Source organism: Eleutherodactylus coqui, chromosome 5 (assembly GCF_035609145.1).
Source record: "Eleutherodactylus coqui strain aEleCoq1 chromosome 5, aEleCoq1.hap1, whole genome shotgun sequence".
Classification (NCBI taxonomy): Eukaryota; Metazoa; Chordata; class Amphibia; order Anura; family Eleutherodactylidae; genus Eleutherodactylus; species Eleutherodactylus coqui.
Window position 1 is genome coordinate 137,836,391 of NC_089841.1, and position 144,179 is coordinate 137,980,569.

Below are 144,179 nucleotides of genomic sequence, written 5' to 3' on the forward strand. Positions count from 1 at the left end.
ACGTTTTATTTTTTTTTCCATAGGCCCCCCGTTAGGCGCAGGACAACCCCAAGGGATGTGTTAAAAAAAAATATATATATATATTACTTACCCGAATCCCCGCTCTGCGACGTTTTCCTTCTTCCTACTTCTTCCTTCACCAAGATGGCCGCCAAGATCTTCACCCACGATGCACTGCGGGTCTTCTCCCATGGTGCACCGTGGGCTCTGTGCGGTCCATTGCCGATTCCAGCCTCCTGATTGGCTGGAATTGGCACACGTGACGGGGCGGAGCTACAATGACCATCTCTCCGGCACGAGTGGCCCCATTCACCAGGAAGAAGACCGCACAGCGCAAGCACGTCTAAAAACGCCAGAAGAAAGCGAAATTAGACGGATCCATGGTGACGGGGATGCTAGCAACGGAGCAGGTAAGTGAATAACTTCTGTATGGCTCATATTTAATGCACGATGTACATTACAAAGTGAATTAATATGGCCATACAGAAGTGTATAACCCCACTTGCTGCCGCGAGACAACCCCTTTAAGCTAAACTGTAAGGTCCTTTCATCCTAGACCCAGCACCATTCAGGCAAAACTGTTAGGTGTTTAAAAGACTGAATTACTGTATGAGCAAGACCTTGATACAAAATGTTTGAATTGCTCACTATAGGCACCATAAACAGAATACATGCCCTGCTTACTACAGCCTGTTCTCTGTAAATAACTGAAACCATCACAATACCTTTTGGCATACAGACGTAGCAAAGTTTAACTTGAGTGTGATTGCTTTTTGTGACAAGTTATCTTAAAAAGTTATTGGTATCTTATCCTAGCACAACAAAAACATTGAAAAACTATTGAAAGGGCAAATAAACTGTGAAATGCAAACTTTTCTTAACATGTTAAGCATCAAGCTAAACTTTGATACATCTCTAAGGTGATAATCAGTACACTAACAAAACACAGGTTGTGCCTACATTTTGTTGAAAAAAATCCTTACTAGAATAATAGAAAATGGTGAATATGTCATAGATAATATAGATTCATACCATATCAAAGTTCTCATAAATTTAAAGGAGCTGAGAAATTTCATGCAGGTGGCCCAAAAATGATTATAATGGGACCAGTGCTTTACACTGAAGCTCCCTTGTAGATATTCTAAAGAGGGAATAGTGTGTCCTCGGAGAAGGTCTTCAATTTGAGTCTTACTGAGCATATGCCACAGATTATAGAATTGGAAGGGATCTCTAGCATCATCAGATCCAATCCCCTGCTCAATGCAGGATTCTGTGAATCATCCCAGACAGATGTTTGTCCAGCCTCTGTTTGAAAACTTTAATTGAAGGAGAATTCACCACCTCCTGTGGCAACCTGTTCACTCACTGATCATCCTCACTATCACCCAAGATTGAATGAATCCCAAAATGTGAAGTCTGATGTTGGAAAAAAACTTTAGGAATAGATAACTGGCTCCATAAGGAAGATAACCTATGAGTTGATAGGTTTGCTAAGGCAATTTGTTTGCTCAGTTTCTGATTAGCTAGGGAAAGCAATTCAATGTGAAGAAGGAGTTGGATGATTGATAATAAAGAGCAAGATCTGGAAGACTAAAGCCACCTAAATTTTTGGTGAGGCCTACTATATGAAAGGCCAGTCTGGGTTTGAGTGTTTTCCATAGGAATAAGGAAAAGAGTTGACAAACTGAATGAAAAAAAGAAGAGGGAAGCTTGATAGAGATGGTAGATAAACCTGGGTATGATATAAGACTTTAACACATTCTTCCTGCACATTCACAACATTATTGGTATTCGGATTTCTTCAATTGAGATGTGACTTCAGTAGTTTAAGATAATTAAATGTAGAGATATCTATCATGTTAGCTGGCAATTTCACTCCAAAGTAGGTAATATGTGAGACTGTCCATGTAAACTGAACATTTGAGAACAATCTTGCTACTACCCCAATAGGCATATTAATGCCCAGTGCTTTGCATTTCAATAGATCTATAGGGTGAGGCAAAAGTCCGGTCCTAAACATTTAACTGGTGCAACAATGAGAAAATTGACTTTCAATGTGTGAAAATATTAATTGGGAGGGAGGCTGCATTTTTTGGTGGAAGAGATATTTTCAGCAGCCATTTTGAACTTTACCATACTGAATTCGGCTCAAGTTTTTCAAATGGGAAAGAAATTGGGTGATATAGCTGTCCTGTATAAACAGTACTCAGAAACACACAGGAAACATCAGTTTACTTGTTTAGGAGTTAAGTGAAAGCAAAGTCTTTACTACTTTACATGACATGTTCAATGTGTAACGTACCAGAGCTATACATTACATAAAGTAATGTGGTTACCTCCTAAATGTGTGTGTATGACTTTAAAATGTTCATGTACTGGTTTTGCAATATATATTTTGCTGATATTCAATTCTGTACCCTATTGGTTGCTCATTCCAGTATTCCTAGTGGACCCATCAATCATCCAGACAATGCTCAGGCATTGGCTAAGGATTTAGTTAGAAGGTAGCAGGCCTGTAATTGGTGGATCAGTCCTCCACATGGGTTGCTTTAGAAAGATCAGTTAAAAGAAGAGAGGGGAGTGGCAATAGTTAGTCTGAGGCCTAGTGAAGAGAGAGGAAGCCAGAAGCAAGCTCAGGGGAGAGAAACCAGTGCAGTGGGGAGGAGAAAGTGTGAGCACAAGAAGGAGTATTATATTTATGAGAGAAATAAATTTAGGAAAGACAGTTTAGGTGTACAAGACAAAGCAAAGGAAAAAAGAATCAGTTTGTGTAATAATAAAATAAGAAAGAAAAGTAAAGGTAACAGTTTGAGTAACAGTAATCTGAGAAGAAAAGGGATCTATATTTAAAGTAACAGAGAAATAGAGAAGGGCAAAGCACAGTAAACCCTGTGATTTCAACTGTTATATAGCCCAAGTATACAGATGAGGTTCCTGTATTTAATGACTGCACGTGTACAGATGTATATTTCTGTACTTGACTTGAAAAGTTTACCTCAAGCAATAATACAGATTGTATGAAGTTTATGGAAGATTCTTCTCTATGAAAAAAAATTGTTTAACTGTTTTTACATTGATCCTGCCTCCTGGAGTTTCATTTCCACCACCGTAATATCTGCACTGAGGTATCACACTACCCTCCAGGGGTGAAGACAATTCCCATTTTATTTTTTACATTTTACTCATTATTTTGTCTGGAACGAGTTTCGACACACATACTGACTGGCATCATGAACTTGAGAACCTTAACACAACCATACCCTACCAGACTTTACAGGTAGCCACCTAAGAAAACGTCCTACTTAGTTTTCTTTATTTTTTATCTGTGTGTAGCCACCCTCCATGAGGGAGCATTGAAGCCACTGTGATAACCGCCACCCATTCCCCTTCGGTCATGCTTACCACAAATGTATCCACCATTCTGCTGTATGCACAAGGTTAAATGTTTAATCCAATGTTTCGTGAACATGCTGAAGAACTGCAGGTGATATTTATTCACAGAACTGTAGGATTCACCATTTCAGGTGAACTATATCACATAACCCCCTTCCCATTAGAAAAACCTGACTTGAACTCAATATGGTGGAGTTCAAAATGGCTGCTGAAGACATACCCTCTGCCAAAAAATGCAGCCTCCCTTCCATTTAATACTCTCACACATTGGAAGTCAATTTTCTCATTATTAAACTAGTTAACAACTATGTCCAGACTTTTGCCTCACCCTGTGTTTTGAAGTTGGAGAGTTGGTCAAATTATTCAAGTAGTGGCAAAAGGGCAAAGAAAGGTTTGGATGGATCAGAGGGGAAAATATGGCATTTCTAAGTGCTAACACTGTAATTCTGCAGCTAGCAAGAAATATAAATACCGTATTAAAGGGGTTGTCCCGCGGCAGCAAGTGGGTCTATACACTTCTGTATGGCCATATTAATGCACTTTGTAATGTACATTGTGCATTAATTATGAGCCATACAGAAGTTATAAAAAGTTTTTTACTTACCTGCTCTGTTGCTAGCGTCCTCGTCTCCATGGTGCCGACTAATTTTCGCCCTCCGATGGCCAAATTAGCCGCGCTTGCGCAGTCCGGGTCTTCTCCTGTTCTCTATGGGGCTCCGTGTAGCTCCGCCCCATCACGTGCCGATTCCAGCCAATCAGGAGGCTGGAATCGGCAATGGACCGCACAGAAGAGCTGCGGTCCACGGAGGAAGAGGATTCCGGCGGCCATCTTCACAGGTAAGTATAGAAGTCACCGGAGCGCGGGGATTAAGGTAAGCGCTCCGGTAAGCTTTCTGTACGTCCCTGCATCGGGGTTGTCTCGCGCCGAACGGGGGGGGGGGGGGGTTGAAAAAAAAAACAAACCGTTTCGGCACGGGACAACCCCTTTAAATAATAATTTGAAGCTCAGCTTTAACTTGCAATTTAAAAAAAATATGGCAAATATTTCCAAGCTATGTAAATATTCCATTGTATATAAGTATATTGAAACATAGCAATCATTAATACACAAAAATCTATGTGTGATAAAGACTTTTTACAGTCGTATTTGAATTTAGCACCCCAAAATTAGTTAAATAAAAAACATATTTCACGCATGTTTAGAAGAGAAAGTTTAAAATTATTGACTAGTGTTATATTTGTGTTATACTCTATGAGTTACATATTTCGTTCCTCTCTGTTACAGGAACAGACTGTGAGACTTCAGTACCTGAGCTGCTAATAAATCATATTGGAATCTTATCTTCAAATTACTCTGCCCTTATTAAGTGGCACAATTCAGAAGCTTTCAATCATCATTTGTCATGTGGTTAATGCAAAGTAAATGGAACTGGATGTGGTTTATCTTAGACAGAAGACCATTATCCATACTATGAATTTTTACTTACAGCCTTTATTACAGAAGTCTGTATTCGCTACAGCTTATTAAGATATTTGCAGAGAATATGTGTGTGTGTGTGTGTGTGTGTGTGTGTAGCATACACTTTTTTAAATTAGTGATACTGTAATTTAAATAAATAACCTTTAGAAAGGGGTGCTTTGAAGTTCTGCCCATCTGAAGACTTCCTGTCCGAAATATTTTTCTACAAGCATTCATGCACAGATTGCCTGAATGTGTAATATGAATCTGCATACAGCTCAGGCTTATCATGAGGAAAAATGATAGTCATTGGTCAAAATTAGTGATGATTGATTAGTGGAATAATTGCTTTGTGGTGGGATAAGGCAGATTTCACCAAAATCAACGTGAATCAGGACAGCCGACTCCAACTTCCATTAAAGTCAATAAGAGTAAAAGTCGGGTTCACTAATTTGACCTCCAGAAGCTTGCCAATGCAGCCAAAGTCCCTCAAATTACATGGAATACTGCCTGATATCTGGGGAACATTGCGCTACTTCCAAAAATTGGTAAATATAGCGTAAGATGGTGTGTGCAGGTCACTTGTAGCACAGGGGAGTCACTGAAAACAAAATAAAGCCCAGATAAAGTCTCTTAGATCAAAAATTCTGCCAAAGAAGACAGCCGGTGTGCTGTTTATTTTAAAAGTATTGTCATAAATTTTCAAAGGCAAATTCTACCAGGTGAACAGAACACTCAAGCGCAGGCCTACTACAAGGAACAGCTGTAGAGCTACAAAAAAATTAAGTAAGACAGCAGGTGTACTGCTTGTTTTAATAGCAATGTCATAAATTTTACAATGACAAATATTGCCTGGTGAATACAACACTCAAGCACGGAACCAAGGAACTGTAGAACTAACAAAACTTGAGCTAAGCAAGATAGCAGACATGGCACTTGTTTTAAAAGCAATATCATACATTTTCAAAGGACAAATTTTACCAGTTGAACAGAACAGTCAAGTACGGTCCTCCTACTCCTCCGAGGAAAAGCAGTCAAGCTACCAAAAATTATGATCTGATGTTTTGAGGTGGGCTATGTGTTGGTCCTTCTGCAAGCACTGCCGCATAAAAGCACTCAAATGCCTCAAAGTACCTAATAGTAATGGCTCACATTCTTCAGGATCAGGTCTAAGAGTGTCCTTCAGCTGGTCCCATCCCCCTTCTCTTCGTCCTCCTCTATACGTCTCCTATGGGTGGAGAATTGTGTTGGAGAAGACACCCCCTTTCTTGCCTAAAGCCACCCTTCCTAAGGTGTTGAGTAATGGCAGACTGGCCAGACAGTTGCGTGATTGGCATTCCTTCTTCCTCCTCCTCCTATAACAACAACATGTTATTGTCCCTGAGGCCTTGTAGTGTTTGTTCCAGCAGGAAGACAACAGTATGGTCATACTGATCAGTATGTCATCATGAATGACCATTTTGGTCACTTCCTCAAAGTAGGCTAAAAGAACATACACATTTTTGATCTGCAGCCACTCCACAGGTGACCGATCTCCATACAGTATCTGCTGGCATACACCACCTGGAACTCTGTGATTGCTCTCTGCTGCTGGCTTAGCCTCTGCAACATAAGCAACATGGAATTCCACCATGTAGGCACGTCACAAATGAGACAGTTGGGTGGTAGCCAGAGCTGTCACTGCGCCTCCGTCAGACAATAGGCAGCCATTAATTGCCAACTTGGCCTGTCCTCTACTACCTCCATTACTACCACTGCCACATCCCCTACTCCTTGTTTTCTTCATATTTCCTTTCTATTTAGTTTTTTTGTATTCAGTTTCTCTTGGTTACTTTTTATTGTAGTTTTATGTAACTTATCAGCTAACATTGCAGTTTGTGAAAAACCACTGCTAGCTGTGTAAGGCCTGCAAATTCATAGTGGCCATACTCAACTTTGAACAACATCTGTGGCCACAAATAGAGAAGTGCAATATTCCCCACACCCCATCATAGTTTATCTGTCTGCTTTTCTGCTGTATACACTGACCTTAGCAGAAATATACACTCTGCAAAATATCTATCCCAATGTACAGACCACATTTTGTATAGGCATATAAACACAATGTAGCTTTCTTCTCTGGTCCCTCTTTTACAACCCCATTTAACTTTTCTGCTGGTATGCCAGCTTTTACACCAGTAGCAATATATGCTCTGCTGAATATCTCTCCCTTAAAACAGACCATGTTTTATATAGGAATAAGAACATGGTGCAGTTTCTTTCTCTGGTCACTCCTATACAACCCCATTTAACTTCTCTGCTGGTATGTAAGCTTTTACACCAGCAGCAATATATTCTTTGCAGAATCTTTACCTAAAAACAGACCACATTTTTATAGGCATTTAAACGTGAAGCAGCTTCTCTGTCCTGTGCCCATCTGTAAAATGGCTGTTAGTTACACTGTGCCTATGATGTATATGGCTAGGTCATGTGACATAGGCATCCAGTGAAGCTGATGCCCATATGCGAGATGTAGGACACATTTGGTGACATCTTCAAGGCAATCTGCCCAATGATCAGCTACACTTTGACCTCTGTAGCAAGCATTTTGTGAAATTCAATTTTCCATCGATTGTCGACAAAATTTGGGTTGGACTTACCCAATCTGTTTTGGCAAAAATCATGGCGTTTTTTTGCCCAGCCGATCAAGATGAGCAACATTAGTTAGAATACCCAACTTTGCCTATTGTTATTCATCCTAAAATAAATTGGTGAGCCATAAAGCCTTCTGATCAATTCTTCAAAAACAAGGTGGATCAGGTGCCTTAAAACCAGGGGTGTGCTTCCTTACCTTTTCTGTAGGTTTGACATATCCTGATGTGTGTGAAAGATGACCAGCTTTGAAAAAAAACATGATTTCATGATACTGTCAAGAGATTATATACTATATTTGTCTATGTCTTGACTAGAGATGAGCGAGTATACTCGTTTCGAGTAATTGCTTGATCGAGCACCGCGATTTTCGAGTACTTCTGTACTCGGGTGAAAAGATTTGGGGGGCGCCGGGGAGCGGGGGGAGGCGTGGTGGAGCGGGGGGTAGCAGCGGGGAACAAGGGGGAGCCCTCTCTCTCTCCCTCTCCCCCCCACTCCCTGCTGCAACCCCCCACTCACCCACGGCGCCCCCCGAATCTTTTCACCCGAGTACGGAAGTACTCAAAAAACGCGGCGCTCGGGCGAAAAAGGGGCGTGGCCGAGTAGGCTCACTCATCTCTAGTCTTGACATCCAACAATAGGGAGGGGGATTTATATGATGAGAAATTTAAGTATTTAACAAAATATGTTCTTCTGACCGCCTTAACTTTTCTTTTACTTTTTCATCAACATAGTTGTATTAAAGGGGTTGTCCCGCGCCGAAACGGGTTTTTTTTTTTTTTTAACCCCCCCCCCCCCCCCCCCCGTTCGGCGCGAGACAACCCCGATGCAGGGGTTAAAAAAAACAAACGGAGAGTGCTTACCTGAATCCCGGCGGTCCAGCGTCTTCATACTTACCTGCTGAAGATGGCCGCCGGGGTCTGCTCCCTCCGTGGACCGCAGCTCTTCTGTGCGGTCCATTGCCGATTCCAGCCTCCTGATTGGCTGGAATCGGCACGTGACGGGGCGGAGCTACACGGAGCCGGCATTCTGCACGAGCGGCTCCATTGAAGAGAGCAGAAGACCCGGACTGCGCAAGCGCGGCTAATTTGGCCATCGGAGGGCGAAAATTAGTCGGCTCCATGGGAACGAGGACACCAGCAACGGAGCAGGTAAGTAAAAAACTTTTTATAACTTCTGTACGGCTCATAATTAATGCACAATGTACATTACAAAGTGCATTAATATGGCCATACAGAAGTGTATAGACCCACTTGCTGCCGCGGGACAACCCCTTTAAGGCAAATTGTTTTCCAGGGTATCCTGCAGTTTTGGAATTTGGATTACATATGACTTTTTAATTGTTTCTTATAAAATTTGTTCTTGGAAATGCGGTGACCTAAAAAGTGCAATTCTGGCACTGTGTATTTGGCATTGTGGGACAAATGATGCATTACTTTGATAAATTAGACTTTTTTGAACATAACGATACCAAATATGTCTTTGCTTTTTATTGCTTTTATTTTTTTAATTCTAAATATTTTTACTCCCTTTTATTTTTCTAATAATTACTAAAAGTTTTTTTACTCATTTTTACAGTCCTCACAGGGGACTGGAATTTGTGATCGTATGATCACTCATTCACTATAAGGCCTTAGTCAGACGGGCGTTTTTTTGTGCGATTTGCGCATGCGCATGCGTCCGGCGATTTTTTAAAACCATTGCTTTGCAATGGTATCAGACACATGAGCGCTTTTTATGCGCTCGTCCGATAAATTATAGAACAGAAATCGCAGATCGCACCTCTCTGCGATCTGCGATTCCTGTTCTCTTCTCTATATGCGCTCAATGGGGCCGGCGGCAGCAGCGCCGACCCCATTGAGAACATATAGAAGACAAATCATTCTTCTCTGCCACAGCTGTAACAGCTGTGGCAGAGAAGAACGATGTTTGCCCATTGAATTCAATGGAGCCAGCAATACAGCCGGCTCCATTGAAAGCAATGGGCTGCCGGCGTGCGCGGGATGAATTGTCGGGAAGGGCTTAAATATATAAGCCCTTCCCTGCAATTCATCCAGAAAAGTGTTAAAATAAAAAATATATACATACTCACCTGCTCCCGGCAGTCGGAGTTCCCCGCGGCCGGCCTGCAGTGGGTGTGAAGGGGGTGTGAATCAGACCTGCCCCCTGATTGGCGCAGCGCATTGCTTTCAATGGAGCCGCTGTATTGCCGGCTCCATTGAATGCAATGCGCTCAACAGTTCCAGCCCGTTTCTAATGAAACGCGGCTAGGAGCAGATTTTCGGGCAATTTTTGGGCACCGGTCACGCGATTTGCGGATGCGCATCCGTCATGCGATCCGCAAATCGCGCAAAAAAACGCCCGTCTGACTATGGCTTAATGCAATATCATAGTATTATATTATAGGACAATCTGACAGGCATTCTACTAAGCCACACCACAGGTTTGATATGGCAATCAACCATGACAGTCAAATGGCACCTCGCGATCACATCCGAACTTTGATTGTGGGATTCAAATGCAACTGTCAAAACTGATCGGGACTGTTGCTGGTGGGTGTCAGCTGCAAGAAACAGCTGTTACCTGCGTTGTATGAAGCAGGTTCAGCTACATACAAAACCCAAACACACAGGACATAACTGTACGTACTGTGTCATTGGGGGTTAATGTCATGAAAATATTTTAATTTCTGAACATTACTCTTTCAAAAACCAGTAACGAATTATGAAGCACTAAAATTGGTAACCTAAAATAAAAAAGCACAGTGTCAAAAAAACTAAACAAACACATAACTAAGGTTAAGAAACAGAGAAGTCTTGAATCATATAAGATATATCAGTGGAGGGGAAGATGACCAGACTCAGAATCTCGCATTTTGGCCATGTAATGTAAGCAGAGTTGCTAGAAAAATCTGTAATGCTTGGACACATCAGTAGCAAAAGAAGACCTGGCCGCCAAAAGACACGATGGCTGATACTGTCAAAGCTGATACTGGCATGGATATCACACAACTGAAAAAAGCAGTGCAAAACTGAAAAACATGGAGGAAGCTCGCCTTTAGGGTCACCGAGGGTCATGAACGACTAAACGGCTAACAACAACACAGTAGACAGTAGTACATTAAATGTAGAAAACATAACAGTACATGTGGCACAGCTAAATGGCAGTACAATACTAGAGCAATAGTAGCAGCATAATTATCTGGGTGTGGAGGAAGCAGTTGCACACAAATCTTGGTGCATAAGCAGGTCCAAAGTTCCTTCTGCAACATAAGAAGCCACCAGTATTATAAATGGCACATAGGTAGGTAGGGGTCCTGTTAAAGATTTTAGATTGGGGCTTCAAGTTATACTTTTTGAACAGTACAACACCAAGAGGCACCACTAGACAACAAATCAACTGTTCTAATCTACTTGCTCCCAACGTGATGTACAGATTTATAGATGTTTTACCAGTGATTGGATGGATCTTTCAGCCATCAGAAAGTACTGCAAATTGGCACAGATTGTTATATTATATGTTGAAGCTTTGATGGCCCAGGAAAGGCCATTGCAAGTTTAGTATATTCTAACCTGAGGCCATTGTGACTTGTGTGACATTCTTCTGCTAATTTTGACCTTGATACTGTAAATTTCCCATGTTGGCATTACTGACTTTTCCGAATGATCATTTAAGCGGCTTTAAATCAGTTAACATGCAAATCCATGTATCGTACAGTAAAATTCTGATCCAGCAACACTGAATGAGCCAAGATTAGAAATAGCTACAGAAGTGTTCTTCCTTATCCTTTTTTTTGGCTCAGCGTATTCTAAGATGAGTGCAGCAAGATGAACAGGTTTGAAAAAAAACATGATTTCACGATTGTCAGAAGATGTATATGCTATATGAGTGGACACATCTATAATTAAGAGACTCCACTGAGTGACAATGGAATACTGTACTTTGCATTCATAATTTAGTACTTATGTTTGGTTACATAATCATTATCACTGACCTTCTGTAGAATATTGTATCTACTTGTAAACATAATTATGTCCAACTAATAATGGAACATGCTTTCAAATACAGCATGTGTCATTTCTATAGGATTATGGATTAAGACACGCATTTTAAGTAAAAAGTATGTGAGACAAAACTATTTCAATCTATATTAACTCGGTGTATAGAGCAGTCAGCTACAAAGAAAAAAGGGTTTTTAATGTGAATTTTAAAACAAACCAAATACTGAAATTGGTGATACTATGCATGAAAGCAAAAGCTAGAAAGAACAGGTGCACGTTAGAGTGGTACCATGCCCGCTGCAACTATGTAACCATGTCAGGATGCCAAGCATTAGCTGAGTCATTATGTGCATCTGCTCATGCATAATACATTATGATATATTTGACCCACATCAGAAATTGTTCATCTATGTTGCCTGCTAACAAAATGTACATTATAAAAAGGAAGTTAGTCTTAAGTCATCGTTTATATCTTTTAGCTTTCTGTGTTGCAGAAAGTAGCAACTAAACTTTGTGTTGGTTTCCCTGTTCAAGCCACTCATCAAGACTCTAAATGTTCACAAAAGGTATCACATATTCTTCTTGGCTTTAGTGTAACTGTAGAGCTTGAGCGCAATTTGTTCTACTGATGATTACAATGACAGCAGTACAAAGGCTTTGTTTCGTATATTACAGAAGAAATGTTAGAAAACACAATACCAGCAACAGAAATTCAAAAGAGGAGAGGTGTCTGGAAATACGCTAAGGAAGGACACAATATAACATTATACGAGTACTATTATCGCTATGGAGGAAAATTAGATAATGGCTTTTTACCTAATACATAGAATGTTATTTCATAGGGAGATAATAAAAATAACTAGAAGAAGCAACGGCATTCCTTCAGATCCAATAACGTATGATCTTGTCTTTAGAATATAAGCGTATATGGACAAGTCTGCTTTTTTTTTGCATTGACAGTGGTACTTGTATTTGTATTAAGCTTTTGCTTCTATATTCAGGGTTACTTTTGTTTGCCAAAATGCTAGACAATCATCCGGAGAGCCAAGGCTCTGATGTAATTATGTAACAAAAAGGTCCAGTAGAAGACAACCTCATTTGGAGCCAATCACTTGTCATTTGTGTCTATTTATATGGGTTGCTGCTCTTATTGATAATCGATACATGGAATTCTAAAAACAAAGTTTTATAATGCAGGCGGTGGCTGATCAATTACAGATACACCAATTGTTAATAACTGATTTATAGCATTGTAGTACATTATAGTTGACTTCTAATGTCGTGTTAAATGTCAAATTAACGTTTGCTCCATCTGTGTTACCCTGTTCTGTATAGATGTAGAGAATGGAAGCTCAGAATCATGTTCTCTGATGGGTCCAAGGAACCTCAGTCTGATACTGCCTAAGTTATACCACAGTATACACTACCAAATAACATGGTAGCACAATAGTAATAACAACTATAAAAATATAGACATGATAAAAGACTCATGAAATTGAAATAATGTAACGCTATAAGGACCAAGCGCCATAAATATATGGTGCTTGGTTCTGGGCTTTAATCACGGCCGAAAATATACAGTGCGTGATTTAAGCTCCTGCAATCTAGTAGAAGGTGATCGGGTCATCAGCTGTCAGTGATAGCCAAGGACCCGGAAGAGAGAACAGAAGTGTTTTTCTCTTTTGCAGGCTATATAGTGTTCAATGAGCGCTATGTAGAGAATAGAGGAAGCAGAAGTGCTGTTTTCACTATTCGACCCGGTGATTGCCAAGTGAACCCTGGCATGACAGAGTTGCTGGGTCTAAGCAACATATCAGCTCTGTCAGTGACTACTGTTACACTAGGAGAATGTTTCCCTTTGTAACTGGGACCCTATGGTTGCGGCTTCTATGAATCCCTCAGTTATGGTGGAGACGTTAAACATTTCTTATAGATTACTATGTCACTGTTCCCCAGAGGTTTAATATGATGTCATGGGGAATATAGATATAAAAAAAAAATACTACAAAAATAAGTTTAAGAAAATTACAGAATATAATGTAATATATATATATATATATATATATATATATACATATATATATATATATATATATATATATATATATATATATATATATATATATATAAAATGTCCCACCAACCTCAACCATCGCCATATCCACCCAATAATCCAAGACAATACAAATTCTATATATCAAAACAGTCAAACAAAATGAAGAATCCATTCCTGTACCGTGTTTAAGCATAAATATACAAATTTAAAAAAATAAAGAATCTTTTTTATGTTGTACACATTACCCCCACTGTGATGCGATGTGGGAAACAAATCATGGCATGTCTTATCTTTGGGTGTGCCTTCACATCACATCGCCCAGTTATTTTTAATGGGGCCGGTGGCAGCATCGCATGTGCTAGATGCATGGGGTGGGATGTGATGGAAGTTTCCCCATTAAAAACAATGAGAGAAACTCTGCAGTGGATGATTACTACTTCCCCGAAGTGATGCAAGGGGGTTTTGAGATAAAAACGCCTTGCATCTTGGGGAATTTGCATGTTGGCGAGTACAACATTGGGCCATGTGAAGTTAACCTTGTACTTACTTCGTTTAGGCTATCAGGCATAGCAGTTATTATGGGGCCCTGTAGCTCACTAGACCCAACTGCACTGATTAAAGAGCCTTTATAGTAAGGTTAAGGGATGGAGATGGAGTATGGTGGAATGCTGAATATTAAAAGACCAAGAAGGAAGAAAAAGTCTCAGAGGACAGAGCAATGGATACACTTATTATAATCTTTCTATATCTTTAATATGTTCAATGATTACAAAGGTCAATAGAGAGTGGGGTCCTGTGATTACTTCCTATGTCATATCTTAGAAGGCATTACTGTATGACACAGTCTTGTAAAGGACACATATGGCTGGCTAGTCTTCGTGGAGGCTGGAAATAGAATGATTACAGTGAGAAGAGGCCTTACAGTATTCTCTTCTACAGACAATGAATGCTGAACCTATGCTGAGTTGCAGCCTGTGAGTCTCCATACGTTCTGTGCTGCTATGCACAAAATTGGATCATTTTACCAGCTGAATATAAAAGTAGGTTTCATTAATTGGGTATGAAATGTATGGATTAAGAAAATTAATGAATGCACTAGTTTGAAATTCCCTTTGCCTGTATAATGAACTTTAACTGCCTCACTCTTATGCCACATAATAAAACATACATGGATATGCTGTACATACCTGTCCCCAGAGATGTAACTAGAAGCTCTTAGGCCCTGATGCGAAATCTGTAACTGGGCCTCTGACCAACCATGTGCTGATTATAATACTGGTATCTTCTTATGTGATGGAGGGGCCTTTGTCCCCCTAAGGCTACATGGCCCGGTAGCAACTGCTACCCCTGCATCCCCTATAGATACGCCCCTGCCTGTCCCCATTTCATGCTGCCTGTGGCTTGGGCAGCATGCATCTAGTGACGTGTTCCCTTTAATAAATATTATATGTATGATTTTGTGATGCTTAAATTCAAAAATATCATATAAAAGACGCGGTATGCATGGATTGATTTTAGGATATTATGATTATATTAGTTATATCTACTATAAGCAGTGACAAAACATGCTCTATATCTAGCATATCTTTGCACATGGCTCTCCTATCAGTATGCAGCATAACTTTGTATAGGGTGAAGTTTCTGATTTTACAGAGATCACTATACTGTGTGGGGAAGAGATGGCCGAGTAATAAGCAGATAGAGAGTTTAGGTTTTGTTTTTTTTTTACATACAACCAACCTATTATTCAGAATCTGATAGTTTAGACACAACATTAAAGTAATATTCCTGTGCTATGGCACATCGTTCTAGTGTCAGAACATAAAGTAGTCTGCATTGATTAATTTGAGCAAACAAAGGCATATAATACACACAAATGAGTCTCCCAGTTATGGGGTTTGTAACACTACTTTATAATAAAACACTTACATGCGCGGCATTATTATTGAACCCAAGGAGCAAATACAGCAGAGCGCAGTCATTATTCTTATTCATTTAAATGATAGTTGCAATGTGCTTTATTCACCAACCATTGCCATATTCCGTGCATCATAGTTTGACTTTTGAACCAAGTTTTACATCTAAGCATAATGCCAATATAAATTTGACTAGTGTTGCAAAAATGTAGGTGACCTGGAGCAACATGAGATGTTATATTCCAAGATCAACCAGAGCTGCAATTTACAATTGCAGATTTTCAGTTAGTTCTCAGGATATGAGTCAGGAAGGGTATCGCCTTGCATGCTCCTCTGGGAAATATGCAAATGGGAAGATGGAAAAATGTCTCTACAGCGCCACTTACTGGAAGACAGCGTTCCTGCAAGGCAATGTCAAATCTTTTACAAACCTCCTAACAATGACTGGAAATTTGAGCCAAAGCCAGAACCTTCTCCAGAAGGAAAAGATAAACCATACACAGACAGCCGTTTCAGGGTATTTCCTCATCAGTGTGCAGTTAGTTTACTGGCTTGGCTAGTGTGAGACTTTTGACATTGGGTCAGGAAGGGTATGGTTTCTTCTTAGGGAGAACACCTAGAAGGTATGAGGAGTCATTTATAGCCATGCATGCTTCTCAGGGAAATATGCACCTTCTAAGATTCTACTCTCCTTAAGGAAAAACAATATCCTTTCCAAATCTATAGGCCTCTCACTAGCCAAGCCAGAAACGTACAGCACAAGCAAATACCCCCAAATGGATGTCAGTGTATGGTTTATCTTTTCCTTCAGGAGAAGATTCTGGCTTTGTGTCCAATTCCCAGTCATTGTTACAAGGCTTGTTAAGAGGTCTCACATTGACTTATAACAGGTAGCACTGTAGAGGAATTGTTCCATCTTCCTATTTGTACTATATACAAATCATAATGTCTGTGTACATCTGCATCAGAGGCTCCTATGTCATAGCACGGACACCTCTGCAAAAGCCAATAAATCCTATTACAGGTCAATGTAGCTGCCAGACCTTGTTGGATTCCATCAAGTGACACATCTGGCAGATGTGAACAGAGCCATACTCTGCTGTGGAGAATTGTGGAAAATGTAACACCTTCATAGGTACCTCATAGATATCTGATGTAGTATAATGAAAAATAGCAGCAGAGTAAGAGGTTCATACTGTGTCTAAGCAAACTGTTAAGGCATTCTATTTGGTAGTCATCAGGCAAACTATACACATTTTTATATTTTCACAATATCTCCCAAACACCTCCACAATGATTACAACAAAATCTGAGAACTATCCAACATTTTCACTACGTGTCTCATCACAACATGTAAGCTTTCAGTACATGATAAAGTACACTACCGTTCAAAAGTTTGGGGTCACATTGAAATGTCCTTATTTTTGAAGGAAAGGCACTGTACTTTTCAATGAAGATAACTTTAAACTAGTCCTAATTTTAAACAAATGCACTCTATACATTGCTAATGTGGTAAATGACTATTCTAGCTGCAAATGCCTGGTTTTTTGTGCAAAATCTACAAAGGTGTATAGAGGCCCATTTCCAGCAACTATCACTCCAGTGTTCTAATGGTACAATGTGTTTGCTCATTGGCTCAGAAGGCTAATTGATAATTAGAAAACCCTTGTGCAATCATGTTCACACATCTGAAAACAGTCTAGCTCGTTACAGAAGCTACAAAACTGACCTTCCTGTGAGCAGATTGAGTTTCTGGAGCATCACATTTGTGGGGTCAATTAAACGCTCAAAATGGCCAGAAAAAGAGAACTTTCATCTGAAACTCGACAGTCTATTCTTGTTCTTAGAAATGAAGGCTATTCCATGCGAGAAATTGCTAAGAAATTGAAGATTTCCTACAACGGTGTGTACTACTCCCTTCAGAGGACAGCACAAACAGGCTCTAACCAGAGTAGAAAAAGAAGTGGGAGGCCGCGTTGCACAACTAAGCAAGAAGATAAGCACATTAGAGTCTCTAGTTTGAGAAACAGACGCCTCACAGGTACCCAACTGGCATCTTCATTAAATAGTACCCGCAAAACACCAGTGTCAACATCTACAGTGAAGAGGCGGCTGCGGGATTTTGGGCTTCAGGGCAGAGTGGCAAAGAAAAAGCCATATCTGAGACTGGCCAATAAAAGAAAAAGATTAAGATGGGCAAAAGAACACAGACATTGGACAGAGGAAGACTGGAAAAAAGTGTTGTGGACGGATGAATCCAAGTTTGAGGTGTTTGGATCACAAAGAAGAACGTTTGTGAGACGCAGAACAAATGAAAAGCTGCTGGAAGAATGCCTGACGCCATCTGTTAAGCATGGTGGAGGTAATGTGATGGTCTGGGGTTGCTTTGGTGCTGGTAAGGTGGGAGATTTGTACAGGGTAAAAGGGATTCTGAATAAGGAAGGCTATCACTCCATTTTGCAACGCCATGCCATACCCAGTGGACAGCGCTTGATTGGAACCAATTTCATCCTACAACTGGACAATGACCCTAAACACACCTCCAAATTGTGCAAGAACTATTTACAGCAGAAGCAGGCAGCTGGTATTCTATCGGTAATGGAGTGGCCAGCGCAGTCACCAGATCTGAACCCCATTGAGCTGTTGTGGGAGCAGCTTGACCGTATGGTACGCCAGAAGTGCCCATCCAACCAATCCAACTTGTGGGAGATGCTTCTAGAAGCGTGGGGTGCAATTTCACAAGCTTACCTCAACAAATTAACAGCTAGAATGTCAAAGGTGTGCAATGCTGTAATTGCTGCAAAAGGAGGATTCTTTGACGAAAGCAAAGTTTGATGTAAAAACAATGTTATTTCAAATACAAATCATTATTTCTAACCTTGTCAATGTCTTGACTCTATTTTCTATTCATTTCACAACGCATGGTGGTGAATAAGTGTGACTTTTCATGGAAAACACAAAATTGTTTGGGTGACCCCAAACTTTTGAACGGTAGTGTATTTGCAAAATTTGAGAGTTTAGCATGTAGATTACAACAGGAAATACACTGTAAGACTTCAATGCTGCATTTAACTGTAGATTATTATCACAATATGCTATTATTGTGTCATGATAAGTGTTTGAGTAGATGGTGTATTTTCCCACATACTATGTAAAACCATAGTGTCATAAAACAACATTGTCAGATTATGATGAATTGAGCTGCAGTGCAGAAAATATATGATATTAATACATTCAGTTTTGCTACATATATAATTTACACAATAGAACAACTACCCTGTTTCCCCAAAATAATATCTACCCAGAAAATAAGCCATACCCTGATTTTTTTGGAATTTTTGGGGAGGCTTAAAATATAAGCCCTACCCTGAAAATAAGCCCTAGCTGCATTACATAAAAAAATACTTACCTGGCAGGCTTGTTCTGGGTCCTCCTGCTGCTTTATGGAGCTCTATCATGCATACTGCAGTCCTCATTCGCCCACAGAAGATCACTTCCTGTTTATGGGATTTAGAAATCCCAGCTGCAGGAAGTGATTCCTCTGATTGGTTCTCGAGCGATGCTCAGCCAAACAATGCAGCGCTGGGTAAACCAATGCAATGGCTGTGATTCGTTCAACAAGCTTCGTTCATTGATTGGCTGAGCAGTGCTGGATGAACCAATCAGAGCCACCTCTGTGTGGAGATGGGATTGCTGAATTAGCCAATTAATGCTGCAGCTCAACATGTCTGTTCTCCAGAGGGAAGCGTGAAGTAACTGGACCGAGCCTGCTAGGTAAGTATAGTAAGACATCCCCCAAAAATTAAGACCTAGTGCCTCTTTTAGGTCAAAAATTAACCCTTTCCAATCCCATTTATATCCTAGTTTTCCTAGGAGGCTTACTCTTTTTATTATCTTTTTACTGCTGTTATACAACGTCACTATATGCTGGCTAAAGCCAGTACTGCATAGGGTGACACGTTGGATAGGCTCTGACAGCAGAGAGGCTGGCAATATACAGTAAGAGAACCCAGACAGGCGTCATCCAACATCGGAGCTGTACAGTCTTAAATCATAATGTCTTTAGACGTCAGACAGTAGATTGGAAAGCGTTAATATAAGACAGGGTCTTATTTTCGGGGAAACTCTATATATAAGCCAAATGCATTGTACCTTTTATATTATGAATAGTTCAAGCTCTAGATTATAAGTAAGCACAATGAGGTTCACATTCATGTTTGAATAGTCTCTTACTGTTGTGTCATTGAGATTTATTGATTAGTAAAGAGCAGTAGGATACATTCTGTGTAGTTTCAGTAAGCATTTATTATATAGAAGGAGTCATTTTATATTTTAATGTAGGATACTAATAGTATCAACTTCACTAAAAATTAAAATACAGAACCATAAAGAAAGACTTTACAAGCCAGGTCCTCGTTTTCCCAACTTTTGAGTTCTTTGAGGCACAGTGCACTGCTAGACAGTTCTGTTTGCATTTACACCATCCATCTTATTCATTTATTCAACAGACAGTTCATGCATGAAATGTCTTCAATCTTATTATGTCAATGACCACAGAAATGAGCTCCAGAACAAATGTCAATAGGTTCTTGGATGAGCATTATGCACAGTCAAGAAAACCCAGAATGCTCTCATGATTCTTAGCTATAGATGTGCTAACTAAGGTAACCAGGTTTTGCATCAGATTGACTTAATGATATACACCAGAAGTTGCAGGACATTTTCTAGAAACAAGATGTAATTGAAATATTTGAGATTCCAGATTCATGCTTGCCCTACTACCTACTGAAGGTCAAATGCTCATTCTATTTTTCATAGAAACTGATTGGGATAATTGCTTCATAAAATACCACAACAAAGAGACGTAGTATATTTTAATCTCTTTCCAGTGTTGAAGATTTAAAATTAGTATTTCATTTCAAGGTCCCACAGCCTTTCTGCAGTGTGCATAAATTAAAATGAAATCATTAAAGAGTGAATAAATCTTTGAGCAGAGGCCAACTTGAGCAATGCATTTTGACAGTTGCAAAGATGATAGTAATGCTTGACTATGTAGGGTTCAATAGATGACTCTAATAATAGTGAGTTTCTGTCTAAACATAATTTTATTGTTTTAGAGATGCATTGTCTTCACAAACATTTATTGGAATTATGAGGCCAGTTCTAGACATTAATAAATTATAAATATTGGGAACAGGGAGGGTCTGACATTTGGAAATTGCAAAAGAATGCAAGCTGCAAGCATAAGTTAAGTGTCATACTTAGAGCTAGTTTAACTTAAAGAGTATGCTAGTGCTTCGTAAACTCTATTACATGAGTGATCTAATCAACGCTGGCTCAAAAGGAATTTCCAGGATTAAAATATTGATGACCCATCCCCAAGACTTGTCATCAATATCAGATCACTAGGCGCCGACTCTCATCAATTAGCTGTTTTTTAAGGGGCATCCCTACGTACCTTGACTTTTCTGCCCTTAGTATGATGTATGATCTCAGAAAGGGCAATATTGCACCAACAGAAGGTATAATTTAAGTAAGTTACATGACAAGCTCTGCAAATAGGAGATCATACAATTCCTCTGTAGTACAACCTATATGGAAGGTAGCTTTTCTATAAGTCAATGTCTGACAATGTCAAATAGGTCTTAAAACATGACTAAGGTTATAAGCCAAATCAGAATCTTCTTCATAAAGAAAAGACAACCATGCAGCTGTTTTGGGGTTCTTGCCCCTCATCAGTGTCAGTAAGTTTCTGGTTGGCTGGGTGAGAGACCTATGACATGGGTTGGGAGGGGCATAGTTCTTCCTCCTGAGTTTTGGGAAGCTACTTATTAGCTAATAGCTGGTACTGAAGAGGCAATGTACCATCTCGCAATTGCATACCAAATTTCCCAGAGGAGTATTGCATGGCCTATAAATCTCCTTCCACCTACTTGGTACTCTCCATAGAGAGAAACAGAAGCCCTACTGATAAATGACAAACTATGTCACATGTTCTGGAAAAACACATGTAAAAATAAATGTGTCCTACGTTGCTGATCGATATTTTGATCAAAAACGCAAAACACGTGTGCTTTTAAAGTAAACACATTTTTTCATACAGTTTTTCAAATGTGCATTACAAAAATGCTATGTTACAGCTGGGTTATGGTGTATGCAGTACTATGGTATTTCCAAAGTTAAGTACAATTTGTAGGAATGGGGAAGAAAACTAATGTCTTTAGAAATACGCCAGTTTATTGTTGCCTTTAAAAAGACTGTTATTACATCCGATTGTCAAGAAATTGAAGATTTTGTACACAGGTGTCTACAACTGTCTGAAAGAAGGGGACAAATTGGATTTAACAGGATATAAAAAGATGTGAAAGACCTAGATGCACAACAGCTTAAGAAGATAAGTACTGTGTTGTGAAAAAACTGAGTAAGGCCTCGTTCGACAAACGTTTTCTTTTTTTGCGCACAAAAAGTTTGCCGCTCACATGTGGAAAAACCGCATGAGCAAAGCTAAAGGTGCGATTTACATTGCCACATAATTTGCTCATTCACACGATTTGTAGTGCATGCTGCGTGTTAATAGGAGTCAATGGGAACTCCTGCACTGCTCCCAGCTCTTCCAGCTTCCCCCCCCCCCCTGCAGAGAGAGACGGCGTATATCGGCCGTCGTGACTACCCGGCTGATATATGGTCGTCTAAATAAGCCCTTAGATGCATGTATTGTAGCCACACATGTCCCATCTTTTGCAGGTGCAAGTATTTTGTGCATCCAAAAATCGTTCATGTGAATGCTTCAATAAGAAACCATTGGTCCTAATAGACGCATTTTTTTTGCGTGGCTATTTGTGCGCAAAGAAACCGCTTATCTTAACTAGCCTGAGTAAGCAACTTCCTCGAGAACCACATGTCAAATACCCATATCAACTGCAACAGTAGAAGGCCAACATCTGGATGTCAGCATTAGAAGGCAACAGTGCAATAGAGCATTTATAAAAATGTTGAACAACACTGGGCCCAGGACAGAGCCTTGTGGTATCCAACTTGAGACATTCTTCCTCTTGGATGTGCAGCCATTTCTGATCACTCTTTGAGTACGATCACTCAGCCAGTTGTGAATCCACCTAACAGTTGCCTTGTCAATCGCATATTTGGTCATTTCTTTCAATAAGGATGGTATGAGATACTTCGTTAAATGCTTTACTGAAGTCAAGATATACTATATCTACCGCATTTCCCTAATCAACCCGTGATTCTGTCATAGAAGGAAATTAGATTTGTCTGGCATGACTTTTTTGTTACAAACCCATGCTGGCTCTGGTTAATTACTCCATTCTCATCCAAGTACTTGCATACATGCTGTTTAATAATTTGTTCAAAGATCTTTACCAGTATAGAAGTCAGGCTCACAAGCCAGGGTCCATCTTCTTCCCTTTTTTGAAGATAAGGACAACATTTTCCCTTCTCCCATCTACTGGGACTTTTCCTGTTCTCTATGAACTTTCAAAGATTATGGTGAGTGGTTCAACAATTATCTCAGCTGCTTCCTTTAGTATCCTAGGATGTAATTTATCTGGACCTGGGGACTTGAATTCGTTTAGGTTACCCAAGTGTTCCCTCAACATCTCTCTGTTTATAGATACCCTACATTCTTTTATTTCCCCAATAATACAGGGCAGATTAGTTGAAGTTGAATTTACTTTCTGAGAGAAAATAGATACAAAATAGGAATTTAAATGTTCAGCCTTCTCAACATAATTTTTAATTTATTTACGATTTTCGTCCTGTAAACCTCCAATAGCATCATTGACTTTTCATTTACTTTTGACATACTCCCAAAATTCTTTTTATTGCTTTTGGCCTCTGTTGCAAGCCTCAATTCATTTCTGCAGACTGCATTATATTCTTCCTTAGACATGACTACCTCTTTCCATTTGATAAACCTTTTGTCTTCCTTTTTGCATGTATTTAAGCTCTGTGTTAATCCAGCCTGGTCTTTTTAAATGTTTCTCATTCTTCCTTCTTTTGGGATTGTTAATGATTCTGCTTTGAGGCACTAATTCCACAATATTTACCAACCTTCTTGAACATTTCTGTCCTAAGGAATATGCAGCCATTGGATGCTTCCTACCCTCTTTCTGAGTACATTAAAAATCTGCCTTTCTGTAATCCAACATTGAAGTTTGAGTCTTCACAGGTCTTCCTCCCTTTGTTATCCAAAATTCAAAGATAGTATGATCACTGCTTCCTAAGGTTGGAGTCACCTTACTTCCTCAACAATTTCCTCCCTGTTGGTAAGAATTAGGTCCAAGATAGAAGATCCCTTGTTTTCTCTTCTACCTTTTGGAAGATTAAGTTGTCAGCAAGAGAGAATAAGAATTTGTTGGTCCCAACGTGTATCAATAACAATAGGTAGTAGTCTGTAGAACTGTAAAGCCTTGATAGCCCATTACACCCATCTTTGATTTGTGCACCTCGAAGAGAGCACACCTCTTGTGAGGTTATGTCAGCTGTGCAGACTGCTGCCTCTGTTCCTTTCAATATTGAGTCCCCCACAACCATTTTTTCTTCAGCCAGGATGGTTCTGAGTGCTGACTAGACTGTTCTTCATGGGCAAAGTCATTTTTTGATGTACCTCTTTGTTGTTCTGTGTGACTCCTGATCCTCCTGCTTCTTTGGGTCACATGCTTCCAGGTACACTCATTTGTTTTTCCCTTCTGCTCTGTCAAGGAAATTCTTATCTCCCTTAGTGATTTTCAATGTAGTTAATCTCTTCTGAAAACTTAGCACACTCTTTTCTGAATGCACTGGGAATATGCAAATTATCTTCCTGGAGCTCCAATCTTAGCTACATATAATATATTTATTAAGTTTTATCATTTATGTTTTGTCAGGGGGCAATGGAAAAAAGCAATTATACCAGTGATTTTTGCAATTTATTTGTATGGCATTCACAGTGTGGTACAAATATTATGTCACCTTTATTCTACAAGTCATTCTGATTATGGCAGCACCACATTTATACAGATGTTATTATGTTTTACCACTTTTGCGCAATATGAACACTTTTTTCCCACAAAAATACTTTGTGTGGCGCTACATTCCAGGACCCAGAGCATTTTTATTTTTCAGTCAACAAAGCTGTATTAGGCCTGTTTTTTTGTGGGACAACTTGTAGTTTTTATTGGCACCATTTTGAGTTATATACAATTTTTTATTATTTTTTATTCCTGTTTCGGGGAAAGAAGATGATCAAAAAACTGCTATTTTTGTATTTGTCTAAATAGAATTTTCCAAGCCTGATAAATAATGTAATATATTATAGAATTGGTTGTTATGGAAGTGGCAATATCAATCTTGTGTAAGAGGTTTTTTTTGTTCCCATCATTTTTTCAATATTTAAACTTTGTGCAAGGGGAAAACAGTTTTTACAGTTTTTTTAATCATTTCATTCCTTTACAGCTTCCAGCTGCTGTGGCCTATCCACTGGACTTTGTTTAAATGGCTGCAGCAATGACGTGTCCATATACTGTTGAGGCCAATGATTGGCTACATTGGTCACATGAGTATATGGACACTTCACTGCTGCAACCATATAAACAAAGCCTGAAGTGAAGGACTGGAGTGGTGGCAATCCATTGTTGTTGTTGTTAGCTTTTAGTTGCTCACGACCCTTAGTGACCCTAAATGTGAGCTCCCTCCATGTTTTTCAGTTTTGCACTGCTTCTTGCACTTGTATGATATCCATGCTAGCACCAGCTTTAACAGTATCAGCCATCGTGTCCTTTGGTGCCATGTCGTCTTTTGCCACTGATCTATCCAAGCATTATATATTTTTCTACCGACTCTGCTCACATTACATGGCCAAAATGTGTGAGCCTGAGCCGGGCCATCTTGCCTTGCAGTAATATATATCGGGTCTTATACGATTCAGGAATCCAATATCAATATATTTTTAGAATGAGGGAGGAAACCAAAACCACAAGAAGAACATACAAACCCTATGCACATATTGTTCTTTGTAGTACTGGGGTCCTGGGCTCTATCCAACAAATACTAACCACAGAATCATCCTGCCATCCCATTCATTACTAAAACATGGTGTAAAGAATAGAAAACAATTATTTATTTCAAAAGCAGCAGTTAATAGCCAGCTAACATTAGTGTGTCACTATGGAAAGCATTTGTTTATGGTGTTATGTTTTATATGCTCTACAGATGTAAAAAAGTTTAATTTGACTGTGATAACTTTCTGCTACAAGCTACGTTAAGTAATTAAAAAAAACATTTCTGTCTTAGGCCTTAGTCACATAGGCGTTTTTTCCCGCGATTTGTGGATCGCATGACGGATGCGCATCCGCAAATCGCGTGACCGGGGCCGAAAAATCGCCCGAAAATACTGCTCCTAGCCGCGTTTCAATAGAAACGGGCCAGAGCTGTCCAGCACATTGAATTCACTGGAGCCGGCAATACCGCCGGCTCCATTGAAAGCAATGCGCTGCGGGCGATCGCGGGATGAATTTTCGGGAAGGGCTTAAATATATAAGCCCTTCCCTGAAATGTATCCAGAAATGTGTAAAAACAAAAAAAATATATATATACTCACCTTGTCCCGGCAGACGGAGTTCAGCCGCGGCCGGCGGCAGTTCTCCTGAACTGCTCAGAGAATGAGCTGCCTCTGATTGGTCACAGCCTGACCAATCAGAGGCAGCTCTCACTCACACCCATTCAGGAATTCATGAATGGGTGTGAGTGAGAGCTGCCCCTGATTGGGCCCTGCCCTGAGCCAATCAGAGGCAGCACTCACTCACCCATTCATGAATTCATGAATGGGTGTGAGTGAGAGCTGCCTCTGATTGGTCAGGCTGTGACCAATCAGAGGCAGCTCATTCAGCAGGATTTTAAATCCCCGGCTGCTAAATACTACTCTGAGCAGTTCAGGAGAACTGCCGCCGACCGCGGCTGAACTCCGTCTGCTGGGACAAGGTGAGTATATTTTTTTGTTTTTGTTTTTACACATTTCTGGATGAATTTCAGGGAAGGGCTTATATATTTAAGCCCTTCCCGAAAATTCATCCCGCGATTGCCAGCAGCCCATTGCTTTCAATGGAGCCGGCTTTATTGCCTGCTCCATTGAATTCAATGGGCAAACATCATTCTTCTCTGCGACAGCTGTTACAGCTGTGGCAGAGGAGAATGATTTGTCTACTATATGTTCTCAATGGGGTCGGCGCTGCTGCCGCCGGCCCCATTGAGCGCATATAGAGAAGAGAACAGGAATCGCAGATCGCAGATAGGTGCGATCTGCGATTTCTGTTCTATAATTTATCGGACGAGCGCATAAAAAGCGCTCATGTGTCCGATACCATTGCAAAGCAATGGTTTTATAAAATCGCCGGACGCATGCGAATGCGCAAATCGCGCAAAAGAACACCCGTCTGACTGAGCCCTTATTGTAACACAATGAAAATCATTGAAAAGCTATTTCAATACCAAATAAACCGTGGTACATAAAATTATCATAATGGGGTTTTCTGAGAGTTAAAAAAAAATTACAGACTTAAAATAGTGTAATGTAAAGAAAAAATCATGCTCACCTACTATTTAGAGCTGGAGCCCATTCCTGCCACTACGAGCCCAAAAGAAGCTGAAAAGCTGTTACATGTCATATATTATGCACATGACAGCCGAGCTAATCAAAGGCTTCAACAGCTATGGAAGTATCATGGCTGAAGCCTTTGAATGGCACGGGACTCCCTGCCAGCTTCTTCACGGTTCCAAGTAGTGTGCACTAGGGCTTCCCCACTGTATGGGGAGCTGCTGGAGTAGGTAAGTATGCATTTTTTTCTTTATTTTACACCATTTTAAAAGCCTGTAATTTTTTTATTTTAAGTCCTAGAAAATGGTGTTTTGTAAAACACCAATGCATTTTAAAACAGTGTTTTTTTTCAAGGTTGTGCAACAGGCTTCCATCTATTAATTAGTTTTTAATGAGATTTTGAGACTCCCAAGTGTCGTTATCTTATAGCATGCCCCTAGGACATTTTTTGTAAATTGATTTTTTAATCCATTAAAAGTACTAGCCAGTACTTTTCCTTTTATTTTGATCTTTATAACCATCATGAGTTTGTTTTCAGAAAATGATAATTCATGTAAAAAATGCAATACACTGTTCTGTGCAGTACTGAGGATTTCTAACCATGCCAAATCAATTAGCATTAGAAATCAGGAACAAACTCAGTAAGCCAAATTAGCAAGCAAAGAACTAGGTCCGTCAAGATCCCTTGATGTTGCTTCTTGATAAGAGCATATTAAATGTTAATTATAAAAAAACTTACATGTTACAGCACTAGTGTTTTTTTTCTTTTTATAAAGCAACTACCCACAGTCTTTAATGGTATTTCAAAGAGCCGTGCTGATAAATAATTTACTTTTAATTATGTAAGAAAGATGTCCTATATTATTCAATAGCAAATTGTGTAAGATATTAGAAATTTATAGTTGGGATTACTGTGCATTGCACTTGGTTTTATATTGATAGTAAGGGTCAGAGAAGCTTTAGGGGTGTAGGGGTTGCAGTTACATCAGGGCCCTTGTACCTGGGGGGACCCAAGAGATCCCTCTGCTTCATGTGAAACCAATAAGGCAGATGAATTGTGTTAATGGGGGTAAGGGCTTGTTACAATTTTTCTATTGGAACTCATGAGCTTCAACCTACATCTTAGCCAAGATGATGTAAAGAAAATTGAAACATCTTTAAAAAAATATACCGTATATTTAAATGAATGTTTATCACTAGAGATGAGCGAGCACCAAAATGCTCGGGTGCTCGTTACTCGGGACGAAATTTTCGCAATGCTCGAGGGTTCGTTTCGAGTAACGAACCCCATTGAAGTCAATGGGCGACCCGAGCATTTTTGTATATCACCGATGCTCGCTAAGGTTTTCGTTTGTGAAAATCTGGGCAATTCAAGAAAGTGATGGGAACGACACAGCAACGGATAGGGCAGGCGAGGGGCTACATGTTGGGCTGCATCTCAAGTTCCCAGGTCCCACTATTAAGCCACAATAGCGGCAAGAGTGCCCCCCCCCCACTGTCAGCGTAAAGATCGTTCTCCTCTGCCATAGCTGTAACAACTGTGGCAGAGAAGAACGATGTTTGCCCATTGAATTCAATGGAGCCAGCAATACAGCAGGTTCCACTGAAAGCAATGGGCTGCCGGTGATCGCAGGATGAATTGTCGGGAAGGGCTTAAATATATAAGCCCTTCCCTGCAATTCATCCAGAAATCTGTTACAATAAAAATATATACCGGCGTATAAGGCGACGGAGTGTATAAGACGACCCCCCAACTGTCACCTTATACGCCGGTAATACAGTGGAGCAAAGAATAAAAATCATTACTCACTTCTTCTGACGTTCTGCGGCGCTCCTGCAGGCTGTCGCTCCCTCCTGGTTCCCGGCAGAGCATTGCTTTCTGGACACAGGGCTTGAAATCCCCGCCTCCAGAAACACAGCCAATCACAGCCATTCAATGATATCATTGTCATTGGCTGTGATTGGCTGAAGGCACGTGTGTTTCTGGAGGCGGGGATTTAAAGCCCTTCGTAGAGAAAGCAATGCTCTGCCGGGAACCAGGAGGGAGCGACAGCCTGCAGGAGCGCCACAGAACGTCAGAAGAAGTGAGTAATGATTTTTATTCTTTGCTCCACTGTATTGCCGGCGTATAAGGTGACAGTTGGGGGGTCGTCTTATACGCCGGTATATATTTTTATTGTAACACATTTCTGGATGAATTGCAGGGAAGGGCTTCTATATTTAAGCCCTTCCCGACAATTCATCCCGCGCACGCCGGCAGCCCATTGCTTTCAGTGGAACCTGCTGTATTGCTGGCTCCATTGAATTCAATGGGCAAACATCGTTCTTCTCTGCCACAGCTGTTACAGCTGTGGCAGAGAAGAATGATTTGTCTTCTATATGTTCTCAATGGGGCCGGCGCTGCTGCCGCCGGCCCCATTGAGCGCATATAGAGAAGAGAACAGAAATCGCAGATCGCACATAGGTGCGATCTGCGATTTCTATGGCCTTAAGAAGGACCGTTGGGGTTCTTGAAACCTAAAATACTCCTAACACTCTCCCTATAGCAGCTCCAACACAATACCACTTTCCCTCAGCTATGTCAGAATGCATCTGTGGCGAGCCGTGGGAGGGGCAGATTTTAATACTCGGGTGACACCTAATCTCGCCAGCCACTCACTGTAGGGGGGTGGTATAGGGCTTGAACGTTGCAGGGGGAAGTTGTAATGGCTTCCCTGTCTTTCTATTGGCTAGAAAAGCGTGCACATTTCTCAGGGAAGAAAATGAAAGTAACCCGAACACCGCGTGGTACTCGTTACGAGTAACGAGCATCTCGAACACCCTAATACTCGAACGAGTATCAAGCTCGGACGAGTATGCTCGCTCATCTCTATTTATCACACAGTATAGTCCCAGTATCAGGCTGCAGTACCAGTTAAACAGTTGGGGTCTATATTTTATATTGGGCCTGAAAAACATTTATATTATGATGAACAGTATATATAAGTCTTTGATTTGTTTTCTATTTTCTTATTCAGTAATACTTTTTCTGTATCTGAGCCAGATATGCTATGCTAGCACCTAAACTTCTGGCTTGGTTCCAAAACTGGTTGTGTGGTTTGGAGTTTTCTTCCACCTTTCCAGAGATGGTGACATTATTGCAGGGGGCTGGAAAGGGGGGCTCACACAAGTGAGTCAAACTCAGAGAATAACGCTGCAGCAGGGAGAGTGGTCCACCATCAGGGCCACAAGCTCTATCGCAGCACTTTATTATTTTGGCACTTAGCACTTTAGACTAGGAGGCAGGGCGATCATACCATTAGCTCCTTCAGAACTAAGGTCTCTAGACTCTGAGACAGGATGACTTTATTATGCATCTCTATGCTACCTCTATCAGACTCTAGTTAGTAGGCTGGATATTTAATCACAATAAACTTGGATCATAGAATCAAATGGTCTGAGCTCTTTAGCTGAGAGATTGAATCTTTATTGCTAGATATCTATCTCCGTCTCCCTGCACTGTACTACCTTTCTCTCACAGTGCCTTAAGCTATTATGCACAATTTTTGGGTCAGACTTGAAAATAGGATTTCCCTGGGTTCCATCATTTTCCCTCCGGGGTTTGCCCTATACAAATATTGTGGTTCAACTGGTTCCTGATGAATTGCTTCAATAGACAGGGAAACACCTCAAACCTATTAATGTACCTTTGAACCTAGAACCTATGAACTTACTTTTGAACCTAAAATAATCCATTAAGAATCTGGCTTGCCCATGGGTTTGTTAAAAGCATTGACACTATTCACCTCCTTCTATTGACCTAGGTGCTCATTAGGTACAGATTGTAGGCCTTCTCTGAACCTCTTTCCACTCTCCTTGCTGCAGCGTTATTCTCTGAGTTGGACTCATTTATGTGTTGCATGTGTTGGCTCAGGGTACCTACACCCATATTAACCTGCATTTCCAACTTACTGATAGTGGATATGGGAGGGCCCCTGTTAATTGTTTGTCCTTTTGGTATATGTGTGTCAGCCCTAACCTTTTTTTTTAACCCAGATAATTAATAAAGTTTATATTTTAATTTATGTAGTCTATACTGTGAAGGGCCTAAAAATGTAACTTATAGACTTTGATTCTGCCTTACTGAAAATTTGGCTCATTTTAATAACTAAGACAGCGCCCTTCTCTATTTATGCATGACAAAAAAGGGACTTGGCTCGTTATTGAAATGAGTAAGGAACCAACGCCTGCTATGAAGTCACAATCATTGAGAAAGGGAGTGCCAGAATCACAACCACTTTATTTGGTGTCAGAATCGGGTTGAAAGTGGAGGTTCCAACATCGCTGGATTGAACTGTATTAGGTAAGTATTTTGCCTGATTGGATAAACCCTTTAAGTCACAACTCTGCATAGCATTGTACATTCACAGCAGAGTTTAAGTTCTACTTATATGACATCTACATAACACCCCAGAAATGCCTTTTATTAGCTTAATTGAACTCATCTCTTCCTTTTTTGTGATTCAATGTTCCTATGCTATGCATAACTGGACCTAAGGGTGAAGTCACACGAACGTAAAAACCGAGCCGATATACGTTGTCCTCGTGTTCAGGGGGGGGGGGGGAGGATGGAAGAGCCAGGAGAATGAACTGAGCTCCCGCCCCCTCTCCGCCTCTGCTCCGCCCCTCTGCACTATTTGCAATGGGAAGAGGCGGGGCGGGGCTAAGTTCAGAGAATTAGCCCCGCCCCTGTCCCACCTCTCCCCATTGCAAATAGTGCAGAGGGGCGGAGAGGAGGCAGAGAGGGGGCGGGAGCTCAGTTCCTGCTCCTGGCTCTTCCATCCTCCCCCCCCCCCCCTGCAGAGGAGAACAACGTATATCGGCTCGGCGTGAAAACCGAGCCGATATACGTTCATGTGACTTCACCCTCAATCTTAGGAACAACAAAATTGTTAACAACCTATCTTGAGTTAATATTAACAGATCTTTTTCTTTTACCTTTACATGTTGCAGCATGTTTGACTAGATATAGTCATCTTAAAGAGCATAAGTAAAGTGCTGTGTGAAGCATTGCATCACCTTCAGAAAGCCAATCACATAGCTAAGTTTCAGGGGATTACAAGGCAATAAATTATCTAATATGATTTGGCCTTTGCTAAATCTACGGGAAATAAATTGTTTTTCTAAGGAATAATTGAAAGCCTGTTTAGTGGGACTGAAAGGCGTATGTGGATTAAAACTAGGGCAAGCAAAGTGGTGCAGTTTTTTATGGCAACCAACTGCTTCACCTCTGTTATTTAAAAAAATACTTTTTTTCCATCTGCCAAAGTAGATGCACTGCATCATCACCAGAATATGAAATAGAAGTTGACAAGCTAGTGTATGCTATATCTATTGGAGGGTGATAGTGTTCAAACATAATCCATCAAGCTTTAAAAAACAAAAAATCAGCAACAAAAAAATCCCTGATGTATAAAAATGCCAAGTTTCACCAAACAGGTGCTGAGAACCAAGTCAACAACCATATGTGTTTACCATGTTTTCTCTCTGGTCCCTAGTTTCTGTCTTGAACAAAACCACTGACTTTCACTATTCACGCGGAGACAAATAAGGTCCCTGTATGACATGGTTTCTGTTCATTTTCATTTATTTTGGAAGGCAGGAGAGCACAGTTAACTATGCTATTGGGTATTATCGAATACACCACCGGGGTCCTACAGGGGTGTGACAGGAGGAACACTTCAGTCACACCCCTATCTCCCGATTGGCAGAATTAGTTAAGGTGCTCGAAGATCTTACCACGGTTGTGAATGTAGCCTGCCATGTAAAGCAAAACTTACCCTAACCATCCAGGGCAGCCTAAAAGCAGTAGTGACGCTGTCCTCCCTTATTAAGTTGGGCAGAGAATTTTGCCTGGGTGAGGTTAAGCAGACCACTTCAGGGGGTGCAGATCACCACACTGCTAGGACAGGAGGAGCAGTGGAAGGGATCGGGTGATAGCGTGGATGGGGGAGGGGTAAGGGGAGTGTGACCTTTGGAGCTGACCATGGCTGTAGGACTGCAGGAGTGCAGAAACAGATGCCCAATAGTAGGGGGAAAGAAAGGTTACTGTGAGCAGCGGCCAGAAGATCTGCAGGCTCCAAGGACCGCAGGAGCGCTGCAACAGATCGGCGACTACAGGAAGGCGGTGAGTGTGAGCAGCAGCCTTAAGATGAGCACACTGCTGGGACCGGAGGAACAGGGACCTAACGCACACCGGCAACAGCAGCAGGGGATGGGCACACATACTTACAGCACCAGCAACCCAGCAGCGGGGAAGTTCCATCGGCAAAGCAAGCGTGGACATCAGCAGCAGATTTGTGGCCTGCCAGGACCTGCAGGGGAGCGTTGTTTGCAGACAATCAGGTACAGGGGGCATTACCCCCCTGTCAATCTTGTCTCCACCAGGACTTCCTGGTGGCATCAAGATACAATAATACCATACAATTCTATCCTCCAAAATAAACAGAAATGAATGGAAACCTATTCAATCTTGTGTCAGTGACCAGATGAGGATCCACTTTGCCACAAACTGATTTGGATTTGGGTAAAATCTGGAGACAGCACCTGGGGTACCCTAGTTTTTACCTTTTTATTACACCAATTGGGATCTTGTCTTCTCTATGGGGTCCTCAAGCCATTAGTTGCATACATAGTCTTAGTTATGTTGCAAGCAGAAGTCAGAAAACCAGGAGAGCACAAAGACAACATATCAGGCTTCAACAACAGGTGGAAACAAATTATTTAGGCATCCTCCATAGGGTTTGGTAAGGAAAGCATTAACATAGCATGCACTGCTAAGTATGGGGGCTGGCACGCACAGGACCTACAGGCAGATGCAAGGGACTGAGAGCTGGGAAGGAAACTAAATCTGACATAAGTTGATAAGCAAAGACGTCGCTGCCTTATTGATCTTCATGTGACTAAAGAAACTCCATCGTTCTATTTGGGATTCCATCTGAATAATTTTTCAAGAATTCAGATGGAACCCTGAGTCAACAAAAACCAGCAAGCAAAAACTTTGTGTGAACACAGCCTTAGGCCTCGTTCACACGGTAGACAAAGTCACACAATTTTTTCGCGATGCAACAATGCTACAAATCAAATGTATGTGAAGCCCATGTTTTCCTATGGGTTCCTTTACATTTGCGATGTTTCGTAGCATGCTACATTGCGAGTCAAAAACCTCACGAGTTTCACCATATGCACGCGACTTGTGAGGTTTTCTCTATGGAGCATTCCTCTCTGTTGCAACGAAACTTTGACAGTAGGAAATCCTACTATTAAAACCGTAAACTAAGCCTTAGCTGCAGAAAAAAAACACATGCATCACCTAAGAAGCACTGTCTGGATCCAGCCCATCTTTTCCCCAGTCCCTGGCAGTTGTCTTTAGCATCTCTTCTGGCCGAGGATTAGAAAATCCTTGCCTCTAGGGAATGCTGCCTCTGATTGGCTGAGGGATGCGACTCAGCCAATCAGAGCCAGCGTTCGATGAATCAATCGCATCCAATGAATGGCTGCAAGCTGTGATTGGTTCATCGAGTGCTGGCTCTGATTGGCTGAGCATTACAGCACTCAGCCAATCAGAGTCAGCGCTTCCTGGAGGTGAGGATTTTCTAAACCCCGGCCAGCAGGTAGAAGATGCATAGCAGCTGACAGCTCTTCTAAGGTGATTTATCTTTAAAAAAATAATAATTCTGCAGCTAGGGCTTATTTTTGGGGCGGGGCTTATATTTCAAGTCAACCCCCCCAAAAAATTCTCTCAAGTGGTGCAACAAAGTTGCGCGACTTTGTAGCACCGCTTGCAACTTTGTAGCTCCACAAAATCGCAGTATCGCTGCAAGAAACCACTGTTATTTCTCCTTTAAGAAATGACAGTTGCTTCTTGCCTTCTGGTTAGCTACTTCAAATGTGACAAAAGATGTGGCTGAACTTTGTTGCCACTTGCAAAATAGAACAATTTCAATATTTCTGTAAGTAATAAAATAATTAACAAACATTGGCTATTGCTGTAAGTCTTCAAATAAGCACTCCAGCTAGATTATATATGTATAAACACTGTCTTTATATTACAAGACGAAGCATTTATAATTAACACATTTCAGAATGTCACCGATTTCTGTTTGATTTAATGTTTTCATGTTTTTACATTGAAGCTAGAAAAAATTTCTAGCACTACAATAATTAACGTATTTACAAAATGTACAGAATATTCTTCACTTTGTTTAAATTATGCATGTCTACAAAGATTTCTGTAAGTCATAAGAGCGAAATGGACCTTGGTCTTGACATTGAGAGTGAAAATTGCCAAAATAGTTTTCACTGTAAATGTATATTAAACTGCAAAGTTCTCCATTATCTGAACTATCCATCTGCTCTAAATCTCATGAAACAGTGTCATATAATCCCACAGAAGTAGACTTCAGTCCAGCTAGGAATATATACTTGTGACATGAGTATGCATTACAAATTGAATCAAAACTGCAAGATGAAGAATTCCCCCAGGGATCTTGTGTTTTAGAAGATGCAGAGGAAATCCAAGAGCCTATTTCACACATTCCTAGATATTCTCCCACATTTAGGTCTTAAAAACAGAATTTTCAGCCTGTTGACTGCACTTTTTAATTGGATGAGGAGCCAAGTACATAATTTAAATAAAATGTTGAAAAATGTCCAGTTGTAGTTACTGAGCAGTAGTGCCTGACCAAGGCTAAATATCTGTATTCTACACTAGCATATAACGATTAGAGATGAGCGAGCGTACTCGTCCGAGCTTGATGCTCGTTCGAGTATTAGGGTGTTCGAGATGCTCGTTACTTGAGACGAGCACCACGCGGTGCTCGACTCCATTACATTTCCTTCCCTGAGAAATTTGCGCGCTTTTCTGGCCAATAGAAACACAGGGAAGGCATTACAACTTCCTCCTGTGACATTCCAGCCCTATCCCACCCCCCTGCAGTGAGTGGCTGGGAGATCAGATGACACCTGAGTATTTAAATCTGCCCCGCCCGCGGCTCGCCACAGAGGCACGCTGAGAGAGATCAGGGAAAGTGCTGTCTTGCTGTAGCTGCTATAGGGAGAGTGTTAGGTGTTATATTCGTCTTCAAGAACCCCAACGGTCCTTCTTAGGGCCACATCTGACCGTGTGCAGTACTGTTGAGGCTGCTTTTAGCAGTTTTGCACATTTTTTTTTTGTATATTGGGCGTGCAGACCATAGCGTCCTCAGTCTGCAGTCATTCTACAGAGTATAGGGGCAGTACTGGTGAGGCAGGGACAGTGGTACAGGGAAAGAGGTATACTGGCTATATAGGCAGTGGGCTTTTTCCCAAAAAGTGGAAAAAAATACTATATTTGGGCTGCCTGTGACCGTCTTCAATTTAAGACGTGTGTGCTGGGGGTAGTAGTCGCTGATTAATACCCAGCCTTGCGCATAATTGTTTCCTGGCTGCACTGTGCTTTCAGTAACCACAGTCATCCTCCAACAGGGAAATCCAAATACAGGCTATATCACAGGCAGTGGGCTTTTTCCCAAAAAGGGGAAAAAAATACTATATTTGGCCTGCCTGTGACTGTCTTCAGTTTACGGCATGTGTGCTGGGGGTAGTAGTCGCTGATTAATACCCAGCCTTGCGCATAATTGTTTCCTGGCTCTGCTGTGTCCGTTACATGATCGCCGTCATACCGCCAGAGGGAAAGAGTATACATATATACGCTGCATACGGTGTCTGTCTGGTTTTTCACCTCACCATTTTAAAAATTGAAGCAAAATACTTAAGGCCTACCACTGGCCTTTGGCCACTTGACTGGTTCTGCCCTGTGAATTCCAGTAGCTCAGTCATACGCACCTAGGTCTCACTACAGGCTTGCGCATAATTGTTTCCTGGCTCTGCTGTGCGTTCCGTAAGCGAAGTCAGCCTCCAACCACAGGCCAATAAGCGGCACATTTAATTACAGCGTTCTGTTTCTGTTCTACTCGTAATACACCATGCTGAGGGGTAGGGGTAGGCCTAGAGGACGTGCTTCCCCTATACTGCTGCTAGTGATATGTTACTGGGGCCTGTCTTGACTGCAACTACTACTGAAATGGAACTAATACTGTGCTCCCCCTATACTGCTGCTAGTGGTATGTTACTGGGGCCTGTCTTGACTGCTACTATTACTGAAATGGAACTAAGACTGTGCTCCCCCTATACTGCTGCTAGTGATATGTTACTGGGGCCTGTCTTGACTTCTACTACTCCTGAAATGGAACTAATACTGTGCTCCCCCTATACTGCTGCTAGTGATATGTTACTGGGGCCTGTCCCTAATGCTACCACTGAAATGTTACTAATTCTGGGCTCTGCCTATACCGGTGCTAATGCTATGTCACTGGGGTGTGGAAACAGAGGCTTCCCAAAGACATGATGGCGGCGAGGCCATTTCCCACCAACGTGGTTACTGTTAAGGTGCATTTATCCACGGACACGTGGAGAGGACACGTAGTGCCTCAAAAACATCCCCCTCCTCCTCCAACAATGAAAACATTCTTGGCAAATACCTTAGCATTGGTCCGTCTGGTGGCAGTCCAAGAATTTCACCTTTAACGACACAACAAGAGAGCCCCTCCACCATCCCCCCGCCATGGCCCACTTAATCCTGGCCACATTCTGAAAACCAACTAAATAAAACCGCGCTACTAGGTTAGCTCTGCTGAGTAGGGCACTGCAATGGGATATATTTATGTACCGCCGATGGGTTCCAGGGAGCCACCCATGCTGTGGGTCCACAGGGACTTCACATTACGGATTTGTACCTGCCAGTGTCTATGTATTAAAAACCCCGGTCAGACTGGGGCATGCAGTGTGGGCCGAAGCTCATCTGCATTTAATCTGACGTTACCTCAGCTGTGCTGGGCACTGCAATGGGATTAGTTTATGTACCACCGGTGGGTTCCAGGGAGCCACCCATGCTTTGGGTCCACACGGACTTCACATTAGGGAGTTGTACCTGCCTGTGTCTACGTATAAAAAAACCCCAGTCTGACTGGGGCATGCAGTGTGGGCCGAAGCCCACCTACGTTTAATCTGACGTTTAATCTGACATTACCTCAGCCGTGCTGGGCAATGCAATGGGATTTATTTATGTAACACCGATGGCTTCCTGGGACCCACCCATGCTGTCGGTCCCCACGGAGTTGTACCTGCCTGTGTCTACTTATAAAGAACCCCAGTCTGACTGGGGCATGCAGTGTGGGCCGAAGCCCACCTGTATTTAATCTGACGTTAGCTCTAGTATCCGGGGCACTGCATTGGGACAAACTACAGGAGCAATACAGCGCTGATGAGATGTGCACAGCTACGCTAGCATTGGAGTCCGCTGTAGGCACGCGATTGCTGAGGGTTTGTGCAGAGGCCTATGTCCTGGGTACAGTGAAAGTCCGCTTCCAGCCTAGGATTGCTGAATCTGTGGGCCGAGGCCTATGCCGTGGGCGCGGTGCAAGTCTGCCATGTTTGGCCGCTCAGATCAATTTTTTGTTCATGTCTTGGGTTTTCTAGGACCAACCTATGCTGTTGGTGCAAACTTAGTTCCCATTGCGGTGTTTGACGTGTCTGGCACAAAGACACTGACTGACTTGGATAGGGGGCAGAGCGCAGACGGCTTTTCCCTTGCAGTGTGGATTGAGCTATGCGACACCTTGACAGAATGAATACTGTGTGGCACATGGATTCCCCATTGCTATGCCCATGTTTGCAGCTCCTGACGGAGGTGGCACAGGATTGGAGTTCTCTTTGCTTCTGTACAGCATTGTGGCCTATCGCCCCGCCCCCTTTTTAAAGAGGGTCGCTGCCTGACCCGGCCAACCCTCTGCAGTGTGTGCCTCCAGTTCCTCCTCATGGCAGACGCACTTATAAATAGACATGAGGGTGGTGTGGCTATGAGGCCAGCATGTGGCATGAGGGCAGCTGAAGGCTGCGCAGGGACACTTTGGTGTGCGCTGTGGACACTGGGTCGTGCGGGGGGATTGGGCAGCATGTTACCCAGGAGAAGTGGCAGCGGAGTGTCTTCTGCAGTGATTGTGCTTTGTTGGAGGTAGTGTGGTGCTTAGCTAAGGTATGCCTTGCTAATGAGGGTTTTTCAGAAGTAAAAATTGTTGGGGGGGGGGGCCCACTCTTGCCGCTATTGTGGCTTAATAGTGGGACCTGGGAACTTGAGATGCAGCCCAACATGTAGCCCATCGCCTGCCCTATCTGTTTCTGTGTCGTTCCCATCACTTTCTTGAATTTCCCAGATTTTCACAAATGAAAACCTTAGCGAGCATCGGCGATATACAAAAATGCTCAAGTCGCCCATTGACTTCAATGGGGTTCGTTACTCGAAACGAACCCTCGAGCATCGCGGGAAGTTTGACTGGAGTAACGAGCACCCGAGCATTTTGGTGCTCGCTCATCTCTAATAACGATCTGTAATATTAAGGCTTTATTCACACAGGCAAGTTTGATTTTGGTCACTGAAAAACTGACATTTCACTGCATTGTTCATGTACATTTTACATCAGTTTATGTTCAGTTTTTGCAATCTTAATGCACAAATATCATCCTTGTGCAATCTGTTTTTCAGACACGTAAAAACCGCAGAAGATGGTCCAATTGATGTAATTTAAAACTCCCACTAACGTCAATGGGTGCATGAAAGAAAAAGAAGGAATTCACTTGCATGCCATGAAGGTGCATTCCTTTTTGTTTCAACGCACCCATTAATATATTTCTATTATTGAATTATTCAGGATACGTATATATATATATATATATATATATATATATATATATATATATATATATATATATATAATCTACATCTATATCTATATAGATATAGATATATATTTGATACTGTCAAAGCTGATACTGGCATGGATATCAGACAGCTGAGAGAAGCAGTGCAATACCGAAAAACATGGAGGAAGCTTGCATTTAGGGTCGTGAACAACTAAACAACTAACAACAACAAATATACAGTATATATATATATGTGTGTGTGTGTGTGTGTGCACTGATATATATATATATATATATATATACACACACAGACACAAGCATATATATGGTATGTTGTAATTCTTTTATTTGCAATTGGATGTAGAAATAATTGTACATGACATACTACTCCCCAGCCAGTATGCACACTTCTTTGCCAGCAAAGTAGGAATTCATTGGCATTAGTAATGCACAATAGTGACTTCCAGTCTTCCAATGAAGACTTGTTAAATTACGTTCAGACATGGCAGATTTGCTGCAGCAATTCCTGTCTGACTGGTGACAACAATGAACATGCTGTGGATTTGAAAGTCTGCAGTATGTCCAGTTTTGGTGCACCACTAATCTTCATCAAATCTATCACATTTACACCTACTCTTAGAATTTGCATTTTAGATAGTGTTATTCTCAATATGTTTGGTGTAAAGAAGATACTCTGCTTTTCTACAAATCGAGACTGGCATATTAGAGCAGGTAAATGGTCTCTGACCTTTACTTTTATATAGAAAATCATCTATTCCATGTACTGAACAGAGTTTTAGGTCTTTGTAATAAACATTCAGAGCACGGTCACTTTTAAATGAAAACACCAATATATATCTGTCAAGTATATGAAAATTAAAGTGACATATTTTTCCTCTTGGTATACACAAATGTCGGTGTGATGTATGTCTACATATACAAGCCGTTGCAGAAAGCTAAGCATATAAATAATTCAATTACAGATGCATAGTTTAATTTGCAGAACAGATACAAAGACTGATGTGACAAATAAGGAACAGCTGCCTGTAGAAAGATACCACTGTGACAACAATATATGGAGACACTGATTTGGAGATGTAGAAGGCTGTTGTGATTAAGACTGTAAATCAAGTATAAGAAAGTAGATGTGCTAAGGGCACTTACTTCCCTGGCATACCAAACTGGCTCATTTGCATGCCATGAGAGGCAAAGAAAGATCACTCTGTCTCAAGGTACCAGAACTGAGAAAATATATCATTCCACAACATACTAAAGTATAGATGGCAAGTTAAGGTGGGTTAGCGGCACAATTACAATTCAATTAACTTGTAATGAATGAATTCCCAGTAGTAAACTGGTTAGAAGTTTGAGTTATGTACAAATTGAAACTATTTCCTCCCTTCTTCAAATGTAAAAAGAACATTTAGGCAGGGGCTCCAAATAATGAGGGAAGCTGTGACGGCTGCCTTAGGCAGAAACCTGTGTAGAAAATTATTGATGGATATTAGGAAAACAGTAACTTTGTAAAGACAAAACTGAAAAAAAGTTTTGTGGTTTCTTTGTCTTTATTTGTAAATATGCCTCTTCAAACCATCAACACTTGTATCTAAATATACAATTCACCTATTGAAAAGAAATAAATGTTTATTTTCCACTTTCAGTTAAATATAACTTTGAATTTAGGATATGAACATGTTCTCCACCCAAGGCTTACCCTGAGCTATTCTAAAATTACGGGTCCCAGGAGTCTATGGTTCAGAGCGAGCATGGTAGGCTTTGTTAATAATAGATATAAAGAAGTAAACAGTATATATATTTTCCATATATATATATATATATATATATATATATATATATATATATATATATATATATATATATATATATATAATTATTGTCACATAGAAAATAAACAGCAGGACACCATCTAGCAATCTATGGTGGACACATCACTTTTTAGAATCCAAACATAGTAACATAGTATGCAAGGCTGAAAAAAGACATATGTCCATCCAGTTCAGCCTGTTTCCACCCCCCTTGTGGATCCAGAGAAAGTTTTTTTGTTTTTTTTTGCCTATGAGGCAGAAGTCAAATTACCCCATTTTGAAGTTTAAAGTTCCTTCCTGACTCCATAATAGCAGTCAGAATAATCCCTGGATCAACATTTTAAAAAACAACTCATTTCCAGTGAAAACATGTATTTTTATTTTAAGTTGTGTCTACAGTATTTAAAACATGTATAATGTTAGTAGAATTCGATAACTCTCTATAACTGTTGTTCCACTATTACTGTTTTCAATTAAGGGCTCAGTCACACGGCCGTCGATCCGCCCGTGTTACTGCACAATAAGACGGCCGGACCATGTGCGGACGACTCTCTGCATGACCAGCTCCATTGCCGGCCATGTGTTCCTTCACCGGACGGTGCGGAGAGTCGTCCACATCTGCAGTGCGGCCATCTTATCATGCAGGAACACGGGCGGATCGGCGCCCGTGTCACTGAGCCCTAAAAATGTGATGTTCCATGTTCCACAGCAAAAAGTCCATTGGGGATTTTAGGGCAGATTGCCGTCAAATCCCACAATAAAATCCACATGTTAGAGTATGTTGGCATGGCGGAATTCACCAATAAAATTCTACGTGAATTCCGCTTCTTAAATCCATGTCAAAATCTGTGTCTTTTTGATGTGGTTTTTGTCACAGATCCACATACAGAATTTGTCCTGTCAATGGGCAAAATCTGCATGAGGAATTCCAACTTAGAGAATAATGTTTCTGTGTTTCTGCATCAAGAAGTGACAAGTAATTTATCAAATCTTACATGAATTTTGAATCTAGACAAATGTTTTGTTCATTTGTACATGTTAGTCACACTCGCATGAAGTAAAACTCATTTATTAAAGGCAATACAAATAGGGATTTTTTTTTTACCCATACAATGGAAAATTACAGCAGTAAACCTACATTGTGACTCATAAAAGCTGACTTTCTATGCTAAAGCAACAGCTCTGCAAATTACTGGAAGCTGCACAAGGCAGGCCATCAACACAAGGGATAATTTATGAAGCTGCAATGCTGAAATCAATACAAGTGATGACTTATGATCCGGGGCAAATTCAAACAGCAAATAAAGCCAGCATTTGACATTAAAATAATATAAAATGTTGCTCGGATTCCTTATATTAAGAACCATAATAATGATCACAGTAAAACCCAGTAATTCATTCATACGATTACTCAGACGTTCATATATTAGGTCATACAGTATTTATTCGCATCTGCTCTGGATCAAATGTGCAGAAGTAAAGATAACTACAAAAGATGATTGAGTGGAGAACAGTGTTAGGAGTAAACAGCCAGATACTCAGCAACAGCTGTATAGGAAAATCTCATTTAAAATGTTGTCAGCCTAGATAGCTGGCATCACCCTTGGGTACAGCTCCCTAAAACTTGAGCACTCCAGAAATGAGAGAGTTAAAATGTAAATGTTGTTTCAGGTGGCATTTCAAAATCAACTGTCATTTGTACATGAGGAGCAGCACTATTTCTGGCCATTATGTAGCTTGTATCCTTCATCAGTTACCCATTATATAAAATTTTCACCTGTTTTCCCCTCTGCAAGATTAATCTCCAATTCTCAGTTTCCCTTGACATAATGGGGGAAGACTAGCTGCTATGATGTCCACCACATACAACACACTTCAAGAAGAGGAAATTATGCTTTCCCCTATCACCTTCTCTCATTTACAAAGAAGCAGCAGCATGGAGGACAATACAGAGAAGAAATGTAGAAGTATATGAAATTCCAGTAGGTGGGAGACAGTAAAACACTATCTCACAGAATGTATGGGTGAGTCTGTATGCTTCTGTCTCTCTCAGTTCTTCTTCCTCCTCCTCCCTCTGCATAGGCTTCTATGGGCAGCTTGCTGGCATGTTTCTCTGCAACTGCTCCAACTTTTTTCTTTTCTCTTCTTTATATACTTTAATGGGCAGCATGTAATTTGATCCTTCAGTGTGTCCAAGATGGATTTAGGCTATATTCAGATCTGAGTCAGAGGTTCGGTTAAGGGGTTTTCAGCACAAATTCAGCACAAAATAGCACAACATGCGGCACTATTTTTTCCAGTAAAATGTTCAAAAGCATGACAGAAACCTAGCAGACATTACAATAAATATCCATTTACTTGAAACCAGAGAGTTTAACTTGAAGCTCCTACTGTGTGTCACTTGCAATACTGGTATCTTCTTTAGGTGTCAGAGGGGCATTGAGTTCCCTCAAGTACCAGGGTACTGTGACACTACTGCTACCTCTACAATGGCTACACATTTCATTGCTATATAAAACTATAAAGACATATACTATCCACTTTATCATCGCATTTCATAAAGAAATAGTGTTGCTCATCTTGACTAGCTGGACAATAAAATAGACTCAATTTTCAATAAACTGAATCGGGTTTGCATAGCCCAATTTTTGGCAAGTGAACCCAGATGCCTTCCGTAACATGATGCGCCATGCTATCACACAGTTTCAGATGTTCAGCCACCATTTATTTGCCCAAAAGCCATCCTTGCCATGTGAGTTGTAACCTGTCTGCAGCATTGCGATCCGCAGTGGGTTGCAACTCTGCAGCTCATGGTGGACAAGAAGAGAGGACAAGTAAAAGAATTTTTTGACATTACTTTTAAAAGAAGCAACACACCTGCTGTCTCCATTGGACCTTTTTTTGTTTTCAGTGACACCCTTGTGCTACGAGTGACTCTCACACTACTGTACAGTACATTTACCAATTTTTGGGAGGAGCACAGTGTTCCTCACACAATTTGATGGGCTTTGGCTGCATTAGAACCTTTCTAGAAGGCAAATTAGTGAACCTGATTTTTACTCCCATTGAACTTAATGGGAGTCGAAATCGTCTGTTCCGATTCACAATGATTTTGGTAAAATTGGCTTGATTCCAACCCAAACCGATTATTCCACTAATCACGCATCACTGCATCCAAGATAGCAGTTAGTACACTATATGTTGTAAGCTGTGCAGTATACCATAAAGATACTTAATCATGGAGTATCAAAAAATATTAGGAAGTGAAAAAAGTGCAGTTTTTATGGGGCAGACAGTGGGACTACTTGATATTTATCCAAATTATTGGGGTCTATTTAAAAAGTGCTGCTATAGAAATGAAACACTTGCAGTCAATATTTCTTTCTGCTAAACTCTAATGTGATATGCATATTTAATACTGACTGTAGCACTTATTAAAATACAATACAGTAGATAATATGAAATATTGGGTTCATTCAATACTTTTTTTTCTCAGTATTGAGCAAACATATTACGAAATCCACTTAAAATTCCTCCTTTCATTATCGTGTGAAGAATATGGATTTTTCTCCTCTAATAGATATTATTTCTGTAATGAGTATTTTTTCCCTTCCTTTTGAGTTCAACATTCTGTGATTTAGTAATGCCTAGATGATGCATCTGCTAGGCTGTAGTGTACTTCATTGATGAACATCTTTTCTTTACTATCTGATGTCTAAGCACATGGAAAAATCTGAATCTGTAGTTTTACTGCAGACAGTTCCATCAATCTTTCTGAATAACTGTTAGTTTCTGGGTTGTTTCTTAAATGTTTTTTTTAACAAGTAATGTTGACATCAATCCTTAAAATTTGCCCATGATTCAGAACTGAAAAAGTTGGCATGGACATTATAGTTTTTGTAATGGATCAAAATATGTCATCTTGTTAAATATAATATCCCTGTTATTCCAATACGGTATTCGACTGCTTAGAGCAACACATTGTAATCCACAGCTGCTTTAGAACTGTGATTGGGGCCTTGAGATGCAAATACAAGGTCTGTTCAAAAAGTATCCAACCTTAATTTTTTGTTTGTTAACAAATGAAGCTGGCAGGGCGTGGTTTGGTGCACGTATTTCAGCGACCCTAATGCGCATGATTGGATATTTTTCCTAGCTGCAGAAGCTGTCAGTCGCCATCAGACAGTTAATGAGTTAACGCCGTCTGATTTTCTTTCTTGACAAAATGACAGAAAAACTTGAACAACGGTACTGCATTACATTTTGTGTAAAGCTTGGCGATTCCCAAGTGGAAGTGATCCATAAGATTCAAAAAGCCTTTGGGTACGAATCAATGGGCATCACACAGATAAAGGAATAGTACAACCGCTTCAAAGAGAGGTGCACATCAGTGGGGAGTGAAACACATTCTGGTAGGCACTCAACATCGAAAAATGAGATTGTTATTGACCAAGTGAGGACCCTGTTGATGCAGGATTGTTGAATCACGATCAGAGAACTTGCAGATGAGGCGAGCATCAACATTGGATCCGTTCTATATTCATCTTTTTGGATTGTTGATGCTGGTTATTGCGCTTTATTTTTTTGATTGGGCCTTTAGAGCATTGTATGCTGCTTTTTCTGGTTATTATTTGCTTTTACCTGTTTGCGCATTGATTTGATGTCTTAGAAGCAATTTAACTATTGTTGGCTAATTATAACATTGAGACACTACTAAAGTTAGCAATTTTTAAGCAACTCTATAATTTCTATAGCGCTAAGGTGGGAGTGTAGAATCAGTTTAAAATGTACAAGAACTCTATCTTTAGAGGAAATAAAGTAAGAAAGCTTAAATATACAAATGTGTTATGCAAGCAGAGATGCGGTAGAGCATTATATAAATTTATCAGTAATTGTCCTGACGCATAGAATAAAGTTATGTAATTTTTGTCGCAGTTTGTGCACCGTAGAAACAAGATTCATTTCATTTTATTCCACTTACAATTGAAAAATACAACTCGTCTCACAAAAAACAAGCCTTCATACAGCTACATTGATGGATAAATAAAAAAGTTACGATTTTTTTAAAGGGGGAGGAAAAATCGAAAATGGAATAAAAAAGGGCCCTGTTCTTAAGGGGTTAAACTAGGGAGTGGGGAGGGCAGCTACAGACATAGAGGGGAAGATATAGTAGGCAATGATCTGAAACTATGTAATGAACATGGAGGTAGAACAATGTAAGGAGTTGGTACAGTTAGAACAGGCAGAACAGAATAGAGACTCGCCTAAAATTAAAAAAATAAGCCAAAACTTCTAAACTGTAGTGACTAATGCTAGGAGTTTTACCAATAAACTGACAAACTTGAAGTAATAATGAAGGAGGAAAACTATGACACAGTGGGAATAATTGAGATTTGGATAAAAGCTGTGACTGGCTGGTTAACTTACAGGGTTACAGTTTGTTTAGAAGGGATTGTAAAAATCAGAAAGTGGGAAGGGTTTGCCTTTATGAAAAGTTCTGTTTAAAGCCCACACTACAGGAAGATATATGTGGGGGAAATAAATATGTAGAAATACATGGAGGGAGAAGCAATAATAGAATCCTAAAAGGGGTTTGCTATAGGCCATCAAATATAACAGAATCCAGTGAAAACCTATTAGTAAGGCAAACAGATAAAGCAGCAAATCACAGTGAGGTAATTATGGGAGCACATTAACTATCTAAATATAAAGTGTGAAACTGAAACCTGTGGATTTCATAAAGGAAATGAGTTTCTGTCAATAACTAAACATAATCATGTGTCCTAACATGCACAAGACTCAATTATAGAGATGGCCATTTTGAACTTAATATTAAAGAGCTATTTCCATCTATGGAATCCTACTTCAATGTGTTCAAAATCACAAAACAATGCACTCACCCAGAAGATTTCTAAAATGCTCCATTCTCCAGATATTGATTCCTCTCCCCTCTGTTTGGTTTCTGCTTGTTGCCAAGGAAGCCAACCACCTCTTTTATGGAAAGAAATAGCATAGCACAGTGGTAGCTAGTGGCTGGGCCAAGAGCTAGCGCAAATGTGCTCCTCAGCTCCTGGCCACCAAATTTAGATAAAAGAAAGGAGTAAGCATCACCCTTTTCTGCTGCTCTGCTATTTCTTTAAATAGAAGAGAGTGTTAATTTCCCTAGTAACGAGCATTGAACAAGAGAGGACAAAGGAATCAATATCTGCAATATCTGGAGAACGGAGCATTTTGGAAATAGATATCTTATGGGAAAGTGCATTGTTTTGCAATTTCGAACACGTTAAAATAGGATTCCCAAAATGGGAATAAGCATTTAACCAATAAAATAACAAAGGAGTAGGCCGGAGCACCTAGGAAACATTATAGTTGTGTATATTTATGAAAAGCAGCAAAATTTGGAAAATTGTGAAAAAATTGTCATTTTTTCACATTTTCAACTGCAATATCTCAAAAATATGCAAACATACTGTACAACTTTTTGATAAAATACATATGTCTATCTGTTTTCTTTATTCTGGAAGCACATTGGAAAAGCTTCTAATTTTTTTTAACCATTTAGGATATGTACAAAATTAACATTGTGTTCCTTGGTAGTATGTTTTCCTATACCAAGCCAAGATTGCAAAGGCTGATAGATGTCAAAATGATAGATACCCCCACGAATGACCCCATTTTAAAAAGTACACTCCTTAATGTATTCACTGGGGGGGGGGGGGTTCATGAATATTTTGACCCTACAGTTTCTTTTCAGCAGTTAATGCAATTTAGAGGAGAAAAAATAAAATTTCATATTTTTGCAAATATGTCATTTTAAGGACAGTTTTTTTTTCTATAGTGCACATGAAAATGAGGATTTGCAACCCAAAATGGATACCCCTGTTTGTCCTGTGTTCAGAAACATACACATTGTGGCCCTAAACTTTTATCTGTATGCGGGGCTCAAACCGAAAGGAGCAGGTGGTGGCTTGCAGTACAGACATTTTGCTTGAAGGTATTTCAGGCCCCATAGCACACTTGTAGAGCCCATGAGTAGCTAAAACGACACAGAACCCCCACAAATTACCCCATTTTGAAACCTAGGCCCCTTAACAAATTCATCTAGGGGTGTACTGCATATTTTGACCCCATAGTTTTTGAATAATTCTAATTCAGATTTTCGATTTTTTTTTTGTGTAATTGTGTAATTTTAAAAACACTTATTTTTGTACAACATAGATATGTATGAAGACTTGCACCCCAAAATGAATACCTCTGTTTGTTCTATGTTCAGAAACATACCCATAGTGGCCCTAATCTTCAACAATTTTTTAACTTCTATGTGATCACCATTATCCATTGGATAATAGCAATCATGTGACCTTCGGTCAGTGTTCCAGGCTCTCGGCTAACTTTAGAAGCCAGGAGCAAGTAGATTTTAAATTTCCCAGGCCCTCCCCAGCTTCTGCGCTTGCCTCTGCCATTTTATCGATGGGCGAATGCATCAAAGCTGGGGAAAGGTCTGTCAGGGGACACCACCAGAGGCCTTAGCTAAGTAATTTCACCTCCCATCATGGTTTGGATCTGTAACGGGAGGTGAAACTTTAACTTTTTTTAACTTTTACACAATTGCCGTTATACATGTTTTTACGGCCCTGGGGATTAAAGCCCAGAAAGCCAGGATGTAAAAAGACTGTAGGCCGGTCACTAAGGGGTTAATGAAGTGAAAGTGTACATGAGCCACAGCCTGCATTCCAGGATGTGCTAAAGCCCCGTTCTTAGGATCAGTGGCATACCAGCAGATGTACCCCCACGGTCTAAAAGTTATTCCCTATCCTGGGAATAGAAATTAACTTCCAAACATAGCAGAACTCCTTTAATCCCATATATTGGCTACTGCTAGTTAATTATAAGAAATGATTTTAAAAATTCAATATATATGACCAATGCCATAACTTGAATTAATATCGCAATGAATGAACACAGAATTCTACTATGGTATCTTTGGAAAATATTTAGCTTCTTATTTAACCACATTAAAATTAATCAAAGTAGAAGAAACTGAAGATGCCAGGACTTCAACCTTAGTCTTTTCTGTTGTAACCTACAGTCTTGACCATCATGTTATTCAAAGTGTTGTCTTCTCTCGCTTAGTTCAGCTATGTGCTTCTTGCAACCAGGGATTCATTATTGCCATCATATGCTCTGTAGCCAATCACAGTGGTTGTTGCTCTATTAAACACTCAGCCTTGGACTTCCTGTGCTTGAGTGTTCTTGCTTGTTTAGTTCATTGTGCTCACCATTATACTGATATCCAATTCCTGTGTTTCAAACTCTTCTCATATCTGACTACAGCTGCCTCTCCCAGAAGCAACTGGATTCCAGATGCAACATTCTTATACAAAGGATATTTTATCCTTTTCCCATAACAGCTAATCCAAGGATCTCTAGGATTTTGTGGTTCTTTTTCGGACTATTCACAACATGAAGTCCTAAGAGTTGTGGCACCTGCAATATTTTCTCAATTTGTGCATTATGCTGGAAATATTTATCTACTTATTCTGTGCATCCATTTATAAAATAAACCTGTGAGATAAGACTATAATTCATATTCAATCTCCTATTTAGAATTTTTACTGTAACCTTAACTAGATAGTTCACATTTTGGGTCAACAATCTCTCCATATTAGTTTTCTATAACTCTTCAAACATCTTTACTTATTTATGAGGTTTATGCATTTTGCATCTTCAATGAATATCACAGGTAAAAAGCTAAGCTTTCTACATGCAAAGGCAGAGTACCAAGAGCCACACAGAATTGACCAATTATCACTAACTAATATGAATACAGTAGTGCAAATCACATACAATTGCCCATAAAGTAAGATGTCCATAAAATTCTGCTAAATAACCTCCTCGACCAAATTTAAGCGCTTTTCCCACACTTCAAAATTTTCCCAGGATTAGAATAGTGAAAACTTAAGAAAACAGACATACTCACTTGCTCCAACCCCAATGCCCTCTGCTAGGAACCCAGAAACAGCAAGCTGGTGGTCACATGCTCATTGTGAAAGTGACCACTCAGCCAATCACAGGCTTCAGCAATGATTCTTCTATGAATGTTGAAGCCTGTAATTGGCTGAGTGGTCATGTGGACAATGAACAGTACGTGACCACCAGCCTGCGTCTTCTAGGTTCTGAATAGTGGAAACCAGGGTTTTACACTGTTGTGAGCCTGGAAAGTTCTTTTTTCAAGTCCTGGAAAATCCTATTGACTCTTGCAAATTAATGCCACTAATGTCCCCTGATTCTCAACACTCAGAGCACATGTCCCACCACGGCACCCATATAGACACTCCTGTATAATTTAAGGTATTATTCACTTAGAGAACTTTCTTCTTTTTTTAGAGGAAGAAAGCTCTCAATTGCTAAAAAAAGATATGTATTAATGGGGTGGTCCGGGTATTATAACAACTTTTTAAAACTAGATCCAACTGTTAAAATAATAAAAGTAGTAGTGCTTACCTGTCCTGTTGCATCCATTTTAATTAAGATTGCACTGATTGAATTTTCAAGCTGTAAGGCTCATTGTCACGGCCACCAGCCAGAGTGTGAGGATTTGGTCAGGAGTGAAGTTACGCTGGCAGATGCTCACTATCATTTTGGTGCTTGGTGCCAAGAGTGACACATTGCATGCTGTGTATGGGCAGATTGGTCAACTGGGTGCTTGAAAAAGGCCTATTATGGCCGAAATATAGCTTGTCTACCATAATAAAAGTGACCATGGAGGAATAAAGGTTACATATATTTTTATATTTACTCCTGTGTGCTGCCACTACTATCTCATTATTCATTGGATTATATTGGGCCTTTAGGCTCTGGCCCTCTTCCTGTGGCTTGCACTCTTTCCACCTCACTCTTAGGAGGAATTCTGTAAGTGCTGCTGTGTGTGTTTTTTCTATTTTGGTTGACTGGGAGGTGGGACAGTCCAGCCAGGAAATTGCCATAAGTTTGTGTACATTTATTCAGATTCTTCCTCACAGCATGGGCGTAACTATCAGGGATGTGGTTGCTCCAGGGCCCAGGAGCCTTCGGGGCCCATATGCCTCCATATAGGGAGCTCAATACTATGAATAAAGCATTGTAGTTGGGGGCCCTGTTACAGGTTTTGCATTGGGGCCCAGGAGCTTCATGTTACACCTCTGCCTCACAGAGGATGCTGCTTATTCACTTGATTAGGTCTGAAATTCCCTGGCAGATCCACCCCTGTCAGATGACTATCTGGTCTGTGGTTCCTTGCCTAATTTGGGTCTCAAGTTAAAGATAAGTCTGTCTGTTTATTCACTTCATCTGGCCTGTGGTTACAGCTTTTCCCTGTATGTCTGTGGTTTCTATATAATATTTAATTTAACCGTTGCCACATTCCCTGTAACCAACTAGGGAAGGTCAAAGTAACCACAGATTCCTGTTATGGGGCTGCCCTCATCAGCTCAATCAGCAAGGATCTCGTAGTTGGTTACGGTCAGTTTCCCTATTTCATTTATTTTGGTTTCCTTAGATACTACTTGTGTTACTTGAATATGTTCATTCTCTGTATATTCGTACTTTTAGGACACATTTCTTTCCATGGGGGTCGCTGAAGTTGCGCCTTGCACGGATGTAACACCCAACTATTACAATAGAAAGTAATCCCAGATCTTGATAAGCGCTCTGGATACTGGTCATAGCACCATATGAGAGCAAGAAAGAATTATCCTTTGTCGCCATATTTGGATAATTAGGGCATACGTAATATATGTTTTTTTCTGAAACAAAAAAAAATTGTTTCCAACCCATTCACCTCCTGAAAAAATACAAACTTTTCTTCATCCGTCTAGCTGCCCACTTCCAGCTACTATACCTTCAATCAAATAAATGGAAACCGTAGCAGCATTTTAGAGTGCATTTCTGTCACTTGTGATCCATTAAAGTGGCCAGTGCTTGTAATTGCAGGCGCATGCTCTCATTGTAATCAATGGGACTGCAATTACAAGCACCAGCCACTACACAGGGACCGGAGCAGCAGCTTCACCTCTGGCCTCTGTGTATCCAAGCGCTGACAGCTGGTGCTGCCTGGAAAACCCCTTTAAAAATAGCTCTGTGATCGTGAATTACTTCAATTAACAAGACTGTCAATCAAGAGCGCGTTACTCAGTGTGCGCTTATATTTGTGATACTCTATTCAGCTATTTTCTGTTCCCAGGTAGTGGTTGTAGATGACATTCTATACATACATAGCATTCAATATGCAAGAATAGGAAAAAAATATAGCGATTCAAAGTAGCTCTTCATCATAACATTCCTCTGGGCTGTTTATGAGTTGCTGTTACCAGCTCAGCTCTGCTTTTCATTTGATTGTTTTACACATCATATGTGTTATGAAAGGCAAGAAACATTATGCTGCAAGTGCAAGAAATGTCTCTAAAATATGTTGGAATATGTAAATGTGGCACTCAACTTTGCGGCTATCACATGCAGAATTTGGTACAATTGATCTTGATTTTCCAGGGAAGCACAGAGAGCAGATGTCCGCAAAGCCAAATGGAAAAAGTTTGGTGCATTTTCCTTGATGCCTTCAAATCTATGTATTAGCACATCCATGTGTTAACTTAGCACAAATAAACATAAATTACATAAACTAAACATTTTACTTCATTACTCTTTGTATCTACTGTGCTTTAGGTTTCATAGAATATAGTGCTCAATATAAGCCCATGGGGCCCAACAACAAGTACATTCAACAACACTATCTCAACTTAGCCCGTGGCAAAAATCTGGAAACTATTTCTATAGAGATGTATCATAATCATAAACTGAAAAGTATATCTGCTGACTGCACTAGGGACAAACTATATAGAATAACTATATGGGATGAGTTCTATCAATCTGTATATAACTTCCATGCATGATAGCTGTGGGGCATAAGGTCTACAACCAACACTTAGAAAACACCAATTAAAGGAAACACAGTATCTCCGGACAGCTACATGTTATACTTTTTCCAGTATTCAACAGATGACAATTTGCTTAGGGTATGCATTTCATGTAAGCCACATTTTATATGCCATGCTGCTTCCCAAATTCTGAATTTAAGCAGGCCCAATTATATTTTAAAACTCTTTGCATTGACTGTGAAACAGTGTCAACCTCACTCCAAATCCTTAGATACTTTATTCACTGCTAATCCATTATATCATTTCCTACTCATGTTTTATAGAATGCCAGACGCCCGTTGGAGAAAATGCCTTCCAAGTTACTGTAGGCTATAGGTTCAGTTATTCATGATATTAAAATCTGATTCAATGCCTTGTTACGGGTCATATGAGTGTTTATATTGAAATCATTAATGTTAAAGCCAGAATACATTATTCTTCACAGCACTGCATGCATTACTATGTGTATATGTATGCATGTATGAAAAACTACTAACTGCCACGTGTAATACTAAGTCTAAGCAGGAATGATGCTCACTCTAAGGCCACTTTCAGACAAGCGTATTTGAACTACGCATTTGGTCCATGTTTTGTAGACCGTAATATGGAGCTAATGTAAATCTATTTGCTTACAAATACTCCGTTTAAAAAAAAAAAAAAAGGGTCTTTTTATGCCCATTTTTTAAAAACACAGCATGACCTATTTTGCCTGTTCCTGCCTCTGTATTGGTATTATTTGCTCTGCAGACGATAAAACCAATGACAGTAAATACGGAGGCAAATACTGGTGGAATTCTAATGACATACAGATGTAATGTGTATTACAGATGTGTTACAATATGCTTGCTTGAAACTGGTTTAAGACGTCCGGTATACTTGTGCATTTGAGGCCACATGCCGTCCATGTTGATCCATGGTCCGTATGAAAAAACTCATTGAATATTCTATTCCTGTCCATTTCACAGACAAAGAATAGGACATACCAATGTGCAGAGTCCATGTATATCGAACAGCACATGAATTGCTGTTTTGGCAAACTTTGTTTGGATAATAATCTAAATTTTTAAAAGTGGTATGATGGTAAGGGGCATACCATCTGCCCTGGGTGCTGGATGTGCATTTGTGTGCCAGGTGAAGATGGGAGGGGGGGCACCATCAGAATTAGCAGAAAGAGATAGGCATAATAATGAGGATATGTACTATTTTGCAGTAGACTCACACATCAAAGAAGATCAAGGCTACCACCTAATAGTAATTGTGTCAGCTTACGCTAAGCTGATGACTTGGTCATTGATGAACAAATGCATATCTTGCACTCCAGCATGTACGGCTTTGTATGTATTACTTTCGCACTCACATTAATATCACTTACAACATGAACACAAACCACAGCCTTTTCTACTAGCCGTTCTCAACAACTTTTAACTACATCAAAATACTGCAGTCCTCAGTCGTCAAGGTCAAACATTTATTAATTTGCCAAACCGCTGACAGTTATATGGTTTAGAGTGAGCATTTTATAAAAAAATGTGATAAGTCTTAGTGACATGTCAGAAGTTCTGATCCGTGGGGTCTGAGTGCTGTGACCCCCACTGATTGCTAACACCAAGAGGCAGAAGAGCTTAGCTGAGCACTGTGCCCATTCTTCTCTGCTCAACTTTGCTCAAAATGTGAAGTGAGCAATGTGTGGGCTCATAGAAAGTCTATTCGTATACACACCGCTTGCTCTACTCTCCAAGGTGAGATGAAAAGAAACAAAGGGCACTGAGTACTTCTTCCCCTTGTTTTAGCAATTGGTGGGGTCTAAGCACTTGGACTCTCACCCATGAAAACCTCTGACACGTCACTGTGATAGACAGGGGCGTAGCTAAAGGCTCATGGGCCCAGGTGCAAAAGTTTATCTTGTGGCCCTCCAACTTCTCTGAACCCTTTTAATGCAAAGACGTAACTTGAAGCTCCTGGGCCTCAATGCAAAATCTGTAACGGGGCCCCCAACTGTAATGCTTTATTCATATGACTGGGCTCCCTATAAGGAGAAGAGAGGCCTTATGGGTCCCGAAGGTTCCTGGGCCCGGGTGCAACCGCATCCCCTGGATCCCCTATAGTTACGCCAGTGGTGATAGGTACAGTTTAACTCCCGTGTGCAATGCTTCTATAGAAGAATACCTTCATAATACAGCATGAGTTACAACACATCCATTCTGTGCCTTTATATGAATTCAGAGGCCCAGTAATGTCCTATATATAGCAGGGTATTACTGATTTGTACAACATGGATCTGTAATACAGCAGTTTGCCTGATGCCTAAAGGAAACGTCAGTCAAAATAATCCCCTATGTAATAGGTAGCAGACATGAGGTGGCATTGATGAAGTCTATGATCCCAGACTACTACTGATTTCCAAAATGAAATAGATTTTTTTATAGCTCCTTTGGCACTGCTCGGATGTTTTTGTTTTTTTTGTGAGATATTGAATAACCCAAATTTAGTAATGGACTGCAGACTTTATAAATGGGATCTTTTCACATCTATCTTAGATATACTGTATCAGTAAATCATTTCCACTGGGTTTCTCCTTTACATTGCCATCCAGTTTTGCAAGTTAATATTTTTTCTTGTGTAATTCTTTATCTCATGAACTAACACTTATCCAACTTCCCCTATCCTAGATAGCTGCTCTATGAATCATTACGTACAGCAGTCTAGCCTAGTGCTGCCATTTGTAGTGTAAGGGAACAACGGACTAGATGGACATTTGGCTATTAAACTGTAATATCTGAGAGCTTCGAATTAACGTACTTTTATTTTTATATTAAAATTTTTATCCTTTGGTAAACACAAAGAGGAATCTTGAACTATGAAGACATCTTGTGTTCATAGGGAAAGGCGCATTCGGTTTATACAAAATCAATTGCATTCTTTTATCTGCAGAATGCCAGTGATATTCATGCTGAGTTTATATCTCTCTTCGAACCTAAAATACTGATTATATTCTTATGTCGTTGAGCGCTATTCTATAACTTCCTTTACAAACTGAATATTATTGAACTTTAAGATTGGTCTCAGAAAACATACACAGCCATATGCTGTCTGCTGTCTTCCAGCTGTATTTTTACTTGCAGAATATATTCTCTGCATGGACAACTTAAATTATCTGTATATATTCTGCCTTTCTATTTCCACCGAGAAGATTTTCATTTATTTCTTGAATTGATTTTTTTTCCTCCATGTGTGATATATCAGTTCCTGCCACAAATTGTCTGCAGAAAGATGTTTTCCATAGATACATTTCCTCATTGTTGCTGATGTAGAACAAGAATATTTATATTCTAATGACTTTAAGAAAATGAGACGTTGCTAATGATATACTATCCTGTGAATGTGCGAGTGGTACACAGTTTAATGTATGTTGATCTTCATAGCTAATGGGAGACCTGCTTAAGTTCTGAAGTAGAAGGACGCTTCAATGTATATCTTGATTCTGATTTGCTTTAATAAACAAATGATGATATAAAAGATAGAAGCTAATACAAAAGTTACATAGGTCTCACTTCAAGAGAACTTAAAATAAAAACGAGGGAGCATGTACATGATACTGTTTTGGAAAACATTCATTAAAAACGATACCGCAGCACTTTAAGGTATTCCATAGATGGGATATGGATGGACTTAAGGTGCGGAAGTTGAGATGGTTAGTTGTGGCTTCGGGGGGGGGGGGGGGGGGGTGATGGATCAACAATCTCCATTATGTGGATGACACAACTCTGCTTGCAGAAACAGAAGCAGGTCTGAAGCACCTGATATGGAAGATTAAAACTGAAAGGGAAAAAACGGGCCTCTACCTGAATTTAATGAAGACTAAAATTATGATAACTGCTAAAAATGGCCAAATTTAAATCAAAATCTACAACGAGGCCACAGAATGCATGCGAGACTTCATCTTCCTTGGTTCAAAAATTCACCAGGCTGGAGAATCTATGCCAGAGAAAAAACGTAGGATAGCACTGGGTGAAGCGCGATGCTAAACATGGACAAAATCTGGAAAAGTAGGGATATCGGTATAGCAATTAAACGCAGCATAGTGCAAACCACTGTTTTCCCCATATCCATGTCTGGATGTGAAAGCTGGACTGCAAAAAAAGCTGATAGGAGGATTGATGAATTGGAGCTGTGGTGCTGGCGAAAGTTGCTGCGTATACCCTGGATGGTGAGAGTAACAAACAGAGAAGTCCTAAATCGTATAAGACCTGATATATCACTGGAGGGGAAGATAGCCTGGCTCAGACTCACAGACTGTGGCCATGTAATGTGAGCAGAGTCGCTAGAAAAAAATCTATAATGCTTGGGCAGGTCAGTGGTAAAAGAAGACCCGGACGTCAAAGAACATGATGGCTGATACTGTCAGAGCTGATACTGGCATGGATATCACACAACTGAAAAAAGCAGTGCAAAACCGAAAAACATGGAGGAAGCTCGCCTTTAGGGTCGCCGAGGGTCATGAACGACTAAAGGCTAACAATAACATATGAGATGGATATTATCTACCGGATATAAGATTTATGATGCCCTGCGGCTTTGTTAAATTACAGTTTAATGTGTGTTCATCTTGATAGCTAATGGGAGACCTGTTTAAGTTCTGAAGCAGTAGAAGGACACTTTATTCTGATTTGCTTTAATAAACAAATGATGATATAAATATCTTTAAGGAAACCCACTAAATTAAACTGATATAGTAGACAATAACAATAACAAACAGCGCTCCATTGTAAATGTTTGTGGGAAAAGATGCCAATCAATACAACCTGGAATCCACAGGTAGAGCGTAGTCCAGAAAAACTTCTGAAGACAGCATCCTGAGTGCATTTAAAAAATGAGCTTTATTCCTCTATTATGCAACGTTTCGACTGTGTCAGGCTTTCTCAAGCATATGCCATTTAACAATTTAACACCAGTGACATGGATATATAGTCAGTAACATATACAAGCAAGCCAATCAGTGAGTAACACCCACCTCCTATAGTTGTTGTGACGAAACAAATCATCTCTCTTTCTCTCTCCCTCTCTCTCTCTTTCTCTCTCCTTCTCTCTCTCTCTCTCTCTCTCTCTCTCTCCCCCTGCCAGCCAGCCAGCCAAAATATTTGCCATTGACATGCGCTGCGTCACAGCGCGGTGGGGCCAAAAACTGGGGCGGGGTCGAACACGGCTTGATGCTCGTTCCAGTAACGAGCACCATCGAGTACACTAATACTCGAACGAGCATCAAGCTCGGAAGAGTACGTTCGCTCAACTCTAATTATAATCACAGTTAAGAAAGATACTTTAATGTATTTTTGCACTTTAAGTAATGTGATATGTCATAGAAATGCATAGCACACTGTAAAAGTACAATTCCTCTTATCTACTAACTGTAAATAAAGTTACCAAATGTTCTAACTCCCATTCTTTAATTTTATAATAATATTCCCCAACACGAGGTCCTGTTCTTATGCATAACTACAGCAACAGGTGCATCTCCTCAATAATGCCACCCTTTAAAAATAATGTCCACTTACAACTTTAACTTCCTATTGCAAGTATGTCATCTTGGCAGTACCTTCCACACAAAGTGAGGTTGAGGCCTTAGTCAGACGGGCGTTTTTTGCCGCGATTTGCGCATGCGCATGCGTCCGGCGATTTTTTAAAACCATTGCTTTGCAATGGTATCGGACACATGAGCGCTTTTCATGCGCTCGTCCGATAAATTATAGAACAGAAATCGCAGATCGCACCTATCTGCGATCTGCGATTCCTGTTCTCTTCTCTATATGCGCTCAATGGGGCCGGCGGCAGCAGCGCCGACCCCATTGAGAACATATAGAAGACAAATCCTTCTTCTCTGCCACAGCTGTAACAGCTGTGGCAGAGAAGAACGATGTTTGCCCATTGAATTCAATGGAGCCGGCAATACAGCCGACTCCATTGAAAGCAATGGGCTGCCGGTGTGCGCCGGATGAATTGTCAGGAAGGGCTTAAATATATAAGCCCTTCCCTGCAATTCATCCAGAAATGTGTTAAAATAAAAAATATATATATACTCACCTGCTCCCGGCAGCCGGAGTTCCGTGCGGCCGGCCTGCAGTGGGTGTGAAGGGGGTGTGAGTCAGACCTGTCCCCTGATTGGCTCAGCGCTGAGCCAATCAGGGGGCAGGTCTTACTCGCACCCCCTTCACACCCACTGCAGGCCGGCCGCGCGGAACTCCGGCTGCCGGGAGCAGGTAAGTGTATATATATTCTTTATTTTAACACTTTTCTGGATGAATTGCAGGGAAGGGCTTATATATTTAAGCCCTTCCCGACAATTCATCCCACACTCGCCCGCAGCGCATTGCTTTCAATGGAGCGGGCTGTATTGCCGGCTCCATTGAATGCAATGCGCTGGACAGCTCCGGCCCGTTTCTAATGACATGCGGCTAGGAGCAGATTTTCGGGCGATTTTCGGGCACCTGTCACGCGATTTGCGGATGTGCATCCGTCATGCGATCCGCAAATCGCGCGAAAAAACGCCTGTCTGACTAAGGCCTAAGAATGACATTACTGTGGATTGTGTTCTAGTTATTATCTGTTTCTTAATGTAATAAATCGCACTTAATTTCACATATTGTTCTTCTCAATGAGGTCATGTTTGTACCTTTTGCAAACCCTCCTTTGGGGATTTGTTTTTTTCGAGAATTCTTTTAATTAAAAAAGAGTTGTTTGTTTTTTTTAAAAAAGAATGACATTACTGAAGTGTTCAAAAGATTTTGCTGCAACTGATGATGTCACATGTGCTCTCAAGAAAAGTATTTATCAAGACTTTGAATAGATTTTTCTGAAATGCTGTCAAAAATCACTATATTTTATGTGTAATTTTCTTGATTTATCACATTTTTAAAAACAAACCCAACCATAAATTTAAACAAACCACAAATTATTCTTCAGTTGTGGCAGTGACTGTCAAAAGGTAATTGAGTGAATATGCTGCAGGATGCCTAAGGGGGAGGGGGTCATCAGTTTTTTAGAAGCTAATACAAAAGTGTCAACCAACATGACTGTACTACCTGATGTCAATTTGCAATATTCTTGCAGTCAAAAGAAATTTAATAATCAAACTTGGTTACTGCTATGGATTCTTATATCGATTTGTATATTATGCATGTGTACAGAGGCGTAACTTGAAGCTCCCGGGCCCCGATGCAAAACTTGTAACAGGGCCCCCAACTATAATGTTTTACTCATAGTACTGGGCTCCCTATATGGAGAAGAGAGGCCTTATGGGCCCCCTAAGGCTCCTGGGCCTGGGTGCAACCGCATCCGCTGCATCCTCTATAGTTACGCCCCTGCATGTGTATAAGACCAAGAATTTGGTTTATGAAGAGCTGATTTCTAGTACAGCAATGACAAAATTAATAGAAAGTATAGATTACCAGAGCACTAGTATTAAAAATATTATTTATCAGTATTTTAGACACATATATAGGAAGGAAACTTAGTAAGGTGGGGTGGTGACCTGTAGGTTCACTTTAAGTTCTGGGTAAGGAAATGGTCTTTAACAAATATGGACTATAAACATAGTTACATTTTATATGTATATAAATCCTCAACATTAAATGAAGGAAGCTATTTGGGACACAATTCTGTCCCAGGATTTGAGGGGGGCGGGTGGGTATATTACCTGCAGTCCTTTTCTCTGCTCTTCCGCTGATCAATTGGTTCTAGGTCCTGTTTTCAGCCATCCAAAATGGCCAGTCAATCTACAGACTATCCAATCCCCACAGTGCATTGATAGTGTTAGACTACCAATGATACCTGTGCTTTGAATGGCCAAAGCTGCTCACATGATCAGCAATTACCAATCAGAGGGCAATGCACAGTGTGCATTAGGTCATTACAAAATTGCCGTGGCAATCTTACAGAGCCACGAACGAAGCCTAGTATTGGCAAATCCAGGGGCCGATAAAGAAGAACAACTGCATTCAACATATCCCCCTCTCCCTCTAGTCCAGTGACAGAATTTTTTCCTGAAACCGGGGGGGGGGTCACTTTAAGTCATCAGTATAAATCTTAAATTGTAGTAGTGGCTGATAGACAGCAGGACTATGCATATATGACTCTCATTATATAGAGCATGTAATTTATATAAGAACCAATGGATTTATCATTAGGAATCAAAGGCTTGTAACCAAAAGCAGATGAATTCAGAAGGTGAAAATTATGATCAATGCCTAATATAGGATGACTACATTTCCTTTAGTCTTGCACACAACGAAATGAAAATTCATCTGGTCCACAAATTAAAATTAGTCTCTAAGGACGTTTCTATCCACTATTGTCCTACGGTGCTAGATTTTCAGAGAGAAAGAGGATCATGGTGGCCAGAAAGCTCACAAACTAAGAAGTACTAAAATCCTATATTGTAATTGAATGTTAAATTTCTTCAGTAACCCAGAATGTCTTTTTTTAGTCTGGTATCAACATGACACGGTGTTAGAAGAAGAGCTACTAAATCTTTTTTACATGTGTGGCTATTGGACTGGTGTATATGGGGTATTGCAATATTATATGCTTAATGGCTATGATTAGCTGAGACTAAAGAACTTGTGATTCAAACAAATACTGATGACAAAGTAGCCTCTTAAATCATTTGGCTACAATGTTGTCAATAAGACAAATAAGCCCCGTGACAAACTAAGAAACTTCAAGGAGTTGAAAAGATGCAATATGACTTGGTTGTAGTGAACTGCACCATTTTTCTGATCCACCTAATACAAGATGTTATGGAAGATTAGATAAAAACTGGAGTTCAAGGTTCTGCAATGACTTCTTCTGTTTTCATACAGCCAAAAGAATTTAAAATATTTTGTGGGCTTCAAGAACTGGTCAACTTTTTTACTAGAAATTATATTTTATGTTGTAGCTTTTACTCTGCACTATCAGTTCCTGAGATCTATACATGTATACAAATTTCATACTAGAGTAATTCACCTGTTTTTTATTTTCATTGCCAAACTTCCTCTCCTATTAGTAATGTATGATATATGTTCAGCAATTAAAGGGGTTTCCCCACGACTTGAAATTGCGTCTCAACGCCCCTGTCCTTCCTGGTTGCTGCTGACTAGGACATGTGATTGCTGCAATGAATCACTAGCCACAGCGGTGACTTTCTATAGCCAGTGATTGGCTGTGACACACGTCCGGGTCAACAGCAACCATGAAGGACAGAGTGGTTGTTAATCAATTTTCAGTCATGGGAAACCCCCTTTAAAGGATAACTCCAGCCAAACTATTTCCGTGACTGTTGTTGTTCCATGATGACGCATTAGAACTCTGTAGAACGGAATATTCCTTCATTGTTAAACTGACTTATCTACAACACAAATACATATGTTACATCTTTAAAAATATTTAAACGGTTTCAGTTTTCCAATTCTAAACATAAAATGCAGAGGAAAGCGCAAAAGAAAATAGAATTGCAACTTTTTAACTGCCCACATAGCAACTGTACTTTTCAATCAACTACAACAACTAAACTAAAGAACAGATAATGGTAAAGGAGCATGAATAATGTTCCTTGCAATATATGTTCCATAAGCATAATTACAAAAAACAAGAATACCTCTGTCTTCTAGTCTTTGACATACTTTACTCTTTTAAACAGTTAATTGCCTGGTTGTTGATGCCATGTACTACATGGATAGCTCTAATTTGCCAGAGTTGGAGGTTGTCTTGCACCATGGCTTGGCATTCTGGCTCATAAAGAGGGGTCAGATGCATGGGACCCCACTTGTTGAGGTCTATGTAGCCTAATAGGGAATATGGGCAGAGATTCTCTCCACGAAGCATACTAATGCACTACAGAAAGGATTATTGGCCTCAAAAGACTGGCTTGTTCTGCTTCTGCTTATATTTTATGCATTTCTGTAAATAATATTTTTTCTTTTAACAGTCATGTGCTTGGACTCCTTTATTTGGGGCGTAATACATCGCAATATACACAGTGTAAAAAAACTGGACCCTCTGTGCCAATCTTGGGGATCATGAGTGGAGTGGAAGACTATGTTTGCTAAAAAGAGCTGCTCTATATATGAGGAGCTTGTGTAATGGGCTGCTCATTGTTTGTTACTTATATAGTTATGTAGTCTACAAGTTTATCCCCTAGTTGCAAATTTAAGCACAATTTACAGTATATTAGAAAGTGGAAATGCATCCATTGGTCTGTTATGTTAGGTATATTTCAAAGTCCCAGTAATGTAGAGCAATGGTGGCTCAGTGGTTAGCATTGTTGCCTTCCAACACGTAGGTTCTGGGTCCAGATCTTATCATGAAGAACCTCTACATAGAATTAGTATGTTCTCCCTTTATTGAGGTGGGTCTCCTTTCTCATTCTAAAAACACACTAATAGAGTAGGTTAGTTGACTTCCTATAAAACATATTCTACTATGTGTTTAAGGCATGGAAGTTATATTGGGAGCCCCATTGGGGACAAGACTGATGTGAATAGATACAGTCGATGAACAGTATGGCAGTATATGCTCATATTAATGGGAAATAACTTAATTTTCTCTGTGTTTTCAAAGCATTTTGGAATAAGAACATTAAATAACAAATTATGCCTTCTTGGCACAGATTTACAGAATAAGATTGTACAAGTGTTCTTTACAGAGTGGTTTATATTTCATTACAATTACAAATCACTAACTAACGCAATATAAAATTATACACTTCCTTCAAAACTGTATTTAGAAAAGACACCTTTGGCAGTAATAAGAGCCTTGAGTTTGAGTAGATTCATCATACACAAATTGAAATTACATTGGGACTGGCAGTCAAAAGTCATTTTCAACCCAGACAGCGTTTTGATGGGATCAATGTTTAGGCTTTGACTTGGCCATTCTGGCTAATATTGTTATTCTTAAGCAATTCCTAAAGATCTCTCTTAATGTTGATTGTCACCAAAGTTTTCTTGCAGACTGCAGCAGGTTTTCCTACACTTCGTTCTATCTGGTCTCTACCCTCAAAACTAAAGGCTGACATGTTTTTACCAGGAAATTGACTCATTGATGATTGAATTGGCTTTCAGTAATATTTATGCTGCAATCACTGGAAACACCTTGACCTTTGTGTTTAATCATTGTAATGCATCTAAATCACTTTGTAGACATGTGAGAGTTGAGTCTTTTTTTAGTTGATCAATGTCAAAAAACATAATTAAATCCTTTCTGATTTAATGTTGTTACACAGGAAACAATCAAGAAGTCCAAAGATGAAAGAGGTGAATAGTTTTATACTTAATGCAACTTAATTCCAAGCTACTTAGAGATTTTGAACAAAAGAAGAAGCTGCAGGTTGAGATAGTATATATTATCCCTAAAAGAAGACTACATAACGGTTTATGAGCTCAACTTTGACATGCTTTACGTAAATTGAGGAAGGAAATACATTAATAATCTGCAGAGTTCTAAAGTTGAAAAGTGACAGTCATTTTATACTCAGTGATAGTTTTCTTAAATTACTTGCAAAATCAATGCATTTCACCATGTTTCATACTAGTTTAGAACAAAATGTGGCTCACAGTCAAAGTGTTAACACTTTCCTACAATAGTCAAATTAAAGCATATTAGTATGCCACAACTACCAATGGCAACTATGATTTGTTATTCTGTTAAAAAAAATGCATTTCTGACAAACCAACTTCAGCTTCTTAGCTTCAGGTTCCAGAAATACCCGACAAGTCTATGTGTGCGAAAAACATTGGTCAGTACAATCAATAATTAATATATACTAACACCTTTCCAGACAGTCATCCAATGATCTAGTGCGCTGCATTCTGAGTCAATTCAGGTTGAAACTAGGCAGATATCTCAAAATAGCTGTTGTATTGTGTAGGCTCCTCATTTGTATTACTATGGGATGAAATAAAGATGAATGGTAATGAATGAAGATAAAAGCTCTATCAATATGACATTGTGACAGCTGCCATTTACTATATTATTTTAATCATTTGGGTTTGATCTGTGATGGTAATGTTCTCACCTATTCAGTTCATCGTATAATGTGAAAAAATAAAAAGTGTTCCTCACCTTTCAATGGAAGAATCTTGTAAGTCGGACTACAATTCTAAGATTATACACATATATATATATATATATATATATATATATATATATATATATATATAGTATAGCATAGATAGATAGATAGAGGCTCTCAGTAGAACTATATAACATGAATCATTTCATACTTCAGCAGATAATGACTAGACCTGCCAGCATAGACTTACCTCCATACATAATAAGGGAGGCAAACTCTACAAATGACAGGCGTTATTGATGAGCATGCACCACTAGCTAAATCCTGTCATATTATGGTATATCACTTGTAATCCTTGTCATATTATGCCAATAATGCACTTATTGTCTGACCGCCGCTGCAACTAAAATTTGTGGAGTTTGGCAATGCCACCCTTTCATTGCCACCAGTACTTCTACTTTACTCTTGCAGCAGATGTATACTGAGAGGCTTTGACCTGAATAGCATAAAGTTTGCAGCACACAATTGTCACCATCACAGCTACTCTCTAAGAGAAAAGGGAGCCCTTCAAACAGTTCCTATATGGAAGCGCCACATAGAAAGATGATTAAGGAGGAAGAATCTTATATCTGTAGAAAACATATCAACTTGGTAAAACAGAGTTTCTATGACTTGACTAATGGCACTTGCCCAATTAGAATCTGTTTCTAAACCTAAGTTCTGCATTAATGAGGTAATGCTTAGCAATATACACGGTTGATAATAAAGTCATACTAATGCAAGCTAAGGGGCAACCATTTTTATTCTATTATGATATGCTAAAGCTACTGACAATGAGTACACTATATGCAATCATACGTAACATTATTATGTAATCTTGTCCAGTTGCTCATTAAATCAGACTAGTGTCTAGTGGATGCAGAAGGTTTGGGAAATGTTCAGGCTGCAGGAATACATAAAACTAGCCTTGCTTAAACTACATTTTCTGCAAAGATCAGCTAGAAGCATAGAGCACAGATTTATGAAAAGCAGTGGTGCATTAAGCAGCAATCTGCACACTGATGTGTGCTGGAGTGTATAAGACAAACTCTTGGTTGTAAGGATTTAACTGGTCGCAGCACTTGCCCTGCTCACCTGTCGTTCAACCATCTGCCTCACTCTGTGACACTGCTGTAGTTGCCATGAAGCTAACTAGCATGAAACTTGCCTGCCTAAATCTAAAACCATTTGAACCAGTTTTCATTTTATTCACTACTGTGACAGATGTCAAGTTGCTACAGTATATCATTCAGCTGTATTTGTGCGATGACCTTTCCAGCATGGATAATGGAATAGTCAGCTCCACTTTTCCGGGTAACTGTCATATATGCACTGTATACTTTGTAAGATAAGAGATCTGCAGAAGCTTTAATACAGGTAAGGAACACAGGGAAGTATCCATACTGTCCCCCTTCCTAGGCAGAGAAGCTGAATGAAGACAGAGAAGCATGTCACCCATCAGCACACTTACACTTGATCAAATCTTCACAAATATGCCGCAAATCTCACACATGGGGAATCAATTCTCCCATCTTATACAAATGAACACATATTCAGAATGATTTTTCAATTGATCCATACACATTGATCCCAACAATAAGGATCACCAGCTCGCACATATACATCAGATAGGTTGTAAAGTTTGCCCAAGCAGAGTACTTGTCTTGCATTCTCGTGTTTAGCCTCCACATTTGGATATCACAATTTCACCTAAGTGATTTCTACTGTCTGCTAATAAATCATTAACCAGAGTTAATTAGCCAAGCATGCACGGTAAGATTATCTGTGCCCCCCTTACCTGTCAGGGTTTGCTGTCTAACTCCACACAGGCTGCTCCTCAGCTAGCAGTTTCTCCTTTCTCCAGAGGCATCCCCGACCTTTAGCCTGTCAATTGCTGCATGATATTAGAGGTGAATGTCATAGACTGTTCCCAGCCCGGATTCTTCATGTCTTGCTCTGGGTGAGAGCAGGGATATACAGCAGCTTCAGCAGTTTGTGCTTCGCAGTAGTCTAAGCGCACAGAGGATGTGAGAGCAGCAAGTCTGCAGAAACCTCTCCTAGAAATCCCCAGGTTTGGGATTCAGAGAATAGCTGTCCATTCTTGCAGTGCTGAAGAGGGGATCCCACCTCACCTGACAACCCCCAGGAAGCAGTTGGATAGGTTGGAGGTCTGTCCCAGCCTCTGAATATACAGTACTAACCAGTGATGTGTTCTAGCAGTACTGTAAGGCTCTCTGATCTCCCTTAGTTAACATCTCTATCCAGATCTCTCCTTGCTGCAGCTCCACTCAGCTGCACTATATTCAAAGGCCCACAGCACTGCCTACTGCTTAACTCATTAACTGCCATTTGTGCTGTTGAGTGTGGCATCACTGCCTCTGCGTTCTTCTCTGTATATACTGTAACTTATTGCTCCAATATTAACTATTTACATATGGGAGGCAGGTAATATTCAGGAAAAGCACATTAGCTATAGTACAACATAGGAAAAGAAGAATCATAAAAATGTGATTTACTTTATAAACTACAATGTATCGCAGGCACACTGATATATTTGTTTACTTATTTTTTTATTTTAGCCTTCAGCTTAAATTTTGTCAAAACAAGTTTTGAAAGATATTTTGGCAAAAGTGCAGCAGTAACAGATCCATTAAGTTGCTGGCAGATCTTGGTTCTGTGGCTGTCTCCAATGTGTTTCACTGCTGATGAAATTTGCTGCTGTGCTCCACCTCCTATTACAATTGAATATGATACTACCTCACCTCTGCACTTCATATGAGACACTAATACGAGAAAAAAAATTGTATCCACATCTCATTCACCACAACAATTAATACCATTTGCTATATTCTCAGGCAGTTTTTATGTCTTGTATTATATGGGGGGACTAACACCTTTCCTGAAATATATGCAGTATTTTGACACATTGCCAAAGGAAGCATGACAGAGAAACATGTGGAATATTCCAGCATTGAACTGAGAGGCACCATGAAGTTCCTGTTTGTTCAGAATAAAACCCCAAAGGAAATTCATGAGTGCATGATGGAAACATTAGGTGACCAGTGCCCCTCATACTCAATTGTGAAGAAATGGTGCACCAACTTTCAGCAAGGTGATTTCTCAATCCGGGATGCTGAAAGATCTGGTAGATCCATCATAGTGTCAATACTTGACATTGTTGAATGTTTTGAAAGTCAGGCAAAACTCATTGAAAGCACTACCTGCAAATGGGCTGGTCAGACCCCGCATGCGGAATTCCCGTAGCAGAGTTCAACCTGGTGCCTGGCCAGTGACCCCTGCGTACCTGTCCAGAGTCTGCTGCGAGTGCTGTGAATGTGCCCGCCGGCACTCCATTGCGCATGTGCAGTAGCCGCGGGTGCCAGGGGGTGACGCGTATTCCGCCATACTTCCGCAGTGCTCACTGTGGAAGTGCCACAGGACAGGCGCTTCCATTGACTGCAATGGAAACCAGCTGTGCATAACCCACCCAAAATCGCAGCATGCTGCAATTTCTTCTCCGTGAGCGGAAAAATCGCAATTGATTTCCACTCGTGGAGATGAAATGGCGTTTTTCCATTGAATGCGGAGGCAGGTGCCCGCTGTGGACTCCGCAATACAAATGCGCCTGTGTGCAGGAGGCCTAAATGCTGACAGCCAAGCAGCATGTTTAGAGTACAAGTCATGAACAAATGGATATGTGCAAACTTTTAGCCAAGTGGGTGCCGCAATGTTTGAACGCTGACCAAAAGTGCACAAGTGAGAACTTACAAGGTCATTTTGGAGCATTTTGAGAAATCCAATGCTACATTTTTGCAATGACTGGTGATTGTTGATAAAACTTGGTTACACCCCTATCATGTGACACCAACCATTCTTCACAGTGGCGGTACTTTGGATCTCCGCCACCAAAGAAAATCAAGACACAGAGGTCAGAAGGAAAGGTCATGTCCATCATTTTTTGCGATAGCATCGGTATTTTATTAATAGTCTATCTTTAGAAAAGTCAAATCTTCAGTGCAGAATACTACTGTCATTTGTCGTGCAAAGGCCATACTTAAAAAAAAATACAGAAAGCTGCAAAAAGGTGTACTTCTTCTTCTTCAGGACAATGCTCCTTCACACGAGACGGTAAAGACAATGGCTCTTTGAAGGATTTGAAGATTCAGTGCATAGACAATCCCCCCTACTCACCAGATCTTGGTCAGATTATTACTAGAGATGAGCGAACGTACTCGTTTCGAGTAATTACTCGATCGAGCACCGCGATTTTCGAGTACTTCAGTACTCAGGTGAAAAGATTCGGGGGGCGCCGGGGGGCGGCGTGGCGGCGCGGGGGGTAGCAGTGGGGAACAGGGGGGAGCCCTCTCTCTCTACCTGTCCCCCCCCCTCCCCCCGCTGCAACCCCCCACTCACCCACGGCGCCCCCCGAATCTTTTCGCCCGAGTACGGAAGTACTCGAAAATCGCGGTACTCGGGCGAAAAAGGGGCGTGGCCGAGTACGCTCGCTCATCTCTAATTATTACCTATTTCCAAAAAACAATTGAAGGGACGCAAATTTTTTAATAATTCACAGGTGATAGCAGCAACAGAGTAGTTTTTCCATTATCAAATATCCTAGTTCTTTTTGGAAGGATTAAAGAAACTTTGGAAGCAATGTAACAAGTGTATTGAACGTCAAGGGGATTATGTTGAATAGCATTAAACTTTTATGCCCCTAGCTCATTCTCTTCTTGGTTAGGATGAGAGCCTACCCCTCCTTCCCCCCCCAATATAAGTTTTACTGTACTTTTGTGCTGCATGTAAGTAGCTTTCAATGTTGTCTCATCCTTTTGATATGGTGTATATTTGTAGTATTTTGCTGAACAGATATCTCAAAATCTGAAAAGTTACAATAGTCGAAGACTCAGTATTTCACAGAATTTTTGCCTTTTTAAATAGAATTTAGGTACAGAAGTACAGAGCTTTCTGTTAGTATCCTGTTTGTTTACAGGAAATATTGTTGTCAAAACAACAATAAGACATATGTAACTCCATCAATCATGGAAATTGCTAGAAGCATATAAGAAATGTATAAAGAATACAAAATTCCAGTGCAAAACCCTGTAAAATTAATTCATATTTGATTCAGAATTGTCCCTTTATGTTTTATCATTCCAACAGATCATCAGAAAAGAACATGAAAATGAATCTCATTGATTTCAGTTTTAATGCAAAATATGTGCAAATTGATCGTCATGTAGTGTAGTCCCACAAATGTTGAATGCCTTTCATGCGAGTATAGAGAGGAGATGCCAAAATGCCATTAACTTTTGATAAATTGATTCTACCAACTCTAGTTATAAGAGTTTAGGAAGCTGATCTCCTGTAAACAGTATGTAGGATTATCATACCAGAGAGCTACTTTAGTTAACTATTTGCAACATGAAAATAATAAGGTAGTCACTAGCAAATTTCTTTCCGTGGCAGAATTGTGTGAGGACACAAGTTTGAAAGCATTAAAGCCTACAAAGTAGCTATAGAAAATCAGTGGTGACTACCTTATGGTGCATTCAGACGAGCATGTTTATGTGCCTATATACGTAGGCACATAACCATGCGTCTATTGAAACCATTTGTTCCCTAGGGTGTGTTCACATGTCCGTGTTTTACAGGTGTGCAAATGCATGCACCTGTAAAAGATACGACATGCGTGCCTCCACCGGACATAGGTGGTTGGCACAGCGGGGACCCCACTCTACCAGTTCTACTGTGTCCCAATTTACTACCGGATTGTGCTCCCGGAGCCAGGGGAGACCTAGGACGACGTCCACAGACAAATCTCTCATCACCAGAAATGTGCAGGTTTCAACATGTAGGGCTCCTATAGTAAACATTACCTCAGGGGTAACCAGATTAACTACCCCTGCTTGCAATGGAGTGGAGTCCACTCCTGAAACAAAAATTGGAGTCTCTAAACGTAACAAAACCCCGGACAGTTGAGCAACGAAATTAAAGTTAGCGAAATTAGCAGCAGCCCCAGAATCAACGAAGGCTTGCCCAGTACGGTGGAAAGAATGGAATTCTAGGGTGCAGGGCAATAACATTTTGAACAACACAGGGAGTACCTTGGCTCCTAGACAGTCCTCCCGACAACTGCCTAGGAGCGGAAGTTTTCCTGCCGTGGCTTCTTAGCGCAGGTTGCAATGCGGTGACCTGGGTCCCCACAGTAGAAGCAGAGGTTCTTCTTCAGGCGATATTCCCGTCGTTGCTTGGGTTCATGGCTCCCAGCTCCATGGGCTCGGTGGTGGGAGGTGAAAAAGTCGTGTCAGTAGAAGAAGTGGGCGTGGGGAGTGGAGTGGTCCGAGCGGCGTGTCTGGCCCTCAAACGTCGGTCGGCCCGAATAGCCAGAGACATGGCTTGCTCCAGGGTTCTTGGCTCCGGGTGGGCCACGAGTAGGTCCTTAAGACCCTCAGACAGACCGGGGAAAATAATAAGGTAGTCACTAGCAAATTTCTTTCCATGGCAGAATTGTGAGGACACAAGTTTGAAAGCATTAAAGCCTACAAAGTAGCTATAGAAAATTAGCGGTGACTACCTTATGGTGCATTCAGACGAGCATGTTTATGTGCCTACATACGTAGGCACATAACCATGCGTCTATTAAAACTATTTGTTCCCTAGGATGTGTTCACATATCCATGTTTTACAGGTGTGCAAATGCATGCACCTGTAAAAGATACGACATGCGTGCACCATAGGTCAGTGGTGTGTGTCAAAATTCCCCACGGGGAGTACCCTTATTACTGAACACTGTGACAGAGCTGTTACAGTGTTCAGTGACAAGGGGACTCCCCGTGGGGAGTAAAGAATCCCTTGCCTCAGCAGTCACAGCTGTGAGAGAGGATTGTGCAGCTCTCTGATTGATTTCAATGGGGCTGCTGCTTCCAGTGGCCCAATTGAAAGCAATAGAATGCTGGCACCCCTGCAGTGATTTTCAGGGAAGGGCTTTAAATGTAAGCCCTTTCCAGAAAATGATTCCTATGTGGTGTAAAAAAAAATAATATATATATATATATATATACTCACCTGTCTGCCCGGGCTCAGGCGCATCTAGCTGCTTGGGTTCCATTACTGTAATGAAGATCTCTCAGTAGGCAGGGATTTAAAATCCCCGCCTGCTGAAAGGGCTGCGTCTGATTGGCTGAGTCATTGAATGACAGCTGAGCGCTGCCTATGATTGGTCACTGCGCTCAGCAAATCACAGGCAGTGCTAGGCCATTTAATGAACTCAATGAATGGCTGAGGCTGTGACTAATCACAGGCAGCACTCAGCTGTCATTCCATGAATGGTTGAGTGCTGCCTGTGATTGGCTGAGCGCTCAGCCTGTCAGATGCAGCCCTTTCAGCAGACGGGGATTTTAAACCCAAATGGCTAGATGCGCCTGAGCCCCGGCAGCGGCGGAGAGGTGAGTATATATATTTTTTTATTCTTTACACCAGATAGGAATAAATTTCAGGGAAGGGCTTATATTTAAAGTCGTACCCTGAAAATCACTGCAGGGGTTGCCGGCAGACCATTGCTTTCAATAGGGCCGCCGGCAGCAGCCGCGGCCCCATTGAGAGTAATGCTGCATAGACCCGCATTCACGCGTGTTTGTGCATGTACGTAGGTGTCCCGGTTTTGTGCGCACCTATGTACGCACCAGCACATGCTCGTGTGAATGCACCCAACTCTTTAAGAAAACCACCCATTTAATCGGTACCAAATTTCATGTGGAGATTTTGAGTTCCATCATATTCTATGCATACTAGTCATCCCCTAGGACCATCCCTCTAGAAGGACTAGGACCATCCCTCTAGAAGCTCTTTTTTCAATGCTAATTTACATAGTCATCACAAAGACGTCTCACAGTACTTGAATTACATATGTCTGACACTAAGCAGTTAACTAGAACAGTTCAATTGGAGGTAAGCTTTGCAAGTTATTTCATGGATAGTTTGCTGGTCTTCTTCTAGGAATGACATTAGCTTGTAGAAGATTCCGAAACATACAAGGAGTAATTATGTTCCAATATGCACTGTGAATGCCAAAGTAATATTGTTTGCACCAATGTAATTCATGACAACTGTTTTATAGGTAAAGTCTGTTGGTTGTAAGAAACACAGCACAGGCCATTTTATTATTTTATCTCACCACAATGACTGTGCATTGTGTCCATGCCAGGATCTATAAATGTGCCCATGTGCCTGATCCACCAGCCCTAAAATCTTATACTTCCCTGCAATATTACCTCTAAAAGTTAGTTGCAGTTCTCAATGTATGTTTCTCTTGAGTACAGTTATCTAAAAAACCCAACATGAAACCAATTTGTGTTTATTGTAAAATCTGGAATGGGAATTTAACACCAGCATTTTATTTTTGTCCTTACAAAAAGAACAGATTGTTTCGACAAATATCCATGAGGAATGTAATCTAGAGAAGATACACAGGAACAATGGCTTGAATCAGTGTGTACAACATAAATCAGCCCACGAGCTGTATGAAGGCTGATGCTGTTTCAGGAAAACATTGGCTGAGAAATATTTGATTATATAATTCAGAAGCGTTTGATTTAGCTTCGTTTTGGGAATTGCAAGTGTGGAACTGACCATATTTTAGGAGTGTAAAGTAGATCTGTTATTAAGAAGGGTAATTTCATACAGAAGTGATTTACTTAGGAGCTTCATATTGCTTTGAATACTGCTTACTGAAAGTTAGCAATAGAGAAAGCGATGAGAACCAATACTAGGAGTGGACATTGGGAGGGACCTGTGGGCATAGGGCCCACCCTATCAAAAAAGCAAATCACCGCACTTCCTACTGTCTTTTAGATGGCTTACAGTAGAGTGCATTGTAATCTTATGAAGGAATTGGCATATTGGTAAAACGTCCTATAGAATAAAAAAAAATCTCTACGACAATCAACTTGCTGGTGACAAACTTAATGTTGAATTGCAAGAGACTACATATTGTTCATGAACGAGGGGTTACTTTAGTTTATTTCCTCCTGGTTAGCTCACATACACATGTTCATAACTAAAATTCACAGAACTCTATGGTAAATCTTGAAATGCCCCCTTACCATCTAAAATGTTTGTTCTCTGGCAATGGAAACAATAAGGAACACAGTTCTAGAAGTATAGCAGCCAGAGGTACAGATAATATGTAAGTTGCATATACCATACAGTAGCAATCAAAATTAATTCAACCCTCTATTGCAAATTAGGTTTATTAGCCAAATGTACAAACTTTCAGCTGTTTGCATAAAACCAATCAAACAAGAACACTTTAATTGCTCAATACAATTAATATAACAAGTGGTTTCTCCAAATTTAAGACAAAATGCCATTTTTAACCTTCAACCATGGATGTGATTTATTTGTTACATTTCTGTGAGCGTGGGGTCTCACAATCTCCTATATACTGTGGTGGACTTTTTTCATGATAATGAATTGGATGTTTACTCGATCGAGCATTGCGATTTTCGAGTACTTCTGTACCCGGGTAAAAAGATTCGGGGGGCGACGGGGGGCGGGGGTAGCAGCGGGGAACAGAGGGGAGCCCTCTCTCTCTCCCTCCCCCCCCCCCCCCACTCCCCGCTGCAAGCCCCCACTCACCCACGGCGCCCCCCCGAATCTTTTCGCCCGAGTATGGAAGTACTCGAAAATCGCGGCGCTCGGGTGAAAAAGGGGCGTGGCCAAGTAGGTTCGCTCATCTCTAATGTTTACAATAACTTGTTTTTATTAATTTTCAGGTTATAAATAATTAAAAAACATGTAGAAATAATCAGCTTTTATTAATATATTTTAGTAATATTACATAGAAAAAACTATAGGAAATTTTCAGTCTCAATTGATGACATAAGCTCCTCTCATATCGGTCTTTTTCCAACTAAAACAAAAGCTACTGAGCTGTTCGGTCGCGAGAGGAGCGGGAAAGTACGCGATTCTCGTAAATTTAAAATGGTGAGGGATCTGTGAGACTCCACATCCACACTTAAAAGTTAATGACTACTGTCGTCTCAGAATTATTCAACCTACTTCATGACAACCGTCTTTAATACTTTGTATAGCACCCTTTTGTTATTATGATTTACTGCAAGTGTGATGCATAGCGAGACACCAGCTTCTAAAAGCTTTCCTGAAGAATCTTAGTCCATTCCTCATGGACAATGGCCTCCCATTCTCTAATACTCAGGTTTATGTGCTTCAACCATCTTCTTCAAATTCTACCAGAGATTTTCTATGGGGTTCAAGTCAGCTGTGATGGCCCCTGCAGAATCTTTCAGGACTTCTTTTGAAATCAATCCTTGGTGGACTTCAGGTAGGTTTGGGGTCATTGTCCTGTTGTTCAATGACATCAAGCTTCAGCTTTCTTACAGAAGGCATGACGTTTTCTCCTAGGATTTCCTAATATTTGATTTGATTCATTTCGCCCTCCATACGTCAAAAAATTACCTGTACCAGAGAAAGCAAAGCAGCCCCAGAGCATCACCAAGCCACCACCATACTGGAGTATCTTACCTTTCCAGGTCCAGTGCTGGCTTTCTTGCACCGAATAGTGAGACTGATGCTACCCTCTAAAGTAAGATTCTAGTAAAACTAGTAGTGTTTCATTGAAATTTTTGGAGCTTTCTCAGTTTTATAGGTCTAGCAGGTTTTTGGTTTTCTGCACTGATTTTAATAAATGTTTATGTAGTAAATGTCTGAGTTCCAAAGAAAAGCTCCCATATTAAGACCAAACAAAAATAAATGAAGTAAAGTTTAATAATTAACACAGTAGCAACAGCAGCAACAAATAATTAAAAAAAAACTTATGGTTTTTTAGAAAGCAGTGAGACAAAACCTAAAAATAAGTTGCACCCTGAACACTAAAATTAGCTGTACCATAAATGGGTTAAAGGTGAATATTTCCATTAAAGGGAATCTGTCACCATCTTTTCATAGCTCCTTCTGAGAGCAGCAGTAGGTAGTGACAGTCACACTGATTACAGTGATATGTCTGCTGTCTGTATCTGTACAGTAGTTTAGAAGTTTGCCTTTTATTAGTAGCAGCCAGAACAGAGAACTACAGAAAGTAGTCCTTGATATTCCTGAACTGCATGCTAGCCCTGCCTTACCCTCCAGCCACTGATTGGTTGCAGCCTGCCTATTACTATGTATAGAAAGTCAACTGTCAATCAGTTGCTGGAGGTCAGGGTGGGTGTAGCTCATGAATATCGGGGACGAATTCTGGCTGCTACTGCTACAAATAAAATGCAAGTTTCTTTTAAACTACTGCACAGATACACACAGCATACATATCACTGTAAGCACCATGTGTCATGTTTATGCTCCTGTGGTACTGTGGGTTTTCTGAAGCACACTGCTGCAGATGTGGTTGATTTGACTGGCTGATGGTTTGGAGTTCTCCAGCCAGCCAATCACCATGGTTTTGTATACATAAATACCAGCCCCTCTTGCCAGAGGATGATGGTCATTATCCATTTCTCATCCTTCCCTCTCAGAACTCTGGGGTTTGGTGTCATACATGCAGTAAGGCTTGTTTGAGTCATTCTCCCAAACACTCCCTGAAGATGGTCTGGACATCTGATTCCTATGTTCACGTGTTCTGCTGGCTTCTACTCTCTTACTCTTCTATCAGGTGTGGTTCCAGACATCAGATGTCCTTTACTCTGTCAGATGGGTGATGTCTGACACTTTAGTCCCTTCACCATCAGATGGGTGATGTCTGATGCTCTTCCCCTTACATATGTGGGTGTGGATGTTTAAACTGTGTTCTATTTCTGTATATGTATGCATGCATAAGGTTCTGGGTGGGATTCCCCTGTGTCTGTAGGTGTGCAGACACTTGGTGTGTATTATGTTCTATGTTAATGCTCCTGCCTATACCTATCTAGGTCAAGACTGATGATCCTTTTTGAGATGATCACCCCACTTGTAGGCAGGGTTACCTTTCTGGGTTTAGTTGTCTTGTTAGTGTAGGAACTCACAAGACAACAATGATCCTTGGTGTGGGCTTGTGAGCCTATTACCTTGGCCAAAATACTAACTAATACCTTGTACTTACTGATACTTACCATTAGCTTGTTGTGTTAGTACATTTGATAAGTATTTAGCCGCCATGTGTGTTTTATCCTATCCTTTTCCTCCAGCCTTAAAATATATTGCACTCATATAGGCAAGGTGAATAAGGCCTGCACGAAACTAACACTATGCCTGTCACTACCTAATGGTGTCCTCAGAGAGAGTCATGAAGGATGGTGACAGATTCTCTTCAAGTTTTTGCTATTATACTAATGGTGTGTCATGCATCATATAATCTCACACAACATTCATTTTTGGATGTTTATAAAAAGACACACACACACAATTATTTACCCAGGTTCAGACACACAAACACACCACGACACACACACATAATATATATATATATACTCATGCATATGCATGCTGTGATACACATATACACAAGTATACAATGCATTCGGAAAGTCTTCATACCCTTTCACTTTTTTAACATTTGTTATGTTGTGGCCTTGTGCAAATTAAAAATAAAAGTTTTCCACCTATCGTTCTGCACTCAATCCATACTAATACAAGTATAAATGCGAAAGTAACTCTGTCTGTCTGTCTGTTTGTTACCTTTTCACGGCCAAACTGCTGCAGTGATTTTGATTAAATTTGCCAGAGATAGCTTGCATCTTCAGGAAGGACATAGGCTACGTTTTATCCCGAAAATTTATAGAGTTCTCTAGGAAGCGCGACAAGACAGATTTATTTGGTTATGTGCAGGTGCATCTCCACTGCGGCGAGACGGAGGGGAAGGGGGTGCACATTATAAGCTATGTCTACACAAACTAGCATACACGTGAGGGCAGACGTAATTGTCGCATGTATGCAATTATTAAGCAGGCAGGCATACCCGGATTAAAACATGAAAGAAAGACACATTAACATGGATTGAGATTTTAAAGAAAATCTGTGTTGCCTATAGCAACCAATCACAGCGCAGCTTTTATTTTACCTCAGCAGTATAACAAATGAAAGCTGAGCTGTACGACACAAACATCTGAATTTAGGGATTTGCTGCCCTTCTTCTCTGCAGATCCTTTCAAGCTCCGTCAGGCTGGATGGGAACCCTCTGTGAACAGTCATTTGCAGGCTCTCTCCAGGGATATTTAATTGGGTTCAAATGAGGGCTCTGACTGAGCCACTTAAGGACATTCATAGAGTTGCCCCTAAGCCACTCCTGTGTTGTCTTGGATGTGCACTTAGGGTCATTGTCTTATTGGAAGGTGAACCTTCTGCCCGATCTCAGTTCCCTTGCCCTCTGCATCAGGTTTTCATTAAGAATATCTCTATACTTTGCTTTCCACTAACCCTGACCAGTCTCTCTGTCCTAGCAGCTAAAAATCACCCCACAACATGATGCGACAACCACCATGCTTCACTGTAGGGATGGTATTAGGCAAGTAACGGGCAGTGCTTGGTTTCCTCCAGACATAACACTTAAAATTGAGGCTATAAAGTTCAATATTGGTTTCATCAAAACAGAGAACTTGTTTCTCAGACTGAGAGTCCTTTATGTGTTTTTTGCTTCTTTCTATCCACTCTACAATAAAGCCCAGATTGCTGGAGTGCTGCAGTTAAGGCTGACCATCTGTTAGTTTCTCCCATCTGCACATAGGATCTTTTGAACTCAGCCAGAGTCACCATTGGGTTCTTGGTCACCTCTCTTAGCAAGGCCCTTCTACCCTGATTACTTTGGTGGGCAGGCTAGCTTTAGGAAGAGTCCTGATTGTTCCAAACTTCTTCTATTTAAGAATTATGGAGGCTGCTGTGCTCTTGGAAACTTTCAGTGCAGCAGAAAAAAATTTATAGCCTTTTTCAGATCTGTCCCTGCATACAATCTTGTCTCTGAGCTCTACAGGCAGCTCTTTCCTCTTCATGGCTTCGTTTTGGCCCTGATATGCATTGTGGGCTGTGAGATTTTTAGACACAGGGGTGTGTCTTTTAAAATTATGTCCAATCAACTAAATTAACTCAGGTGGCTTCCAATGAAGGCGTTGAAACATCTCAAAGATGATCAACAGAAATGGGAGGCCCCCAGTGCTAAATTTAATAGAATCATAGAATGGCAGAGTTGGAAGGGACCTCCAGGGTCATCTAACCTGTTCCACTCATTGATCACCCTCACTGTCAGAAAGTTTTTTCTAATATCTAATCTGTCTCTTCCTTTTCAGTTTCATCCCGTTGTTTCTAGTCTTTCCTTGTGCAAATGAGAATAGGGCCGATCCCTCTGCACTGTGACAACCCTTTCAGATATTTGTAGACAGCATTAAGTCTCCTCTCAGCCTTCTTTTTTGCAAGCTAAATATTTCCAGATTCTTTAACCATTCCTTATGGGACATGATTTGCAGATCACTCACCATCTTGGTAACTCTTCTCTGAACTTGCTCCAGTTTGTCTATGTTTTTTTTAACGTGGGGTGCCCACAGATACAAAATAGAAATTTAAAAGTTCGGCCTTCTGAACATCATTTTTAACCAATTCACCATTTTCATCTTGTAAGCATCCAATAGTGTCTTTGACTTTTCTTTTGCTTTTGACATACCTCCAAAATCTTTTTTTTTAATTGCTTTTGGCCTCTGTTGCAAGCCTCAATTCATTATTAACTTTAGCTTTTCTGACACTTGCCCTACAGTTTCTGCAGCTCCAATCTCTGGTCTGGCGATGTCCTTCAAGCAGTTAGACCCGGCTAATCGCAGCAATCTTTTCGCATATTTTGGATGTCATACCAACGGGTCTGAATATTTATGTTAATGCAAAATATCATTGTTACAAAATGTACAAAGATTTCTAGCATTTGGTTTTCACTTTGCCATTACAGGGTATTTTGTGCAGAATGATGGGGGGAGAACCTGATTTAAAAAAAAATAGCATAAGGCCACAGCATAACAAATGTAAAATAAGTGAAAGAGTCTGAGGACTTTTTGATTGCATTGCAAACTGGAGTGCTAAACGTCAAAATTGTGAGGTGTTATTTTGTGAGTAAAGTTGAATACTGATCAGCATGCTCATGGCCAGTTGACGTGAATTATTGAAGTTATCGGAGGCATTATAGTGGGTGCAAGACAGATAGGACATTCCATTTCCAAATTCTGTAGGCATCTAACATTCCTCAAACCACAGTGTCAATGTGTATTGGAAATATGTCATAAAAGGCATTACCACTCACAGCAGTCATTGCAGTTGCCACCCATGGGTGCTTAATGAGCTCAACTAGTGGTGTCTGGATAGAATTGTCCATGTAGATAAGTGACTCAGGCATAAAATCACATTCACATTCAGTGTAGGAGGCTCCACACACATATCCCACAGGTCAGTGCAGCGTTTTTTTTAACTTTCATGGGATATCAGGGCGGAAGACCCACCAGAGTGTCTCTGTTAACACCATGACTTTGAACACAGTACCTCACCTGGGCTTTTGAGGTTACTAACTGGACCCTAGAAGACTGTTAAGATGTAGCTTGGTCCCATGAGTCATTATATCAATTGTTTTGGGCTGATGGTAGGGTTTGTGTGCGCTGAATACCCATGAAGCCATGGACCCCAGTTGTCAGCAAGGCGCTGTACAGACTGGTGGTGGTTCCATACTGGTGTGGGGTGTGTTTTTATGGCATGGATTTGGTCCACTGGTATGCTTAAATATGTAATTGACTGATTGACGCTACGTTTCAATGCTTGGTAACCATTCTCTGCCTTTCATAAACTTCATGTACCCCTACAATGATAGGATATTATAGCAGGATAATGCAACAAGTTGACTAGAATTGGTTTGACGAGCCTTGTGGAGAGTTTTTATGAATGGTAAGGCCTGCATGTTTGGCCAGCTGGATTGTGGTCTGTACATAATGTTGTTTGCAATATGTTGGTGAAAAGTGAATATTTGCCTTGTAATGTTAACTTTTTACCAGCAGATGACAGACACCATTACATAGAGAATTTAAATGTTCTTAAGCCATAGGTGAAGAGCAAGGATGATAGACCGGGAGGAATAAGGGCAACAGGAGTAGGTTTTTAACCCTATAATCCCACCTTGTGTATGCCTGTGTTAATGACTAAATGCAGTTTTCTATGTACTGTGTCCATATTTAACCCTTTAAGGATGTGACCCTTTTTTCTTTCATTTTTGGTTCTTTCTCCCCACTTCCAAAAATTCATAACTCTTTTATTTATCCATCAACATAGAAATATGAAAGCTTGATTTTTGTGGGGTGAGTTGAATTTTTCAATTGTACTATTTAATACACAGAAAGACTTTTTTTTAAAAATCCAAGTGTAATGAAATAGCGCAAACACAGTAGGAAAAATTACATTATAACTTTATTCTATGGATCAGTACGATTACCACAATACCAAATATATGTTTTTTTTGCTGTAGTACTTTTAAAAAATAAAATATAAGAAAAACAAAAAAAAAATTATATTCTGCCACCGTCTTCTGTCAGCCATAACTTTTATTTTTCCATCAACATAGTTGTGTGAGGGCTAGTTTTTTTGGGGGGACGTCCAGTAGTTTCTATTGATACCACTGGAGTACATATGACATTTTGATTGCGTTTTATTGAAATTTTTCTTGTAGAGGAAGTGACAAAAACCCCGTAATTCAATTTTTTTTTTTATGACGGTGTTCACTGTGCAGGATAAATTATGCATTACTTTTACAGATCGGACTGTTACAGATGCAGCCATACCAAATATGTTTTTGGATATTTTTGGGGGGATTTTTTTATTATAAATATTGGAAAAGTTTTTGTTTTTTTTACTTTTAATACCTTTTTAGTTTTTTAGTAGTTAATAAAACTTTTTTAAACACATTTTTAATTTTTTCCCGTTCCCATAGGAGACAAGAACTTGTGATCACTTGATTGCTCCTGCAGTTCCATAGAATTACATAGTATATGTATTGCTCCTTTAGTTCCATAGAATTACATTATACAGCAATCTGTCAGGGCTCGGTCAGACGGGCGTTTTTTACATGTGTTTATTCGCACGTGAAAAAAAAAATCATACCGCGTGCGTAAAAAAAATGCATGACCACGTCCATTGACACCCATATGTTCTACCTTTTGTAGGTGTGAATTTTATGTGCATGAAAAATTGCATATATGACCACTACCATTGAAAAGCATTAGCTCTACTTAGATGCGAATTGCAAACGCAAAAAAACATGCGCAGCAGGAAGCGCCCGTTTGACTGAGCCCTCAGGCAGTATCTCAAGTCACACCACAGACATGGCTTGACAGGCAATCTGCAATGGCAGTCCTGGGAGCTTTGCGGAAGGCTCCTCTTCCCCTTGCTGTTGGGGTCCCCAAGGGGTCGGTCCTTGGCCCCCTCCTTTTCTCTATCTACACAGCCCCTATTGGACAAACCATCAGGAGATTTGGCCTCCAATACCACCTCTATGCTGACGACACCCAGTTATACACCTCTTCCCGTGACATCTCTGCACCTTTCCTCCAAAACATCACTGACTGTCTGTCCGCTGTCTCTAACACTATGTTCTCTCTCTACCTAAAACTAAACCTCTAAAACTGATCTGCTGGTGTTTCCACCCTCCACTAACCAACCTCATCCTGACATCTCCATCTCAGTGTGTGTGCCACCATAACTCCCAGACAGCATGCCCACCGCCTTGGGGTCCTATTCGACTCTGATCTATCATTTACCCCCTACATCCAATGTCTTGTCCGAACATTTCAGTTGCACCTCAAGAACATCGCAAGAATCCGCTCTTTTCTCACCATGGATACACTAAAAATGCTTATTGTTGCCCTCATCCACTCTCGGCTCAATTATTGCAACTCGTTGCTGATCGGTGTCCCCTGCACCAGACTCTACCCTGAATGCAGCAGCCAGGCTCATCTTCCTGTCCAGCCGCTACTCAGACGCCTCTGCCCTGTGCCGGTCACTGCACTGGCTGCCCGTTAAATACAGAATTTAATTTAAATTCGCTACCTTCATCCACAAAGCCCTCCACAGCGCAGCGCCACCCTATATTGCCTCCCTCATCTCAATCCATTACCCAGCACGGGCTCTCCGCTCTGCTGACGAAACTAGACTGTGCGTCCCTCTAACTCGAACTTCTCATTCCCGCCTCCAAGACTTCTCCAGAGCAGCACCTGTCCTCTGGAACGCACTACCAAAGGCTACCCGGGCAATCCAGGACTCGCAGAACTTCAGGCGTGCTCTAAAAACTTACCTCTTCAGAGAAGCATACCGCATTCCCTAAACAAACTCCTCTCTACGCCGCCTGATAACATGCTCCCTGACTTACTGACTGCAATCCCTGCTAGCAGTCATAAACCGCCCCCGTAGTCATAACGATTTTGCAGTCACACGGCTAAATGTCTGACCATTGTCTATGTGTATAGCATCCCTCACTCTCCACCTTGCCATACCGTGCACATCTCCAGCACTTTGCCTTCTGTATCACCCCATTACTTGTAGTATGTAAGCTCGTTGGAGCCGGACCCTCACCCCTATTGTTTCCATCAACTGATTACTATGTAACCGTGGTTCTGTAATTTTGTCTTTCTGTATTCCCCCTGTCTATGTAAGCGCTTCAGATTATGTTGGCGCTATACAAATAAAGATTATTATTATCTTAGAAGTTCAGGACAAAAAACAAACAGACACTCCAAGTGTCTAAACTGAAAGGAAGAAAGAACAAATATTAAAGAAACCAGGGGCTTAAACACATGGACATATGTGCAACCGCGCTCGCCGCTATGGAGCGTAGTTGCACATGAACTGGGTTTGCTTTTTTTCGGACTCTTCATACTCCATGCTAGTGCACGGGAGTTTGAAAAGAAGGAAAAGCTTGAATATAGCCCCTGCCCCATTTTTCTCGCGCGTAGTTTTAACGAACAGCAATACCGCTAATGAAAACAAAACCAATGTAATCAAGGGTTTAGTTTTGTCCTGCTATGCAGCCGTTATTATCACACCTATTTAAGCTCTAACACAGCAGCCATATCGTTCACAATCACTTAGCGCTGAAAGAGGAAAACTAATATCCAGTATACATATCCAAACTATAAGGAGGAAGCGAAACAAGTTATCATAGCAACAAAAGGCTACAAATGTCTCACTTTGTATATTAATACTTTCCAGAGTAATATATATAAGCTGTATGACAGCAGAATAACCCTTCACTCTATCGTATATACTGCATGTCTGAATCAAGTTCACATGGCCACCAAATACTGGAAATATCTCATTCTGTCTATTAATACACTCCATAGTGATCCATATAGGCTGTGTGACAAAAAAAAAATACAACTCTTACTTGTACCACGGAGTGTACTATGCAGGGGGGACAGTGACTCCTATCACATTACTGCTGATAGAGGCTTGGGTCATACAGTTATAATGAAGGAGATCAGAGCTCATTCTCCTGACTGTATACTTATGGTATTTAGCTTATTTAGGTGAATGCTGAGGTTAATGATATTTACACTGTCTTCCAAGCAGGCATAATTGGTGCAATCTGTAGCTGTTTCAGTGATGTGTCAGGGTTTGATAGCACAGAACTGTGAAAGCAACATCAAAACGGTGCCTAATAAGCATCAGTCAGGAAGCTGCACTGCATGGAAGAGAGTACAATATACATAGGAGAGGGTCAGAGTGTGACAGACAGTCATGTGAGGGGTGGAATGTATTTTTATGTGAGTGCTTCTTTAAAAGGTTTCAGAAAGAAGGAGGTGATACAGCGGCGCTGCTGCCAAGGAAGGTCAAATCCGGGAGTGCAAAAGAGAACTTTATTAGGTAATCTGTTCAAGTGCAGGACCTGCGGTTTCCTTAGACCACTTACAATGCAAAGAAGTGACAGCTCATTTAAAGGTCTCGGAGCACTCAGGATTTCCTGGACATCTGACGTCATCAAGCCTAGCATGCTATATTAGTTCATAAATAGAGTTGAGCGAACGTACTCTGTCGAGCTTGATGCTCGTTCGAGTATTAGCGTACTCGATGGTGATCGTTACTTGAACGAGCATCAAGCCGTGTTCGACCCCGCCCCAGTTTTTGGCTCCTCTCCGCTGTGACATGCCTGTTTTGGCCCCTCCCTGCCGCAGCGCCTGTCGATGGCAAATTTTTTGTCTGGCATGTCTGGCAGGCAGGGGGGAGAGAGAGAGAGACACCTAGAAAAAAAAAAAAAAAAAAGCTCGGCACCCGGCGTCCCACATACAAAAATGCTTGAGTCTCCCATTGTAGTCAATGGGGTTCGTTACTCGAGTAGAGCTCTTGAATTTTACGAAAAGCTCGACTCGAATAACGCGGACCTGAGCATTTGGGTGCTCGCTCATCTCTATTCATAAACCAAGAATAAAACTAAAAACAGGTGCAATTACAAGAATAAGACAGCAAATTAAATCAGGGTTGTCTCACAACAGGTTTTACCTGCCATACAGACATCCCAGCCATGCTAAAGGCCCATTTACATGGGACAAATGTCAGGCAAACGATGCCCGACACTCCTCCCTGTGTGCACTCACCCCCGTGCTGCTGCACACAATCACTGAAAATGGCCATATACTTACTGACACAGGAGGGCATACATATGCACCAACCTCAGCGTGCAGGCAGCCATACTGCCAAATGTGGGAGCCAAGTTACACCTGTGGAGGACACTGATGAGACGGACACTCACACAACCTCCTATATAGAGGGGGGTGGCTGCTTTGTGTATACTCGCACACATAGTAGATACAAAGTGTCAGATCATCCTGATACATGTAGTGCACCATGTAAACAAGCAACCTATTAATGACGCCATAATAGTTCGGCAGGCTGCCCTGCACCTTAAAAAGTGAACCACATTGGTACTGCCACCCTGGGCTCCCTGGCGTTTAAAGCCGCACTGCATGTGAATAATACATAATAAAAGCGAGGTATTAGTTGGATTTTGGCCAAAATACTTGAGCTCACAAGCCAATCGTCAAGGCTCCTTGCGTTTTGTGGGTCCCTACACTTATATAAATATATCACAGAAAGGGAAATATAAAAACAAACAATTACTGAAAATGGCCATATACTTACTGACAGGATAAGTCAGGATAAGTGGGTGCACACACATGTGCACCCACCTGAGCATGCAGGCAGCCATACTGCCAAATGAGGGAGTCAAGTTACACCTGTGGAGGACACCGATGAGACAGCCACTCACACAACCTCCTATATAATCTGTAGGCATTACTCATCTATCGCTGCAGTGCCTATTCTATTATGACCTAACATTTACATATATATCACCACCTTACTGTACTTCACTAGCCGGCTTAATCAATTCAGTGTTATAACCTGTGTATTGTTTAAGTTCTTGCCAGACTGTGTAACTCCAGACAAAATTTTTGTTTTTAGCTTTGGATAGCATAGGGAAGTGTTAGCACTTCTGTAACATTTGTTTTGCTGTCTGGACAAGACTGAAAATCCCTTTCTGGGGTTAGATTTCCTCTCAATTCCTGTTTTCTCACGAAAATAGTGAGACTAAATATTTCTAATGTGGATACCAACAGCAGTAAAAACATCATAGTGTCTCTAAACATACATCATACTAACCAAAACTAAGGCTAGATTCACACAGATGTATTTGCATGCACAAATTGACGTACGCAATACGCTGAGAATAGAAGCCATTGATTTCAGTGGGTTTGTTCACATGGTCGTATTTTTCCTGCGCATTTTGGCTGCGCAAAAACGCCTGCAGCATGCTTTATTATCCCACGAAGAGTCAGATTCTGCAGCTGGAATAAGTTTCTTAAAGTAGAAATCAAGGGAGGTTTGCACAGTGCTTTTCTTTTTCTCATCATAAATAGCCTAGTTGCACCCCAGGTAACTGTACGGTAAACTTTGGTGAACCTCTCTCTATCAGGATCTTGCTCCTCTAACTTTGCCATTGCTGTTTCGAAAGATGAAAAGCATCAGCTAACTTTTGTAGAAAACGCTTTCAAGTTTGAAGTTTCTAGGTCCTAGTTTTCCTCTCTAAGGTTGGCTGCACACGGCCTTGACGGGCTCCGCCGCTAAATTCCACGGCGGAGCCCGTCACGGCACCCCCCAGGAGACCCCATACTTACCGGCATGACGCTTTCCCGCCCACCTCCACCGCGCCACATAGACGCGGCCGGCTGTGCCACATGACGCGGTGGCGGTGGGCGGGGAAGCGTTTTCATGCTATCTTCTGCTGTGCTACAGCGGAAGATAGCATGAACGGACGGCTTCCATTGACTGCAATGGAAGCCGTCCGCACGTACACCCGCGGCATGCCGCGGGTGAGGACGGGTGAATTCACGGTGCGGAATTCCGTGGTGGTTCAATAGCACCTAATAGCTACAGGCAACACAGCGGATTTCCGCCTCGAATTACGCGGCGGAAATCCGTTTGTGGGAAGGAGGCCTAAATGCTATCATCTGCCGCTTTAGTTCCATAAGATTTTCATTGCTTAGGTCTTTGCCATGGGAGACAAGTAACTCATGATATCATTTTCATAGATGTCCAACTGCAGTTGATTACTAATAGCAATCACAGCTTGCCTGGTTTTGCCAATGTCATCATCTATAAACCCCAGAAATTATTTTGTGAATTGGGGGCAAAATGTGTTCCAATCACCTCTCATATTTGTCTCTTTCACTTAATCCCAAGCATCATAAATGTTATAATTCTTCAAGAAGTCCCTTAAGGCCATCTCATCATTGTGGGTAGCCCTGATAGCTTGTGAGAATGTCCTCCATAAATAGGCCTTAAAGGAGGCTATGACTCCCTAATCCATTGGCTGAAGTAATGATGTGGTACTGGGAGGTAGAAATGCCATCTTTTCATTGGGGTGCATGTCATCTAAAGTTTTTGGATGTCCAGGGCAATTGTCAAGGAGAAGAAGAATTTTGAAATTAATGTTTTTGTCCAAGCAATAACATTCAACAGCAGGGGCAAAATGGTTCAAAAACCGTTTTTGAAAGACCCCAACTATAATCCAAGCTTTGAATTTACCCTCCAAATAACAGGAAGAGATCCCTTAGTGACATTATGTAGTGTTCTCGGCTTTAGGGTGTGATGTACAAGCAGAGGCTTGAGCTTTAAATCCCCAAATACATTACCCCAAGTAATAAAGTCTGCCTGTCCTTTAATGTAGTATGTCCCGATGCAATTTTTTCCTCTTTTAAAAAGTAGGTCCTCTCAGGCATTTTTTTTCCCAAAACAAGACAGTTTTGTCTACATTAAAAATTTGGTTTGGCAAATAACTTCCATCATCAATAATATCTTCCGATATCTTGGAAAAATCCCTTGCAGCACTTACTGCTTCACTATGAACTTTAATTTTATGCAAATACGCTCTTTCTTTAAAGCAATTGAACCAACCCCTACATGCAACACATTCTTCATTGCAATCACCTCCACTTCACTTGCTGTATGAGCAGCATTTAAATAATAATAATCTTTATTTGTATAGCGCCAATTTATTCCGCAGCGCTTTAAATCAAGCCTTTTCCTGCAATAAAGAAAGACTGATAGGCATATCACACTGATTTTGGTCTTCTAGCCAAATTGTCAAAAGCCCTTCTATCTGGATAATTAAAGCACTGCGTTGCTTGGTAATAATCGTAGCATTCATAGGGGTATGGCGTTTCACACGCTCCATTATTCTATCTTTATTTTTTTAAATTGTTGCGATTGTTGAGTAGCTGTAACCAAATGCTCTGCCAATGGATGATATAGCGCCTGAGGTTTTTTTGTACGTGCAAATACAGTACATATTTGCTAATGCAAAAGATACGCAGAAGAGACCATATATTTCTGCACAAATACTCTCATGTGAACGAGCCTTAATGCTGAGCCTCCCCTTCATAAGTATGAGTTGTATGTAAGTCGATTGTTTGTAACTCAGGAAAGGCCTGTAATCATGTACAGAACATAGAATAGAACACTACAATCAGATCAGAAAAAAGGATATGTATCAATATTTGGTTTTAATTATGAATAAATATGAGTATATAGATGATTCATTCCCTTTAAAGGCTTTATTTCTGATGAGGTAAGCAGTTAAACATCCCTATCCTTTAGTAGGGTCTGCATTGTACAAATGTGCTGTGATAAAACAATCATTTACTAGGGTTTTTCTATTTGTATGAATAAATGTTCAGACTATGGCCTTATTCACACGACCATTTTTACGGGGCTGATTTAGCCCCGATACAAAATCACAACCATCTGAAGCATTGGATTCTAATGCATTTATTCAGATAACTGATTTTTAGCTGCGTAAAAACGTTGCCCCGAGAATAATAGAACATCGCGACCAAACACAGTGGCCAATTTTATACGCGGCCCGAAAATATAGGTCTTGTCCTATCTTTCGGCCGTTATATGCTGGCGGCTCCCATAGACTCCTACGAGAGCTGCAAAAATAGGGAGGGGAGGGAGTTTAGCAGCATCTAACGCTGCAAAAAGATTACGACTGGCTCTAGGTAACCCTTATAAGCCATACCAAGGATTTATGCCGACCAAGGGTTTTCCACGCTGTGGTGTACATACGCTACAGGTGCTCGTGTGAATGGACAAGAAAACGCAAATTTTGGCCGTGACTTGATCATGGCTTTTTCTCTTCACATGTTTTTCGGCTGGGATGCAGTCAGAGTGAAAACGCAACACTTGTGTGAAAGAGGCCTATGGCTTCTTGCACACGGGCGATTTTAAAGTTGCCCCTGATAATTTCGGATGCAGCTCACTTCCAACAACACACGGACATCCCATCTGTGTGCTGTCCAATGTACAGTACCCAGAACATGTACATGTGCTATTTTCATCCAAGAATTTGCCAAGCATAAGGCATGCTGTAATGTTTTTTTACTTGGACTTTCCATCCGATTAAGAAAAAGCCCATGTGCATACACCTATTCAAATGAATGGCTGCTAGTTCTGTCGGATTTTCAGACCAATTTTTCGAAAGGAAATATCTTCCGTGTGCAAGCAGCCTTAAGTTGGAGACTCAGCATGACCATTAGTATTTGCCTTGGTAGCAGCAAGTCTAAATCCAGACATGGCAGAATTTTTGCATTTTTAATTTCTAAATTAAAATTAAATTATTCACTTCAAGGGGACAACTCTGTAGTACTAAGAATAGATGCTATGAAAAGTATGGTGTTCTGAATATGAACAGGATTGCAAGCAGATGTAAAGACTGAATAGCCACAGCACTGGAATGAGCACCGTGGTGCCTTCTAGCAGCTGATTGGGTGGGTGTCGCGTTAGACCCCTGCCAATCAAATATTAATGAGCTATCCTGAGAATAGTTTAATTATTTTTAAAACCTGATTAAGGCCGCTTTCACATGTCTGAGAAACGCGCGCAAGATTTGTGCGTTGCAAGATGCACAAATCTTGCCCGAATATGACCCTCATTCTTTGAATGGAGTCACATACATGAGCGATGTTTCCCCACATCACAATGCTGTGTGGGTAAAAAAAAAATTGCAGCATATCCTATCTCTTTCCGTTAGAGATGAGCGAGCATACTCGTCCGAGCTTGATACTCGTTCGAGTATTAGGGTATTCGAGATGCTCGTTACTCGTAACGAGTACCACGTGATGTTCCAGTTACTTTCACTTTCTTCCCTGAGAAATTTGCGCGCTTTTCTGGCCAATAGAAAGACAGGGAAGGCATTACAACTTCCCCCTGCAACGTTCAAGCCCTATACCACCCCCCTGCAGTGAGTGGCTGGCGAGATTAGGTGTCACCTGAGTATATAAATCGGCCCCTCCTGCGGCTCGCCTCAGATGCATTCTGACATTAGTTCAGGGAAAGTGCTATCGTGTTGGAGCTGCTATAGGGAGAGTGTTAGGAGTATTTTAGGTTTCAAGAACCCCAACGGTCCTTCTTAAGGCCATAAATCTTCTCTATATGCGCTCAATGGGGCCGGCGGCAGCAGCGCCGACCCCATTGAGAACATATAGAAGACAAATCCTTCTTCTCTGCCACAGCTGTAACAGCTGTGGCAGAGAAGAACGATGTTTGCCCATTGAATTCAATGGAGCCAGCAATACAGCAGGTTCCACTGAAAGCAATGGGCTGCCGGCGATTGCAGGATGAATTGTCAGGAAGGGGTTAAATATATAAGCCCTTCCCTGCAATTCATCCAGAAATGTGTTACAATAAAAATATATACCGGCGTATAAGGCGACGGGGCGTATAAGACGACCCCCCAACTGTCACCTTATACGCCGGCAATACAGTGGAGCAAAGAATAAAAATCATTACTTACTTCTTCTGACGTTCTGCGGCGCTCCTGCAGGCTGTCACTCCCTCCTGGTGTTCTGCAGTGCTCCTGCAGGCTGTTGCTCCCTCCTGGTTCCCGGCAGAGCATTGATTTCTCTACGGAGGGCTTTAAATCCCCGCCTCCAGAAACACACGTGCCTTCAGCCAATCACAGCCAATGACAATGATGTCATTGAATGGCTGTGATTGGCTGTGTTTCTGGAGGCGGGGATTTCAAGCCCTGTGTCCAGAAAGCAATACTCTGCCGTGGACCAGGAGGGAGCAACACCCTGCAGGAGCGCCGCAGAACGTCAGAAGAAGTAAGTAATGATTTTTATTCTTTGCTCCACTGTATTGCCAGCGTATAAGGTGACAGTTGGGGGGTCGTCTTATACGCCCCGTCGCCTTATACGCCGGTATATATTTTTATTGTAACACATTTCTGGATGAATTGCAGGGAAGGGGTTATATATTTAACCCCTTCCCGACAATTCATCCTGCGATCCCCGGCAGCCCATTGCTTTCAGTGGAACCTGCTGTATTGCTGGCTCCATTGAATTCAATGGGCAAACATCGTTCTTCTCTGCCACAGCTGTTACAGCTATGGCAGAGGAGAACGATCTTTACGCTGACAGTGCGGGGGGGGGGCACTCTTGCCGCTATTGTGGCTTAATAGTGGGACCTGTGAACTTGAGATGCAGCCCAACATGTAGCCCCTCGCCTGCTCTATCCGTTGCTGTGTCGTTCCCATCACTTTGTAGAATTGCCCAGATTTTCACAAACGAAAACCTTAGCGAGCATCGGCGATATACAAAAATGCTCGGGTCGCCCATTGACTTAAATTGGGTTCGTTACTCGAAACGAACCCTCGAGCATTGCGAAAATTTCGTCCCGAGTAACGAGCACCCGAGCATTTTGGTGCTCGCTCATCTCTACTTCCCGTTCATCGGTATGCATCACCCTTTGATTTCAATGGGTCTTTTAATGCATCGGATGGCTCTCACATGCCATACGATGTGCATGAGAGGTTTCCCTTTAAAATCAATGGGAAACAACCTGATCCTCTATCGTGCGTGAAACTCACATGAGAGAATCATAGAATGGTAGAGTTGGAAGGGACCTCCAGGGTCATCTGGTCTAACCCCTTTCTCAATGCAAGATCAGTAAATCATCCCAGACAAATACTTGCCCAGCCTTTGTTTGAACACTTCCATTGAAGGAGGAATCACCACCTCCCGTGGTAACCTGTTCCACTCACTGATCACCCTCACAGTCAGAAAGTTTTTTCTAATATCTAATCTGTGTCTTCTCCCTTTCAGTTTCATCCCATTGTTCCTGGTCTTTCCTTGTGCAAATGAGAATAGGGCTGATCCCTCTGCACTGTGACAGCCCTTCAGATATTTGTAGACAGCTATTAAGTCTCCTCTAAGCCTTCTTTTTTGCAAGCTAAACATTCCCAGATCCTTTAACCATTCTTCATAGGACATGATTTGCAGACCGCTCACCATCTTGGTAATTCTGAACTTGCTCCTGTTTGTCGGTCTTTTTGACGCAGTATTCCAGGTGAGGCCTGACTAAGGAAAAGTAGACAGGGATAATTACCGCACGTGATCTAGACTCTGTGCTTCTCTTAATACATCCCAGAATTGTGTTTGCCTTTTTGGCTGCTGCATCACATTGTTGACTCATGTTGAGTCTATGATCTATTAGTATACCGAAGTCTTTTTCACATGTGCTGCTGCTTAGCCCAATTCCTCCCATTCTGTATGTGCTTTTTTCATTTTTTTGCCAAGATGTAGGACTTTACATTTCTCCTTGTTAAATACCATTCTGTTATTCAAGCTTTTCTAGAGCGCTTTGAATACTCTCTTCCCTAGTGTTAGCTATTCCTCCTAGCTTTGTGTCATAAGCAAATTTGATCAGTTTCCCATTAATTCCCTCCTCCAGATCATTTATAAAAATGTTGAACAACACTGGGCCTAGGACAGAGCCTTGTGGTACCCCACTTGATATATTCTTACACTTGGATGTGCAGCCATTTATTACTAAACTTTGAGTAGATCACTCAGCCAGTTGTGAATCCACCTAACAGTTGCCTTGTCAACCCCATAGGATTGGAATTTCACAGATGCGATGTGAGGCATTTTTGACTGAAAATCATCTTCATCTGTGAGTAAATCACACATCCATGAGCTCGATATTGGACCGAGTTTCTCAGCACGATATTGCGCTTGCCCGTATGTAGGTAGCCTAAGGTTGCTTTCAAACTTGGGCTGGGGATTCCGCTTTCCGGGCATGCTTTGGGAGCAGGAAAGGGGAAACCCCGTTCCCAAGCAGTTCCGGCTCTGGATGGAGCCGAACAGCACCAGTAGGACCCCATTGACTATAAGGGGGACCGCCCGCTGTCCTCTCAGCTGCCTGGTTTTGGGATGAAAGAAAAAGTGCTGCATGCAGCACTTTTTCTTCTGGTATTTGAGCTGAATTTGAGACAAAGCCACCCGCTGGAGATTCCGATGCAGATGTGAAGCCACCCTAGCCCCTTTAATCGTGACAGTCTTTAGTGTTGTTGAGTATCACGTCCCAGCAACTTATCTTTCTGAGATTACTTAAGTCTTCACCATGGTACTTTAGAGCCTTTCAGCAGAAGGTACAGAAGCATGGAGCTTGTTAACCTTCAAACTACACGGCTCTCTAGTTCTTGCTGGTATATTAATATTTTTGTAAAAATATGCTTTGATGACATCCTGTACTTTATAAAAATCTGAAAACTTGTATCCCCTCTAAACTGTGTATACAGGAAAAATGTAATCTTATCAAACAATCATCCTAAAGGGTTTTATTTATAATATTTCTATCAAGATCCTATTCTAAGCTTGTTAGGGAAGAGTGAGTAAAGAATTAAAAGTAAACCATTTAGACTCAACTGAGTCTGGTGAATAATCTTACTGCTGACTTATCTTTCAACAACCGCTTGTAACTCCTGATGGATGACTGTAACACTTGACTATGCAAGTGCTGTTTTCTTGTGCCAAGAGTGCATCAGAGCGACATTGACCAAGTTTTAAATAGCTGCCTAACATCCACCTACAATTTAATGTAGAATTAGTACATATGGGTTTTAAGCCAACGGCAGATACTGTTTTTCTGCCGTTTTGCTTAGAATCGAGCTTACTTCTATTTACTAAATATTTTTCTTTGCATTTTTACAGGGAATGATTTGTAGCTGAAACATCCAATTTTATGCACATTTCCGTGCAGTGTTTAAGCCAATCAGGTGTATCCAATTGCCTAATGCAATTACCATCACCTGTGACTCATATTGAACTGCCCTACTTTCCCTTTTGAAATGTCTCAGAAGGATGTTTAACAAATTGTGATCTATTTAATGTGTAAGGTTCTATGGTTCTGAGCAGATTAGGGCTCTCTGCAGAACTATATATTTGGTTCTGAATATACAGCTCATACACAGACCTGTATGGATGACTTCACGCAGAGGTTGATAGCCAGTTTTTGTAGCATTTTTCATGCAGTTTTTGAAATAAAGACTGAAATAGATATAAAAGAAATGGGAAACACTTATTCTACTCCTTCCTGCTGGATCTAATTCTTGCTTTGGCACAAAAAAATGGATGAAAATTGCCACCAAAACAAGGTCTTATTTTAAGGGCTATTTCAGATGACCGTATATCGGCTCGGTTTTCACGCCGAGCCGATATACAGTGTCCTTGTCTGCAGGGGGAGGAAGATGGAAGAGCCAGGAGCAGGAACTGAGCTCCCCCCTCCTCCCCTCTCCACTATTTGCAATAGGAGGGGGCGAGATGGGGCCGGAGCTAAGTACCGCTGCTTAGCTCCCCCCACCCCTCCCATTGCAAATAGTGGCAAGGGGCGGGAGCTCAGTTCCTGCTCCTGGCTTTCCCCCCCCCCACCCTGCAGACAAGGACACCGTATATCGGCTCGGCGTGAAAACCGAGCCGATATACGGTCGTCTGAAATAGCCCTAAAACTGAAAAAAATTGTGCATGAACAATCATTAGGTTTCTTTTAGACATTGGGGAACATTCACAAAGCTTCTTCTCCAGTTTCTGATGTAGAAAAAAAAAGTTATAACATTTTGCGCAAAGCCAGCTTTCACAAAAATTTTGCACGTTTTTTTACTTTTGTGCTGCAGTCCACCACTTTCCTAAAAAGGGAATTTGACTTGTTGGGAAGGAGCATGACCATCCTAGACCCTAGACACATTTGTGTATAATTTATGCCAGAAACTGGTGTAAATTATACCAGAAATTTACGCCAGATCGGATCTGGCATATATTTTTGCATAGCAAAGATGCGCTTAATATATTAAATATTAATATATTAAAGAATGTTAATTGCAAACACCAGGGACTAATTAGACTTTTGAGATGGTTCAAAACAGGCCTGGCATTGGAAAAAAAAGTACAGTAAGCTGCGCAGAAACGCTCACGGAACAAGTGATCGCGCTCCATTCAGAAACCAATCATGTCATGCCCTCGTGAACGTTAACACGCTATGCTGGTGTGAAGGAGTGCTCAGGGCTCTTTCAGACGAGTGTTAGCACAGAAACGCTCGCAATAGTGCAATCCTCACACCACAAAAAGCACCCTATAACGAGCATTTCTGTGCTTTTTACTGTAATTTCTGCGCTGCAGGGGACCGTTTATATCAGTCCCTGGTGTTTTCGATTTCCATGCGAAATTGCGCAGGGATCAGGTGTGCATTTGGCCCCCCCCCCATAAACTCCTAGGCACACCAAAGTAGAGCATGATGTGTTTTTTTTTTGCATGTGGAAAAAGCGAAGGTGAGAATGGACACACTGAAAACAATGGGTTCTATCCTTTGTGCATCTCCAAGTGCATATAAGCCTGTGTGAAACCATCCTTAGGGCTTCAACAGACGAGTGTGTAACGTAATACGCTTTGCACAGTGAACAAGTGAATTAGGCGCTCATGGCGAGTGTATTTGTGCAGGCAATGCCCAATCACACAGGCGAGGGAATCACCTTGCCCTGATTTAAAAGGTTAATTTGCTTAACAAGGTGGCGGTGATCGCGGGATGCACTGCTATTAGTGCCTACCCGCACGGGCAGATGTGCGTGTTTGCACAAATCATACAGACCTCTATAGGACTCTTTGGTGTGCAAACATGCACCAAATACATCAGGTCCTATTTTTTTGCGCAAAATAAAGTGAGAATGAACCAAGTGAAATCAATGGGTTCTATTCTCCGCGTTATGTGTGCAGGAATTTCTCATGCGCATAGTCGCAGTGTATCACGCTCATCGATTTAATCCCTTAGGGCTCTTTCACACGAGCCTAGCGATTTTTGGTCGACAGTGTCACGGCCACAGCACGACCGAAAATCGTGTGAATGCGGGCACAAATCTGCCATTTGTCCGCCCATTCAGATGGTGCATATACGCCGTGCTCGGATTACCGTCAGGCAGGGAGAGACAGTTTAGCTTTGCTAAACTGCCTCCCCTTTTCCGCCCCCTTGCCAGCTCTCGGCAAGGGAAGGGGGCGGGACAGAGTGGGAGCCAGTGTGCTAAGCTGCTGCCCCCTCTCCGTCCCTTGTCGGCTGCCAGCTATGGGAGGGGGCAGGAGCTTAGCAACTAGCTCCCGCCCTATTCCGCCCACTCTCATTGCAAACAGCCGGCAAGGGGCAGAGAGGAGGAGGGAAGGGGGTGGGAGTTTAACAGACACACTGAAACTCCATCCCACCTCACTTTTCCGCCAGCTGCCATAGGCTTCCATAGGAGTCTACGGGACACCCAGCTATATTCCGGCTGAAGCTAGTTCCTGAATAGAGATGAGCGAGCATACTCGATAACGTAGTAACATAGTTTGTAAGGCCGAATGAAGACAATGTCCATCTAGTCCAGCCTGTTTAAGGCAAACTACTCGAGTGAGTAGTGCCTTATTCGAGTACCTGTCCGCTCATCTCTAAAGATTCGACTGCCGGCGCGGGTGACCGGTGAGTTGCGGCAGTGAGCAGGGGGGAGCGGAGGGGAGAGAGAGAGATCTCCCCTCCGTTCCTCCCCGCTCTCCCCCGCTGCTCCCTGCCCCCTGCTGGCACCCGAGACGAGCGGGCAGGTACTCTAATAAGGCTCTACTTGCTCGAGTAGTTTGCCTTATCGAGTATGCTCGCTCATCTCGATTTGTGAACTATCTTTTCTGGCAAGCGTAAAAGCGCTCAACCCAAAATACGCACTGTATGCGCTATCTTGGTGGGGCACTTTTATGCATCGGCAATACGCCCATCTGAACTGATGCATGGTAAACAAATGCATCAGACGGGTAGCATATATTGGCCGGGGCGTGAAAGCACGCCTGAGATACGTTCGTGTGAATAAAGCCTCAATGCGTTAAACTGTGCACTGAAATTTTTCTTACCTTCTCAATAGCTTTCCAATGGCTTTTGTTGTGTTAGGATAAATTGTTGCAGCAGGTTATCAGCATTGGGTAAAACTTTATTACATCTGTATACTGTATCAGAGATAAACTAAATGCGTACAACATAATGTATCATTTGTGTCTTAATTTTCCATTATGGGAATTGTAATGTGTCAAAACACAAGGTGCAAATTCGAGTTAATACTAATTTAATTAATTTACGATAAAAGGCACCATTAACATTTATTTTTTCACTCTGGAATAATTGAGTTGCAAAATTATAGTGAAAAATAGAAGCTGTCAGCGCTGGCATCGCAGAATGATAGCGTTCTATTATTTAATCACGTGTGTGGAACAGAATTTTTCTGACAGATTTTAGTTTTCACTCCTCGTGGTACAATCAGTTCTCCTGCTGGGCTTGCAAACACCTGTCTGTCTCTTCCATCATGGGCACTGAGAATGAAGGCTGCGGGTCCTGCCAAGATTCTGAACAAAGAGCGAGGATTTAAGAGACCAGCTAGAAACAGTATTGTTGTACAGGTGAATAACATTGGCCTCCTGCAGCATGTTAACATTGTATCTTTGGCATTTTATTCTGTTTGGCTGTCAAGAAACTATTCACAATCAGTCACTGTATTATTCGGAACAATTATCCTTGGCATCATATAAGACTAAACTTTCTGCGCTGGTCACACTAATATGTTGAGCATTCTAGACAAGTACATCAATTCCTTGAATCATTCAGATTCCTGTTTTTTCTACAGAATGAAGTATTATAGTAGTTCCCACTGGTGTAGTTAAGATATTATCTGTTTGATGCTTAGGACAACTATAAATTGCTCTTTTGCATTTCTGCAAGCACTTACTTTAGACGGCATTACTGAGTAGCAGAGGCAATCATCACAAGAGGGATACTTATATAATAATAAGGTATTTTACAGCACAAGTCAGAGGGAACATACACGTATAACACATTACATACAATAATTAAATGGATGGTTTGAACTACAGGTGTGAGGCCACTGCTCGCAAGAGTTTACAGAAGAAAAAGGGGTGACACAGGAGGTACAAAAGCTTGTTAAAAAGAAAAACATACATAGGGTACTATACATATATACTAGAGATGAGCGAACACCAAAATGTTCGGGTGTTCGTTATCCGGAACGAACTTCCCGCGATGTCCGGGTGTTCGTTTCGAATAACGAACCCCATTGAAGTCAATGGGCGACCCGAACATTTTTGTATTTCGCCGATGCTCGCTAAGGTTTTTATGTGTGAAAATCTGGGCAATTCAAGAAAGTGATGGGAATGACACAGTGACGGATAGGGCAGGCGAGGGGCTACATGGTGGGCTGCATCTCAAGTTCACAGGTCCCACTATTAAGCCACAATAGCGGCAAGAGTGCCCCCCCCCCCCACTGTCAGCATAAAGATCGTTCTCCTCTGCCACAGCTGTAACAGCTGTAGCAGAGAAGAACGATGTTTGCCCATTGAATTCAATGGAGCGGCAATACAGCAGGTTCCACTGAATGCAATGGGCTGCCCGCGATCGCAGGATGAATGGTCGGAAAGGGGTTAAATATATAACCCCTTTCCTGCAATTCATCCAGAAATGTGTTACACTAAAAATATATACCGGCGTATAAGGCGACGGGGCGTATAAGACGACCCCCCAACTGTCACCTTATACGCCGGTAATACAGTGGAGCAAAGAATAAAAAGCATTACTTACATTTTTAGATGATCTGCGGCGCTCCTGCAGGCTGTCACTCCCTCCTAATCCACGGCAGACAAGCTTTCTCTATGAAAGGCTTTAAATCCCTGCCTCCAGGAAGACACGTGCCTTCAGCCAATCACAGCCAATGACAATGATGTCATTGAATGGCTGTGATTGGCTGTGTTTCTGGAGGCGGGGATTTCAAGCCTTTCGTGGAGAAAGGAATACTTTGCCGTGGATTAGGAGGGAGTGACAGCCTGCAGGAGCGCCGCAGATCATCTAAAAACGTAAGTAATGATTTTTATTCTTTGCTCCACTGTATTGCCGGCGTATAAGGTGACAGTTGGGGGGTCGTCTTATACGCCCGGTCGCCTTATACGCCGGTATATATTTTTAGTGTAACACATTTCTGGATGAATTGCAGGAAAGGGGTTATATATTTAACCCCTTTCCGACCATTCATCCTGCGATCGCCGGCAGCCCATTGCATTCAGTGGAACATGCTGTATTGCCGCTCCATTGAATTCAATGGGCAAACATCGTTCTTCTCTGCTACAGCTGTTACAGCTGTGCCAGAGAAGAAGGATTTGTCTTCTATATGTTCTCAATGGGGTCAGCACTGCTGCCGCTGGCCCCATTGAGCGCATATAGAATGCATCCATAGCGAACCGCGGGAGGGGCAGACTTTTATATCAGGCGGACACCTTATCTCCCCAGCCACTCACTGCAGGGGGGTGGTATAGGGCTTAAACGTTGCAGGGGGAAGTTGTAATGCCTTCCCTGTCTTTATATTGGCCAAAAAAAAGCGCTAACGTCTCAGGGAAGAAAGTTAAAGTAACCCGGACACCGCATGGTGTTCGTTACGGATAACGAACATACCGAACACCCTAATATTCGCACGAATATCAAGCTCGGACGAACACGTTCGCTCATCTCTAATATATACATAAGGGCTCTTTCACACTAGCGTATATCAGCCACGTTTTCTCAGCCAGCCGATATATGCTACACATCTGATGCATTGGTTTCCAATGTATCAGTTCAGATGGGCATATTCTTGATGCATAGAAACGTCCGGCCGTCAAAGATAGTGGACGTTTTTACACCGGCAAGAAAAGGTAGTTTTTGCTTTGCGTTTTTTCTGCAATGTGTTTTTAACATTAGAAAGTCGTATTGAGATTTGCATTAAAAAACGCTGTGATATCGCGATCGCAAGTGTGAAAATACCCTTACAGTCTTTAAGTGCTTGACCCTATACTCATTTTATTCTTTTCTACGTGTTTTACAATTTAGACAAGTACATCAATTCCTTGAACCATTCAGATTCCTATTTTTTTCTACAGAATGAAGTATTATAGTAGTTCCCACTGGTGTAGTTAAGATATTATCTGTTTGATGCTAATGACAACTATAATTTGCTCTTTTGCATTTCTGCAAGCACTTACTTTAGACGGCAGTGGGCTGCATTCCCACGAACGTATATTGGCTCGGTTTTCACGCCGAGCCGATATACATTGTCCTCATGTGCAGGGGGGGGCGGGGGAGAATGGAAGAGCCAAGAGCAGGAACTGAGCTCCCGCCCCTCTCTGCCTCCTCTCCGCCCCTCTGCACTATTTGCAATGAGGAGAGGCGGGATGGGGGTGGGGCTAATTCACGGAACTTAGCACCACCCCCGCCTCCTTTTATTGCAAATAGTGCAAAGAGAGGAGGCAGAGAGGGGGCGGGAGCTCAGTTCCTGCTCCTGGCTCTTCCATCCTTTCCCCCCTGCACATGAGGACGACGTATATCGGCTCGGCGTGAAAACCGAGCCGATATACATTCATGTGAATGCACCCTTACTGAGTAGCAGAGGCAATCATCACAAGAGGGATACTTATATAATAATATAAGTTGTATTGAGATTTGCATTAGAAAACGCAGTGATATCGCGATCGCAAGTGTGAAAATACCCTTACAGTCTTTAAGTGCTTGACCCTATGCTCATTTAATTCTTTTCTACGTGTTTTACAATTTAATTGTCAATTAAATTTGTTGCATGTCATCATTTCATCTGTCTGCATTAACACAAGTAAACTATAATCAATATGGCGTGTAATGAGTTTTGTCTTGAATTTTCCATTCAGACCTTTTCTAAAATCCTCCATGTAAAAGGCATCTTTGTTTTTCCGTATATAAATGGTCTGTGTGTTCTTACCTACCTTTCCTAACTCTATTTTCTTTTTGCCATGTCTGACAGGAGATCAGATGTTCCCTTATTATTGCTTGCTAAAAGCGCAGCAAGTCATTTTCAGTTCTTGATGAAATGTTAAGCTTTTTTACCGAGTTGCAAGATGGTCACTGTAGCAGTTCTTGCCGCTGGAGCAACCAAAGCACAGTTCAGAATGATATAGTTTAATGGTTAATGGATGCCCACTGCCCAAACTTTATACCGCACTTTAGATCTTTACCATTTTCTCAATACCTTGTACCATAGCACTCTGAGAATGGCTGCCTAGATTCTCATTTATAACCGATTCATTGATATATTTCTAGAAAATATTGTATATATATTAAACAATGAATTACTGAAGTTTTGTAACCCTGCCTAACACCACATGTCACCCTGCATGTGTTATCCTACATGACAATGAGGTGAATTTTTCTGCTCTGTGTATATCTGTTCATAGTTAAAAAGGTTTTGTCATTAGAAACCAAAAAATCTATACTTACCTATTCCACCCCCGTTAGTCTGCTTACCGCATCTTCTCCCTGCCAATCTTCTCCTGTCTCCTGCAGTCCTGGGGGGGGAGGGGTCAACTCACCGCAAGCTGGGCAATTCTTCGTCTTCTGGTGATGAGGCACCCATTCTCTGTAGTCTCTTTCCTGCAGGGCAATGGACCTGGTCACTAATGATGAAGCATTCACAGCCTAGCAGGGAATGCCGAGCTATTGAAGAGACTGCACATGTGCACTGTCTCTCTGCAATAGTATATGAACGCTCGTGGCGAGACAGCGCACATGTACAATCTCGCCAATAGATCGGCATTCCTTCCTATGTAATGAACGTTACATCACTAGTGACGTAACTTACACTGACCTGCAGGAAGAAGAATGCAGAGAAAGAATGCTCCATAACAAGAAGAGGATCCAGCCGGTTTGCGGGGATATGACCAAGGAATTGGAGAAGATCAGCGAGGAGAAGATGCTTGAAGAAGGCTGTCTGGGGAGGAATAGGTTAGTATTGATTTTTTACTTTTAAATGTCAAAACCCCTTTAAGTCTCTGTTCACAGCACATTAGGGACACAATGTATAGTTTAAGTATACATTTTTTTTTCTTATTCTAAACATTTTCCAAGAAATAAATACTGAATTGCTTGCATACATCTGCCCCTGACTTTCGTTGTAAAATATGTAAAGTTGCAAAAAAACTATGGGAATCCTTTGGAGTTAAACTGGATTTATGCATGGATTATAAATATTATTAATAAAATTTTATCTGATTTGGTATCTAAATCACAATTATAGACAAACACAATCTAACTAAACTAATATTGAGCTTATTGAGTAAACATTCACTGTACAGGGAGGAAAAGTAAACAAACATTTATGTTTGTTCTTCAAATGCTAATTTGAAAAATGTATTTCAATTAAGGACATGAGTGTGGGTTTTATAGATGCTTTGCTCATTAAATAAAGGCACACAATGCCTGGTTACTGACAAATCTGTTCTTCTCAAGAGAGATTCGCTAGTGTGAAACATGCCTTCATGCATGTGTTTTACCGCGACTTTTATAGGCATATTCGAACACAGGTTATTGCGTTCAACAGCGCTTTTCAATGCACGCATCATTGTGATGAGTGACGAGGTGCGATAAAAAGCGCAAAAATGCGCCAAAATAGAGCAAACAGCGCTCACAAATTGCAGCATTAAAAAACATCTGTGTTTGGGCAAGGGTCTGTGAGACCCCATTGAAATAAATAAGAGCGTTGTCCTGCAATTAGCGCAGTGTTTTGAATGCTGCAGTAATCGCAGTACAAAGCGCACGTGTGAAAGGGGCCTAAAAATGAACATTATGTTAAGATCACTCCAAGACCATATTGGCAACCCTGAAGGAGGCAAGAAAGAAGCCAAGAGTAACAGCCAAAGGCCTACAGAATACTCTACAATCTGCAAAAAACTCTATTCATATGTTCACTATGAGAGACACTGAATTATATTCATAGAAGAACACAAAGTATGTTCCTGTTAACCATTGCAGCTTGTCTTGGGTTTATCCAAGACCACTTGGATGTTCCATAATGCTTCTGGGGAAATATTCTATGGACAGAGAAGACAAAAGTGGAACTTTTTAGCACAAATACAGAACTATGTTTGGAGGAAAAACAATACTTCACACCAACACCACAATCTCATTTCAAGAGTGAAGCATGGTGGAGGAAGTTTCTTTGCTGTCTCAGGACCTGGATGCCTTGCAATCATTGGGAGAACAATGAATTTTAAAGGGGTTGTCCCGCGAAACAAAGTTGGGGTATACACTTCTGTATGGCCATATTAATGCACTTTGTAATGTACATTAATTATGAGCCATACAGAAGTTATTCACTTACCTGTTCCATTGCTAGCGTCCTCGTCTCCATGGTGCTGTCTAATTTTCAGCGTCTAATCGCCCGATTAGACGCGCTTGCGCAGTCCGGTCTTCTCCGTGTTGAATGGGGCTGCTCGTGCTGGAGAGCTGCTCCTCGTAGCTCCGCCCCGTCACGTGTGTCGATTCTAGCCAATCAGGAGGCTGGAATCGGCAATGGACCGCACAGAAGACCTGCGGTCCACCGAGGGTGAAGATCCCGGCGGCCATCTTCGCAAGGTAAGTAAGAAGTCACCGGAGCGCGGGGATTCGGGTAAGTACTATCCGTTTTTTTTTTTCAACACATGCATCGGGTTTGTCTCGCGCCGAACGGGGGGGCTATTGAAAAAAAAAAAAACGTTTCGGCGCGGGACAACCCCTTTAAGGTGTATCAAAACATTTTACAGGAGAATATAAGGACTGAAGTCCATGTCCTTAAGGTAAAAAGATGTTGGTTGATGTAACAAATCGGTGACCCAAAGCCCACAAATACATCAGCTAAAGAATTCTTGAAAACTAGCAATTGAATTTAGAATGGCTAAGGGCCCTTCTACATGGGCTGACAGTCATTTGAACGACTGAACAAGCACTGATATCACCACTAAGGTCATCAGTGCTCATGCAGAGGATTTAGACTGAAAGACATTGCAGGCTTCTCCTTCTATGTGAAGTACAGAGCAGGGAGTGTTTACATGCAACGAGAAACCATCGATCCAGCGATACTTTTTCGCTGACTAAAAGTTAGCCGACAAACAACAGTGAACGAATAGTCAGTGATTTCTTTCTCATTTAGGGTGCATTCACATGAACGTATATCGGCTCGGTTTTCACGCCGAGCCGATATACGTCGTCCTCATGTGCAGGGGGGGGAGGATGGAAGAGCCAGGAGCAGGAACTGAGATCCCGCCCCCTCTCTGCCTCCTCTCTGCACTATTTGCAATGGAAGGAAGCGGGGCGGGGCTAAGTTCCGAGAATTAGCCCCACCCCCATCCCACCTCTCCCCATTGCAAATAGTGCTGAGGGGCGGAGAGGAGGCAGACAGGGGGTGGGAACTCAGTTCCTGCTCTTGGCTCTTCCATTCTCCCCCCCCCTGCACATGAGGATGACGTATATCGGCTCGGCGTGAAAACCGAGCCGATATACATTCGTGTGAATGCAGCCTTACACTGAACGATTAGCGCTCAAATTTGTTTGTTTGAACACATTTTGAGCGATAATCATTACATGTAAATGGGCCTTAAGTCAGAGTCCTGACCCTAAAGAAAGTCTGTCAATTAATTAACACAAATAAATCCTGGCATGGGTGGGGAATAGGATGATAAGAGTAATCATGATTTTGTTTCCACTCACATTTCTCCCTGGGCCCTGAAATTTGCATTTTCCTGGTATGTAAATAATGTGTAAAACCATCTGATGGGTTCTCTCTCCCTTATTCAGCCTAAACCCTGACCCCTACCTAGTGATTGACATCTCCAGCTCCTTTGAACTGGTGATGTTGTTTCCATTCCATGGATAAGCTGGAGATGTCAACCACTATGAATGGAGGAGACTCCTGAATACTTTCAGCATGTGAACCACTCATCAGACTGTTTACACCTCATTTATATACAGGAAATGTTTGGTAAGGAAATTGCTAAGGAAAAGGGGGATCAACGGGTTATTTAAATCAAGAGTTCAAATCCTTTTTCTCCTTGCACTTTGTATACTTACTGAATGTACTTAATAAAATACATATACGGTACAACTATAGTTTAAGTAGATTGGGATTGTCTATAATTGTGACTTATATATCAATCAGGACAGATTTTATTAGTAATCAATGTAGAAATCCAGGTAATGCAGAAATGCTTATCAATGCTGATACTGTTATGAAGTTAAGTGCAGCCTCTAACCACTTAATGACCAAGACAAATTTTGGAAATCTGACGTGTCACTTTACATTAGAATAGCTCCGTAAAGGTTTTGCATATCCAAGTGATTCTGACATTGTTTTTTCGCCACATGTTGTACTTCATTTAGGTGGAAAAAATAGACCAATATTATTTGTGTATATATATTAAAAGCGTCAAAATTGGGAACATTTTTAAAAAATTGTCATTTTTTCACATTTTCAATTGCAGTATCTCAAATATGTGCCAACATATTGTACAAATGTTTCGTAAGATATATATTTCCATCTGTTTTCTTTATTCTAGATGCACATTTGAAAAACTTTAGTTTATTTTTAACCATTTAGGAGACTTACAAATTTAACATTGATTATCAACATTTTGAGGAACACTTTGTTTTCCTGCACCAAACCAAGATTGCAAAGGCTCATAGGTGTCAGAATGATACCCCAAATGGCCCAAAATGAAAGGAGCAGCCAGTGGCTTTCAGAAACAGAAATTTAGCTTGAAGGCCTTTTAGGCCCCATTGCACACTTGTAGAGCCCTTGAGCTGCTAAAAGAATGGAGAACCCCCACAAATGACCCAATTTTGAAAACTATTCACTGAAAAGGAAGCCAGTAATGCAACACCTGATAGACTGCAGGCCAGGCACAATTGCCGTAGACCCTAGTAGAATGCAGTGGGCCATGTGATAATTTGGAGGAGCTACTTGTTCAATGCAGACTCAGGTCTTAGTCACACGGGCGTTTTTTCACGCGATTTGCGGATCGCATGACGGATGCGCATCCGCAAATTGCGTGACCGGTGCGCACAAGTTGCCCGCAAATCGCCCGAAAATCTGCTCCTAGCCGCGTTTCATTAGAAACGGGCCGGAGCTGTCCAGCGCATTGCATTCAATGGAGACGGCAATAGAGCCGGCTCTATTTAAAGCAATGCGCTGCGGGCGAGCCCGGGATGAATTGTCGGGAAGGGCTTAAATATATAAGCCCTTCCCTGCAATTCATCCTAAAATGTGTAAAAATAAAAAATATATATATACTCACCTTCTCCCGGCAGCCGGAGCTCCGCGCGGCCGTCCTGCAGTGGGTGTGAAGGGGGTGTGAGTCAGACCTGCCCCCTAATTGGCTCAGCGCTGAGCCAATCAGAGGCATGTCTCACTCACACCCATTCATGAATTCATGAATGGATGTGAGTCAGACCTGCCCCTGATTGGCTCAGCGCTGAGTGGCAGCAGTCACTCACCCATTCATAAATTCATGAATGGGTGTGTGAGTGAAACCTGCCTCTGATTGGTCAGGGCTGTGACCAATCAGAGGCAGCTCATTCAGCAGTCGGGGATTTTAAAGCCCCGCCGGCTGAATAGTGTCGAGAAGCAGTGCAGGAGAACTGACAGCGGCCGCGGCAGAACTCCGGCTGCAGCGGAAAGGTGAGTATACAATTTTTTTTTATTTTAACACATTTTAGGATGAATTGCAGGGAAGGGCTTATATATTTAAGCCCTTCCTGACAATTCACCCCGCGCACGCCGGCAGCCCATTGCTTTCAATGGAGCGGCTGTATTGCCGGCTCCATTGAATTCAATGGGCAAACATCGTTCTTCTCTGTCACAGCTGTTACAGCTGTGGCAGAGAAGAATGATTTGTCTTCTATATGTTCTCAATGGGGTCGGCGCTGCTGCCACCGGCCCCATTGAGCGCATATAGAGAAGAGAACAGGAATCGCAGATAGGTGCGATCTGCGATTTCTGTTCTATAATTTATCGGACGAACGCATAAAAAGCGCTCATGTGTCCGATACCATTGCAAAGCAATGGTTTTATAAAATCGCCGGACGCATGCGCATGCGCAAATCGCGGCTAAAAACGCCCGTCTGACTAAGCCCTCATAATGCATTATTAATCTGCATTGAACAAGTAGCTCCTCCAAACTATTGTATGGTCTACTGTATTCTACTAGGGTCTACGGCGATTGTGCCTGGCCTACAGTCTATCAGGTGTTGCATTACTGGCTTCCTTTTCAGTGAATAATGTCCTTATTTTTTCTCTTACCTCTGTGATTTTATTTTGAAAACTAGACCCCTTAACAAATTCATCTAGAGGTGTACTGCTTATTTTGATCCCACCGTTTTTGAAGGAATCTAAGCAAAGCTGAAGGAAAAAAAAATGATTTTCATCTTTTTGGCAATTGTGTCATTTTAAAAACCATTTTTTTGTACAGCACACATATGAATAAAGACATTCACCCCAAAATGGATACCTCTGTTTGTCCCATGTTTAGAAACATACCCATTGTGACCCTAATCTACTTACAGGACGCATGGCTCGGCCTATAATGGAGGGAACACCCATTGGATTTCAGGGCACAGCTGAATAAATTCCAGGCCCCATTGCTCACTTGTGCATAAAAAAAAATTGACTCCCTAAAAAAAATCCCCCCCTCCGTTCCCTTTTTGGCATTCCCTAAATCTTAAATAAAAGTAATAATGTAAACTGTGTGGTATGTCCGAAGACACGGATAATTACGGAGGCCCGGTTTGGATGGGCACATGGGGCAATAAAATCAGGTATCTCTCCTCCTCTCATGTTTTTTTGGGGGGTATTTCTTGACCTCAGTGGCAGGTATGGGGTGTAAAAATTGGCACTCCGTGAGGCTTCGCCAGCTTGTTGAGGTGCGGTGGTCTCAAACAGAAGGTGCTCAACAAGCTACTTCTGGCACTGCATGAAGGCAAGCGTTCCCGGGGCTTCTTGTAAATTACAGGTAGTGATCTGAATAATGCCGGACTCACACGGCTGTATGTGGAATCCTTGCAGAGGCCTGCAGCGGATCCCAGTTGTGAACCTGTCCGTGGCATACAGCCACGTAATGTACTGCGCATAACTGTGTGCTCACCCAGGCGGTCATGTGCAGTACACCATTTTTGGTTTATATTTCCCACGCCATCGGTTGCGGATGACGCGGGTACACACAGCCCGTACACAATGTAGTTGCATATGGGCTGCGGATATGTCCGCGACCATGGAGCACAATGGGCTCTATGTCACAGATATCAGTGATAAAATAGAACCTGCTGCAATCTGTTTTCTATGAGTGGATTACGTATTTCCAACCCGCTAATTTGAGCAGAATTCTGTAATCTAATGCATTCGATTGAACTGTGTATTACCGCAGATCAAACGCATGCGAAATCTGCAATTTCTATCTAGTTGTGTGAGACTAGCCTAAGGTAGATCATTATCTTTTTATCACGTGACCAGGGACCGCCCAACAGTGGTCCCCGATGACATCTCCCTGCACTCAGCTATCTTTGACAGCCGGATACAGGGAGATTTTAAATTTTCCAGGTTCTTCGGGATGTGCCGCGGGCTTCTGCACATGCGCAGAAGCCCACAGCAAGTGCAGATCACTGTGGGACATCGCAGAGAATAGAGGTAAGTATTTTCAGCTGCTATCATGGATCTGATCTGTGAGTGGAGCGGAAACTTTAGCTTTTTAAACTTTTCTGTGATTGTGCTTTTCCATTGGATAACAATGGCAATCACGGGGCTCTGGGACCAATCACCGTGGTCCCAGGTGATATCTCCTGCCTCTCGGCAGTAGCCCGAAAACAGGAGATTTCAAATTTTATAGGCCTTCTGCGCATGCGGCTGACGTAGCAACATGGCGCACATACACAGAAGACCGATGTCTGTTCCCTGAGAACCAGATCACCCCGGGACATCGCGGAGGACAGGGGTGAGTACGTTTAGCTGCCCTCATGCATCCGATCTTTGAGAGCAGGTGATTCTTTTACTTTTTAAAAACTTTTTTACACTTTAATGCGATGACAGGGAGGATGGGGGGTGGGGGGTGGCTGATAGGATGGAACTGTCACCTCCAGAGCCCATATGGCTTCCATCCCCAGAGGAAGCATTTTTTAACGTCCCTGGGGATTAAAGCCCACTAAAGCAGGACATAGATGGATGGATGATATCCTTCAGTTGACGGACTGGACCTTGGTGGAGTTGGGGGTGACGACAGCCAACAGGAAGCTCTGACGTGGGCTGGTCCACGAGCTCACAAAGAGTCGGAAGTGACTGAATAAATAAACGACAGCAACAAAGCAGGACGTAAAAAAGCAATGAGGTGGTCACTAAGGGGTAGAGATGAGCGAACACCAAAATGTTCGGGTGTTCGTTATTCGGAACGAACTTCCCGTGATGCTCGAGGGTTCGTTTCGAACAACGAACCCCATTGAAGTCAATGGGCGACCAGAACATTTTTGTATTTCGCCGATGCTCGCTAAGGTTTTCATGTGTGAAAATCTGGGCAATTCAGGAAAGTGATGGGAATGACACAGTGACGGATAGGGCAGGCGAGGGGCTACATGTTGGGCTGCATCTCAAGTTCACAGGTCCCACTATTAAGCCACAATAGCGGCAAGAGTGGGCCCCCCCCCCCCCCCAACAACTTTTACTTCTGAAAAGCCCTCATTAGCATGGCATACCTTTGTTAAGCACCACACTACCTCCAACAAAGCACAATCACTGCCTGCATGACACACCACTGACACTTCTCCTGGGTTACATGCTGCCCAACCGCACCCCCTCCCCCCCACAGCGCACACCAAACTGTCCCTGCGCAGCCTTCAGCTGCCCTCATGCCACACCACCCTCATGTCTATTTAGAAGTGCGTCTGCCACGACGAGGGACCGCAGGCACACACTGCACAGGGTTGGCACGGCTAGGTAGCGACCCTCTTTAATAGGGGCGGGGCGATAGCCCACAATGCTGTACAGAAGCAATGAGAAATAGAATCCTGTGCCACCGCCATCAGGAGCTGCACACCTGGGCATAGCAATGGGGAACCTATGTGCCACACACTATTCATTCTGTCAAGGTGTCTGCATGCCCCAGTCAGACTGGTAATATGCACCTTAACAGTAACCGCGTTGGTGGTAATGTGGTGGTGACTGCGGACCTAGTAGCACGGTTGTATTTTGTTGGTTTTCGGAATGTGGCCAGGATTAAGTGGGCCGTGGCGGGGGGATGGTGGGGGGGGCTCTCTTGTAGTGTCGGTAAAGGTGAAATTCTTGGACTGCCACCAGACGAACCAATGCAAAGGCATTTGCCAACAATGTTTTCCCTGTTGGAGGAGGAGGGGGATGTTTTTGAGGCACTACGTGTCCTCTCCACGTGTCCGTGGTTATATGCACCTTAACAGTAACCGCGTTGGTGGTAATGTGGTGGTGACTGCGGACCTAGTAGCACGGTTGTATTTTGTTGGTTTTCGGAATGTGGCCAGGATTAAGTGGGCCGTGGCGGGGGGATGGTGGGGGGCTCTCTTGTAGTGTCGGTAAAGGTGAAATTCTTGGACTGCCACCAGACGAACCAATGCAAAGGCATTTGCCAACAATGTTTTCCCTGTTGGAGGAGGAGGGGGATGTTTTTGAGGCACTACGTGTCCTCTCCACGTGTCCGTGGTTATATGCACCTTAACAGTAACCGCGTTGGTGGTAATGTGGTGGTGACTGCGGACCTAGTAGCACGGTTGTATTTTGTTGGTTTTCGGAATGTGGCCAGGATTAAGTGGGCCGTGGCGGGGGGATGGTGGGGGGGCTCTCTTGTAGTGTCGGTAAAGGTGAAATTCTTGGACTGCCACCAGACGAACCAATGCAAAGGCATTTGCCAACAATGTTTTCCCTGTTGGAGGAGGACGGGGATGTTTTTGAGGCACTACGTGTCCTCTCCACGTGTCCGTGGTTATATGCACCTTAACAGTAACCGCGTTGGTGGTAATGTGGTGGTGACTGCGGACCTAGTAGCACGGTTGTATTTTGTTGGTTTTCGGAATGTGGCCAGGATTAAGTGGGCCGTGGCGGGGGGATGGTGGGGGGGCTCTCTTGTAGTGTCGGTAAAGGTGAAATTCTTGGACTGCCACCAGACGAACCAATGCAAAGGCATTTGCCAACAATGTTTTCCCTGTTGGAGGAGGAGGGGGATGTTTTTGAGGCACTACGTGTCCTCTCCACGTGTCCGTGGTTATATGCACCTTAACAGTAACCGCGTTGGTGGTAATGTGGTGGTGACTGCGGACCTAGTAGCACGGTTGTATTTTGTTGGTTTTCGGAATGTGGCCAGGATTAAGTGGGCCGTGGCGGGGGGATGGTGGGGGGGCTCTCTTGTAGTGTCGGTAAAGGTGAAATTCTTGGACTGCCACCAGACGAACCAATGCAAAGGCATTTGCCAACAATGTTTTCCCTGTTGGAGGAGGAGGGGGATGTTTTTGAGGCACTACGTGTCCTCTCCACGTGTCCGTGGTTATATGCACCTTAACAGTAACCGCGTTGGTGGTAATGTGGTGGTGACTGCGGACCTAGTAGCACGGTTGTATTTTGTTGGTTTTCGGAATGTGGCCAGGATTAAGTGGGCCGTGGCGGGGGGATGGTGGGGGGGCTCTCTTGTAGTGTCGGTAAAGGTGAAATTCTTGGACTGCCACCAGACGAACCAATGCAAAGGCATTTGCCAACAATGTTTTCCCTGTTGGAGGAGGAGGGGGATGTTTTTGAGGCACTACGTGTCCTCTCCACGTGTCCGTGGTTATATGCACCTTAACAGTAACCGCGTTGGTGGTAATGTGGTGGTGACTGCGGACCTAGTAGCACGGTTGTATTTTGTTGGTTTTCGGAATGTGGCCAGGATTAAGTGGGCCGTGGCGGGGGGATGGTGGGGGGGCTCTCTTGTAGTGTCGGTAAAGGTGAAATTCTTGGACTGCCACCAGACGAACCAATGCAAAGGCATTTGCCAACAATGTTTTCCCTGTTGGAGGAGGAGGGGGATGTTTTTGAGGCACTACGTGTCCTCTCCACGTGTCCGTTCCATGTCAGCAATAGTAGCACTCAAGACAGGCCCCAGTAACAATTCTGAAGCAGCAGTATAGCGGGAGCGCAGTCTTCGTTCCATGTAAGCAATAGTAGCACTCAAGACAGGCCCCAGTAACAATTCTGAAGCAGCAGTATAGCGGGAGCGCAGTCTTCGTTCCATGTAAGCAATAGTAGCACTCAAGACAGGCCCCAGTAACAATTCTGAAGCAGCAGTATAGCGGGAGCGCAGTCTTCGTTCCATGTAAGCAATAGTAGCACTCAAGACAGGCCCCAGTAACAATTCCGAAGCAGCAGTATAGCGGGAACGCAGTCTTCGTTCCATGTAAGCAATAGTAGCACTCAAGACAGGCCCCAGTAACAATTCTGAAGCAGCAGTATAGCGGGAGCGCAGTCTTAGTTCCATTTCAGTAGCCTTAGTATAGCCAAGGCACAAGTGATATTTATGTAGCTAAAGTGTAGGCCAACCCCACACACCTTTCTGTACCATGAGTGCAGGCGAAGAACATAGAAATTACTATGATTACACTGTAGGTGAGGGCCCCAAAAAATTGGTGTACCAACAGTACTAATGTACCTCAGTAAAAATTGGCCATGCCCAACCAAGATGGCTGGTGAATCGCTTTGGTTAATGTGGCTTAAGTGGTAACTAGGCCTGGAGGCAGCCCAGTGTAACGAAAAATTGGTTCAAGTTAAAGTTCCAACGCTTTTAAGCTAATTGAAACTTATAAAAATTGTTCTGAAAAATTATTTGAGTGAGCCTTGTGGCCCTAAGAAAAATTGCCCGTTCAGCGTTATTACGTGAGGTTTCAGGAGGAGGAGCAGGAGGAGGAGGAGGAGGAATATTAGACACAGATTGATGAAGCAGAAATGTCCCCGTTTTGGATGGTGAGAGAGAACGTAGCTTCCATCCGTGGGTGCAGCCTACGTATTGCTTACGTATCGCTGCTGTCCGCTGGTGGAGAACAGAAGTCTGGGGAAATCCAGCCTTTGTTCATCTTGATGAGTGTTAGCCTGTCGGCACTGTCGGTTGACAAGCGGCTACGCTTATCTGTGATGATTCCCCCAGCCGCACTAAACACCCTTTCCGACAAGACGCTAGCCGCAGGACAAGCAAGCACCTCAAGGGCATACAGGGCTAGTTCAGGCCACGTGTCCAGCTTCGACACCCAGTAGTTGTAGGGGGCAGAGGCGTCACCAAGGATGGTCGTGCGATCCGCTACGTACTCCCTCACCATCCTTTTACAGTGCTCCCGCCGACTCAGCCGTGACTGGGGAGCGGTGACACAGTCTTGGTAGGGAGCCATAAAGCTGGCCAGGCCCTTAAAGACTGTTGCACTGCCTGGGATGTACATGCTGCTCGATCTACGCACATCCCCTGCTACCTTGCCCTCGGTACTGCGCCTTCTGCCACTAGCGCTGTCGGCTGGGAATTTGACCATCAGCTTGTCCGCAAGGGTCCTGTGGTATAGCAACACTCTCGAACCCCTTTCCTCTTCGGGAATCAGAGTGGGCAGGTTCTCCTTATACCGTGGATCGAGCAGTGTGTACACCCAGTAATCCGTCGTGGCCAGAATGCGTGCAACGCGAGGGTCACGAGAAAGGCATCCTAACATGAAGTCAGCCATGTGTGCCAGGGTACCAGTACGCAACACATGGCTGTCCTCACTAGGAAGATCACTTTCAGGATCCTCCTCCTCCTCCTCCTCCTCAGGCCATACACGCTGAAAGGATGACAGGCAATCAGCCAGTGTACCGTCAGCAGCGGCCCAAGCTGTCTCTTCCCCCTCCTCCTCATCCTCCTCATGCTCCTCCTCCTCCTCCTGTATGCGCTGAGAAATAGACAGGAGGGTGCCCTGACTATCCAGCGGCATACTGTCTTCCCCCGCCCCCGTTTCCGAGCGCAAAGCAGCTGCCTTTATGGTTTGCAGGGAATTTCTCAAGATGCATAGCAGAGGAATGGTGACGCTAATGATTGTAGCATCGCCGCTCACCACCTGGGTAGACTCCTCAAAATTACCAAGGACATGGCAGATGTCTGCCAACCAGGCCCACTCTTCTGAAAGGAATTGAGGAGGCTGACTCCCACTGCGCCGCCCATGTTGGAGTTGGTATTCGACTATAGCTCTACGTTGTTCATAGAGCCTGGCCAACATGTGGAGCGTAGAGTTCCACCGTGTGGGCACGTCGCACAGCAGTCGGTGCACTGGCAGCTTAAAGTGATGTTGCAGGGTGCGCAGGGTGGCAGCGTCCGTGTGGGACTTGCGGAAATGTGCGCAGAGCCGGCGCGCCTTTACGAGCAGGTCTGACAAGCGTGGGTAGCTTTTCAGAAAGCGCTGAACCACCAAATTAAAGACGTGGGCCAGGCATGGCACGTGCGTGAGGCTGCCAAGCTGCAGAGCCGCCACCAGGTTACGCCCGTTGTCACACACGACCATGCCCGGTTGGAGGCTCAGCGGCGCAAGCCAACGGTCGGTCTGCTGTGTCAGACCCTGCAGCAGTTCGTGGGCCGTGTGCCTCTTATCGCCTAAGCTGAGTAGTTTCAGCACGGCCTGCTGACGCTTGCCCACCGCTGTGCTGCCACACCGCGCGACACCGACTGCTGGCGACATGCTGCTGCTAACACATCTTGATTGCGAGACAGAGGAGGAGGAGGAGGAGGGTGCTTTAGTGGAGGAAGCATACACCTCCGCAGATACCACCACCGAGCTGGGGCCCGCAATTCTGGGGGTGGGTAGGACGTGAGCGGTCCCAGGCTCTGACTCTGTCCCAGCCTCCACTAAATTCACCCAATGTGCCGTCAGGGAGATGTAGTGGCCCTGCCCGCCTGTGCTTGTCCACGTGTCCGTAGTTAAGTGGACCGTGGCAGTAACCGCGTTGGTGAGGGCGCGCACAATGTTGCGGGAGACGTGGTCGTGCAGGGCTGGGACGGCACATCGGGAAAAGTAGTGGCGACTGGGAACTGAGTAGCGCGGGGCCGCCGCCTCCATGATACTTTTGAAGGACTCAGTTTCCACAACCCTATATGGCAGCATCTCAAGGCTGATGAATTTTGCTATGCGGACGGTTAACGTTTGAGCATGCGGGTGCGTGGCGGCGTACTTGCGCTTGCGCTCGAACACTTGCGCAAGCGACGGCTGAACGGTGCGCTGAACTACACTGCTGGATGGGGCCGAGGACAGCGGAGATGAGGGTGTGGGTGCAGGCCATGAGGCGGTAGTGCCTGTGTCCTGAGAGGGGGGTTGCATCTCAGTGGCAGGTTGGGGCACAGGGGGAGAGGCAGGGGTGCAAACCGGAGGCGGTGAACGGCCTTCGTCCCACCTTGTGGGGTGCTTGGCCATCATATGTCTGCGCATGGTGGTGGTGGTGAGGCTGTTGGTGTTGGCTCCCCGGCTGAGCTTTGCGCAACAAAGGTTGCACAGCACTGTTCGTCGGTCGTCAGGCGTCTCTGTGAAAAACTGCCAGACCTTAGAGCACCTCGGCCTCTGCAGGGTGGCATGGCGCGAGGGGGCGCTTTGGGAAACACTTGGTGGATTATTCGGTCTGGCCCTGCCTCTACCCCTGGCCCTGGCCACCGCACTGCCTCTTGCAACCTGCCCTGCTGATGCCCTTGACTCCCCCTCTGAAGACCTGTCCTCCTGAGTAAGCGTTGCACACCAGGTGGGGTCAGTCACCTCATCGTCCTGCTGCTCTTCCTCCGAATCCTCTGTGCGCTGCTCCCTTGGACTTACTGCCCTTACTACTACCTCACTGCAAGACAACTGTGTCTGATCGTCATCATCCTCCTCACCCACAGAAAGTTGTTGAGACAGTTGGCGGAAGTCCCCAGCCTCTTCCCTCGGACCCCGGGAACTTTCGAATGGTTGGGCATCAGTGACGATAAACTCCTCTGGTGGGAGAGGAACCGCTGCTGCCCAATCTAAGCAGGGGCCCGAGAACAGTTCCTGGGAGTGTTCCCGCTCCTGAGCAGGTGTCATTGTAGTGGAGTGAGGAGGCTGGGAGGAAGGAGGAGCAGCAGACAGAGGATTCGGATTTGCAGCAGTGGACGGCGCAGAACTGCGTGTTGACGATAGGTTGCTCGAAGCACTTTCTGCCATCCAGGACAGGACCTGCTCACACTGCTCATTTTCTAATAACCGTCTCCCGCGTGGACCCATTAATTGGGCGATGAATGTGGGGACGCCAGAAACGTGCCTCTCTCCTAATCGCGCAGCAGTCGGCTGCGACACACCGGGATCAGGAGCTCGGCCTGTGCCCACACCCTGACTTGGCCCTCCGCGTCCTCGGCCGCGTCCACGTCCTCTAGGCCTACCCCTACCCCTCAGCATGCTGTATTACCAGTGATTTGATTTCACAGGCAGGAAATAAATTGGCGCAAGACTGCAGGCCAAATATAATTTTTTCCCTTTTTGGAAAACGAAAGGCCCCACTGCCTCTAGTGAATGAATAATCTAAGTTTAATAACTGTGCTGTGTCCCTGCTAATGTGTCACAGAACGTGAGGGTAGCAGAGTTATTATAACTCTTGGAGAGCAGGTATTTTTTTCCCAATTAAGGAAAGCAAATGGCGAAGCCAGCAGTAAAGCGTAGCTGGGTGCGTCTGATTTAGCAATGTTGTTCAAGCAGCTCACACGTGTCCACCGCCCTTAGGACGGACAGAGGCTGGACAAATAGATTTGTTTTCAGTTTTTTTCCACCAAAAGGCAGCACTGCGTATATTCAATGAACATGAGAAGTTTAATAACTGTGCTGTGTCCCTGCTTATGTGTCACAGAACGTGAGGGTAGCAGAGTTATTATAACTCTTGGAGAGCAGGTATTTTTTTCCCAATTAAGGAAAGCAAATGGCGAAGCCAGCAGTAAAGCGTAGCTGGGTGCGTCTGATTTAGCAATGTTGTTCAAGCAGCTCACACGTGTCCACCGCCCTTAGGACGGACAGAGGCTGGACAAATAGATTTGTTTTCAGTTTTTTTCCACCAAAAGGCAGCACTGCGTATATTCAATGAACATGAGAAGTTTAATAACTGTGCTGTGTCCCTGCTTATGTGTCACAGAACGTGAGGGTAGCAGAGTTATTATAACTCTTGGAGAGCAGGTATTTTTTTCCCAATTAAGGAAAGCAAATGGCGAAGCCAGCAGTAAAGCGTAGCTGGGTGCGTCTGATTTAGCAATGTTGTTCAAGCAGCTCACACGTGTCCACCGCCCTTAGGACGGACAGAGGCTGGACAAATAGATTTGTTTTCAGTTTTTTTCCACCAAAAGGCAGCACTGCGTATATTCTATGAATAATAACTGTGTTGTGGCCCTGCCTATACAATTCTTTCCCTGCAGTATCAATGGAGGGTGCAATGGTCTGCAAAGGCGATTTTGAGAAGCAAAAAAAAATGCAGCACAGCTAACAGCAGCCTGGACAGTACTGCACACGGATAAATATGGCCCTAGAAAGGACCGTTGAGGTTCTTGAAGGCTACACTCACTCCTAACACTCTCCCTGCCTATGCAGCACTTCTGTCCCTAATGCCAGGTGCAACGCTCTGCAGAGGCGATTTTGAGAAAAAAAAATTTGCCACTGCTAACAGCAGCCAACACACAGCTATCAGTGGCCCTAATAAGGACCTTTGGGGGGTCTTGAAGCCTACACTAACTACCAATTCTTTCCCTACAGCAGCTCCGGTACAAACAGCACTGTCCCTCATCTAACTCACACCGCATCTGAGGCGAACCGCGGGAGGGGCCGACTTTTATGTTCGGGTGACACCTGATCTCCCCAGCCACTCACAGCAGGGGGGTGGTATAGGGCTTGAACGTCACAGGGGGAAGTTGTAATGCCTTCCCTGTCTTTCAATTGGCCAGAAAAGCGCGCTAACGTCTCAGGGAAGGAAGTGAAAGTAACCAGAACACCGCATGGTGTTCGTTACGAATAACGAACATCCCGAACACCCTAATATTCGCACGAATATCAAGCTCGGACGAACGCGTTCGCTCATCTCTACTAAGGGGTTAACATACTTTTGGCCAATAGAAACCTATGGGTAGATCAAAAGAGATTTCAGGGCAGTTTTGTTTCCTAACTAAATGTATGCTGATGCAGATCATTGTGGTAGTCCGAATAGATTTTAAACTTCAAATCATTTTCTAGATGCAAATTCTGTGACATAAGTAATTGAAAGACTGGCTTTATACCGTGGCCAAGCTACAAGTAGACTCCACATCTGCTTAAGGTTTCTGTGCCAGTATCACATATTACTTTGGTGCTTTCAGTATCATATGGCCTTATTGGCCTTTATTAAATTGTAGAATATGAGAATCAAAAAAATACACTTTGCTAGGTCCAGTGAGGTATAAAACATTATTTCTTAATTAGTTTACACTTTAATAATGAGAAAAGGTTACAAACATTATGTTTTTGCTAAGAACAAGCTGCTTATTAAATGTTTGTGGCTGAAATAAGTTCACTTTTTCAGTGAACCTACATTACATCTTAATCTTATTCCGCTGTAACCCTTTGTCCTCAAAGTCTTGTTAAGGTAATATAAAAATTGGAAGGGAAATATAACAGAAGTGGAAGGCTAATGAGTTTGTTTTGGCAGGACTCAATTTGATTTACATTTTGCATTGTGTGATGGCTGCAAGTGAATGGAAAGGTAATCAGAAATGGAGAAACTTGATCCTCCTTTCCATGGACCCGAATTAATTAAGAATTGGGAGCAGAGCAGTCAAGGATATCCAATGAGTTTTCAGAATGATGGAATAAAAACCTGGGTATTAATCTTTATCACTTCTTATTTTCATTTCTTTAAAGATAGTGAATAGTGCTATGTCCAGGTAATTGGATATAGCAGGATTTTCAGGAGGCTTGAAACATAAGCCCTACCCCAAAAATGATCACTGGCTACATTCCATAAATAAAATAAATAGAAATACATTACCCAGCAGGTTCGGTCTAGGTCCCTCCTGCTGCTCTTCAGAGCCCCGACGTGGTTCCCGCAGTCCTCGGCCACCCACACAAGATCACTTCCTGGTTACGGGATTCTAAAGCAGTGGCTGTGATTGGATCAGCATTGGAGGTTAATAGGCTGAACTGTCTCGAAGAACCAGAGGAAGGCAAAAAAAAACGCCAGTGAGTGTCTGTGCGCCTGGGGTCTGTGCACATAAATACCAGCTCCTCCGCCTAAAGGGTGCTGGTCATGCTACATATCTCCTTTCAGAATCCTGGTGACAGTATGCATACTTTTTTGTTTGGTTTCTGTCTAAATTCCTCTTGTCTCTAGGTGTTCAGATGTTTGAATCCAACTGGTCAGTGTTCTACTTGGTTCATATCCGAATCCTTTGAACGCTTCAGCGCAACATATTTGTTAAATGAACGATGTTGATTTGCAAGCGCATCGTCAAATCTTACTGCATTTTTTGTGCATGCAGGACATGTTTATTTGTGCGCAGTAGACTAACAGGCCTGGATTTAAATGGCTATTTAGCCTAATGGGTTTCAGACAAATGTGTTCTTTTTCACAGAACTGCGCAGCTGTGTATGCAATGTGCGCAAAACAGGTCCTATTTTTTTGTGCACATGAGAAATGCATGTGCAGAAAATGAAAAATGTATATGAACCCAGTTCAGATGTCCGAGGCTGCGATGCATATAAGCCGCAGCTTGAAATACTGTCGGCTGGGGGGGAGGGGGAATGAGAGTTCAGCAGAGCTAGTCCCTGCTCCTCTAAGCTTCAGTCAATGGGACATTATTTAAGTTTTAAATAATGATTTTCGTACTTCTTCTTTAAGACATACATATACTGCTGCATAATAACCTAAATCACTTTGCAAATATAGCCTGCAATATTACATAGCGAGTCTGAGTTCTCTAGTTGCACAGATCACCTGCTAATTTGGGCTATTATTGCGGCCTGTGACACGGGCTTTTCATAGAATACTAAATCAAGAACATTGTTGTGCATTACAATATGGTTGTGAACATGTTAAGCATCCCCATTCATTTGTGCGGCTGCCAAGTAATGAAGCACATCATCCCACCCCACAACAGTAGTGCTTACTGCAATATCTGAATGTGTCCTCGTTGTTTGCTAACCAGTGCGCTGCAATCTCAGACACCAAGTCAGCAGATTTTCTAATGAGAAATCAGGTCTAGCACTAACAGGGTTTTAATTAGTCACTGTACCAACTTCTTTCCAAACCAGAATCAAGTCCTTAAACGCAATGCACCAAAGTGGAAGAAACTATATTAAATATAAATGTAATATTTTTATTATTCATATTGAATGGTTAATCTTAATGCTTTTAATGTAACATTTTCATTTTCTTCATTTCTTTGTTAACTATTACATAAATGACCTTCCTGCTTCATCGGTTCTTGAAGTATGCGCTGCTGGAGAAATTGATCACCCTTGTTTCATTATAGTCTCTGGTGGTTATCTGTCTGACTTTTTTCCTTGTTCAGTTTCATAGTCATGCTCCAAAGCTCTCAAGTCTTACATTTTACTGTTGCCTAGCACAGCAGGAGTGTGTAAGTAACCAGCAAAATGATGGTCACCCCTTACCTTATGTCCCAGTGGAAAGCATTAGCAGTGAAACACTTAGCCAAGTGTCTAATAATAACAGTTATATGTCTTATCTCATACAGTGAGGATAATACAGACAGCACTGCATGATATATAAAGAACTATTTCTTCACATCTTATTTTGGAGACCTACAATCTTAATTTCCTGTTTTTTTGCTGGACCAGGTAACAAAGTTGTACACATGCTTATTGCTTACAGTGATGAACTCTGGCAGCACTCATTTAAATCAAACTACTAACAACCACTTGTCAGTGAGTATGTGAGTGCTCATGCTCCGCCCCTGGTGATGTCATCACTTTGCCCCCTGGTGATGTCATTGAAGATTCTACAGCATATGTAAAACACAGAGCCTGACTGACAGAACAACAACAAAGTTAGGGCTCTTGAAAAGGGGAGGACAAAAATAACACAATGAGAATACAACTAAGCTGTTATTATCTTGGACACAACTCAGCAGTCCTGACAGAAGACACCCACCTACCTCCACCACAGAGATCTGGTGAGCTAAAGGACCTGTGGTAATGTCACTGCTGTGGGAGGAGCCATTCTGCAGTTTGGTAGAAAGTGATGTCATCACAGGTCCTATACGATATATAAAACACAGAGCCTGACCAACAGAACAACAACACAGTTAAGGCTTTTGGAAGGGGATGACAAAAATAACAAACTGAGACTACAGCTAAGCCGTTATTATCTCAGATACAACTGAGCGGTCCTGACAGAAGACTCCAACCTACCTCCATCACAGAGACTCGGTAAGCTAAAGGACTTGTGGTGACTTCACTGCTGTGGGAGGAGCCAAGCTGTGTTTGTTTGTCTTGTGTGGGAATCAAGATGCATGTAGTAGAGCTGTGTGTGATGCATGGGGATCATAATGGTTGCACCATGTAGCAGAGCTGTATGGTGCATTGCGTCACCAGAAACACTGATACTATATAATTTTCTAATAATTACTAATAATATATGTACACTGCTGTGCAAAGGTCTTAGGCAGGTGTGTAAAAAATGCCTTTTAAATTAGAAGTGTTAATAGTTTATTTTTGCAATTAACAAAATGCAAAGTGAATGAACAAAAAAGAAGTCTAAATCAAATCAATATTTGGTGTTACCGCCCTTTGTCTTCAAACCAGCTTTAGTTCTACTAAGTACACTAGCAGAAAGTCAGGAAATTTGTAGAACTAAAGTCTGGTGTATGATTAACCAAGTATACCTAACAAGTGAGAATGATCATCATTTTTATATGTAGGTTGAAATACAGTCATTAACAAACAGAAACAGCTGTATAGGAGGCTTAAAACTGCGCAGGGAAAAGCCAAGTTGTTACAAAGATGAAGTCGTGGAAGACCGTTTCATGTCACAGGTAGAGATGAGCGAGCATGCTCGGTTAGGGAAATTACTCGAGCGAGCATCTGCATTTTCAAGTAACTGCCTGCCCGTCCGAAAAGATTCGGGGGGCAGTTACTCGAAAATGCTGATGCTCGAGTAATTTCCCTAACTGAGCATGCTCGCTCATCTCTAGTCACAGGTCATACACCATGGTAAGACTGAGAACAGCAACAAGACACAGGATAGTTGTTATACTGCATAAGCAAGGTTTTTCCTAGGCAAAGATTTCAAAACAGACTGGCTTTTAATGATGTGTCATTGAAGCTCTTTTGAAGAAGCACAAAGACGCGGGCAATGTTGAGGACTGTGGATGCAGTGTTTGGCCAAGGAAACTTAGTGAGTCAATGAAAGGCACATGATACTTCTCTTCAAAATCGGAAGTTTCTCTTCAAAATGTCCAGCAGTACCATCAGCTCAGAACTGGCAGAATCTAGTGGGACCCAGGAACACCCATCTACTTACTGTTCAGAGAAGTCTGGCTAGAAGTGGTTGTCATGGAAGAATTACAGGCAAAAAGCCATCAACGTAGAAACAAGGCCAACTATGTATGAAAACATAGCAACTGTGGTGCAGAGAAATGGCAGCAGAAACTCTGGACTGATGACTTAAAATATTTGACAGTAACAGAAGGCAGTCTGTTTGTTAAAAAGCTAGAGAGCAGTACAATAATGAGTGTCTGCAGGCAGCAGTAAAGCATAGTGGAGGTTCCTTGGAAGTTTGGGGCTGCATTTCAGCAAACTAAGATGGGGATTTGGTCAGGGCTAATGGTGTTCTCAATGCTGATAAATATAGGCTGATATTTATCTATCATACAAAACATTAAAGATTTGATTGGCTACCAATTTATTCTGCATCGGGACAACAACCCTAAACATACAGGCAATGAATTTAAGAACTATCCTCAGCATAAAGAAGAACAAAGAATCCTGGAAGTGGTGATATGGCTCTCACAGAGGCCTGATGTCAAAGCCTTGAGTCTGTCTGGTATTATAGAGACAGAAGAATTTGAGCAAGACGACATGCACAGATCAACTGTGGTTAGTTCTCCAAGATGGTTGGAACAATCTCCCTGCCGAGTTCCTTCAAAAACATTATTTATTTAATCTTTATTTGTATAGCGCCAACTTATTCTGCAGCGCTTTCAGGCATGGGAGAACCCAGACAATACAACAATGACGTGATATACAATCAGTTTGAAGTCAACAGGGTGGAGGTGATACAGGAGGTACAATGAGGGGGGAGATAAGGCATAGTGGAACACAGGCAGTTCAGAAGTTACATGAAAGCAAATGGGGTGGGGCGTTAAGGAGGTGCAGGGGTAGAGGTAGAATGTGATAAGCAGGGTGGAAGGTGTGGGGAGCTATAGGGAGGGGCAGGGGGACTAGTTCAGGAGATTTGGTATGCCTCCCTGAAGAGGTGTGTTTTTAAGGAGTGTCTGAAATTTTGTGCATCAGGAATTGTTCGTATGCCTTGGGGTAGAGCATTCCAGAGAATGGGTGCTTCTCTGCTGAAGTCCTGTAGGCAAGCATGTAAGGTTCGAGTGTGTTAGCGGATAGTAGTGTGCGGGCTGGGTCGTGTATGGACAGGAGGTAAGCGACGTACGGTGGTGCGGCACCATGGAGAGCTTTGTGGGTGAGTGTGAGGAGTTTAAATTTCGTTCTGCAGTGGATGGGCAGCCAATGCAGTGACTGGCACAATGCAGAGGCGTCTGAGAAATGGCGGGATAGAAAAATGAGCCTAGCTGCCGCATTTAGTATGGATTGGAGAGGGGAGAGTCTGGTGTGGGGAAGGCCAATGAATAGCGAATTGCAGTAGTTGAGCCGGGATTGCATGAGGGTGACAGCGAGTGTCTCTAGTGTGTCCGTAGTGAGGAACGGCTGAATTTTAGCAAGATTTCTGAGGTGCAGGTGGCATGTTCGGGCCAGAGATTGGATGTGAGGGGTAAAGGAGAGGTCAGAGCCCAGCATGACACCAAAACAGCTGGCATGCTGTCTGGGGATTATAATGGTGCTAGACACTGGAATGGAGATGTTGAGGAGAGATCGGTTGGAAGGCAGAAGACCAGAAGGTCAGTTTTAGAGAGGTTAAGTTTGAGAAAAAGGGAGGACATAATATTAAAGACAGTGGACAGATAGTCTGGTATTTTGAAGGAATGGTTCAGAGATGTCACAGGTAGAGGTGTATAGTTGGGTGTCGTCAGCGTAGAGATGGTATTGGAGGCCGGATTTGTGGATGGTTTGTCCAATTGGGGCTGTGTAGATAGAAAAGAGAAAGGGACCAAGGACCAAGCCCATGGGGACCCCGACAGTGAGGGGAAGTGGAGTGGAGATAGAGCCAGTGAAGGAGATGCTGAAAGAGCTGTCAGAGAGGTAAGAGGAGAACCAGTAGAGAGCAGTGTCCTTTAGGCTGATAGAGCAGAGCATAGTGAGAAGGAGATCAAGGTCGACAGTATCAAATAGAGTCGGAGAGGTCAAGGAGGATTAGTAGGGTGTATTCACATCTTGACTTTGCTGTCATCAGGTCATTTGATACTTTTGTGAGGGAGGCTTAGTTAAGTGTAGAGGGCGGAAACCAGACTGGAGGGGGTCGAGGAGAGAGTTGTCAGAGTGAAAGCTTGTGAGGCGGAAGTAGGCATTTTAATAATTTGGAGTTGAAGGGGAAGTTTGAGATGGGTCGTTAGTTGGCAGCATTGGTCGGGTCAAGGGTTGTTTTTTTTAACAGTGGGGATATGATGGAGTGTTTGAATGAGCAGGGGAAGGTGCCAGAGGTGAGGGAGAGTTCGCAGATGGTGGTGAGGTGGGTAATGACAGCTGGGGAAAGGGAACGGAAAACAACATGGAGACTTTAGAATAAAGTATACAACTTGATGTTCCACAAGTGATCCATGTGTTAGTCCATATCCCCTGTAGACTAGAGAGTTGGGTGAGCTGTATCAGTTATTACTTTTATCTTTAATTATAATGGCATGTTTACATTAAAGTGTTCTTGACAGGGAAAATCCTAGGTAAAAAATAGGCTCACTCAGGTCTTTTGCACAGTCTGTGCCTGAAGCATTTAAAAGTATATGTTATACCTGTAAAGAACAATGCACATATGAGTCATTATAAATTCACCAATAAGAGTTATGTATGTCATGTGTGTTAGTTCATGCAAAAATAAAAATTGATCCCCCATCTAAGTAATAACCTCATTAAACCTAAACTGTATTAGTCTATAGGTTTGAGATTCAACAGATACAAATTCTGTCTTTTTTTCAAAGGCACAAAGTTGCTCTTTTTTTTTTCTTCCTACTTTTTGCAATAGCAGCGTTTGCTAAAGGAATTTAAGGAACATGTAATTCAGGAGTCTCTACATTATTAAAGGGAACCTGTCAAGGCTCTTATGCGGTCCATTCTGATGGCAGCATAGTATAATGACAGACACACTGATTTCAGAGTTCTGTCAATTAGGAGAAAGCTTGCTTTCACACCATATTGTTTTGCAAAAGCATGATTTTTTTTTGCATTTTGATGCAGCTGTATTTTTTTAGGTAAAAAGCTCTGCATCCACATTTTCGCTGTAGGCCAATAGTAAAAATATAAAATCCAAACATACATTGTAGAGTTTTTTGTGTGCAGTTTCTTCTCACTTTAGATAAGTTTTTAAGGCTCATGGCATTTTTCACAGCATGTTGTGGGTCTTGTATTTTTTCTGACATTTTCCTTAAGCTTTCCTGTAGAAAAAAAAAATCTAAAGAAAAATCTTGTGTGACTAAAGAACAACAACAGAAAACACAAGAAAAAAATGCAGAATCATTTAAAAAAATACTACAATTTCTCTTTTTTTATCCAAAAATGCCAGAACAACTTACAACACAATATTTTGGTTAGTATTTTATATCAGTATTTATAGTCATTGAGATAAATTTAAAAAAAATCTTGTTATTTGTATAGCGCTAACTTATTCCGCAGCGCTTTCAAGCAATCGAGCATCGCTTTTTTCGAGTAACTGACTACTCGGGCCAAAAGATTCGGGGGGCACCGGGGGGCGGCATGGTGGAGCGGGGGGTAGCAGTGGGGAACAGAGGGGAGCTCTCTCTCTCTCTCCTCCCCCCCCACTCCCCTCTGCAACCCCCCCACTCACCCCCGGCGCCCCCAGAATCTTTTCGCCTGAGTAGGCAGGTACTCGAAAAAAACGATGCTCGATTGAGAAAATGCCCTAAACGAGTACGTTCGCTCATCTCTATTTTTAGCCCTTTTGCATCCAGCTTAGCACCTTTCCAAAAAAAAAAAACTATGTGGTTAGCAAAAGGGGCATGGCTTCTGTGTCATCAGATTTACAGAAACTTAGTTATAATGGAAATCTAGGCAAGCTCTTGCTATAGATTGTGTAGATTTCACATTCAGATTTCATGTGCGCCTCCTAAAATTTTCCACACTTCACTCCAGGGCACTAAGTACTTAAGACCCTTTTACACACAATGATTATCGCTCAACATTCACCCAAAGCCATCTTTTGAGCGATAATCGTTGCTTGTAAATGTGTGCCTATCGTGCACTTACCGTCCATCACTGAGTTCAGCTCAGCTTAAAATCAGTCGTTCCTGATAAGAGGGACCGCACACTGAGTTCTCTGAGAGCAGAGCTGATAACATTCTTTCAGCTGCTGTCCCACTAGAGAACAATAGTGATGTATTTAGAGAACAGACCACCTGCTGTTCTCTAAATACATGTAAATGAAGCTACTTAGCTTCTAATCTGCTGATTAGCCTGTTAGTAGTTAATGCAAAATGATCACTCAGAACTGTCAGTTTCTGACGCATTTTGAGCAATCATCTGTGTATGTAAATGGAGCTTTAGACACATGTGTAAAACGCCATTTCACCCATTGTTTGTATATGTCATACTTGTAAAATGTAAATAAATGCACAGATGAATCATTATAAATTCACCAATAAAAGTTATGTAAACCATGTGTGTTATTTTATGCATAGTAAATCAATAATTCTTATCAGATTCCCTGTTTTTCAAATTGAGTGAAGGGCTGAGGATGCATTGCTGTTAAAATTCTAGCATCGTGGTTCATTTTGCAAATGTAACAGTCATAGGCCATAACATGGATTTGGAAGAATACATCTGTTAAACATATGAGCAGATGGGTCTCTGCTTAACTGACATTTAATTAACATTAGTATGGATGGTGAGGATTATGAAGAATGGACATAGTGTTAGTTGTTTTTTTTTAATGCAGGCAGGATTTGTGTTGACCTGAGGGTATAAGCCAATTTAGAGCATGTGTCCACTACTTTTAGTAAAATATTTCAAGGAATATTTAAGGCTTACATTTTAGCCTATTGTTACATACAGTTCAGCCTTCCTTCTTAGCACAACAGTTCTACAGTAATTTTAGGAAGCATTGCTACTTTGAGGCAGTGAAGAAGGATAGGAAATAATGTGGAATTGTAAATGTAAGTATATGACAGTTTATAATTTTTGCATTTGGACCCTGCACAATGAAAGACGAGCTCCTATGGGTCTGTAATATGTACTGTGATTGCCACTGTATTATGCTTCTATGATAGTATTGGATGCAATACTTTCATTAGGCTTAAGGTACCTTTACATAGAGCAATTATTGTTCATAGCGTACGAATGTCGTTTGTTGTTATACAGAGTGATGATCACTCATTAGTAGAGATGAGCGAGCATACTCGTCCGAGCTTGATGCTCGTTCGAGTATTAGGGTGCTCGAGATGCTCGTTACTCGAGACGAGCACCACGCGGTACTCGTCTCGATTAAACGAGCACTGACCATTGAATTCAATGGAGCCGGCAATACAGCCGGCTCCATTGAAAGCAATGGGCTGCCGGCGATCGCGGGATGAATTGTCGGGAAGGGCTTAAAAATATAAGCCCTTCCCTGCAATTCATCCAGAAATGTGTAAAAAAAATATATATATATACTCACCTTGTCCCGGCAGAACGATGTTAGCCCATTGAATTCAATGGAGCCGGCAATACAGCCGGCTTCATTGAAAGCAATGGGCTGCCGGCGATCGCGGGATGAATTGTCGGGAAGGGGTTAAATATATAAGCCCTTCCCTGCAATTCATCCAGAAATGTGTAAAAATAATAAAAAAATATATATATATTCACCTTGTCCCGGCAGACGGAGTTCAGCGTGGCCGGCCTGCAGTGGGTGTGAAGGGGGTGTGAGTCAGACATGCCCCTGATTGGCTCAGCGCTGAGCCAATCAGAGGCAGATCTCACTCACACCCATTCATGAATTCATGAATGGGTGAGTGAGTGTTGCCTCTGATTGGCTCAGCGCAGCTCTCAGCTGAATGACAGCAGTTCAGCACCACAGTGCAGGGGACAGCAGGAGAAGACGCGGCTGTGCCCCGGCAGCTGAAGGGAGGTGAGTATCTATTTTTTTTGTTTTTTAAATCACTTTTAATTCATTTCCAGGGAATGGCTTATATGTAAAGCCCTTCCCTGAAAAAGAATTCAGGTGTGCCAGCGGACCATTGTCTTCAATGGAGTCGCCGGCAGCAGCAGCGGCTCCATTGAAGAGAATGACTGCATTTTTATTCTTTTTTACACTAAAATCTTTCTTTTTCAGGTAAGGGCTTATATTTTTAAGCCCTTCCCGAAAATTCATCCCGCGCTCGCCGGCAGCCCATTGCTTTCAATGGAGCCGGCTGTATTGCCGGCTCCATTGAATTCAATGGGCTAACATCGTTCTTCTCTGCCACAGCTGTTACAGCTGTGGCAGAGGAGATCGATCGTTATGCTGACAGTGGGGGGGGGGGTCTCACTCTTGCCACTATTGTGGCTTAATAGTGAGACCTCGGAGCCCGAGATGCAGCCCTGCATGTTGCTCCTCGCCTGCCCTATCCATTTCTGTGTTTTTTACATGACTTTGGTGATTTGCTAAGATTTTCACAAATGAAAACCTTAGCGGAGCACCAGTCATATACAAAAATGCTCGAGTCGCCCATTGACTTCAATGGGGTTCGTTACTCGAAACGAACTCTCGAGCATCACTGAAAGTTCGACTCGAGTAACGAGCACCCGAGCATTTTGGTGCTCGCTCATCTCTACTCATTAGTTGTCTGCAAAGATATCATTCATAGAGGGGATCTCCATGTAAATTTCTTTGCAAGTCATTCAAATACAAAAGACACTGACTTTACACCGGATGACTTTGGATCAACTAGCAACTATTCTTTTGGTAAACTGAAATGAAACTAGAGATGTATCGCTCGTCAATCTGTCGCTTGCCATGTTTACACTGAACAACTACCATTTGAATTCACTCTTTTGAGTGGTTATTTGGCTGATAGTCGTCCCATGTAAAGGAACCTTAATCTTCTTATTTGGATCAAATCCTGATTCTAGCAGGATTTGATCCAAACATGCAAAAAAAAAAAAACACAAGTGAACAAGGCCATAAAAAGTAAGCCCACTTCTCATACAAGTTTCACTGCATATAATCTCATTTGAAGATGTCCTGGACCTAGAACATGTATAAGCTAAATTTTCATTTATCAAGGTATACATCAGATATTGGGATAAGTTATAATTAGAGATGAGCGAACGTACTCGGTAAGGGCGATTTCGCAATCGAGCACCGCGATTTTCGAGTACTTCACTACTCAGGTGAAAAGTACTCGGGTGCGCTGTGGGTGAGCGGGGGGTTGCAGCGGGGAGTGGGGGGGAGAGGGAGAGAGAGAGAGCTCCCCCCTGTTCCCCGCTGCTACCCCCCACTCCCCTCTGCAACCCCCGGCCCCACAGCGCACCCGAGTACTTTTCACCAGAGTAGGGAAGTACTCGAAAATCGCGGTGCTCGATTGCGAAATCACCCTTACCGAGTACGTTCGCACATCTCTAGTTATAATCTATAGTAACAGAGCAGTTTGGGGACATATTATGGGAGAATTTTAATCACTATATTATTGCCACAGTAGCTACACCTCCTTCAACTCTACTTAACCAGATCAACATTTCTATGTTTATATTATATATAAATCCTATATAAATTATGTAAATGTTATATAATAAAGTTATATAAAGTTATATGGTTCTATCTTTGTCTGAGTCATAGAGATTCCAACAGAAATAAAACTCTGTGCACCTCTGTATGAACGTCTACACTAGAGGGATCAGGCATCCTTATAGAAGATCTATTACGGCTCTGCCGTAATAGATCTACCATACAAACTATGCTCTATGGCCTTCTGTTGTCACATATCGTGCAGCCCAGGGATTACAGCCCAGTTAATTGCCAGCAGTTTTTGGTGAATATACAACAACAAAAATCCCAAACAGAGAAGAAGGAAATAAGCACTGTGAATGTTAGTGGCATCAGACGTTGTTCAAGAGTCCAGCCACTACAAATTACTTTCAGGCTTTACGCAGCTAGCAATGGCAATTAGGGGATTCAATTACGCCGTGCCAAACAGGGACAGTTGACAAATATACAAGCTATGCTGTGTAGCATTCTTTTCTCACACATCATGCCGCCAAGGGATTGAGGCTTATTTAGTTGGTGGTGTTCTTGTAAATATAAAACAAAACAAAAAGAAACGCGGAAACATCAAATGCACACAGTGTATGTCAGAGGCTTCAGATGTAGGTCAAAATTGGGGGTCCGGCCACTATAAATTATTTTCAGGCCTTACACAGCTAGCAGTGGGGTGAGGGGATTTCACTTATGCAGTGTAAAACAGGGACAGGTCACAAAGATACAGCTATTCTCTGTGGCCCTCTGTTCTTACATATTGTGCCACCCAAGTATTGCGGCTTATTTGGTTGGCGTTTTTTTTTTAAATATGCAAATAAGGGAGATGGAACAATACCACCGCAGCACCACCTATTGGAAGACAGCATTCCTTCAAATTAATGTTAGACTCTTTATACAAGCCTTGTAACAATGACTAGGAATTGAAAGCCTTTTGTTAAACCTTTTGTTAATATATAACAAGCAGAAACCCAAGCAGTTAAACAGCAAATACATAGAGTGCGTGTCTGCTGCCTCAGACATTATTCAGTCACAAGTCTGGGCACTGTTAAATATTTGCTGGTCTTACACAGCTAGCAGTAGTTTTCTGCAAATTACAAAAGTAAGCTGAAAAGTTGCATAAAACTACATTTAAAAAAAGTCTTGGAAAAAAAAGAAACATGAAGAGGGCAAGGGGTAGGGCATATGTTGGTGGTGGATAGAGAACGGGCCAATTTAGCACTTCAAGTAACGCCCACTGAAATAACAGCTCCACGTTCTGCAGGATGCAAGGCAAGCTCGCTGCTATTCCTTAGAAGTGGTTCTGCCCACAGCACACAGAGTAGGTCTTAGAGTGGATAACATAACATGCCTCAACTACCACCTCCTCTTCTTCCCAGTCATAGGCACAAAGCAGTCAATCTGCACCAGTTGGCCATGAACATCCCCACCCTACTTTACCCTGTGCCAAATTCCCTGCACCCTCTGAAGCAGTCCACATGAATCAGTCTGAGGAGCTATTGGATCATTCAGTGTCATGGATGTCAATGGGGCAGTTCAAACAACCAGAGGGGAAGACCAAGGCATTGAATGCACTGATGCCCAACCATTTTTTCTCCGAAGAGGAAGATGAGGGTGGATCATTGCATGTGGTCAGCTCTCCATAACTAATGTATACACAGGGGAATGCAGAAATGAAGGTGCCAGCTCCTTGTGCTCACTGTAACAGAGCCCACTCAGGAATAGAAGGAAAATGAAGAGAAAGAGGAGGTGAAAGATAATCAAGTGCTTGACCCAACATGGACAGGTTGGGCTAGTGATCAAAGCATCTTTGCAAGGAGAGGACGAAGAGGAAGACATTGCTGGGCAACACTCTGCTAAGGAGAAGGGTGTCACATAAAAACCTAAGGGCCATACCATCACCATCAGCTACTGCTAGTGCCACCACCAAAGAGTCAGCCTCACACTGCTCTCTCCTCCACTGCTGTAGCTGCCTCTTCCTCTATCTCTCTCCCTGTTATTGCAGTAGCCTCTGAGCACCAAGAGGCAGTTTTGTGCAGTGGCAGCAGGATGCCTACGTCAGGCCTCTCCTCCCAAATTGATGATCGGGCTCTAGGTTTCAGAGCCAGGAATGAGAAATGGAGAGCAGAAGTTGAGCCGCGACCATCACCACCACATTCACCAACATTTATATCTACCCCATATTCCAGCATGTCTCAGGTAGCAGTCAGCCTTCTATTCCCCAGCTATGGGAATGTAAAAAAAAATACTATCCCAACCATCCACGAGCACAGAGCCTGAATGCAAGCACTGTACAGCTGCTTGCAGTAGAAATACTAACCTTCAGGCTTGTGGACACGGATGACTTAAAGGGGTTGTCCCGCGCCGAAACCTAAATTTTTTTTTTCCACAGACCCCACCTTAGCAGACAGTTAAATTACATCCATTTGTTATTTAAAAAAAAAAAATTCGCTTACCTGAATCCCCGATCTGCAGCTTTGAAGATTCTTCTTTCAAAGATGGCACCGCTGGTCTTCTCCCACGGTGCACCGCGGGTCTTCTCCCATGGTGCACCGTGGATGTTCTTCTCCAGCCTGCGTTCCACTGCCGATTGCAGCCATCTCATTGGCTGATCGGCACCACGTGACGGAGGCAGAGCTACGATGACGCGGAGAAGAGGGAGGAGCCAGGATGCTGCTCGTGAGCCCGGACACAGCCAGCAGAGGATTCTTATCTGCGCAAGCGCCGACTTTTGCGGCGACCAGAGAAGAAGGCTTCAGTCGTCGCCATGGAGACGGGGACGCCAGCACCGGAGGAGGTAAGTGTATAACTTCTGTATGGCCAATATTTAATGCACGATGTATATTACAAAGTGCATTAATATGGCCATACAGAAGTGCATAACCCCACTTGCTGTCGCGGGACAACCCCTTTAAGCAACATGATGCTCCATGCTAATCCACAGTACCAGATGCCAAGCAACCATTTAATTACCAAAAAAGCCATTTCTGCCCTGCACTACCATGTGAGTGAAAACATGCCCCTGGTATTGCAGAACAATGTCTGTGGCAGGGTGCACCCTACTACAGATTTGTGGTCAGCAAGCATAGCCAGGGGTGATACACATACTTAACAGCACACTGGCTTAATATCCTGCCGATGGGTTAGGAAGTTGAAAAGGGTGGTTTACGTGTCATGGTACCCCCAAGACTTGCGGGACATTCATCCATGTCTGAGCCCTCCTTCTCTTTCTCCACCCCTTTTCAACACCCTCCACATCGGCAGAGTTATCTGTATGTAACAAAAACCCGGCCTCCATATAGCGCTGCATGCAGTAAATGGCTCATTCTGTTTTAGAACTCATATGTCTAAGGGAGTACAGCCACATGACCGAAGAGCTGTTGATGGCTCTGAAGGACCAGGCTGACGTTTGATTGAACTTGTACAATTTGAAGCCAGGCAAGGTTGTGTCACAATGGTGCCAACCTACTGGCAGCGCTTTGCCTCAGAAATCTCACACATGTACCTTGCCTGGCCCCTGTGATTAACCTAGTAGTGAAACACTACTTAAACAATTACCCAAGTTTACATGCACTGCTGGAAAAGGTCATAAAACTGTGCTCACCCTTTCAGAATTCAGACCCAGCCACCTATCATCTGGCGAAGGTGCAGGGACAGTTTGGGGTAGCCAGCAACAGAGAGTGATCACAGAGTACCAGATAGTGTATGGTGTTAGCAGGCGCTGCATGAAGGTTGGTCACATGATACCTATGGAGTGGCTGCTGATGAAAGTTGGTTGTGCCATTTTAGCTTGCTTTGAGGAGCAACCAAAATGGTCAGTCGTGCTAACACAATAATGAACATGACTAACCCTGTTGTCTTCTTGCTGGAACAGACACTACTAGGTCTCAGGAACAATAATATGTTGTTGTGAAAGGAGGAGAGGGAGGAGGAAGGAATACCAATCTCCCAACTGTCTGGCCAGTCTGCCATTAATCAACACTGCAAGAATGTGCAGTGTTTTCTCCAACACACTTCTCCATCCAAAGAAGTATGGAGGAGGAAAAGAATGAGCAGAAAGAAGAAGAGGAAGGTGATAATATAGGTCCAGAGGCGGCGGGGGGGGGGGGGGGGGGATACGCAATGTTCCTTCAATCCATCACTAACCCTAGCTATTCTATGTGGATGCCTGGACCAGGCAGAGAACAATGTTAAACTGTTAAACAGCTTGAGCAGAGCATTTCCCCATGGACATGGGTATGTATGCACAATATATCACAGCTTTACGGCTCATGGGGGAAGAACAGGGAGTAGTCACAACAGCACCCCCACTGGTGGTGGGGGGAAGTCTAACAGGGATTATGCAGCTTAAAATTCTGGACGATGATCGGCTACACCTTGGACCTGTTTATCCCTGACAAAGCACAGGAAAGGAGAACTGAAAATTAAAAGAACCCACAGAGAAACGTAAATGTAAATAGAAGAGACTCACCACAGAGATAAATACAATACAAGACAGGACGGCACTAGGGAACACAAACACGGGAGAAGTACAAGATGGGGAGCAAGAAAGCACTTGGAAATGGGAGCTATTCAGTGTCTGCTGGTGTGCAGACACCCGGTGTAAACAATGCCTTGTTTAGTGTCTGTCTGCAGGTGTGCAGATACTTGGTGTGAACAATATCCTTTTCAGTGTATGTCCGTTTGTTGGTGTGCAGACACCTGGTGTGTATTATGCTATATGTTAGAATTCCCTGTGTCTGTATGTGTGCAGGCACTTAATATGTATTAGGTCCTATGTTGTTGTTCCTGTCTATACCTATTTAGGTTTAGACAAGTGACCTGTAGGTTCCTGAGTTGGGCCGTCCTTATTGGAGCGATTGCCCCATGTGTAGGCAGGTTTCCCTTTCCTGGGTTTTAGTTGTCTTATTAGTGTAGCGACTCACAAAACAACGACAACCCATGATGTGGGCTTGTTAGCTTATGTATTTTGGCTGAAATACTAACTAATACCTTGTGCTTATTTATATTTCCATCTGCTTATTGTGTTAGCACAATTAGTAAGTATTTGGCTGCTGGTGTAGGGTCTAAATCCTTGTTTTCCCTTAGTTGCATGCATGTTCAGTTTATGTTTGGTGTGAACGATGTCCGATCGTGTGTAAATCCTTCATCCTTCCCACTAGCCTTAAATATTTTGCAATTATGTGTATATCCCTCATATCTTTCCCCTCCAGCTTTCGATTGCGTAGATGAATAAGACCTTCACATCAATGTAATACTATGATTGCCATCCAGATTGAGGATATAAACTATTCCAAAGTAAACTGGGAATAGTCTGTATCCAAATGTTCTTAACCAATGTGCAGTAAATTTTTGTAAGTACAAATTTGTGGTACTTACAAAAATTTACTGCTCATTGATTAAGTGTGTGCCATAGCTAAGAATACCTTGATACTACCTTGGAAGAGTTCTTCAATTCTATTGCAAATTTAAAGCGTTGCTACTCCTGTGATTATTATAAGGTGTACACCTATTCTTTCCAGTACTGTTTCTTTAAGAGACTTTTCGCCACATACCATTATATACATATATATCATTTTGTCCTGTGATAGAAAACTGTATATTTGATTTAAAGCCAGTTATACTTTAAGTAAATTCATGATCCAATTTTAGTAAAGTATTGTTTACTTCGTAATCCTGTTTAAAGCCTTTATTTATGGCATCCTATCTCTCACCAATTATATATATATACAGTCCCTTCTATATACTGTCCATGACTAGGTATTAGCCACGTCGCCACTCATCACACCAAGGTGGCTGGCACTTCAATTCTTCTGCTGGCTGTTTATTGGTGGTGCAGCGGCTGGTAGATGTAATAGTGTCACTGCTGCTGCTTTTGCGCTGGATACACAGAAGAGGAGATAGGAAGAGTCTCCAGCAGAGGATGTCAGAGAGGCGCATCTTCTTAGAGGCATGATTCTCTTCCAAAGCCCCTTCTCCCCCCTCCACTACCTAACATCTGTACACAATACAGCTACAACATGGTTATCTGCATGACTGCTTAGACAATATATTTCTTTGTTCTCACTTTTGAAATAACTTTTTTTTAAACTTCAAATAGACAAGACGGCTCACCTATGTGACTCCATCATACAATATTTATTAACTCTTTGGAAATCATCCATTTTATAACATGCTGAGACTTTTGTTATATATAATTCAATTAAATATATAGTGGCTTGTTCACTTTTTTTTGTACTGTGAAGGCATCATGGCACATTTTTCTATCCCCGAATTACTCTGACCGAGGACTTTTAATTGACAGCGCTGATATATTTTTTATTGTTTCAGTCATCCTACCATTTTTGTAAATATATTGTGATATATACCAGAACGTTAGTTTAGCTTTATTGGAATGCCTTGAGAGACGCTATTTTTGGTTAATGTTTACATTTTTTTGATGATCCAAATAAATGGAACACTTAGTCCATACAATATAAATGTGGATCTCTTATTTAATTAGTATTATGGATCCAGTTGTGTTTACAAGACACATGTAAATAAAGTTAGTGATTTTAATTCCATGACAGTATTTTTCTTTGAGAACATTTATATATTTGAATTGGTTCTATCTTATCCTCTTGCACAGAAGAGACTGAGCCGTCTGCCACGTCCCCAGGAGGAACATAAAGTGCTGTATTTCACATTTGCAATGAAGGTTCCCCCTCCGGGTTGCACCTTGTGTGTCCTAATTTCCCTAATTAATTCAACTGATAAACTTGAAATAGTGGTGTAAGGCCTCCGGGAAATACTATTTCATGTGATACAGACAGCCAGAGCCACAGACAAACATTAGGTTCTCTAACACCTGCGAATTCACAACCTGTACTCATTTCGCTATTCCTTGACATGCCTGTGTGCACATGACATAATTGCAGTGCCCGTTGATGGTGTCGTCAACAAAACTTTTTTGCTCATGAAAGCTTTCACTGCCAACTCTTATTGCAAGTTCACAGTCTCTGAATTTCTCCATATATTAGGCATTTTGGAAATCGGATCAGAGACATAGCACAGTTAACTCTCTTCCCCTATCCCTCTGTGCAGTCTTCTTATTTTCCCCCTGCCTCGTCCTTTGTTCTTTGCAGTGGTGAGCTGTCAGATATCATTGCTGTTTTCCAAGATTCTGAAGATGTTCCAATTTGCAGCTATAATGCCTGTGCCATTGTGTCTGAAAAATAACTTTAAAATTGATAATGTCGTTGGCACGTCGTCTAGAATGCAGATGAGTTCAAAGACAGTCAGCTTGAAGATTTCGTAGCTTTTGTGAAGATCTTTATGACCAAGAATACTTGTGTCTGGAGAGATACCACAGGCCAGCGTGGGCCAGTCCACTCAAATATTTGTCATATATCCCTAGTGACCTTTAAGAACTACTATGAGGCTGCTTTTAGACAAGCATGTTAGGTCCATGTTAAGGGGACCGCAATGTGGAGCTAATGTAAATCTATAGGGATAATCACACGGTCTCATGTTTTATGGACGTTTTCTGAAAATGCAGCACAATCTATTTTTTGTGTACTTGCCTCCGTATGTGTTTTCTTTTCTAATGGGCAAAGACAGATCAGTATTTGCCCAATATAAAATAATACAAATATGGAGGCAAATACAGATGGAAAATTGATGACTTACAGATAGAATATCTTTTGAAACATGTATGTAAGTGCTCCTTCACACTGGTGTTTGCAATATCGCCCAAGGAAAATTGCAGCAAAATCGCAATTTTGCTCATGAGATATCTGAACGTCAGCAATTCTTTTTTTTTGCAAAAGCATTGCTGCAGTTTGCGACTTTCTCACGATGCAATAGTGAGTGTCTGCAGGCAACAGTGAAGCTTAGTGGAGGTTTCTTGCTAGTTTGGGGCTGCATTTCAGCAAATTGAGTTGGGAATTTGGTCATGGCTAATGGTATCCTCAATGCTGAGAAATATAGGCAGATACTTATCCATCATACAATACCATCAGGGAGGCATCTGATTGGCTCCACATTTATTCTACAGCAGAAAAACCTCTAAACATACAGCCAATGTCATAAACTTACAGCTTCACATATGAGGAAGGTATACTGTTACACAAATTGGCACATGAAGTTTGCTAAGATGCATTATAACTAGAGTTGAGCGAACATACCCTGCTGAGCTTGATGCTCGTTCGAGTATTAGCGTACTCGATGGTGCTTGTTACTCGAACGAGCATCAAATCGTGTTCGACCCCGCCCCAGCTTTTCGCTCCTCCCCGCTGTGACGTGCCTGTTTTGGCCCCTCCCCGCCGCGACGCAGTGCGCGTCATTGGCAAATTTTTTGTCTGGCAGAAAAGGGAGAGGGAGTGGAAGAGAAAGAGGGGGAGAGAGAGAGAGAAAAAAAAAAAAGCTCGGCACCCGGCGTCCCACATACAAAAATGCTCGAGTCTCCAATTGTAGTCAATGGGGTTCGTTACTCGAGTAGAGCTCGTGAATTTTAGCTCATCTCTAATTATAACGTCTTCACAGCATGCACCGCATATGTTAGGTATATGTATATGGAATGGGCACAGGAGCCAAGCTTGTTACATACACAGCAGGTTTTTGGATATCTTTGACAGCCAACACTGGCCACAGTCGGAGATAAAGAGTTAACAGCTGTGATTGGTGGTAAATCTCTCGATCAGTGTTCAGGGGTCCCGAATGCCACCCCCCCCCCTCCAATATGAGATTGTGAGGAGTTGTCTGGGTGTCATAGCAGCCACGGGCCTTCTGAATGATCACCTATCAAAATGTGTCTGTGGCATGTCTTGATAGATTGTCAGGTAGAATACAGCATAATGCTATACTATAGTATTGCATTATGCTGTTTGAATGATCAAACAATCGTAAATTCAAAAAGACTAAAAGAAAGATATTGAAAAAGAAAAAGCAAAGCACGTTTTTTTTCAACTATTATAAAAAACATTGATTAAAACCACCTATTTTCATTAAGAAAAAATAAAAAGTGTTATTGCTCCATCCATAAAAGTCAAAGTTATTAAAATATCCCATTAATAATTCCACACAGTTATCACAGAAAAAAATATATGCAATGCCAGAATTGAGTTTTTAAGGTAAAATTGAATAAAAAAGAAAAAGTTGTATGACCAAAATGGTCATTCTGCAAAAAAATGAGCCCCCTACACAACATCATCAACTGAACGATAAGAAAGTTATGGAGGTCAAAAGATGGCGACAGAAAGCACTTTTTTTTTTAAGGCCAGGCTCACATGAACATAATTTCACTTCATATTACACTTATGTTAGTGTAATTCGTGGTGAATGGAGTCAATGAAAGTACATTGATTCATTCACACTTGCAAATATTTATTGCATATAATACGCAGGCAAAAAAATGCAGCATGTTCTATCTTGCCGCATATTACGCATGATAAAGCCCATTGTTCTCTATGGGTGAATATTTAACACTATACTTATGCAATTGCATTCCATATGTGCGTCGTTTATACGTGCCATTGCGAAGAAGCAGAGCAGGAAATTTATACAATAAAGAAACCTGGAAGCCTGCGCATGACAGTGTGTATAAGATACGCTGTCATGTGTAGTCCAAAATCGCTGCTTTACACAGTGTGAGCCTTACCTTGGGCCGACGTCAGACGAGCGATTTTTGCTTTTTTGCTCGCCTATGTGTACACAAAAGAATCGCGTCTATTATAACCATTGGTTCCCTATGCAGTGTTCACATGTTCATGTTTTACAAGTGCAAAATACTCGCACCTGTAAAAGATAGGACATGCATGCGCCGGTAAGGTCCGTGCTGCATGTACCATTATGTGATGATACAGGGAGTCCCCTCATTACTGCACACTGTGACAGCACTGTCACAGTGTTCATTAGTGAGGGGACTGCAGCGGGGATGAAAGAATCCCCTGCCACAGCTGTCACAGCTGTGGCAGAGGATCGCGATGTTCTCCCATTGCTTTCAATGGGGCCGGCGCTGCTGCCACCCCATTGAAAGCAATGGGAAGCAGGCAACGCCCGCTGTAAGGGGGAGAGTTTGAAGTATAGGCCCTTCCCTGAAAATAAGCTCAAGCTGAATGAAAAATTTTTAAAAAATTAATATGTCACCTAGTGGTGCTGTCGGGGCTCCGGTGCTTCTTCTCTCTAGCTCCCCGGCAGTGTTCGGCAGCATTTTCTTCTGGCCAGAGATTTAAAAATCCCCACCTCCAGAAAGCACTGCCTCTGATTGGCTGAGCACTGTGAACAATCAGAGGCAGCTAAGTGCTACCTTTGACTGGTCACAGCGTTTGGCGAATCAGAGGCAGCACTCAGCTATTCATTGAATTCTGCAGTTCCAGTAGCACAGAGCTTCAGTCATGTGCATCTTGCACATCCACGCAGCGCTTTTTTTTTTCACACATAGGTGCGCAAAAAAAAAACCAAACGCGTGTATGACCAAGCCCTTAGCCTGCGCAACATTTAATACAAGCATAGAAATTTGATATCAACATAATCATACTTACCCCCAGTATAAAAATAGCATGTCATTTTTACTGATCTCTGAACACCATAAAACAACCCCCACCCCCAAAATGGTGCAATTGTTTTTTTTGTTTTTTTTTCATTTCACCCCATTCATACATTTTTAAAAGCATTCCAATACATGATATAGTATTTTAAATGGTACCACTGAAAAACACAACTGGTCCTGCAAAACACTAGCCCTTATATAGCTATGTAACTGGAAAAATAAAAAAAAGTTAGGATTTTTTGAAAATGGAGAGGAACAAATGAAAATGACAAAAAGGGCTGCAGCGAGAAAGGATTATAAAGCTGGTGGCTGAATTATAAAAGAGTGTGGTTTTGAAAAAAGTTTAGTACAGTGAAATTTAAAGAGCCAACTGCCAAGAGCTGAACTGCATTTACAGGGCAAGTCGACTGAATTGGAAGAGACAGTCTCTGCAGAGAGAGGCACAGAGGAAGTATCTGCTGAGAAAAAGACTGTTTGTGTTCCTTCTATGCCATGGAGGAACTTTTCAAACAGACAGTTCAAGTTGGGCTAATACGCTGTACTCTGCTTGAAGCCACATAGACTGCGACAGCTATGGGAGTTACAAAAGTTATTCTGGTCTGCATGCTGAGGCCATAGGTGGACCTGCAGCTATTGGCCCCCCTTGCTTAGGAGCCTGGTTACAAATGCAACCCGTATAGCTATGTCACTGGTCTGAACTGGCCTATGGCATCAACACGAGATAAAGGAGGCAATGGACACAATTACTAAATGGGAGGAAGCTTCCCATGGGCTCTTAGAAGAGCTGCAGGTAGAGGTTAACCGAAGGCTTCTGGTGTAGTACCCCAGAGTTGGGGTCCCACAGCATTTAGATGACCACTGCAGATTACATGCTAACATTCTACGTAAAAGATGAAAAGTTGTATGTGATATATGTTTAATTATGTGAAAGTATATGTATCTGGGTTAATTTCTAATGTTCCCTCTATCTGACACTGTGATTCAGCAGAATTCAACCTAGCCTCTCTCACCCCATCAATCATCCTTAGGTAGCTTGGGGATTGGTTAGTTAGGAAGACCCTAGCTTAGGATTGGTAGGCGTAGTGAGTATAAAATGTAGTGAGAGGGTGGATAAAGGAGTTCCATCTAAGTCTAGCCAGCTCGAGACTGAAGGAGACCAGGGAGAGCAAGGAGGTCATCCAATCTAAACCAGTGTGGTGGGAAGAAAAAAACAAAGTGTGAGTACGAGCCCAAGAGAATTATGGAAAGAGAGAGAGAGTTCAAAACAGCAAAGAGCAGAAGTCGAGTTTTGTGAAGTGAGGACAGAGGAGAAAGGGATGGAGGAAGGGGAGAGAAGCAAACTGAAGAAGGAAAAGGAATTAAGTCGATAACGTGTTTACTAAACATTAGTCAAAGCCAGGGCTGAAAGCTGGAAGTATTTTACTGCGATGGTTTGCCACAGCCTCTCTGAGTCAGTACTTTAATTCCATGTCTACTAATATGATTCCAAGTTATCTATTACCGCAAATCAATGTGATGCAATAGTTATTCAAGGGAATCGAAACTGTGATTTTCTGCTGCAAAGTTGCCCTATTCCCTGCAATAAAGAATGGAAAATTGTTATCCTATATTTTTTGTAATAATATTAATCTAAAAATCTTCCTTTTGGACTACTTCCCACCATTGGCCACAGCTGCACTGAAGTAACGCACAGCCCTGCAGGTAAAGCTAGGACTACTACCCCCATTTTTCATTGTTTTGATTATCCCCATTTTATTTTCTCTTTATTTGCTTCTGTCCAGAATGGGTCCCGACTCATGTACGTACTGGCGTCACAATGGATTAAAGTTTATTTTATGTTAGCCGTTTTTTTATTTTTACCGATTTCCCAAGTTGGAGGGAAGCGGCAGAGCCATCTTGACTACTTTTTATTGTTCCCTGCTACTTTGCCCAAGTTGCTGGTCCATGTTTGGTCATGCGCACGGCACTGGCACAGCTTACAGGAGATAGAGAGGTTACAAGGGCGCACAGGGAGGTGTTCAAGCCAAGTGAATGCTATATTGAGGTCTAAAGTGCTTTTCTGCCTAGAAGAAAAGAGTGAAGGTGCCATTGCTAAAGATAACCAACAAGATCTAAGTTGGAAACGTCTATAAGTGGACTACTACATGTCCTGTTGCCAAGAGACCAAGTGTTCCCTACAAGTGTCTGCCATTCCCTAAAAAG